The sequence below is a fragment of the Aricia agestis genome, chromosome 10, assembly GCF_905147365.1.
Source record: "Aricia agestis chromosome 10, ilAriAges1.1, whole genome shotgun sequence".
Classification (NCBI taxonomy): domain Eukaryota; kingdom Metazoa; phylum Arthropoda; class Insecta; order Lepidoptera; family Lycaenidae; genus Aricia; species Aricia agestis.
Genome location: NC_056415.1, coordinates 11,865,999 through 12,000,537, shown reverse-complemented (window position 1 = coordinate 12,000,537; position 134,539 = coordinate 11,865,999). Strand labels below are relative to the sequence as shown.

The following is a 134,539-nucleotide window of genomic DNA, read 5'->3' as shown; positions in this document are numbered from 1 at the left end:
TATCTCGATTCATATTCAATTCGGCATTTAGGTGTGTTTAGCATAAATCCGACTGGACCGTCCTACTGAAGACCCTTCGCCACCCTTCGGGACTCGATACAGATATTAACCCTTCCAACTATATGATTTCACTTTTATAACAATCCTAAACATATTTGTAACAGAAATGTCACATAAACATTAAACGTATTATATTAACTGCCGAACTCAGAGATATTTAATTGATGATGCTGAAACTTCAATTTAATGAAGAGTTTGACAGATAATGTATGGGGTTTATGTCAAAATCTTAATTCAAAATTATTACAGTTAAGTCATTAATATTCGTCTCTGAATGTGACGCTGTTGGTATGTATAGGCTCAGTACGGAAAAATTGAATAGTTCTGTAGTTGTAACAAGCAAACTCTTGTAATTATAATATTAACTTTAAAGCCTCCGTGGTCTAGTGGTATAGAGCGCGGCTCTTGACTCGGAGGTGGTGGGTTCGATTCCCGCGTTGGAAACATGTTATTTCCAAGTTTGGTTAGGACAATGCAGGCTGATCACCTGATTGTCTGACAAGTAAGATGATCCATGCGTCGGATGGGCATGTAAAAAGTCAGTCCTGCGCCTGATCTCTCGCCGGTCGTGTCGGTCGTCCGTCCCACTGGGTTATGGGAGTAAAGGAATAGAGAGTGCTCTTGTGTACCGCGCACACACTTGGGTACTATACAATTACTCCTGCGTAGCTGGCCTGGTTTCAAGGAAACCGGCCACCGTCACCGAAACCGGTGTGGGAGCTATTAATTAACTTTGTATCAAGAAATAAAATTTTGATGAAGTTGTTCATCAAAACTTTAACCCCCTTACTAATAAACGTTGTATAAGCTTTGAATAGTTATACAGGGTTTTGTTCCTGTCACACAAGTGACATTTTTAATTGGATTGAAGAAGACAAAACACTGTATAACTATTCAAAGCTTATACAGCATTTATTAGTAAGGGGGTTAAACTTTTAGCGTAAATGTAGAACAAATACCTCAATACAAATATTATACACGTAGATGTGTTTGTTACCTCTTAATGCAAACAGCCAAACCGATTTTGATGAATTTGTATAAAGATACTTTGATTCCCGAAAAGAACCATAGTTTTAATATCTATACTATAATGTTATACGGCTTCAACGCAAACTTATTCAGTCAACAAAGTGACATACAACATGTTGCTTAAAAATACATAGTTCCTGTGTAACAGCTGATCATAAGCTCGTACATTTGGAGTTGATTAGCATGTCAAATGTAGCTCATCGGAGATAAGACGGTCGCGACAAGCCGTCGCCGGCAGCGGCCGCCAGCGCCAGATTTGTGCCATATTGTCGTGCTATATCTAGTGTCACTTGCATGAGGGATTTGCATAATAGCTCACATATTAAGGCGAGTCTAGATAGAATGTTCTTGTAGTTGAAACTGAAGAAAAAAGACGGTAAGGCAAAATTATAAGAAGTTATTGTAGTTTTTACGGTGAATGTAGAGATAGATGTTAGAATGGTTTTGTTGTTATGCTATATTTTCGTGTTATATCCAATGTCACTTGCATGAGGGATTTGCATAATACTTAACTCATATCTAAAGGCGAGTCTAAATAGAAAGATGTCGTAGTTTTTACAGTGAATAAAGAGGAGAAAAAGGACAGATAGTCTAAATAAGTGCCTAAAGTTTTTACGGTGTTTAAAGCACGAAGAAAAGGATAGTAGGTTTTGATGTATGCCGTATTGTCGTGTTATATTCAGTGTCATTTGCATGAAAGATTTGCCTAGTAAAGGATTCACATGTAGAGTCTACATAGAAAATTCTTGAAGTTTCCAGGGTGAATAAATAGGAGAAAAAGACAGTTAGTCTGAATAAGTGGCTGAAGTTTTTAACGGTGATTAAGGTACGAAGAAAAGGATGGTAGAATAGTTTTGATATTATCGTGCTATATCCAGCCCAGTCAGGGGCATGTTAGAAGAGTAATAGAACACATTTTAATTGTTTTTGAATTTTTTGTTTCTCTGTTAGTTTGTCCGTTTGTCTGTTTGTACAGGCTAATCTCTGAATCCGCTGGACCGATTTCAATGAAATTTTGCATGATGATACCTTACATCCCTGGTCAACATCTTAGATACTTTTTTTTAACCAACTTTAAAAAAAGGAGGAGTTAATGTTTACTTTGCTGTTTGTGGTCAGATTTTCAAAATTATTTTTTGTTGTATAGATTGCCCGAATTTGATACCATGTTTACAATAAAATCGGCCAAGTGCGAGTCGGCCTTGCGCACGAAGGGTTCCGTACCGTTATAGAGAAAAAAGGCCAAAAGTTGTGTTTTTGTATGGGAGCCCCCCTTTAATTTCAATTATATTCTATTTTTATTATTAATTTTTAAAATACATACATAATTAAGGATTCTGTGATAATTTCAACTGCCTGCCTGTTGTCATTGTTGATATCGAGCAAAAGAGGCCAAAAAAGTCATATTTGTTGTATGGGAGCCCCTTAAATATTGATTTTATTTTGTTTTCAGTATTTGTTGTTATAGCGGCAACAGATATACACAATCTGTAAAAAATTCAGAACTCTAGCTTTAACGGTTCTTAGTGTATCTCAAGAACCGTTATAGCTAGAGTTAGCTAGAGCTAGAGCCTGGAGACAAACAGACGGACAGACAACGAAGTCTTAGTAATAGGGTCCCGTTTTTACCCTTTGGGTACGGAACCTTAAAAACGGTGACTTGATAAGTAATGGAATTGAAGAAACTCCTCGATATTTACAACGACAACCAAAGTGATTACCAATTCTAGCAAAGGTCGATCTTTAAAACTGTTCCTAATATTCGTAAGCGATTATCCAAACCCTGGATGGATATTGACCACTGTGTATCTCAATGTATTACCGGCCATGGAAATTTTAAAGTCAAACTTTAAGGATCTAAGTTACTAGCATCTTTCGAGCACATAGGTAGAAATGGTAGAATATGTACTACCAAAGGCAGTATGTTTGAATAAACCTCTCATCATGTTCTCTGGGAGAGTTTTTTCTGCCAAGACGAAAGAACTACAATGCTAGACAACCTACAGTGTAAATCTGATGTCGCATACGATATCCAAATAAAATAGTCGTAGATGGGTGCTCAATTTTCTAAATCTCGATTTTAATAACATACATTCACGCGGACGAAGTTGCGGGCAACAGCTAGTATTTTATAATTACATTAACTTTTACAAAATAACTCGAAAAGTGTAGCTGATACAACGTCGTAAAACAAAACAAATCATAAAATTCCTTACATTTTACAGTGCGCCATATCACAATAGTAAATCTCACTGCTACCTTTAACACTGCAGAGTCTCGTGTCACACAATCTGACATGTAGTTTTCAATTTTTCTCGAAATTCAAAAATTACCGTTGTAAGATTAAATTTTAAGAACATTCCATAGAAAAAATTGATTCATAGCAGATGATTGACCTACCTTAAACTTGGTAAATGGTCAGGCTATCTCAATTATTAATGTTAATCACACTCTTTCAAGCAAATTACGTTGCTCTACCTTCTACTTATGAATCAACTTTTCAGACAAGTACCTTTTAGATTTTTCTCGAAACTATCGCGCGGGAACTGTATATTTTTCCAGGATGAAAACTATCCTTTATCTTTTCTCGGGACTCATTTTATCTTCATGCCAAATTTCAGCAAAATCGGTTCAGCGGTTAGAGCGTGAAGAGGTAACAGACAGACAGACAAACAGAAAGACAGACAGACGGACAGAAAGATAGACAGACAGACACACTTTCACATTTAAAATATTAAAGATGGATATGGATTTTGCAACGGTAAGTTCAGGTTGTAAAATTTAAAATATTTCAAGATTTCACATAAGCAATTTCTCTCATTGTACTTTCTCTGTTTTCTTGAAATATTATAAAATCCATACTTCCATACTATACTATGTACTATAATCTTATATCTTCAAACGAGCAATTCTTGTTTATATATCGGAATATATATCTCGGAATCGGCTCCAACGATTTTCATAAAATTTAGTATATAGGGGTTTCGGGGGCGATAAATCGATCTAGCTAGAAATCATTTTCAGAAAATGTCATTTTATTCGTGGAAAGCTCGGTCAAATAGCTAGTAATATTATAAATGCGAAAGTGTGTCTGTCTGTTACCTCTTCACGCTCGAACCGCTGAACTGATTTCGCTGAAATTTGGCATGGAGTCAAGAAAGGACATAGGATAGTTATATTCCCGGAAAAATGTACGGTTCCCGCATGATTAACGAATTTTGGCGCAACGGAGTTGCGGGCGTCATATACTTTAAAATATTTCAGGAATATACATAAACTATTTCGTAGTGTGTTTCAATAAAATTCCTAAGCAATATAAACTCGTAGCACGTAGTCTCGTAGCAGCGTGACGTAGCGCCGTAGCGCCGTAGCGTATGAAATTGAAGACATGAATGGAAGAAGTGGATAGCTAAAAATTTGAAAACTGACGTTTCTTTGCATAAATAGAGACTTTTATAGGAACGGGAAAAAGATTTAAAATAAAATAAAAATGTGTTTTTTTTTGCTACGAATAATAAAAACTAAGGAAACGTAACTCCCATACTATTACCGTTTTAAATTTGGTTTCTTTCGAATTGTCACGTAACGTCAGCCTAATACTGCTCAAGGCCACCTAAGTATTGCAAATGTATTGAAATCTAAAGAACATATTTTTATCAAGTATATGTTTTTTGTCGGAGTTACTTTTCCTTAGTTTTTATTATTCGTAGATTGTTTGTATAGCTACATATATAATAAGCTAGATGATGAATTAGGTAAGTTACAAGGTTTGTTCAACATGTAAAGGAAAAATGTCTCATTGCACTTATGTTGTAAAATGTTAGTTACCCACTTTATCCGCTCACGTGTTCAATTTCAAACTATTATATAGTCGGGGGAGGCAGTCTGTAACTATCGCGTCAGACCTTTGTTGGTCGTATAATCTTGGAATTTTCTCCAACTTTTCTTAATTTGTGTCAAAGTTTCGTGAGCACGTCGTATTTTAGTACTTCGTGAATTAGGACTGTACTTTATTGCTTTAAAATATGTGCTGCTCGAATACATTTTGTTCTAGAGTTTACCACGTAAAACCAGTTTAGTCTTGTGACATCTTGAGGTAAAGAAAACCATCTTAGTTATATGACAAGGTTCACATTTTATTTTTATTTTATTTTATTTTACCGCAAAACAAAACAGTAATTAAGTAACAATATGAGTAAATACACAGCAAGAATATACATACCTAATTACATTGTTTTCGCATATAGATAATTACAAGAGGAAATAAAAGACATTTAACAAAACTCAATTAAACTGAATAACAATTATTTTGAGAACCAGTCTCTAGAAAGTGTATTTCTGAAAACATTCGGCGAAGAGGTAAAAAGATCGAGTGCGGAGCCATCCGCCGAATGAGTGCTATAGTGGTTAAAGGTAAACATAGACCTTATAAAGAAAGAATTTTGCCTGTAGTTAGTAGAGTGGGAAGCCATGGAGAGAATCAGAAATGTCGCATGTGTGTTACTTTATAAGGCACGTGTATGCTAATTTTGGACTATAGAGTTGGAGAATCAATAAGAAATTGAGCAATTTTTATGAGTCTGTATTTGTAAGTTTTTCTGTCGGTGCCATCGTAACTTTCAAACGATACGAAGATTTTGAACTAGTTACTTTTATTGTTTGAAAGATGACACTATCCAGAGTGTTGTTAGCTATAAATCATCATTACCTCGCTTGCTAGACAATCATGGCGGGAGTGACTGAAAGTTTGTTTTGATAAAAAATTGTATCCAGTTTAAAGTTTCTATTAGTAAAATATACAACTTTTTACTTCGATGCATTCGTTAGTCGAGCTAGTGCCGCGTATCTTTGGGACTCAGTTAATCTATAGTAATGATTGTTTTTTTTCTACGTACTGTTAGTCAATCATAAATCAAAAATCAAAAATATAAATAAACAAAAAACAATTTTTCATGAATTCTTAACTTGACATCAACAATAGTCTTCTTTATTGCATTATACTGATGTACTTTGTATATTATTATAATATTATGATGCGTTGAATACTATTACTAGGGTTGATGTCTGATGTCTAGACTCCGCTATTATTAATGTCGTCGTTTTGCAGTTACGTCACTCGCAGCGTCTTTATGAGCTAAGTCGGGAATAGAAAATTACAAGTTTATGGCTTTGAATTCTTAAGAATTACCTAACTGATTTAGGGATAGTGAAGATATATTATGCAAATGAAAAATGAATGGCTCTTTTTGCTCGTAATCAATAATGGCAATAGGCACTTGATATTTTCAAAAGTCCTTAGTTATAAGTATACCTACTTTAATAATTAAAATTAATATTAAAATAAAATAAAGATTTAAGTAAAAAAAAAACACAATATTTGGCCTATTTTTGCTCTATAACGGTATGGAACCCTTCATGTGCATGTCCGACTCGCATTTGGCCGATTTTATTTTTAAATAATAACAACATTATATTCGTAATAATTGAAATTGAAAATAGAGATCGTAGGTCTGTGACGTCACAGTTTGCTAATTTAGAGAGATAATACAAAATGATAACTCATAAACACACGTCATCACGTCATTGGAAAACTCATTTCCGATGAGTCGTTAATCAGCGCTCATTAGTCTAATCACTGGTCTGTGCTGCGGCAGGCGCGTCGCATTGTCCATCTCACTTTTACGGTAATCATTAATTAGTCACGAGTATTAAGCGATTGCTATGCGCCACTATATATAATTTAAAATTAAATTTTAAACACTTGTTGTACGTGAAAACACTATTACAGCTTTGCTAGTCGGTGGTCACAGCTACGTTGCGCCTAAATACGTTTATACGTGGGAGAGCCAAGCTTCGGCACGAATGGGCCGGCTCGACCGGAGAAATACCACGTTCTCACAGAAAACCGGCGTGAAACAGCGCTTGCGCTGTGTTTCGCCGAGTGAGTGAGTTTACCGGAGGCCCAATTCCCTTCCCTATCCTCCCCTATTCCCTTCCCTATTACCCTATTCCCTCTTAAAAGGCCGGCAACGCACCTGCAGTAGGTGCAGAAGTCTTACGTAACTTCGACAATAAATAGTATCGACTTGTTACATTTTTCAACAAACTTAAAATATGTGAATTGTTGTGCTGGCACGGCACACGTGAGATTTGTGGTCGCCTACTTCCTATGACATATTGAACACCGTATTAACTAGAGCACGGGGGACATCTATCTCGCTCTCGATAAGGCCGTAATAGATTGCTATCTCACTCGGTTATTAATGTGCAAAGACACCGTTCTATCTAGATTAATGTTCATATGTGATTTAATCAGTAAAAAACAATTTAACTTAATAATATCAAGTGACATTAGTTTTAAAGTTAGTAGAGTTATAAAGTTCTTCAAACATAAATTGTGTACATATCGTTTTATTTACTCGAATATTACCAAAAATATTACAAAGATACTATCTGTATGCCAAGAATAAATCCATAATCCATATCAATTCTAAAACCCATAGGGAAGAATTTATATCAATAGAACACGTACCATAAATAAACAGAAGGTAGAGACAAAATGTATACAACTCTTAATAAAACATAAAGCAACCTGTAACTTTGATATACTGCCCCATAGGGATGTAAAGTTTCGCAGCTTTTGACCTGTTACATGACCATCTACTAGAGTAATAAAACACGTCAACTAAATACACTTTCGAAATTCATACAACATTTTGAATTTCGAAAGTGTTTGTCTTGTCTATGATTCATTTTTCATTCAGCTGTTTATTCAGCCGCTTAACCAATTTGATGAAGTTTTGATCCCCGGAAAAGGACACAGGATGTTTCCGTGTGTTACATGAATATCGGTACAACGACATTGCGGGCAATCATCATTTTTAAAAACCTTTACAATCTCTAAAGTTCTCATTATTTATTTCCGAGACAAAACGTATTTCTAAGTCCTCTCCCGAGCTTTAAAATAGTAATTTTATACTAAAAACTAAAGAGAATAGACGACACATTTTCGAATTTTTAATAACATTGTTATTCCAGACACAATAACTAATAAAATTAAATTGCATCAGAGTATGTCAATAACTGTTCATAAAATAAATGTTGCAAAATGCACTCGAGTTCATAGTTTCATATTTAGACACGATGTACAGGGAAAGTTATAATTACAGTGGGAGTTAGTTGGAAGCGATTTTAACGACATTTCAGGATGATCTCAGATTAATATTTTCTAACAAAACAGAGTTACAATATTTATCCACCGTCTGAACTCTCTAGTTGAATAAATATTTGCTGTTGCGTTCCGTTCGGATACACTCAGCGCTGTAGTTGTTATTAAATGGGATTCACTTGGACTATAACCACTAGATACAGAGACGGAGAAAAATACATAGATGTATACAGTTTGTCTTCGGAAATACCATTTATTTCTTATAGACCCTTGTAATTTACTCGTAGTTATCATCTTTGATATTTTTTTTGCGTTAAATGTATCCTGAATTGACGTTCAAAACATCATCCCCAAGCGGCCTCCGGCTGTCTCACAACAATTAAAAATCTATTATGTCTGCGATTCCCACGATCGAAGTATTAAAATAATTTTATTTATGCTGCATTTGTACTGATACGAGTAACTTAAAATACAGTTTTTAATTTAGTTGTGATGCAACAGCATAAAGAAAACATTTCAGTTAACTGGTTACTTGGCTAATCCAGGGTACTACTCGATTAGAACCCTTGTTATTAAGTGAATTTAGGTACATATATGTATTATTAATATGTTAAATATTGTAAATCTCCTTTACATAAGATGTATTCTTTATTGTACCTATCTATAACCAATAACACAGTACACCTTTGCTTATTTGCTTGGCTAACGCTATGTTTTTGTATGCATTTTTCAGTTTTTGTAATATTTCTGTCATTCCCTATAAAAACAGAAGGTGTCGAAAATACTAATTATATACAGGGTGTAACAAAAATAAGTGATAATACTTTAGGGTGTGTACGTGTAGAGAGTGCACTGTGAAAGTAGCAGCGCTGAAAGACCAATTTTTTTTTTCATTTTTGTATGGGGAAACTCGTGACGCTCGGGCCCCTGCCCATACAAAAGTGAAAAAAAAAATTCTTCTTTCAGCGTTCCTACTCTCACAGTGAACTCTCTATAAGGAACACGTAGACACCCTAAAGTATTATCACTTATTTTTGTTACACCCTGTATAGGTATTAAGTATGTGCGTAGCATCGGATTTTAAAATGATAAAACGGTTTCGATATTCTTTTGTTCAAAAGCTGACATCACCGAGAGTTTTCCAAGTATTTATCATTATCTTTACACTCTATGGTCAATTTCGTAGTAATTATAATAAAGTAGGTAATATCCGTGTGGTGCCGTGTCATCACATCGGGTGTGGGCGATCTGCGGTCTCACAGTAACACGTGGTGGCACCACACAACGTGTAATTAATGTTATCATATTTTACACAGTTTACACTTTACATTGACGAACTTTGTGTGACCACACCATGTTAGCCTATGTTGAACAAATACCGCCTGCAACATTTGTCTATCATGGCCAACATTACGACCGTGTTGACAGGCCTAGTATCGACGTTGACTGTGAATGCTAAAGACAGCTGTGCATTTATGGTGGCAATCATATAATACTTATTCCTTTGCGAGTTTCTTACGGCGGTTCTTTTTGCCGGGTTAGCTCCCGAACCGGTGGTAGGCGGCACCAGTAGTACAACATTCTGAAATTATTTGATTTAAATTTATTCAGAAATAAAACATTACAAACTTATCGTATATTAGGTTTATATTTTTACATAACTAGGTTTTAGGTGCTGGAAAAAATCTGTAAATAGCACTACTGCAATATTTTATCTGTCATAGGTACATAATATTCTTCAACTATGTGATATGGAATATTATATTATACCTACTCGTACATTTCCTAGAAAAATCTTATATGTTTAAAAGGGCAATTCTTGTATATATATATATATATATATATATATATATATATATATATATATATATATATATATATATATATATATATATATATATATATATATATATATATATATATATATATATATATATATATAATGTACTGAAATTGGATTTTTCTTTCTAATATTTCAATTTTCAATCAAAAATTTTCGTTTGTTGCGTCTAATGCAGTAAATTGTTTACTTATTTGATTTAAAATATGTATAATGTAACATATTATGTGACATATAAAATAACGATTAAGAGTAATGGCAGCAATTGGTAGAGGCGGTCGTTCTTATTGCCAACATAAATAACTGGGCGCGTCTTAACGGCTCTTCACTAGTTCACTGCTTTTATTGCTGACTGGAACGTCATACGGAGAAATTACTATAGTGATGTTTAGTATGGCAAAGGCTTTTCTTAAGAGGCAGTGGCGGATTTACAAATTTGTCGCCTGTAGGCTTTTCAATTTTTTGCCGCTTCTATAACTGACCTTTGAAATTCAATACGTTAGTTTGGTTCACAATCATATAACACCAAAACATTTTTTGAAATTTTTTGCTGAGACGACCACTCAAGGTTTCACCCTGTGCGGTAGCCAAACGGCGAAGCCATATATATTTCTTGGTATATAGAATTTGTTTAATTTAGGGTTAGAGTTAGGTCGTGTAGATTCAGAAGCTTGGCTCTACTTGGCTCTTGGCTTACATGAGTCCTCATATCTTTTTCACAGAGTAAACCGTAAACCATAAGTGGTCGTCTCGGCAATATTTTACAAGAAATGTTTTGGGTGGAATTTTTTATTTCTGTAAGATAAAAAATGGAGCAAAATTTGCCGGCCCTCTAAATCTGCCGCTCTAGGCTCCAGCCTAGTTAGCCTATTGGTAAATCCGCCACTGTTAAGAGGGAATCCATAGCCTGAAATAATGTGTAAGGATTACATGATCGTCAAAAGGTAAGACGCAAGTGTAGCCAATATTGGTGTATAGAATGTTATGAATGCTTGGCTGCTGAGTTCTAGGTATAAAATTATCTATTCAAATGCATTTTCGTATAATAACTCGTAATACCTAGTTAGTACAGTAGGTACCTATCCCTCAGTTAATCTGTACTTATCGGGATTAAAACTTAAACTACTTTTACATGTCTATCAACATCCAATCAGTTGTATTTGTACAAAAAAATAAGAAACAACCATATTTACAAACTTTTGCTTTTTCATTATTTTGTATATGAAATTGTTGTTTGTTGGAACTTGGAAGTAATTACTAATTAGACGGATTATTTTCTGGCCATTTTAAGCGTAACGTGAACCATATTCTAGACTAAATTACGTTGGGGAAAGACTAGAAACCCTCTCGGGTCATTGATCAAGCGTATTTTAACGTTTACGAGTAACTCAACTGTAAAAATTTATGTTTTGTGTATGAGTTATTGGGAACAAGTGATATAAGTAAAGTGAAAAACTATGGTACATGTTACAAATAAACAGAATAAAGTAATATGTATAGTAAGTAGTACAGAAATTAAGACTTCGTGGTTGAATACCTTTTCTTGTCTTCTTTTGTTTGCAATGAAAGCATTTTAAAATAGTATTTATTTTATGATGGTAAAAAGTAATGCTACAGCTACAAACTAGCAAAAAATTGTGATATTTTCTCAGAGCTTTTCTAGAAAAAACGGTTCTAGGAAAGAATATAATAGCCCTAGTACATTTATGAGTTTTAAATTAAGTCTATAAAATAAAACAACATTGATATAATGCCAACAAGAAACCGCTTTGGCTGAAATACTTCTTGAGTCGGATTTGCATGGAACAGCTTTTGCCATCTTGAGTCAATAGTCAAGTATTATAATTATACTATACAGTTTTTCACAACTTTGTTGTATAGAAATTCGTTTATGTTGCGGGAACTGTAAATTTTCCCATAAAAAAGGTTTAGATGTTTAAGTTTAAAGAGGTAACAGACAGAGCGATATGCAGAGAGACAGACAAGGTTTTGAATTACACATAGGTATTAATATTAGTGTAAATGTTCTGTGCTTTTGGAGCACAGACAAAATCGACCTAAGGTGAAGCTATAATTTTGACTAGGCAACTTGTCAAGCGACTTGCCTCACGATAAAAGTCGACCCGTGTGAGACCCTCTTAAGAAAACTACTCCAGTGCATGGGCTTAACATGGTCACCATAGAAGCAGTTTCTTTCTCCGGAATAGACAATGTGACAGTTAGACAATGGAAATCCACCATTTTGTCACTAAAATCTGTCAGTATGTCCATTCTTTCCCATTTCTACTGTTGTTATGCTAAGCCTGCAGTAGGTCGTAATTAACATAATATTATATAGAGCGTTATATGGCTATGTTTATACTAGCGCTGCATGACAATGTTTTAGGGGCAAAGGTTAATCCGTGTACAATTTAATGCAAATAAGGCTAATATACCGATGCACCACATGGCTTCCCTGCCTGATGACTTAATGTATTCGGAAATAACTTGATACGCGACTTTCGACCTTACGCCCGTTAAACATTTGCACAGGGGTTTTACTTTACCTCAGCCAATATAGATTTTGGCTACCGAACAAAAGTTATTTCCGTTCTCGGGCGATATATAAATGATAAATTTCCAAAGATATGGAGCGGAGATGAGTTTTTGTATTGACTTTAAAACTTTTTTAATACGTTATAATTTTGTTGACTTTATTCGGGCTGTCTGAGATAAAGGTTTTTGTGGTACCGCTGTCGATCTTGACGACACATGTTGATGAGGGTGAAGTGATTGGATTTAAGGGTTATTTCGATACAATATATAATAACGGGTTTCAAAAAGCTTTGATTTCGAAAACGTGACGGAGAAAAGAATGTGGGAATAATCCGTGGAGGCCGCAAAGGAAGACTTCTGACCGAGCGAGGTGGTATGCCCGGTCAGGCCGAAGCCCGCATAATACATTCTAGCTGTTGTATGTATATTGTATATACCGACGCACTCAGAAAACTTCGATAGCGCGATGCAGGAATTTTAGGCGAATTGCGGGTACCGCCACAACGATCACTTCATTCTCAATTAAAAAAAAAAAACACTTCTCGAGCTTAATAAAATATAATATTTAATCATGAGAAGAGAAGAGTTTCTAGACTTAAGGTACTGTTCAAAAATAGTTGAAGGAATAAATACATTTAAATTTTTTTAATAAATTAATATATCTTGTTGTTAGCTGCTATTCTTTAATTAAAATGAAGTAATTATGAATATTATTAATTATGTTTTTAAGAGACTAACAAGTTGGTAACTATTAAATTAATATATTATAGATTTTGTCTATAAATTATAAGCTGACTATACAAAAACGGATTACCGTTGTCAGCCACCTACTCGTATGTATGTCGCAGCCGACTGGTTTAAATAGCCGTTCAATCAAACAGCTAGCCCTTTGACAGAACAACGCCATTCAATCACACGTCTAGCCTTTATATTGAATATTTTAGTCGCTCAAAACGTTCAACACTACAGCTGATTCAAAAGCCGCCTTCTAATTGTAGTAGTTCAGCGCGCACCGCTGCGGCGCTAGGTGCGTTTTATTTACAATATGACGTCAACTAGCAGGTGTTTGTTGGTGTTTGTGGTTGTTTTTCGGAAAGAAAGTAGTTAATAAAAGTTACAAGTGTTATCAAAGAGACAAAAATTGTGGAGGCACATAGGAGTGAATTAAAATTTCAACAAATATTCGAGGAGAAATTACGGGATTATGAAATGGATGGACGCAGCCTCCCGCGAAAGGGGGGTTCGGGGGGCACAGCCCCCCGTCAAAACAAAAACAAACACATTCCAGAAAGTCCAAAAGTTGGTTAGGTTAGGTTAGAACTTAGATCACAACACTGAGGGAGCCGAGCGAGCGCAGCGAGCGTGCTGCGGCAGCAGCCGGTGACCGCCGTCAAATAAAAGGGGGGCTCGGGTAGCGCAGCCCCCCGCCAAAACAAAAACAAACCAGTTGAACGTTGTTGTCAACAAGTCGGCTAAGCGACGTATAGCCGTGTGATTGAATGGCGTTGTTCAGTCAAAGGGCTAGCTGTTTGATTGAACGGCTATTTAAACCAGTCGGCTGCGACATATATATTATGTCGCTGCAGATTTTGGCACATCGAAATGTCGCCGCCGCTCAAACCGCCCACGCTTCCGAAAATAGGAAGTTACTTTTTATGGTCTTTAGTGATTGGCAAGGTAGTTGTACCGGGGAAGCTATTTTTAGATGTCTTTATCAACTAATGAAATATACTTTACAAAATATTTTTTTTCAAATTTTGAACCCTTTAACTTAAAAGGACTCAAATGTGTACTTGAAGTTGGTTAATTGTCTAGACTTTAGACTCTAGACCTACTCTAGACGAATTAAGTCACGAGTTTCCAATAAAATTCCGAAATGTTTTTATTCTTATATAATGGACGTGTAATGTGTAGAAAATAAATACACGTCCATTACATAAGAAAAAAATCGTGTAAAGTTAACAAAATATTGAATTCGTGTTTATTACATAATTATTATGCGTATAATGTATACGAAATCTCCAATTCGTGTATATTATTTAAAAAAATGTTGTTTGGTATTCGTAACACAAGTTTTTCTAACTTAGCAGAAGCATGGAGCCATTGCCTTGATCTTATTAATACCGTTTAGCTATTAGTATTTAGTATCGCCCACATCAGTCATCAGGCGGTGGCCGGTATTATTGAAATCAAGCCAGTTACGCAGGGGTAACTTTATAGTGTCCAAGTGTATGCACAGTACACTAGAGCACTCTCTATTCCTTTACTCTCACAACCCAGTAGTACAGACGACCTACACGACTGGCGCGAGGCGCAGGACCGACTTTTTATAGACCCTTCCGATATATGGATCATCATTCATCATACTTGTCAGACAATCATAGCCCGCATCGGCCAAACCAAACCTGGAAATAACACGTTTCCAACACAGGAATCGAATCCACAACCTCCGAGTCAAGAGTCACGCTCTCGGACCAAGGAGGCGTAGCCCCTATTAAATATACCTAATAGGGTCGATAAAAGAACATACCGTAATATTGTCTTATAGTCACCTAAATACCTTTGCAAATATACACCTATCTGCAAACAGAAAGGTAGACGCGACCCAGATATGGGTAATAAAACGCCATTATACCTTCACATATCTTTGTAGAGTAACTAGAGCTCACGGGAATTCCATTACTGTTTATAAAAGGCCTTATTAGGCGCAGTTAGTTATAATGAAAAAGATATTAGAAACAAGTCGTTGCACCGAAATCTGTTTATCGCGCGGGAACCGTAAATTTTTCCAAGATAAAAGTACTTGTCTTTTTTACCTTAGACAAAAGTACTACCCTTTGTCTTTTACCGGAACAGCGCCTTAAGCTGACGGAGATATAAGAAATGAAAAGTTAACAAAGAGATACGAAAATGTGTTTTTGTATTTATATTATTAGTGTAGAATGTAGAAGTTATAGTCCAGAATCAAGATTTAGGGTATCAAAACTAGGTATTGAAACAAATGTTATTTCTTACAATCTATAAACAGATAAGACAACCAACTTACCTATACCTTAAATGTTTGTTCTTATATGTTAGTATAACTGTTATAATTTACCTGTTATTACTGGATGACTAAAATAGACTATAAAAAAAGTAAATAAACATTACTTTTACTTAGTGCGGAAAAGAGTAAAAAATTCACGAGGATAGATTAAGACAGAATTGAATTTAAAAATAGCTAAGTTTATAAGTATCTTGTAGACGAAACTTGTGCCAAGTAAATTGAACAAAATGCTCACTCCGTATAAGATTTTATAGTCCTAATGTTACGAACCGATAAAATAATGCCTTACCCTCTTTACAACGTTCTGAAAATACGGCCGGTTTTACTGCGTTTTGTTGTTCTTGTTTATGAAATGTGGCTGGTTTTTAAACTGTTTTTAGGCAACACTGAGATAAAGAGTATCCAAAGTCCTTTTCGGACTTAAAGTATATCGAAAATCCATACCAAATTTCAGCAAAATCGGATTAGCGTTTTGGCCGCGAAGAGGCAACAGACAGACACACAGACAAAGAACATCATAATATTCGTATGGATGCTTTGTCAAAGACGTAACAAGTAGGTACTAATATTATTTCTTAATAATAACCTAACTGCCGCACTCAGAGTGGAACATTAATTACTTAAATGTAATTAATTCAAAATTTTGACATAAGCCCCATACACTATATGTCAAACTCTTCATTAAATTGAAGCTTAATCATACTTAAATGTCTCTGAGTACGGCGTTTAGTCAGTTAAACACATAAATCGAATACTAAAAAATAAAAATATTGCCAGAATAATTTTAATGTGTTAATATTTTTAAAGTACAAAAATGTGAAAGTTTCGAAGTTGAAAGATTGCAATTTTATAAAAGCTCGCCGCGGATATTGTGTCGGGGCGAGACTGGAGATAAGCGAACTTCGACTGCGGATTTTATACAATTATGTTTCACTGTTAGAAATACTAAGCTCTGCTTACGGCTTTTTAAAATAGAATTAAGTTTCCAATAGTCCTAACCTATATACTATATACTAATAAATACTTTTTTTTTTAAGAAGCATAAATAGGTTTTTAAACTACTGCTACTACAACCCGGTGAACTTTGTTTCATTTACTTCCCAATGTGAAAGTCCTGGGAAGGTTCTTCCCTGAACTTTCACGAACATTTCTAGACTAAAATTTGCCAAATTGATTCAGCCGTTAATCAGTTTTAGTGAGAATAACAAAATTTAACTTCATTTTTACATAGATAATAAAACTTAGGTACTTTCATATAATTTTTAATAGTCGCTCTGTGATTTTATTTTGGCATTAATTTTTTCCGATTGTTTTACTAAAAGCAATGAAAATACGGTAATACAACATGTAGTCAACAAAATACGGATACCACCAAACCAAAATAAGTTATAAAATATGCACCCCTTATGCCGTTATAAGCGATGGGTACTTAGCTGTAAAGCGGCGGCATAATTGGCCACCGTTGCTCACGGCTCCAACAAAAAGCGCTGATGAGTTGAACCGAGCGGACAATGGCTCTATATTGCCTTTTGTAATGTATCTCGAGTGTTACCGACTCGTTAGTACAAGCGTTGTTCATAAAATAAGCGGGCCTTTAGAAAATGTCGATGCTGCTTATAAAACGTCTTTGTACCCGCAATGTAAACGATGCTTTTATTAGTATTTTGAATAAAAAAAATATAGAACAGTTGACACTGAAACAAGACGTGATTAAAATCGCTTTGATTAACATTTTGTAAATTGTGATGCAAACAGTGTTTTGCCACTTGCCGTAATAGTTGGGGAGGGGAAGAGGGGATTTTGGGATAAGCTCGAGCGTGTCAGATTAAGCTTGTATAGGCTTCCGACATGAGTCTAGTTATCATGGTATAGAAATCAGATTTCTCACATGGTGGATTAAATATTTTTTTTTTAAATATTGAAATGTCATCAGATCTGTCAGATTAAGATAGGGGATGTTTAGTATACCCCAAAGAAGCTTCCATATAAAGCACTGACGATTCAAAGGTTAGATAAGCCTGTAAGGACATTTTAAAATATAAAAAAATAAAGCTTCATATTTTTCTAACTAAGCTTCTCAGATATTTTGTTTTGCACTAAACTAAATGATTTAGTCCTTGTTGTCTAAAATATATTTATAATTAACCTAAATAAGCAATTTTCTGGATATTATATTCTCTTTTTCTAAACTTTAAAATGGCTGCAGTTTCTCAACCCACCGCTTATATAAAAAACGCTCTTATTATTTTTTATCAGTTTTACCTAATGTAAAAAACCTACTAGGTCTCCATGACGCTCGAGTGACTACAAAATTAGCACCTTCCCCTCCCCTACTATAACGGCGATTTGCAATAAGTTGCCAAGTTGCGCAGCGTCTTCTTTCGTTTCTTTATAAACTCAAATCTTGCTGATTTCGAGGTATTGCGGTATGAAAGGCTATTTATTAATGATGACGCAGACTATTTAATTATTTTTTAAAGTAACGTTTGAGGGCTAAAAGATAACGCTAAAAGTATACCTTTATATTTATTTTAAAATAACTTTATACTATGGTAGAAATATACATCAAAACAGTCTTCATAGATCTGTATATCCCAGCTATGTTATAATTATATGTATTCGAAGTCTAAAAATAGTCGGTCTGAAAGTACAGCGATGTACCTCGTTAACTTCGCCGCTGCACTTTTTATTCATACGATTGTAGTATGTGAGGTTATGCAAACGCTTTCAAACTTTTTAGAAATTCGTTACGATAATTGTTTAAAAAAATATAATACCTTGTTCACAAATACACCAAAAACAGGCGCATAAAGTTCTCCGTATTAGGAATAAAATATGAACTGATGTGTTTCAACTTTCAAGTTATTTTAATAATTTTCAAAATGTTGGTTTGGTGTGACCACAGTGGACATGACGATTTGATTAAGGCGACGCCTTGATAATTTGGCTGTAGCGATATCGATTTTTCTCAGCAATGACTAAAGCTAAGAAATTAAAGTTCATTGTCAGTATTCATCATGTCTTTGTCTTTAAATTGCCCATAGCATAACACGATTGGTCAACTTTTATAACTCAGTATAATCAATCAAAAAGACCTCTGTAATAAAGGGGATTCCTATTTTGCCAACAGAGGAGTGTGATTTAAGCTTCTAAAATTTGTACATAAATTGGTTCAAGCATACGCTTTCCATAGCTTATATTATGAAATGTATTTATGGTTTTTAAATTACGCGACAAAAACGATTTTGTCACTTACGCTCTTTCCATTTTTTTTGATGTTCCATTGCTTGTTTTATATGAGAGACCAGACGGTCACTCATAGAAAACAAGCAATCTAAAACATGTCCAACACGGTTTTTTACTTTAACGCGGCGTCACCTTAAACTTTAAAGGTCCTCTTTCATGATAATTTAACCTAATTTGCACCATGATTACAGCAGTTGTTAAGACAAATAATTGCCTGCATTTTTTACCATGGCTCAACGTGAAAAGCCCACATAAAAATGCAACAATCATATAACCAATTATTTTACCCTTAAATCTGTCAGTATTTGTTGTTTAAGGTGATCCCACATTTATCAGCAAGCACGCGCTGCACGCGCCGCATTTTAGAATTCGTTGTGTGAAATGATGTGAAACCTCGCAATGCGTCCGCATTTCGTGAACTATGCGGCGCGTTCAGCGTGGACGACGCGTACGGTGCTGACAAATGTGTTTGTCTTTAGATAAAACGCATTTCTCGAGTAGCTGCTACTGATTACTTTCGAAACATCGAATATATTACACTTTTTCGTATATTTATCACGCTCATCATTATGGAGATTAGGTCGTCACACCGTAGATAGTTTATTAAATTATTGGCACAGTGATGATATCCATAAATATAAATATGACACGTGAGGTGAATATGTTAGAGCGAAACCTTCCTGTAAGTGCTCCATTATTATCGCTACTCATATTTTGCTTTCCCTCACGTAGCGGCGTGATTTGATTTCGTACGGTGCTATAAGTTTGGTTTTACGCAATATCTGCATATTGGTATATTTTATAGGCCTAAAGAATGTAAAAATGTGGTATGTGTATACCAGTAATATTTTACTCGGCATTTTTAATCGAGTTTTAACACACGTACGCTATATTATGAAGTTTAAGTTTAAAATCGTTTACTTACTTTTAATAGCAACCTAAAGCATTATATTTTAGTTAAAATTGTTTAAACATAGCATTTAAACTGTCGTATTGTCATTAATATAAGCGATAACAAATTATGATTAACACTGTATAATAAAGAAAATTTTAAAGTGACACAAATTATTTTTAATCAGTACTTAATTAAAAGCCGCCCATTTTTATTATATCAACACTCGTTCCACAATATCATTAATATTTAATTGGATAAATCCAATAATGATACTCATTAAAAAACAGTACAAATGAAAATATTAAACGCGTCGAGCATCAATAAAAACATTTCGGAAGCGCGGCTGTGCGGTGTCACAACAATTTCGATAAAATGTTTCAGCGTATACGCGGTACAGCAATTAAGGCCCAGTAGAAACAGATATAGCGATAAAAAGTTACATTTTACACGTTCATGAATGACCCCTCGGTGCAAACGGGCCACTGATTAACGCTATACTGATGTCGCACGCTATACATATGTTCTATAGTAGATAATGAAAATGAAAAATGTTTTATTTCTAAATCGATTAAAAATTAACACTTTTAGAACGTCTGCATGAGGCCTACCGCCGGTTCAGGAATTAACCCAACGAGAAGACGCGGGATCTTCTGGCAAATTATTATTAATTAATAATACGCATGCAAATCTTCGCTAATTGTCGTAATCACGAAAACACCCGAATCTATGAAACGTGAAAGCTCCAAACAATGTACTTGTATTTACACTTTTACACCTTGTTCAAAGAAAATAGAAGTAACTATCATAATATAGCCGGTGGCTGTCCGCTGTCGCCAGTCCATCAATAAGTGCTAAGTCACCGGAAAGCCATCACGACGTGGCCAATGACGTTACCATGGTAACGTGCAAGCAAGGTCTGGCGTCGCGGCAAAGCGGTGTTTTTCTAAAGTTAAGTAAATAGCGCTTTGCAACGACGTCTACCGACGCTCAGGAATACGACCGTTGCCGAAAAATGACGAAAATTTCTATGCGCATTATCACTTTGGGAGCACTGTACAAAATATAGATAAACTTTATTAAACGTCTAGCATTATCAGGCGTAGGACCCAACTTTTATAAACCCATCCAATGCTTGAACTAACTTTCTGTCAGAAAAGTAAGTCAATGTGATTAGCTTTAAGCAATCACTTTGGGAGCACTGTACATAATATAGATAAACTTTATTAAACGTCTAGCATTATCAGGCGTAGGACCCGACTTTTATAAACCCATCCAATGCCTTGGACTAGCTTTCTGTCAGACAAGTAAGTCAATGTGATTAGCTTTAAGCAATCAAGTAATTATATTGTCCTAGCTAAACTTTAAAATAATATTTTTCCAAATTTAGCTATAGGGAAGTCAAGAGCCACGCTAAATCGCTTGACCTTGGAAAAGTTTACACGTGTGATAAAGTGTCCACTATCTATTATAGCATACTGCTGTGTTTCGTTTGCACCGATCCTAAAAGTCCGATTCATTTTAACTCCGTTCATGAATGATTCATTCTTCCTTCTCAGCGTTTTCCGGCCGAGCCGTGCAATAGCGTTACCGTTCTGGAACTTTTAAATGCTAATATTTTCGTGTTTTGAAGGCTTATGTTAATTCTATTGCTTTAAATTCATAGTTTGCTTAGTTAAAGCGACTAACGAGATTGCGGGGGAATCTATTTTTAAACAATAAGCTTAGAATAATAATAATCAAAACTTTACCACATAACAACTAACAAGTAACCATGCATTTGAAAAATTATTAGCCAAGTGCGAGTCGGATTCGCGCACGTAGGGTTCCGTACCATTATAGAGCAAAATTAGGCCAAAAATTGTGTTTTTTTTTTATATGGGAGCCCCCCTTAAATATTAAATTTATTTTAATATTATTATCATCACTACATATTAATATAAAACAAAGTCGTTTTTTTCCCTCATGTCCCTTTGTTACCTTTAATTTTTAAAACTACGCAACGAATTTTGATGTACTAAGTATTATACACTATGAAAAATCCGCGATGGTATCATATGTCTATCTCTTATGGATATCCCACATTTTTTTGTCATTTACTTTTAACTTCAAATAATGGCTAATTTTCGAAGCGATTTTAACCAATACGGCAATAATCCTTAGTCAATTAAATATTTTTTAAATACATTATTTATTTATTATCGATTTTAATAATTTCTTCAGTGAGTGACATAGGCAATAATATATTTTATACCCGTGCAAAGCCGGGGCGGGTCGCTAGTAAATATTAAAGTACACATATAAATAATAACTTTGTGAAAAATTCAAATACCTACCTGTTGCCATTATATAGAGCAAAAAAGGCCAAATTTTTCACGTTTGTTGTATGGGAGCTCCCCTTAAATATTATTTTTATTTTGTTTTTAGTATTTGTTGTTATAGCGGCAACATAATCTATGTCATTTCTCTAGCTACTACAGTTCTTGAGTTACAGCTTGGACACACACAGACATTCAGACGAACAGACAGACAGACGAACAGAAAGCCAGACACCGAAGTTTTAGTAATATAGTCCCGTTTTTACCCTTTGGGCACGGAAACCTTAAAAAAATGAAAACTTACCCTACCCTTCATTTTTACCCTTTAATCTTCATCCATAAAGAGTTCAGTACTCCGAGACAAATCACATTAGAGCTATCTAATAGAATAGACATAAAACTACAGATGCCTAGACTGTGCTTGATGCTTCTTCAATTACTATTACATGTCTAGACTCAGCCGAAACTAGATTATGTACTCAGGTTTAGACGGCCATATTTCTTTAGCCGGGCGTTTTCAGTTTGGGATTTATGGACCACATTTCATAGTCTAGTAACTGGAGCCTCGATCGTATTTCATAGTCAGTTGCTGGTTCGGTTTTAATTTTCGCTGAGACTAAAGTGGTCGAAACTGAGAACTAAACTAGTTATGCTACGAATTTCGTAGCGGCTACGCGGCGTAGCGCTACAGCGTAGCACGCCTTTTTGTGCATACTGTATATACCATAAACTTATAATGCATAGACCAACAAAGAGTGCGAGAGAGAAGAAAATCCTTTATGGAATTATAACAAGATGAAAAGAGAGAGGCAGTCTAATGAAAATTGTAACAACTTTTATTTGACAGGTCGTCAAAAGTCATCAATCGTTTTTATGCCCTTTCGGTATTTGCAATTTATTATTTAAATCGTATGTTATTTTCAACAAATACTATTATATATAACAATAATAACTTGTGCTGTGAGTGATTGTAGTGTAAATCATAGGAATAATCCTGAAAAATATACATTTCACCCGTAATTAATCTTCATGTCCTAATTGCTACGATGTGTTTATTTTTGCTCTATTCTGTCTTTAGCTCTCTATTTCAAATAAAATATTATGAATCCTCCCTTTTACTTTCATATTTTGCGAAACTAAAGTTACTATTGTTCTTATATTACACAAATTTTGAAGAAAAATTTTTCATTAAATTTTTTTACATATTATACGCTATTGCTTGAATCAAATTTATCGATATGCTTATCGATATTTTACAATAACATAAAACTAAAATAAAAATCATTTACCTTTATATTTATCACCTTAAAAAGGACATATTATCTTATTTTAACGATTATTTTTAAGTAATAATTATCTTTTGACATACCTAGTATAAAATCAAGGATTCACAGATCAGTCACTTGAATCTAATACTCATTGAATGCAGCTTTCAATAATATAATAGACAGTTCTCTGACAGAATAGGTATAAGTGCAACTTATATTATACTTAATAGGACTGGTACCGACTTCAAAATTATGAAGATTGAGAACAGAAATACTGAATACAGAATAAGGATTATTTAATACTTTTTAGTTCATTTAAGTATAATATTACTATTGTCTTTACCTTCAAATCGGTTCACAAACGGCAGAGTAATCGTTGAACATACATAAAAAATATTATATCCACAGCCGAACGTCTAACCTCCTCCTTAAAGTCGGTTAAAAATGATTGTAATAAAAAGTATTAGGGAGTGCCTCCGCTGCCGGCGCCGGTTGCCAAAATGGCTGCCAGCGCCGTTTTCCGAACTCCGAAGTTTGCCGAAGTCACGCGATGTTTGCCGAATAGGCTGCCGGCGCCTATTCGGCAAACATCGCTTGTCAAACAGAATAATGATCAAAAACATCAGACTTGAGCTAAATAACTATGAAAAGTACAAATAATAAGGTCATAATAATTGTAAGGATGCATAATTATTTGAATCCTTCGATCGGGGATTCTCGGAAATGCTATTGTATTCTATTTTTGTCGCGATCACCGGTGCTCGTATGGGGCTTGAATGTTGCATGGGTGAAGGGTGAAGATGCTGATAAATGTGATCTGTATAGTAGCATTTAAAGACAATATCTTTGCTTCTTTAAACAACGCTGAAACTCTCTAACATGTATAAGGAATCTGAAGTTCTGTTCAGTACCTTCGGAAGTATACCACGGAGTTTATAACTGTAGCTGTGGTGCAAAATCTTACTTTTTGGTAGCTGAAAAAAGATAGCTACGGTAAAGCTAAGCTAAGAAAATGTATCACAAAAAACTAAAATATCCACAGCCGAACAAATAGGTACCAAACCTTCACCTTTAAAAGTCGAATATATAAATTGAGATTATAATTATAATTTATTTTTCAAATTTGTGTATCGGCACTGGAACCTAGCGCTTTACGCATTATCACCGGCTCCCATTTTGAGTACCAGCGCCGGCAGTCGTTGTTTTATATCTCGGCTGCCGGCAGTATACTTACCGTAGTTCCCATTACTGATATTTTTGGGAGCCGGCACCGGCAGCGGAGGCACTCCCAAAAGTATTATGATATTTTATGATATGTATTTAATTTAAGAATAAAATATAATATACTATGTGTGTTGTTTACATTCAATGCAGCAATGTAAGGGCTGAAATGAATGAAATGAAATGAAAATTTATTTATTTATTTAACTATTTATTGTGCACAAGAAACAATTACAATAAGACAATATACATAGTAAAACGACACAAAGGATCTGCTTATTTCTAATGAAAATGAAATGAAATGAAAAATATTTATTTCTAAGTAGGTTAACAAAGTTAACACTTATAGAATGTCGACGTGTCTACATGAGGCCTACCACCTACTGATTTACCAGATAGATTTTACCTGAGTAATAAATAACTTTATAATGTGTTATGTGTATATCATTTACTCCTATAAGAACCTCATGTCATAAGTCATAACATATCCGACGAATGACGATTGAAAAATCATTCCAAACGAAAATGTGTATCTACTTTTCAATCGTCACCTTTTTTGCCAATTAAAATTTATGATACCTAATTTGAAATACAAAATCTGTCAAAGTTGCATATTATTTATTTCTTATAGAAATTCAGGTAAAATAACTCGAACGGACTAAACTATCGATAGCAAAATACTATACTATCGATAGTAAAATATACATCACTAGCACACGCACACATTGACAGATCAAAAATGGTCACGCATTCGGGTTGTCAGGTGGTCTATACGACAGTATATTATAAGTTTATGGTATATACATTATACAATATACATACTAATCCTAAATCTATAAATTACGTGTGAGAGTGTGACCATATGTATTTTGTTTGTTGCCTTTAGTTTAAAATTTAAATATTAAATAGTTTATTTTAAAGAACTTCATGTAGAACCAGTATATTAAAAAATTAAAACACTGGAATTTACTGCAAAAAATGCGGTTTAAAATTGACAAATTAAATTTTGGCGCCAAAACGGATCTATAGTCTATATGACGTCACTACTGTCCTGCCCCGCTTTCCATTTAGCGTTAAAAACGATCAAAATGCTCAAAATAGGAGGCATTTTAAGCGCTTTGATAATTTTTAACGCTAAATGGAACGCGGGGATAGCAGGTGTGACGTCACCGAACGTTGATTGGTGTTTTGAAATCCGTTCCGTTTCAAGTTACTTTTAATTCGTATTTTTTATATTAAAAAAAAATATTTTATAAAATATTAACCTTGCAGTAGCCCTTGGATTTATATATATTTTTTTTTACATTTTATTATTTTTTAATGTTCCCTATTACGAGTAGATGATTGATATGGAGATAATTTGGGTCATGGCAGAGAAATGATATAGTTTTAGTAGCAATAGCATGTGCGAATGGAGTCATGCGCAACATTTATTACTTACCCCACAATAAATTTTAGATATAAGAAAAAAATTCATAATTCATCACCCGTATTATTTTTTTCTAATGAAAAAATATTGGAATTTTAATCTGAAATATTTTTCAATAAACTTTTCCCATTCAAACTTAAAGATACTTAAAAGTCTATCAAACGCTTATTTATAGTACCACTTATGAACTGTTTTTCCAAGTTTGTTTTTAATTAAAGTCTTGTGTCGGTGAGGTTCGCGTGCTGCGGAATGAATGTTCTATCTCTGTTCAATTAACTAGGCCAAGTGTGTTTAAGGAGTGAGCACACTGAGATGGGCCGCGCCGAGGCTCAGCGTGCCGGGGTTCATCGCAAAATCCGCCTCCATACAATTTGTATGCAAGCGGATGCGCGTATCGCACACTGTGTCGGGGTGCAGCGGATTTCCGCTTCCATACAAATTGTATGGAGGCGGATTTTTCGGCACGGCCCGTCTCAGTGTGCTCACTCCTTAACTTGACGCGATTAGGTGATTGTGTTTTTTTAAAGGGGAGATTTTTTTTTCAAATATTTTATAAGGCCTTCGCATACATTGTGGATTACTTATATTCTTCAATCAAATTAGCAACTCGTCAAAATATAAAATACTAAATGACGCCCGCAACTCCATTGCGCCAAAACTCGCAGGAACCGTACATTTTTCTGGGATTAAAAGTATCCTATGTTATCCTAAAGACATACAATTGTTCTCACTACATACGGAACATTATTACAAGTCGACTTGTCATATAATACATCAAATTATCTATATAAAGCAACAAGGCATAAGGCTTATCAGACTTATTGTACCAATGTTGTATTAAACTTTTCAAAGAAATTAATCTGGAACGCAACAAGATTTACAAGGAATTGTAAACCCGACGCGCACTTGGCCGGTACACAAGTTGTTCATAAACACAATAGCCAAATAACTTCGCGCCAAAAGAACTGGCACATAATAGCGTATTATCATAGAAATATTCCGTTACTGACTCGGTTCAAAATCACTTTGAATAAATTTCTAGACTCTTTCGAACAATACCATCTTGTTATTCAAATAAGAGAAGTAAATTCATTTAGTGATTCTCGCTATGAATTTATGAATAAACGAGCTTTTGCCCGCGGCTTCGCTCGCGTTAAGAAGTATTATTATATACAAACTTTCATTCCCTATTTGAACCCCTTGGGGTTGGAATTTATCAAAATCCTTTCTTAGCGGATGCCTACGTCATAACATCTACCTGCATGCCAAATTTCAGCCCGATCCGTCCAGTGGTTTGGGCTGTGCGTTGATAGATCACTATGTTAATCAGTCAGTCACCTTTGAGTTTTATATATATATAGATAATAAAATAGACTGCCTGTGTTGCATCTTGCTCATTTTGTTGTCGGTCACAGAGTTTAGTAAAACCAAATTAATATCCATTCATTGAGCTTACGAGCATAAAGTTTATCAGTGCCAAATGCCAATTAGACTAAGCCCCAATTTTACCAACGTCTGTTAGTGCTAACAGCTTGTTAAAATGACAAGTCTTCTCTTTCATTCATAAGAAAAACGAAAGAGGTAACGTGATACTAATTCGAGTGTTAACTTTAACAGTCGTTGGTGAAATTGGGGCTAAGCGTGGATAATAGTTTGTGTGGAATCGATACACTCCTATTCTATATCATCTCTTTTAACATATTGTATGCAACTCGATATTTAAAGACTGACTCGATATTTAAAGATGTAAAATTAGAGTTTTTTTCTACATATAGTCCACCGATTCCGTTCGCTTTAGCGAACGGAATCATAAAGATTTATCCGTAGATTATAATAATCCACGTAGCTAGGGGCACCAAATATTTTCAAAGTATATTCTAGCGTCATTGTGGAATTACTAAAGCAACAACCATTAGATGCAGGTGGAGCGAAGGCTCGGGAATGGGGCAAAAGCTATGCATGTTTCGGCGCTATTGTGGAAATATAACAACAACCCTTGTTTGCAGGAAGAGTGTTTGCCAAGTGTGTTCAGGTAGAATTTGGGAACTATAGCAACAACCATCACAGTATTATCGGGGGTCTTAGTGAAACTAAAGCATCATTATGGAACTAAGGCGTCTTACATACGAACGGCACTTGCCAACGGCAGATACAACTGCAGCCGTCGACAATTGACGACGCTTGCAGTTGTGGCATGCCTTGTCTGCCATTTTATTAGTCGACTGCAAAAAGGCCGAATAAGCAGGTGCCGTTCGTCTGTGAGCCCAAATCAACAACCATCGTTCACAGGTAGAGTGCAGGCTCGCGCGGGGCGCGCGATGGAGCTGGTACCACTGAGAGCTCGAGCCACAAACCGTGTCGAGCGGCGCGCGCGGGCAGCGGGGCGCGCGGGCGGCGGGGCGCGGGCTGACATGGCCGGCCCCCCCACCACGACCTTCAACTTCACTCCCAACGCCTCCTTCGAGGACTACGAGCTGCTGACCAACAACACCGACGACCCCGACAACCACTGGTTCTGCGCCAAGTGGACGAGCGCGCAGCAGGATCTGTTCCAGGTTACTAGTTATGAATGCTATATTCCAAGTTCTAGACTCTTTTTTTCCGTGTCTCTTCCTGTATCCATATTTTGCTCTATTGAGTGTGTGCTATGTTATCGCCCAACATTTTTCAATTCTTATTTTAACTGTATATTTTGTATCTGCGATATAAGTACACATGCAACCTTAACAGTGTGGGATATGCGTGGCTGCCACAAAGGAAGATCTTCCGACCGAGCGAGGTGTTATGCTCGGTCAGGCCAGAGCCCACGTGATACAATTCAGCTGTCGTATAGTATATACTGACACGCTCAGAAAACTTCGATAGCGCGATGCAGAAATGTTAGGCGAATTGTGGGTACCGCCACAACAGAATACAAATTACAACTATTTACCAAATGCTGCTTAAGTTTTAAAAGCGTTCAAAAGAATAAAATGCCCACCTATCTGAAAATTTCCCACAAAGCGTGCAATTTTTGCAGGAAATGAGGAAACATAACGACATATTTAATATAAAACTCCACAAAACCGATATTATTTGTTACGCTGATGACACAGCAATTATTTTTTATGGAAATAATTGGGCTGAGGCAGTAAGCACGGCGGAAAATTCACTTAGGAAAATCGCTAGGTGGCTCCAAGATAACCTACTTACGTATCCCCACATAACTTGAGTATCCCCAAGTCTAAAATTCTATTCTTTCATAAAACAGGAGCATCAGCACCTCCTATTTATGTTAATGTTACGCGGTACATACATGTCCTTTAAATAGTCAACAATTATTAGTAAAATGTAACTGTGAGCAACTAAAAAAAGCTACCTTCGTAAAATATTTAGGGGTCATGGTTGACGACAAATTAGACTTCCAGGAACATCTTGTCAGCACATCTAAAAAGATCCGAAAGCTTATCTACATATTCAAGAACTTACGTACATCTGCCACTCCACACCTACTTAAAACCGTTTATATATCTATATGCCAGTCAGTGATATCATACTGCATACCAATATAGGGAGGTGCAGCAACCTCTAAAATGATAGTCCTGGAAAGAGCGCAGAGGTCAGTGCTTAAAGTAATTTAAAAAAAACCCATCTGGTATCCTACATCAAGTGTATATAAAGATTCAGATGTACTCACAGTTCGTGCCATTTTTATACTTCAGGCTTGTGTTAAGGAGTATCATGCTTTTCTTAAATCCCCAAATTATGATGTACTACGTAAAAAAAGAACTTGGAAGCTGCCTCTACCACAAACTAACTCTAGTTTTTCAAGACGACTTAGTCCATATTTACACCCATTTATATACAATAATGTAAAACGAAAATGCGTCCTAGAAGATAGTTCATTAATAGAAGTAAAGACACACACACACACACACACACACACACACACACACACACACACACACACACACACACACACACACACACACACACATACACACACAGCGCGCACTTAAAATTTAAAATCTTTAATGAGTAGCCAGAGGCTCTTTTATTTGTTTTTCAAATATTATACCTTTTTTTTTAATTTAGATCTTAACTAAACTATATGTCTAAAAGAAGGAAAATATATTGGTGATCTGCAGGACAGGCTCAGCCTAGTGCAGGCGCCAAAGTTATACAATACGTGTAAAGTCTGTTATTTATTGTTTTCGTAAGTTCATATACAACTGTAATGTACTCCTAGGTCATATTATAACTACACATTGTAACAGATGCAAAAAGTTTTAAATAAAGATTATTATTATTATAAAAGTTAAATCGGATGCGGGGAGATCTTTAAATTGAACACTATTTCCTACTAATTGCTGATATCACTGCGCAGATTCGATTTACTGGAGAAATTGCACCGTAAGAGTAATGACTACTAACGGATATTTAACAAACTATCATTAAGATGCATGTGATTTTAGTGATTAAATAAAGTGCGATGCGGTGAGTATTTCTGGGATCGTATAAAATTGGTCTGTTATCGCTGTGCAATGAATAAGAACTGGATAATAAATGGACAATAAGCCAATGCTCGGTCGTTGTAAAAATCAGCAAGTTTAAAGGAATGTGCTAATTAAATAGCTTAAGAGACCTAAGTCTGTTGACCAGCTTGAAAAGCAGGCTACGCCGCAAAAACTTTGCTGTTAACGAAGCAAGTTTCATACGCCGGTTTTTTCTTGCCGCGCTAGTTCCCAAGCCGGTTGTAAGCATCATATAGATTGTTAATGTGGACTATAATAAAAGTGTTCGTTCTAACCAATTTGGAATGAACACATTTTTAATTTCATTCAAGAAAATTGAGTATATTCATGCAAATATCTCTCGGTTTACGCCCATCACGATAAGATAATAATGTATCTGACTGCCGCAATCAGAGACATTTTAATGTTGATTAAACTTCAATTTAATGAAGAGTTTGACAGAATAATGTATAGCCTATCAAGTTTTTTTTTTTTTTTATGAAATAAGGGGGCAAACGAGCAAACGGGTCACCTGATGGAAAGCAACTTCCGTCGCCCATGGACACTCGCAGCATCAGTAGAGCTACAAGTGCGTTGCCGGCCTTTTAAGAGGGAATAGGGTAATAGGGGAGGGTAGAAAAGGGAATAGGGTAGGGGATTGGGCCTCCGGTAAACTCACTCACTCGGCGAAACACAGCGCAAGCGCTGTTTCAAGCCGGTTTTCTGTGAGAACGTGGTATTTCTCCGGTCGAGCCGGCCCATTCGTGCCGAAGCATGGCTCTCCCACGTTTGAAACTTATGAAAGTGATTATATTCTCTTTGTAGCCTATAGGGCTTATGTCAAAACTCAAAATCTTCATTTTTTATCACAACTAGCTATTTGACCGAACTTTGCTCGGTATTCGATAAAACACGAATATAATGTCATTTTATAAAAATGATTCCTAGCTAGATCGATTTATCGCCCCCGATAAATCAATCTAGCTAGGATAGAAGATAGGATATATATATATATATATATATATATATATGTGTCTCTATTTCAGGCAGCCAACCTCTGCTTCGCGATCGCGTTCCTCGCGCCGAAGAGCTTCAAGCAGAGCATATTAGTGCTGCGGGCGCTGGCGGCGGCGGGCGCGGTGCTTATGGCCATGTGGGCGGGCGCCGACGTGTGCGCGCCTGACGTGCTCGCCTGGAGCCTGGCGCTCGTGATGGTTAATTCTATACATACGGTGTTCCTGATTATAAGGTGTGTACAGTGTATGAGGGCTAATATATTTTTTAAAGCTGGAGTGGCGCAGGAGCGAGAACAGTGGAACATCCTGGGGGAGGCTTTTGCCCAGGAGTGGGACACTATAGGCTAATAAAAAAAAGTGAAGCGTCCATAGATATTATTATACTCGCAATATTTAATTAGAAGTGCTAGCTGCAGGTTCATTCCATTGCCGGCCTTTTAAGATGTAATACGCTCTCTTTTTGAAGGTTTGCCTTATACCCTTCATGATTCGAAATTAGACACAGATTCTATATACAAAAAAAATAATTCGACTACAATTTGACAAAGGAAAACCGGCTATATAAACGTATGCCCCCTGTTGGCTAATAATTGGGCTACGTATCCATCGACAAATAATGCGATTCTATTGGCCCTTTAAAACATTTTAAAGCCTAACGCAGCAAGTTTCCAAATCTAAGTCGAATGAGAATAATTGTAACTCCGCAGGTCCAAGCTTTTGAAGCGATAAAAAACGGAGTGAGTTCTATTATGTGTCGCTTTAACAGAGTATAATTAGATTAATCATATTTAGATTATTTAAGTATAGTTATATATAACACAAGAACTGCATAAATCATAATCAAATTGTACGTAATTGATTTTACCAAACTGTATATAATAATATGAGTCATAAATCATAATATACGAGTGTACTAATTAGTTAGTTTTCACCAGTATCATTAATTTGTCAGTCGATAATTTAGATATCTATTCGACGAAGTCTAATTTATTGGCCGCCATAATGAATCGTCGATAATAATTAGCGAGGTAATAATTAACACCAATATAATTAATGATGTCCACTTCGAATACTCTCTAAGATATATTTCGTTTAAATATTGTATACGTCATGTACTATTTAGTCAGTAACTTATAAAGGCAACCTTATGTAGCACAATGACTTATGACTACGAGTATATTAAGACTTTACATTGATTACAATAGCAGGTGCCAGCATTACTTGATTCCACCATTATCAGCACTGTAACATTATAAACATTGGATACGTTAGATAAGCTGACTTAATTTTAATTCGATTACTGTACATTTTAATAATGTAACATCATTATTCAAATTTCAACAAAACTATAACTTTTTCGCAATACATTATTGTATTCGGAAGTGGAAGAACACAATAACTAACATTTTACAACATACGAACCATTACTAATTTTCCCTTATAATTTGAACAAACCTGTAACTTTTCAACTTCATCACCTAGGCGGTTTTCTACTCGTACTTCATTTGGCTACACATACATTCCACAATTTTCATATTTCAAATAATTTTTCCGATCCTAATGCCTCAATTTTTTTAACCACTTACTTGGTTACTTTTACTTGGTACTACTAACATATTATATTCCGTGCTTTTACTTGGTTCTTTCACTCACGTCTTTACTTGTATTTGACACCACTGATGTTTTGTCAGGTTTCTCCCGCCGGCGCTCTCACTAGAACTGACGGACCTCTACCTCAAGTTGTTCAAGCCGTTGAAAGTGAGCAAGAAGCACTTCCAGGAGCTGACGCGGGAGGCGCGGTTAGTGCGGCTGGAGCCGGGGGAGGCCTACGCGGTGGAGGAGGTCACGCCGGCTGACGAGAGACTGTCGATATTGTTGAAGGGAAAGTAAGTATTTGATGTCGCTCTTTAAATACCTACTGGGATAAGCCTAGCCTACTCATTACTATCTATATCTGTGTAATAAAAAAAATAAGTTTATTTCTCCCACACCAAGTACACAGAATAAATGAAAACAGAATACAAAAATATGACAAACATTTTAGACTTGCAGTGTGGGAGACAGGAGCCCAAACTAGGTTACCCTGTTCCTTGCCTGTAATTAAAACTACCGAGAAACTCAAACGTAAATATTTGATCGTACACAGGGTGTAACAAGACTAAGTGATAATACTTTAGGATGTGTACGTGTCCCTTATATTATAGAGTTCACTGTAAAAGTAGCAGTGCTGAAAGAGTATTTTTTTGTGATTTATACAGGGTATAACAAAACTAAGTGATAATACTTTAGGGTGTTTATGGGTCGCCCTATATAGAGTTCGCTGTGAACTTGCAGCGCTAAAAGAGTAACTTACTTTTCCATCTTTGTATAAAAAATTCCATGACACGCGGGCGCTTGCCCATACAAATAACAACTGCTACCTAATTTCACAGCGAACTCTATAATATAAGGAACACATACACACCCTAAAGTATTATCATTTTGTTAGTTACACCTAGTATAAGTAAGCATGAATCGCGTCATGAATTTTTCCATACAAAGGTAAAAAATTACTCTTTCAGCGCTGTTTATTTCACGGCGAACTCTGTCTAGGGGACCCATACACCCCCTAAAGCAGGGGTCACCAATTAGTTTCGCTCGGGGTCCGTTTTAAGAATTAAAATAACCTTCGCGGTCCACACATTAAAAAAACACCTTTGTAATTACGGAAATTGCAAATGTGTTTATTTGTATCAATGAGAAAAGTGTAAATTTTTGTTGCTACAAATTCATCAGTCGAGACTGAAATTAATTTTAAACGAAGAACATGCTTCGGTCCCGAGGTCCGGATGCGGACCGCGGTCCGCCATTTGGTGACACCTTCCTTAGTATTATCACTTAGTTTTATTACACCCTGTGTTTTGTTAGATGTCGCTTTTTAAGAGTAGGCTATATCATTGATAAATGATAACTCTACCTCTTTATCTGTATTATTTAACACTTCAAGAGAGCCTCAAACTGTACATTTATAATCGTATATAAAGAAACCTTCCCTAGCTATATTTGCCACGGTATAATTGACGGCTTATTGTTGACTCACAGGTGCCTATAGTTGGTTAGAACCCTCAAAATGCAATATGTATAGAAAACGCAAAATATCAATAAACCCCTATACATTTTTGTATACGCTTGCCCCTATCGATCGTAGCTAAATTTGCGAAAAGCGTACTCGACTACACTTTTTGTCCGTTTTATTTTAACAGAGTTTTTATAGCTCTGGTACTGTTTTGGGCCCGGCTAAACACTGCGAACGTAGCGTGCTCTGTGACCGTTACAATTCCCTTGTATACCTTTAGGGAATGGGACATTATTACACGAGCACTCGTACATTCTCCCCCGGATAAAATACATTCGCTTAACAAAACCTTCGCAACTGTAAAGTACAATTCTTTCTTTTATGTGTACCAAAGATTTATGGGAACATAAAATGAATTAATATTTTTTTTATTATTACTTACTACTCCCGATGAAAAAAAAGAGTGTTAGTTTGACGTGTCTGTTTGTATCTAGACCTCTGTGGCTCAGTAATTGGTGGGATGTTGGTAGCTTGGTAGGTTGGAATCTCGCAGAGGGAACAAAAAGTTTTCAAAGTTCCTGGGTCATGGATGTGTATTAAATATGTGTATCATATAATAAAAATCTTAAATATATTTATAGTATAAAAGTTGTCCAGTACCCGTAACACAAGTCCTTCAGGTACTTAGCACGGGGCCAGACCGACGTGGTGTGAAGCGTCCATAGATATTATTATTATTTATTACTTATTAGTTATTATCTCTCTATGGCATCTCAGATTCAAAACGGGTGAAACGAGAGTGTTGTTAAAAAAAGGTAATTATAATCACTTGAATTGAACTTTCAGCATTAGTTCAATAATATCTTTTTCTGACACTTCCTAGCTAGAATTTTGTAAGGGTGGTGGTTTTTAAATTACTTTTTTTTGTTGTAACATTCATCAGGAAAGTTAATTTTATTTAAAAACGGACAATATTTAGGCAATCGTTTTGAGGTCAGCTAAAAAACGCATCAACGAAATGACAAAGCAATTGCTGTAATATTTTGTTGTCGTATTCACCGTAATATGCGAAGTGCAAAGCTGAAAAACCTTTTGAATTATGACATCATTGAATGCAAAAAGGGTAATTTATGCAACGTTAACGAAAAGCGAGGTATTTCGCTGCATGTTCGTTTTAATAGGCGCGCAATTTTCTACGCCCACAGGCCTCGGTCAAACTCCATTCTAAGCTACGCCATATGTCCCGATAATGCTAGCGTGAGCAGTCTATGTAGCGTATGTACTGTCAGTAAACCTCGCTTTTAACTTCACGACTTGGTAGTTAATGCAGATAGCTACTGAGAATCTACCAAACATGGTAAATGTGTTAGAAATATTATATTTCACACATGTATGTAGTAATAACTATTTTTTCACTACTGACTATTACCGAGATTTCATTATAAAGATGTATGAAAACACGCTAAATGAAGCGATTTTCATTACTTCAAAAAAAGAGGTTATCAATTCGACGCGTATGTATGTAATATTTCCATAACCGCCCAATTTCGTATAATATATTAGTCTATATCAGCGTTTGAACGAATGTGTTTGAAATAATGTATGACGTATGTATGTATGTATGTTTTTATGTTTGTATTCGCATATCTCTGGAATTCCGATTTCAGTTATTCTTTTTTTGTTGTACTATATATTGTCAATTTAGGGAATAGTGCAAGTTTCATCAAAATCAGTTCAGTAGTTTTGGAGATAGGGAGTTTTAAATCTCAACTACGTACAATTTTGAAATCGGTTTTATCTTTTTAAAATACAGTTTTTTGTAATGTAAGAGAGTTCTTAGCGTCATCATTATCAGCTTACTTATATTATAAAATCAGTTTTCCTAATTTAAATATCGTTTTTTAGAATGCGAGTGAGTTGTGACGAGACACACCTTCACTACATACAGCCGTACCAGTTCGTGGACTCGCCCGAGTGGGAAGCCAACAGGGAGCAGTCCGACGACGTCTTTCAGGTAATACCTCACCCACTGAACTCTGCCAGGCGAAAAACGATCGTTGGAACAGGATGATAAAGTTGAAATTCGCAAACGATCTAAGCCCAGCCCATTGATGACGTAATTCACTCAAGTACAAGTACTCGAGTCTCGTACGTTCCAAATGCATATTTTAGGGTTTTCCACGAGGACAAGTTTTCGTACAGTTTTTTACCGGAAAAAGATCAGATACGCGAATAATGAAACGGCATGTGGATACAAAGACAAGTCTTTCACTTTTGCAACTTTACGCGTGATACGGACAAACTTTTAAGGAACATCACCAGTGTCTAAATGGTATACGTAACGTCCATTTAAAAACCGACTTTAGCAGCTGCGTTTAAAGTTTTGTTTCATCTCGCATAGTATAGGAAGCTGGCCTCAAGTAGGTTGCGGGAAGGCCCATTAGATGTAAGTACAGCCCTCAGTCTTGCGAGCGCCGCCCGACACCTGTAGCGAAATAATTACTAAATGGCGAAATGGCTCTAGCTAAAAGCTTTTGCTATGTAAATCGCTAACTTAGTTCGGCTAACCACCGTTTAATATTATGTATTAATTTATATGCATAATACGTTCTGTGATTATTCGATTATGAAATAAACATTATCGGTCTTACCACAAAAAAACTAAACATCTGTTGTATAGTTGTTTTGAGACCAATTTGTACTGAATTTCTCTCTAATCAACTGAACAGTTGATGTTCTGTTGACTGACTGTTGAACAACAGGTCTTTAAATCTTTTGTAGTAAGACCGTATAAATATTATCTCTAGGTATACGTCTCTTGTTTTAATGACGAAAATATATTACATGCTAACTTTCCAACATGTTACACCCACAATTCACAAAATTAATATTGCTTAAATTTAATATTGTGATGTTTTTATATAACTTACAGTAATTATCTGGTTTTTCCAACGAATAATAAAAACGGGTTTCCAACCGTTGCAATTTTCGGTGCGGTTGTACCCTGTGGTATAACTAGAGTGATATAATTTAATAATGTCCTAAACACGTGTTCAAATGAAATCAGTTAAAAAGCACGCATGCTTATAATGTCGCTATGTTCAGCTCCGGCTACATTATTAATGTTGTATGTTTTCTTATTAAATTATAATCTGCTTGGTACGAAGCATTTTGCGCTTCTAAATTATATTGTGTCTTAGAAGAATCTAGTCAATTTACTAGTAACTAGTGCGATACATCTTTCTATGTATGATCTTGGAGCGCTTGGGCTTATATTTTAGTTTTTAAATAGTTAATGGAGTCAGGCGTTACTTTGCGGAAATCCATAGTTTAAATTTAGTTTGTTATTATTTTTAGCAATATTCCGCGAAAAGTTGTTTTCGCGGAATATTGCTAAAAATAATAACAAACTAAATTTTAGTTTTTATTACCATAAATATAATAAATCTAAGGGTTGATTCAGACCGCAACGCGACGCGTAGATGCATTTCTAAAATATAGATTTGACAGATTCGCAAGACGTCTCTCGCAATTGAAATATGTCAAATCCATACTTTGTGCCACGCCGCGCCCTATGACCCTAAGGGTTGATTCAGACCGCAACGCGACGCGTAGATGCATTTTTAAATTTATATGACGACCTCTGTGGCTCAGTGGTGAGCACGTCGGTAGCTCAAGCCGGGGGTCGCGGGTTCGAATCCCGCCGACGGAACAAAAAGTTTTCAATGTTCCCGGGTCTGGATGTGTATTAAATATGTGTATGATATAATAAAATCTTAAATATATGTATAGTATAAAAGTATTAAATATATTTTCGTTGTCTGGTACCTGTAACACAAGTCCTTTAGGTACTTAGCACGGGGCCAGACTGACGTGGTGTGAAGCGTCCAAAGATATTATATATGGATTTAATAGATTTACAAGACGTCTCACACAATTGAAATCTGTCAAATCCATACAAATATGCCGCGCCGCACCTCGCCTCGCCTCGTCGCGGTCTGAATTGACCCTTAATTTGTACTGAATTGACAGATTGGCATGTCGCCTCGCGCAATTGAAATCTGTCAAATCTATACAAATTTATGCCGCGCCGTGCCTCGTCTCGGCTCGTCGCGTTGCCGTCTACTGTATTTTTATGTTTCCTGTTTAGGCATAAAAGGACAATTTTTGAGCATTAAAAACTCTTGATATTTTCTAGAAATATTTCTATCAGTCTTAACAAAACTTTAATAAAATGTTATACTTACAGTAGTTTTATTACGAGTCGTGTGAACTACAAGTCATATGAACATGATACCAAAGTTCGCCACTTCAATGGCTTAGAACACGAAATTTTGTACTGACTTGAGTGTTCAGTGCGCCAAAACGGCTGCACATTGTACTAACTACTTAGTTCCTGCTTTGTTTCTTCGAATACAACTTTCTTGTTTTGGTTGTTAATAAAAATATCGGTAGTTGTTAAAGTTTGTATAGAAGAACTTGAGGAAGGTGATATTGTTAAGTAAACTGTCACAATTCAAACTATTCTAGTTTTTAAGTGATGCTGATAATAATTTGTGCTATGTTTATCGGAAACGTTATGTTAGACAAGTATTTATATAAATGGCTAGATTCTCGGCTCGGGGACTAAAAAAATAGACTTCTCAAAAACGATCTCCCAAGTCCCAACTTATTAAGTAATATTTTCAAATTTTGAACTTCGTCTTTTTTAAAGTTTCCCTTATTAATATAAGCCAATTATCGCGTATGTATCAACAGTTCCCTTTTATTAACTTTCCCTTCACCATTATGAGGGTTTTTTGGAAAAGTAGGAAATTGTCGGAAAATTCCTACTGACAGTTTTTGAAGACACTGGTCGAGTGAGTCGTATCTGTCCTTAAGGACCACACTACACCGGAATGGCAGAGGCGAGGCGAGCACTTTTAGTGTCATATGATTTTAAACTTTATCTTCATTATTGTAATATACTATGTAAATACAATAATGAAGATAAAGTTTAAAATCATATCATGACACTGAAAGTGCTCGCCTCGCCGCTGCTATTCCGGTGTAGCGCAGCCCTAGGTATCCCCCACATTAGGCGTGCGCGTTCCTGCCCCCGTAGACAAGTGGCAAAACGCTTACGCTAACGTTAACGCTAGCGCTACAAAATGTATGGATTTGACATTAGTATTCGCTAGCGAAGCGATGACTAATGTCAAATCGCATACATTTTGTAGCGCTAGCGTTAGCGTTAGCGCTTTGCCACTCGTCTACAGGCCCTGGGGCGTGTGAGCGAGAGAACGCCGCGTGCGTGACGCGTTAATATGCGAATACGGAAAAAGGCACTATTAGATAGGAAAAATTATTTAATACTTTTTAGTTCATATTATAAGGATATTATTATTGTGTTTACTTCGGAAGTCGGTTTAAATTTTTTGTTAATTAGTATATAACGACGCATGTGGACGATAGTACCTAATAAATCCAATCAGTCGCTGATTATTTCTCTAGGGCTCATTGCCAAGCCACTATAATAATTATAAAATAAAGAACTGCATATGCAGTGAGCTTGCGCTGCGGCACGCCCAATATGGGGTCAGACTTAGTAGTTGTAGTAGGAGGAGGAGTTCTGGCCGATTGGAGTCGTCTACAGGAGGTTCCGAGGACGACTTCCGAACACGCCTCACGTCGCAGACAATACGTGTTTAGTGTTAGTTTTTAGTATAATTGTATGTATGTTAGTCTATAAGATATTTATAATATGGGCCAAGATGCCTGAGTTAAATAAATAAATAAAAAAAAATGTGGCAAATGTAGTTTCGTCAACCCTAACTGAAGAGTACCTATCCTGGTGTTGCAGGTGACAGTGGTGGCGGAGGAGGTGTGCACGTGCGTGTGCTGGCCGCGCATGCGCCTCGAGCGCGTACTGCGGCACCGGCCCGCCGTCAAAGTCGTGCTCGACTGCCTCATAGGTAGAACTACTACTTACTAGTTACTACTACTTTTTGTACTTCGATGATGATGAAATTGACATGAGTGGGGTTTGGATACGAAATGTCTGACAATCAAAATAACTTCTTTATTGTTGTGCGTTATTTTTGGATTATAATATTATTTGATACATAATGATATTTGTATTATTAACACATTTTTGGTGTAACTTCCAGGTAAGGACATAACGCACAAGCTGTACTCAGTCAGCGAGGGGCTGAGTGCGGGCGCGGGGGCGGAGGGCGAGGGGCCGCCGCCCCACCTCACGCGCTCAGCCAGCGTCGACGCCGTGCACGAGGGCGCGCGGGGCCGCCTGCGCAGCCTCGCGTGGCGGACAAGAACGACGGGCAAATGTGAGTGAGATAGTATAATTTGGGAATTATTTTAAGTTAGATATTGGAACCTGTAAGAGAAAGACTTAGGAAAAGCTAAGCTTACAAAGTCATTGAATCATCTCAAAAAAATCACATGTTGATTTTATTTAAACTCAACTATGGTTGGAAAACTCAACTCTAAAAATGCATTGTATTTCAATACATATGAATATTTGCAATAATAATATTACATCGCAAGTTCTGAGCAACAACTCGATCAAATCGATCTGGTGGTGCAAACATTGTTTGTGATTTTATTGCACCGCTTTTTTGCTATTTTAGACACAATAAAACTTTAGTGTGTTAGTAGGTAAGATAACCTAACAATCTCGTCGTAAAATTCCAGCAAACTCCTACTGGCAGCCGATGGTAGCGAGGCAGTTCCTGCGCTCGTCACCGTTCGGGGGTCGCGCGGCGCCAAAACTCGTTCCTCAAGCGTCATCAACCAGTTTGCAGCCGCCCGCGCGCAGGCGGAGTCCGCCACGACGGTCCACCTCCTTCAGACGAGGAAGGGAGGTGAAGTTTGCGGAGCCGGGCGCAGAGGGACCGCAAGGGTTGCAGGGGCCGCAGGGCCTCGGCGTGTGACGACCACTCGTGCGGCCCGACGAGCCGCTCGCGCACACCTGACCATCACACGAGCGAACGAACACCACTGAGTTTTGAGAGCCGGTCCCTAATGTTGCTAGAGCAGAACAGAACTGGTAACTAAAGTAGAAGCCGTAGAGTTGAGTCTGTCGAAAATTGAAAAGAGTATTAAAAAGAAAGAGATGTTACGAGAAGTACAGTGACAGAGAAAATAAAGAGAATTCAAAGAGTGACATAAAAGCGAACTCGACATTAAATAAAAAGTTCATACAATAATTAATGATCAAATCATGTCGAAAAACCGAAAGTATGAGATGCTATAATAATATGAGGTCAGAATGAAACCTACAGTAGAAGATAGCAATACTTCTCGTACGTTTTGGATATCTGGAGTAACGATATAATGATGGCAGAGAATAGCAACTCTACGGTTAAAGCTACTTCTGGACTGGCGCGAATGCTGACGGATTGTCTACAGTTTGGCTTGGACACCAAAACCTTCTTCCGAAAGTCAGCCAGATTTAAACAATGTCTCTCCAAAATGTATCTTCCATTTCTTTTAATTACGTCCTTCTTAAGAGAAGGACGTAATAAAAATATATTACGTCCTTCTCTTAAGCTTAATAGCTTTTTCTGTTTACTTAGATATAAGTAAACAGAAAAAGCTATTTTATTTTGAACCGTAGAAAATTAATGATTTAAACTACTAAATATACTCTTTAATCATATAAGTATAGCACCCACAAGTGCACTAAAACCTGATAGTGACATAAAAATACATTTAAACGGTGCTAGATAGGGAAATAAAAAACTATTCAAGCCAAACTGTATTCAATACGACTAGCGTCGTTTGTCTATGATTATTACATGAAATAAGTAAGCAAGCTTTAGTTTATAGAAAAATGAGCTTCCCGCTACAATATAATTAAGGAACAGAATCGTTCGCTCAGGAAATCGAGGAGGATTATAAGGGACGCCTAGTGTGACCTAAAACACAGTGAAGTGAAATGACTGAAAAAACAGTTAAATATTTAAAGTAATTGTGTGAAATGTAGATTTATCTAGCTAGAAGTTAACGTATAACTATTTTTTATGATAAACAAATTATTTTGCAAGAAAGCTAAACGCCCAAATATTTAAATCGGTAGACGGAAATGACTAACTGGATGTCAGTGGAATTATTGTTAATTAAATTGTTCGTTAGGGTTATTTTTTTTTTAGTTCCATGTATTTGAGTTCAAATTGTCAAATGTTTACTGCGGATAGGCGAAAGCGACTGCGACTAGAAATCGCTTGTCGCGACCGACAACATTTTTATACCGGATCATAATACAGCTACATAATTTGTTAACTTTTGGTGTTTTGTTAACGATATTTTAACGGCCTTAAGTCGATTTTTATTTGGCCTCGTTACGCAAACACTCACGGACATTATAATGATTAATAAAAGGTGGTTATATTATAAAATTAAATATAGTTAACAACGAAGCGATATATTTTTAAATTACAATTCTATGTACCTACTTACATTATGATAGGCAATAATACAACCAGACTGAACTGTTTTTATAGTTACCTTAGCAGTCATTACCTAATGTTAGTTACGGGCGCGTATAGTATTTTTCTGTATAGTCGTTTCATAAGGACATCATATTATAGAAATTATATAAAGAGTATGCTTGTCTTTATGAGAAATATAAACGTTTCTAGCTAAAGATTTAAAGTTAAGGACCGAGAGAAGTGCCGTTAAGGCATCGGCGCGACGTTCTGTCTTACGAACGTTGGTTAAACTCGACTTATCAAAATAGGGCCGCTTTTCCACCTGAATAGTTTAAAAATATTAAATTTATACATAGAGACTATCACAACTATTATACCACCCCACACAACCCCAAAGTTTAGAGCACTATAATACTAACTTGAAAATGATGCTCAAAAAACAGTTATTTATTGCAATGTATCAAACTCATTAAATACACAAACATGAAACAGTGGAATACCAAAAAGTTTTTGTACAACTGGCGTTCGTAATACAGGGCGTTTACAATTTTTAATACATTAAGCAGTGTTGCACGTTTCTGTATATTTCACGTTCATAAGTCGTCACACCGAACAATGTGCTTCAATCGATGTTTATTCACTTAACAACACTGACTGAGTTTCACTATATTACTGAGGTGGACATGTAGAGGGGATCAAAACGTTGGGCCACGCTACTCGAGTGCGTTGCGGTGCCGTTTCACGTTGTGTTGTCGGAATAAGGCGTTTGTGGAAATATGAGTAGATAGAGGAATCAAAAAGCGAAGTGGTATGTTCGGTCAGGCCGATTCGACCGCTATATTAGAAAATTTATGCTGTAGCATCGCGCTATCGAAGTTTAACGTGTTGTGAATTAACTAGAGCCACATTTTTCTGGCGCTAATTCGTCTTCCACACGTATAACAAACAGCTGTGCTGCACAATGCACGTCAACTCAATACACGACGACGATATAACAATGCGTCATTCCCTTCCACTATCAACGACAACGCAACGCATCAATGCGGCATAATATCAGGTCGTGGGTCTTTAACAGTTTCCATCAAAACACTGTTTATTTATAAGCATTCTGCTGCTGCGACAGACCAACTTATGTGACGATACATTTTGTCATCCTCTTCTATAACAGTTCCCTCAATCTCTACATTTCATATCAGATGTAAAGATACACGTCGGTGTTTAGTTGATGTTGTCGCTTACGTACTGTGTCTTAATAGATGAAATAGGGTTATTGTATGTAAGCCACAAAAGTTTCTACGTCCAAGAAAGTATACTCTACAGTAAAGTGTTTTTACTGTACAGTATCCTTTTCCAATACATATCGATATATGTCGTCTCCTCACCCAGTTTCATCTGTGTAATATATTCACGTTGTTCTTGAATGCACAAGTTCGTTTAATGTCGACACAACATTCTAGAGTACAGGACTAGAAGTCGGCTTTTCCGTATTCAACCCTAACTTTAAACCCACAGCCTAGGTGAAGTCGCTAAAAAGACTCGGTTTGTTTAGGGTTAAACGCCGAATAAGCCGCTCAGTCCGATATTGTGATAAATTCCAAGTTGTTACATAAAACCTTAAATCGTTATTGGCTTCGAAAATTTATAAGGCTGGATATGCACTGGTCAAAATTTTCATAACACTACAAAATGTAGGCCTTGCTCGTATTTACATTGGAAAAGGCTAGTGAATTTTGATATCAAAACATCTAGATTCGGATCTAAAATTATAGTAACATTGGCTCGATTGGATTCCTAAAAAAAGTTTTATATATGTGTACTTAAATGTTTTCTAATCAAAAAGCAATCAGCTTTGAGCGAGTATTTTCGTTTTGCGATAGGCTTTTCCATTTCATCTGCATCATCAAGCTATAACCTGCTAATTTACTGTACTTATTTGTTGTTTTGTTTCAAAACATTCTAAGCATTTAAAATTAAGTCTTCCACTGTTATCGATTGTTAATAATACGCAAGTTATTCTGTTCCAAATGTGTTGTGATTATAACAATAAACACCTCCGAGAATATTTTTGTAAGCCACGAGTAGCCGCGTCTAGGGTATGATTTTCGAATCGAAATGTGATAATAAAGCAAGGTCCTGCAGCTAGTTAATGGATATCGTAGGCATCCCTGTTATTTTGGTCACCGCTCTATGTACAAAAAAGGGAACAAAATTCCTTCCCGCTGGTTCATATTGTTTATTTATTTTTGTACCGCAAATGTATAATTATGACAGTAGAATATGTAATACGGTGGTTGTTGAATTAGATTTTTCTCTACCCATTATTTGCAACGTAAACATGTACATTTTGTATATTCATTAGTTAGATATGTGTTATAGGCAGTTACTGTGTGATACATCTATATAGTCCTGGTATTGATTAGACGTGCTACTTAGTCGTGATCCTCAGTTTGGGGCAGCACACGTGTATTAAGTTTAACTATGGTTGCTACGGAATTATTACGTACTGAACGAAAAAAACTAATTAGGTTTTTCACAGTTTAAACTGAGCTATTTTAGTCAGGCACTCAATTCTTGTTCCTCGATCAGGCTGAAATTCCAACCATTGAAGTTTCAAGAACGTTTCAGTTTCCACATGAAAAAATTGCTGTTTATATCGCAGCGAAAATACTATGTTATATTCTGTGCGTAATAATTCTGTATCTTAACCCACTGACAAGTTATTTAGTGTTCGTGCTTGATTATTTGACGTACGATAGTGCTTCTAAACTCTCTCTTACATGGTAGGTATTGCAAGAAATCAAGCTTACAATTACTCATACGTATAAAGATCTTGTATAAGAAAGTTACGAATAAACAATCATTAAAATTTTGAGCTTGACTTCTTGGTACTACTAATTGCAATGTTTCACTTCCATAAAAATAATAGATTTAAAACTGGCTAACTCTGTAACTTTTAAAACCTGCACGACACTCTTACAATATATGTGTATATTTTCTCTTGTTCCTAGTTTTTTATTTTATTTTATATTTGCCTAGGTAGTAGTGTGTCTCAATCTTTAATTTGAGAAGGGTTCCTAAAAAACAAATCTACTTTTAGCTACTACGACTACAATTTTTTTCCTTAGACTTCGCTGCAATGTACTATCAGAGAAGTTGATTCCTAGGCAGATGGCGGACCTAAGTAATTCGGTCGCGTTAAGTCAAACCTATCCGACCGATTACAGCTAGCATCGAATTGACATAAGCCGACCACATGACGTAGGTCCGTCAACTGCATAGGAATCAATTTCCTCGATGGTACAACTGCTAACTAGTAACTGTAATAGTTATTCTGTATTTTTATGGAAGTGAGACATGTGACAGTATAAGTAGCAAACATCGGAACGTCACTGTGATACGCATTCATAGCTATTTAGTATAGTCGGTTATCCAACGTCGCCTGTCACTGTAGAGATGTAGGACAAACTAGCGATTAGAAACGGGATAGAATAAACAATAATATAGAGCCCACCATTAACAAAATCTCAAGTTTTGAAGCAAATAGATTTTAACTGTTAAATTACACTTTATGGTCGCACTCGTTCATCGATTACTTAACTCTAGTTTAATGAAGAGTTTGAAGGAGAAATACGAAGTATGCGTCAATCTTAATGAAATTAAAATTAATTAGTCATTCAATGTCTCAGGGTGTGACACTAAAAATTGTAACGTATATACAATGTGTCCCGACACCGGTGTCCGATCCTTTAATGTCATGATGAAAGTTGGAGAAAAAAAATTTGAACTCATGATGTATGGCTTATATTAGTGACAAATTGGCTTTCAAATTATTTTTTTCTCCAACTTTTGAAAAAAAAAAATTTCTCTGGCTTCATACTAATCTTACTACCTCATCATAAGAAAATCGTTATAACTTCTAAACTATCTGACTGAAAACATTGAAGTAAAAGAATTTTAGAAGATGAAAACTTCCTCTATCTTTTAAAAATAAAAAAGAACCAGTTTAATGTGCTAGATTTTTTACAAAAAGCCATTAATAAATAATACACAATTTTTTTTCTTAAACTTGGGTTTTTCTATGTTTAATTCCACGAAATTTATAACATATTGCCTGTTTACCTATCAAATGAGACCTGTTTTATCTTCATAGGATATTTACAAGAGCAGTTCTCGTCAGATTAGTGTGAAAGCCCAAGAAAAATTAAAATGGCTGCCATTTTACAACCATGAGAGAGAAAAAAAATTTGAGGGCCATTTTGTCAATAAAATATTCCATAGATCACGACATTAAAGGATCGGACACCGGTGTCGGGACACATTGTATATTGTTATTGAAGCTAGGTTGGTGTGTCCTCTTTTAAAATATTTCACAAATCCTTGTAGATTGATAATTTCAAAATATACTTTCAAGTTATTGGAACGAAGTTCCTTATCGCGCGTTCGGCGTAAAGGAGGCTAGACAAAACGATATTTGACTTTTTAGTACCTGCATGGTATGGGCAGAGGGCGTTGATAGTATTCCTGTATGTCAACTAGATGGTGTTTTTTGAGAATAAACAGCGATGCGTTGTTAATATTCCTGGGCGTCAATAGATGGCGTTTTTTCAATTATTTTTTTGAGTGTATAATATGTATACAGGTTTTATGAACATATAAAATGACTTCGTTCCATTCGTGTGTCCCTTGACACCTCTTAAGTTTTTTTCTCTTCTCTTTCTATTCGTTAAATGTGTCACATCTCTACAGTCGCAGACGTCGTCAGGTTATGGGTTGCCATTGTCTCGTGCATTACATTACAGTTATCAATTATATATTATTGTATTTATTCACTTTATTAACATGTTTATTATGTCTTTAATAAAAACAAGTGCTTACTACGCCTTTCATTTCAACGTCCTGTTAATGCTAGTCCCAATATCCTTACTTTATTATTGTAGTAATATTTGCCTTGCTAATTACCTATTTCAGAGTGTAATCAGAAACTTACGAGAAAATACTTTTAACACCTCCATCGTGGGTATCGCAAACACAATAGATTTTCAATTGCTATACGGCAGCCGGCTACCGCTTGTGGATTGATGGGTTAAAGAAAAAGTTTTAACATATTTTCGCCTGATGCTATAAATTAGATGTTTCTTCTGTTCCGTAAAATGCTATGCCATTGTTGGTTTAAATAAACTGCCAATTCCTGACCAGCTCCTACACTATAATCGAATATAAAACTATTATAAAATATAAGTTGGGTTACTAAAATTTGATTATTACTATAAAAAAGTTTGCTATTAGTAGCTATAGTAATTAGAAGAAGATTATTTTATTTTCTAAAAGGTGAAAATCTTTATTTCATCGGAAAGGGTACCTCTTACGCGATAGAAAGAGAGCGCACATGTAGGCAAATATAATTGTAGGCACCTAGCACTGCGCGGTCGGAATTTGAACTTTATAGTATCGCAGCAAGAGTTGTTATTTTTTTAAACGGGTTTCACGAGTTGTACTTCTGTTGGTACTACTAATATATGTATATTCTGTGCCCTAAGGTTAACTCAATTTTAGAGTAAGTAAATTCAAAACCATTCACGGTTAGCCGAGCATGCACCGTTGCAGTAGTAAATTGTAGTAGTTATGAACCTTGGCCTCTGTGACGTTATGCTCACGAAATATTCATCAGCCCCGCATAATGTTTGTGATTACGATCCGAGAGTTTTCACATCACGCGATACGATATCGGTTATTGGACTGATTATGAAAGCGACTTAATCTAATGAATAAAAATTAACGTGAAAACTATAAGCCTAGCCTACACCGCAAATTGTATAGCTAATGTGTTCCTGGCCGATACTATTATTACAAATGGATAGATTTGATCCTAAATAAGTAGAATTATTTTATGCACTACTGTGCATCGCAACGTCTATAGAACCTTTGTTTCTTTTGCATAATTTATATAGTAAAAAAACATTTCATTATAAAAAATATTATTGGTAAATAATCACTTAGTCTACATTAAATGCGTTTTCGGTCCAATAAGCGATATCGTATCGCGTAATATGGAAACGCTCTTACGTCTTACATGTATTTGTTTTGCCGGCGATATCAGTACGAGCCGTTATCGCGAGCTGGATACTCGTTTCTTTTTTCAACTCAATGTTTAAAAAATGATTGCTAGAAAGTGTTTACAACTGAGACAATTAAACAAATGTAATTTCGCATTGGTATACACAAACGTAAGTATTTTATTTTTATTTCAATTTAATTTTTGTTCATGCTAATAATAACATAATAGGCTAAAAGAATACCTTTTCAGTATGAATTTGCATTTTAAATAAACATTGTATAACAAGACATGTAAGGTACTATCAGAGAAGTTGATTCCTATGCAAATCGGGGACCTAAGTAGTTTGGTTGCCTTACGTCAAACCCAGCTGACAGATCACAATTAACATTGAATGGACATGTTCGACCAAATAACGTTGGTCTGTCAATTGCATAGGAAGCAACTTCCTCAATGGTACAATTTCTGTTATGTATTATTAAATTATTTAATTTAATTAATAACTTCTGTAAGTTCCTAATGTTAAAACTCTTTTTTATGTTTATTGTTTATGTTGTACTTATGCACTTTAGGTACATACCTAAAGTGCATTATCATTGGAGAATTTCTATAATTGATACATACTTATTAGCGAGCGCCAGCGTCAGTGGCTTCTGACGCTGGAATCTGGACAAGCACTGTTTTATAATTGTAAACAATGTACGGTACTCTAGAATAAAACATATGAGGGTGGGTTGCACCAACTTACTTTAACTAAGTATAACTGTAACTTTAACTATAACTACATCTTCTAAATCTTTGGTTAAAATAAAAAATGGACGCCATATTTAACCATAACCTTGAGCTCGACAAGGTTTTAAATGAACGTGGCGAAAAAAGGAACTAACGCTGTCATCACGAAAACGCCATTTTTGACAGTTCTCCTTTACCAGCAGCGCCCCCGCCCACGTTCGTTTATAGCTTTGTCGGACCAGCAGTCATCTGTCAAATTCTGTGGTCAAAATTAAGGTTTAAGTTTAAGTTAGCCTTAACTATAACCATAACTTTGACCATAACTTAACTTTAACCACGCCTCTGAGGCAACCCACCCTTAATTATACAGTAGTAGTCGAGTGCTAGAATCCAGTGTTTCCAACGTCTCTCACTTTATTAATGTAACTCGTGTGTAACTCACTCTTAATTACTCTCAAATATAAAATAAAATATTAATTTTGTACTAAAGTTAACAACCACTTAATTATGATAATTAATTTAACCGTCAGCATTTTTGAGTCTAATGAAGTTTTAGTATAGATATTGTGCACCTACAATAACCAAATTATTCAACATGTAAATAGCATTTGTGTAGGGAGATAACAAAAACTTGGGCAAATCTTATCACACAAGACTACAAACATTGTGTTATCACATTAATAAACATGTTGTACACCGTGACCCTCTATTATAATACTATCATCAGATTTTATCTCGCCTAGAAACCGAAATAATTATTTGGTAATGAAAATTATAATAAAATTATTGTGCTTTGACGTCACAAGACAATCACCATTATTAGATGTATTTTTTGTTTATTGCCCGGGACCCGTAGTTCTTGGAATTTAATCCTCATAATATAATTTGTTTTACTAACTTTTATTGGTGATTTAAACGTACCCACATGCCTTATTCCTAGAAAAGCAATAGATCGACTTTGATAAGAAATAAATCATTGAATTCAAATAACATTTGATACTTATTTTTATCTTTCTCCATTTTCAGAAAGTCTACCTCAAAAATGTTTCTTCGAGGATCCAAAAAAATCACGATATTGGTCTACGATGTATACATTCAACAAGTATATTGAACAAAATAGTCCCATTTAAGCTATCCGATATCGGAGAGGGCATCAAAGAAGTAGTCGTCAAAGAATGGTAAGTTAGATTCGTTCCTTGATTACTTTTACAATAAAATGGTTATTCAATAATTTCCTGGCTGTGCCAGAAGTAAGAATTATGTTTTAAAATATTTAATAAATATGTATTGTATCTGTTTATGTTTATTTATTTGGCACGCTATAATATGTCTTAACGTTTTTTCGTAAAACTTAACTGTGTATTGGAAATCCTTTTTATAAAAAATCTAACTCCCCTCCTAAATTCTATTTCTAACCTACACCATATTTAGGCGCATTCTATTCCATTTCCAGGTTCGTAAAAGAGGGCGACAAAGTTCAGCAGTTCGACAACATCTGTGAGGTGCAGAGCGACAAAGCCACGGTCACGATCACAAGCAGGTACGACGGGACGGTAACGCGACTGTACCATCAGGTCGACCAAACTGCCCTAGTCGGTCATCCCCTAGTCGACATTAATGTAGAAGATAGTGGCGAAGAAGGTAATATTGTTTTATTACACTATTAGGTTAACATCATAAAGTTATTATACCTAGCGGAATAGAGCAACAATCTCGAGCTGTCAAACGAAACCAAAATTGGTTTTCATCTGTGTAAAAAATATGTGTACGTATACACTTACACAAGCATGATTGAACATGAATTCTATGAGATTAAATTGTCAACGTGCGGCACGTGCCGACTGGACGTCAAAAAAGAGTGCTGCTGTCATGTATCACACGTCTCTTTTTACCACGCAGTGTTACTGATAGTAACATCTCTCTTGCTCAGGCCTTTGTTTCTCTATTCCGCTAGGTATATTAATTTTATGGTTAACATGTAAGGGCCTGTTTCACCACTTTCTGATAAAGTGCCGAACGTGTGCCGAACAAAGACTTCTATTTAATTGGTGCCGAATAGGATATTCACAACTTTTTTGACAGATTCTCCATACTCTTCTCTTCCTTTTTATAGATATGGATCGAAAGTGATGATATAGGTCTACAATATATTATTAAAGTATTTTCATATTATGTTTCAGAATCTCCTAGTCCAAAAGATGAAAAAATAGAAACAAATGCAGACGCAAAAACAGAAAGCATAGCACAACGAACAAAAGTACTGACAACTCCAGCAGTAAGAAGGATTGCAGCACAATTTAAAGTAAGTATGGTATAATTAACAGTAATTTAATTTTTTTATGATTAAACATTGAATAAAATAGTGTTATCTATTGTTACAAACATAAACACAAATACTTATATTTTTAAGGTAGATCTGAGCACTGTTAATGCTACAGGAAAAAATGGAAGACTACTAAAAGAAGATTTGCTTTCCCATCTGAATATGTCTTCTGATAACTCAAATATTGTTCCTGAACCAAGCCAAATAAAAGCGGCAACTGTCGAAACAGTCGCAGAAGATAAAACGGTGCCAATAACTGGATTTACAAAAGCAATGGTCAAGTCAATGACTGAGGCTATGGTAAGTAATGTACACGTAAAAGACAGCATAATATAATATAGCTAACTTGTGAAATTGACGTTAGTAAAATAGTCCATAAAAATCGAAATTTATTAGGTATCTAATCCCGCTTTCTAATTTAACATAGGAGTTAAAGCCGAGGGTATCTACAACAAATATTATCCTTATTCAGCCAAAGAAATCTACATTACTGTAAAAAAAATTTCAGAAAATTCCACACTTCGGATACTGTGACGAATACGATGTTACGAAACTAGTCGAATCTCGGGAGAATCTTAAAGTTTTAGCTCAAAAACAGGGTGTTAAGTTGACTTACATGCCAATAATCGTAAAAGCAGCGTCACAAAGTCTTACGGCGTATCCAATTTTGAACAGCAGTCTTGACAGCGCCTGCGAAAATATCACATACAAGAGTAGCCACAATATAGGAGTAGCTATGGACACGCCTAATGGATTAGTTGTTCCTGTCATCAAGGTAATTAATTTTAAATAAGTAGTTTAGAGTTATTTAGCATGAAAGGAAATCCTTCACAAGTTTAATCAAGGCGACAAATCGATCTAGCTAAGAATCATTTTCAGAAAATTTCATTCGTGTTTTATAGAATACCGAGCAAAGCTCGGTCAAACAGCTAGTTAATAACTAATGAGCTGATGATTGATGAATATTTTTTTAAAGCAGTAAATACTTTTACGTTTCAGAATGTACAAAACAAAAGTATTATTGAAATTGCCAAAGAACTAAATTCATTGCAAGACAAGGGATCAAAGGGTCAACTGAGTCTGAGTGACCTGTCTGGAGGAACGTTTACTATCTCGAATATAGGAATCGTAAGTTAATTGTATAACTATATAGAAACTTTATAAATAAGCCACCATAAATTTACGTTACTTCATCTAGATAATTCATATTTTTATAGTAACTTCATTGCTTTCAGGTTGGAGGAACTTATACGAAACCAATCATCTTTCCACCTCAAGTATCTATCGGAGCTCTGGGAAAAATACAAGTACATAATATTATAATAATAATTTCCAATCCAAGTTACACAATTAATTAATTTTCGAAGATGTTCCTAAGGGTGAAGCCAAACGAGCGAAATTTGCGAGTTCTGAGTCGCAGAATGTCTGCCGCGTAAATATCTTTTGATACAAATCACAACTCACAAAATTACGCTCGTGTGAATCAAACAGGACTTTTGTACGAAACTGAGTGCAGCAGAATTCTTCCAAACCAAAATTCTGCGACACACAACTCCAAATTACGCTCGTCGGCTCGGCTTCGCCCTAACGCCTCTAGTAAACCGACGCTAAGAAATGCGAAATATATTTCTGCAGACAGGAATAGAGCGAGATGCCATAATATTATAACGCATTGCCGTGTGGCGAGTGAGACAGCAAATCGTTTCGCCGCTGTTTCGTGTTTCGCAGCGTTGGTGTACTAGAGGCGTTATAGCAGGCAAAGGTTTCCCATGCCAAAATGGGAATAGGGTGGCTCAATGCAGGTTACTTTTCTTTTATTTTTTTTACATAGCTGTAAGCCATAACATTGTAATTTTCCATTTTTTTAGTAAAAGATGGCCCCGTGCGAGTTTCTTACGCCGGTTCTTCTCGGCGGGGTAGTTCCCGAAGGTGGTAGGCAACGTAGTTTCTTCGTTCGACTTTCAAAAAGTGTATCATGATACCCATTTTCAATAAAAAGATATTTTATTTTATTTATTTCAAACAACAAAAAAATTATCTGGGGGCACGGCAATGCCCCAGCCAAGTTAAATGGTGATTTCGAAACAAAAGTGAAATAGGACATACGATAAAAATGTACTATCCTAAGATATCAAAAGACAAATTTCTTAAAGGCTAGTTCGTGAATGTGTTTTATTTTTTCAGGTATTACCCAGGTTCGACGCAGCAGGAAACCTGGTGAAAGCCCACATCCTCACAGTGAGCTGGTCGGCCGACCACAGGGTCGTCGACGGAGTGACCATGGCGCGATTCTCAAACCAACTGAAGGCGTACTTAGAAAACCCTTACAAAATGTTGCTGGATTTATAATGATTCAATGAAAATGCAAATATTTTTACAAACGTTTTTCTTTTATCTCTTATTTCTGGTCGGGTTTCTTAACGTTATTATTTTTACTGTGACGTAGTACTTGAAATCGGGCTATTTTGAAGAAGGCTATCGTCCATTCCGGAATACTGGCTGGCGTGTATTCCCGATGGAAGCGGGCAAATATCTCAGCAAATATTAGGGCTTCTACGCTATTTATTGGAGCCCATTTTAAGGCTAAAAAAGCCATATCCACGTCGCAATATTTCTTGTCTGAAAAGATTTAAGATAAATCTAATGAGCCGTTTCCACTCAGCCACTGCCGCTGCTCTTCACGCTACTGAAAATATTTGAGGCCAAAGAAAGTGACAAAGACTAAATTATAGTGGCGTAACAACTATTATCATTCTAACGGAAAAAAATGTTAATTACTTTACTTCTTACAAGTTTTGTGTATAAGTGAATAGGCAAGGTCCTCTTTTGCATAATCGCCGACTAACATAATATTATTACATAAAAGCTTGTCGTGGGCCGTGGCCAATATTAAAGAAAATACCTGCGATTCTTATGAAATAGACTTTTCGCGGCGTCGAAATTTGTATATCGTCCCCCTTCAATGCCAACAATGGCCTCTGTTTTTCAGGCCAGTTGCGATCCAACTCTCGTAGCAGGCTGAACCTGGCCGCTCTCGTCAGCAGGCCATTCAGTTCCGTCATTTGGCCTTCGCTGATGACCTGAGTCACTCGGTATATAGCCTTAAATTAGATTTTTTTAATCTTCGACTTTTTTTGGATCAGAAACATATTATAATAACTAAAAATGTAGGCGTCGGCCCCACTGCATGCTCACTAAGCCATCACATAGGATACAACGTGGAACGCAGAACTCGAAACCCTACCGCATACAGTGAGACCGACCGCGACGGGCAACGCCCATAATTATGCATCAAGCTTGCTACGTCATCGCGTAGTGAGTGCTACGCGGGAAATAAAAGGGATTTTTCTCGTAGCGCTTGCTACGCGTCGCTCCAAATATTTCGACTCCTGCTAGAGTGTAACATTATTTCATAAGTTATATTTCAGATCAAGATATTACAACAGTATACGTCATAATATTCTTATTAACCACAACACATTTGTAATAGGATACTAACCCCCTTACTAATAAACGTTATATAAGCTTTGAATAGTTATACAGTGTTTTGTTCCTGTCACACAAGTGACATTTTTAATTGGATTGAAGAAGACAAAACACTGTATAACTATTCAAAGCTTATACAGCGTTTATTAGTAAGGGGGTAGGTATTTACGCTTTTATTTACTTATTTGAAAATTTAATGCTCGTTGCGTGCCCGGAACACGCTATTTAAAATTAAGTCCTTGTAAATGTAAAATAGAAATTATACGGCAATAACCTGTGTTGCACCATATTTGAATTCCTTTTCATGAAACGTAGGGTCCCACAGATTCCTCAACACAGTAAAATCTAGTTTCACCATGAACCAAGTCCAAGGATTTTGCAAGAGTATTAGTCTAGGTATTTTCTTCTCTTGTTTTATTGGATTGGACCAAAAACTCCTGGAATTATTACTATAGGAATTTAGGTTTAATAATACACCTACTCCGCTTGATCGTCTAGGTTGGAAATGATGAAAATTTCTCGAAAACTCCTTTTGGATTGATTTGGCATTACAAATACAAGGCTTTTGGTGTGACAGCAAACATTTCAAGTCTTGGCCAGATGTCCAGTATTTTGAAATTTTCGGAACATTTAGCGGGATTGTGAGATGCTTGTACATATTGGGAGTTAATTGGTTTAGTGCGCAAACCTAAAACAGATTAACATTAAATAATAAATAGCGTCGTCAGCTAGGTAGGTGTGGTAATATCTGCTTCAGGCGATTTGAAAATGGATTTAGTATTTTTTTTATTGTAATAAAAGTTATGCCTCTAGGATGTCTATTGTCTAACTTGCATACTTCCATAATCATTTTTATCACTGAATAGATATGAAAATAACAGGTTAATACTATAAATAGAAAACAAAGTATTTGAATAGATATGTAGATAATCGAAAAACATGATAACGTGTATCGAAAATCTACCATCGGAAACAATTTCCTTTCTATAAGTATAGACTTAGCGTAGTTTTCTGAGTGTTGTTTTTATGATGATAGTAGTACTAGAGTTATTATCAAATCAATGAGTAATTAAAAGATTAGTTTTGAATTTTACTGGCTGGAGGTCCGTTTCCGATTATGTATCTGTGATAGTAATACGATAAAGTTAATACTTTTTAATTTACTAATAGATTAAAATTCAGACTTCAGTGCTTTAAGGACTTGTTGTTACTAGGGTTTCAACACACATATATTTTTTCGGTACATTTTTCCGAGATAAAAAGTATTCTATGTCCTTTCCCGGGACTCATAGTATCTCCATACCATATTTGGGAAAAGGGAAAGAGGTAACAGTCAGGCAGAAAGACAGACAAAGACAAATCGAATTCGCTTTTATAATATTAGTACGGAAGTTTAATAATTCTTCATAAACCCAGTATAAGTACGTGAATTCAACCAGGAAGCACGTCTTTTGGACTCAACCATTGTTATTACAACAACAAAAAAAAAACAGAAAACAGATGACCTTATCTCAAGATTACGAAAATTTCAAATGTAAATTTCTCCTAAATGGAGGGTGGGAGGGTTTCCGGGGGTGGAAGTGGCACGAGGAGGTTTTTCTGACCCAAAACATCCTTCCTCAACTCATGTGAGCACCAAAAAATTGGGGTAGGTTTGTGAACCTTAGCCAATATCTAGGAGATTAAGGAATTGGTAGTGAAGTAAAAAATTTCGCTTTGTTAGGGGTCCACCGGATCCAACTACATTTTGAAAGTGGTCTATAAAACAAAAGAGTTTGGGAACCTCTGCCCTAGAGATTCCTAGATTAGGCCTTCTGGAAACTTTAGGATTACTAACCGTATTATTAATGGTAACTAATTTTATTTCTTATATTTTCATTGTCCGTGCTAGAGAAATATATTGACTTGAATAATTTTCCATGTTTAGTTCCACATTATATTATTGTAATTAGAAAGAAAAACGTTTCACAAAAACAATTTTATGTACATGTGCAATGTCAGGCTGACATCATGAAATTGACTTGCATAGATGTATATTCCCATAGATAAAATATACATTTTATCTATGGGAATATACCTACATTACGACGTGTAATAGACACTGATCTCCATTATACAAGTACGCTGGATCTATGATACCCACATTTTTTGTGCCATTTGAAGCGGAATCAGCGCCCCCATTATTAGGACCGAGAACTAAATTGACGTAACCATTGGTAACCATGTATGTATTTTAATTCTCTATGGCTTAATCGTTCGAATTGTTTTCGTGCTTTTAAAGTGTTTTAAAAGGTTTTACGCGATTAAGTAATATATAATATTATACAGGGTGTAACAAAAATAAGTGATAATACTTTAGGGTGTGTTCGCGTTCCTTGTAAAGAGTTTCCTGTGAAAGTAGCAGCACTGAAAGACGAAAAAATTTTTTCACTTTTGTATGGGGAAACTCGTGACGCTCGGGCCCTTGCCCATACAAAAGTGTTGTTACACCCTGTATATATAAGTGGTGGTAGTTCATAGTTAAACTATGAAAGGGTGTATGATAAGTAAGACACGGTACAAAAAGGGATGTGGGGTTACATTTCACAAGTAAGTGATTTTAACAGCTCATTTCTACGATATTAACCTTTATTGATAATATAGGCACTTAAAAATGTGGCACTAATCTTATTATACCGTATTCACCACATATTTACCTTTGTTTTACCGATTGTTGATAAACAATAAAATTCAATAGTGCTGGAGTTTTCTGTCGATAAAACTTATCGATATCTATAATAATTGTATTGAAATCTCCGATAACCGATTTTTATACAGACAGGTTTCCGTCTGACGAAGGAAAAAGTGGGAATTATGGTTGAAAAAAATTGAAAAGCCTGGTTGGCGTTCGAAAATTGCTACTACCGCTTGCCGTTACTATTTGAAGTGTACAAACGTTCTCTGTGAAAATACTCTTTCTTGACAGACTGTATATATATGTATATATATATATATATACAGTCTGTCAAGAAAGAGTAGACCCTGAAATAAATTTTCCACACATAATCACGATCAAATGGTAGTTTTGTATATATATATATATATATATATATATATATATATATATATATATATATATATATATATATATATATATATATATATATATATATATATATATATATATATATATATATATATATATATATATATATATATATATATATATATATATATATATATATATATATATATATATATATATATATATATATATATATATATATATATATCTCGGTTTCATGAAATTTAGTATATAGGGGATTTGATTGACGTTCCATATTTATTTATGGATCGCATTATCCAATTAGTTAATTTCCCTCACACATCTGCAATCAGCGCCAAAATCGCGAAAATCAAATGAGATAAAGTAAATCGATAAAAATTGGCTTTCTAGATCCATAACTAAATAGGGAACTTTTATATTATTACTAGACTTTCCGCGCGGTTTCTCCCACGTAAATATCTAATTACACAGACAAATTGGTCCACAAAAAATAGGCTATATAATCCTTCACGTTATACATTCACCCGCTTTTTTCACATTTTCCTCTATTTCTTAGCTCCTATTAGTCTCAGCGTAATAACATATATATAAAATGGGCTGTCTAACACTGAAATAATTGTTCAAATTGGACCAGCAGTTCCTGAGATTAGAGCGTTCAAACAAACAAACTCTTCCGCTTTATAATATTATATGATGAGATTAGTTAGGGTCTAATCACACAGAACACTTATTCAGCCTTGTTCAGCTTTAATACGATACACTGTAGCACTACTTTGATAATATTAGAAATGAAATTAGAAAATACAATACAACAAAGTTTTCGTTAAATTTTAGAAGCTTATCTTCAGTTTTGTTTTTAGTTTTTCGTAGTACTAAAGGGTAAAAATAAATGGATTATAGATAGGTACTGCTACTTCAAGTTATCTACGTATGAAATCGTTGTTAATTTATAATCTAAATTACGGAGAGGAAGTCTGTAATCTTTAATACAAATATGTAGCGTTTGTATTATTCAATTTAAAATTTTTGTTTACATTATTTGCCTAATTTTGCTCAATTATGATAAGGAACCTTTCGTGCGCGGGACCAACTCGCACTTGGCCGATGTTTTTCATAATATTATGAATGTTTGTTGATCTATTGCCAAACAGATTATTTTGCCGAATTGAGTTGGGCCCATAGTAAAAGTTTTTCGTAATCATGGATGATTTCAACCCCTTTCGGCCTTTAAGTTGTTTTTGTTAGACTGTAATATTAATTATTTATTCATTCTTAGTATTTAAATACCTACCAAAATACATCCATATCGTCGTAATAATAATTAATCGACAGCGTAGATAGACCGGACATCACTAGACCGTGTACGGTTGACACTATGCTGACAATATAGTGTCATTGAAGTCGGCGACATAGGTTTCCATATAAACGGCGCTACATAACACTTCTCCTTATTTTCCTGTTCTGAGGTGTGCATTACACCCACTGACCAAGATACAAGTACGCTAGACTTTAAATGATACCCAGCTGTGTTTTGTGCCTATTTGAAGTGGAATCAGCGCCCCCAATGCGGGGGAAGAGAACTAAATCTGGCGTTAGTTTGACGTTTGAAAGTCGCCATATTGGCGCTGATAGCAGTAGTGGGAGTACTTGGAACTAATACTAGTTTCTACAACCAAAAACGATTGAGCAGCTATTTGAAAGTCACGTCAGATTAAGAGGATACCACAGCGGCTAGAGAAATGAAAAAAAAGTACGTGTAATATCTATAGCTGTCTCCCTTACCTCAAGCCTATACCGCAGAACGCGATAGAGACAACTGCAGAAAATCCAGAAAATCAACGATTCGTTGTCCCCTGATTCCTTCTCCAAAACTTAACCGATTTAAGTACTTTTTTCATTAAAGATTAAAAAAAGGCTTGAACTGTGTTCCTATGTTTTGCTTTTTTTGTATAATCTATCCAAATCTGTTTTCTGGACGTTTGAACACAGTGGAAAATCTGGCCATTTTTTTGGGTTTTTGAACGTTCATATCTTATTTAATGATTAAATTATGAAAAAAAAGAAAACATAGGGACATTGTATTAGTGGCCGTAGATATTCAGGAAAAAAATTATAACTCTACTAGCAGGGAGGAAACAGGGGACAACGTTTGTATGGAAAAAATGGCGGTGTGGAATCCTCTTAATTAGTTCTCTTCCCCCGCAATGGGGGCGCTGATTCTGCTTCAAATGGGCACAAAAAACAGGAGTCATTTCAAAGGGTATCGTAATTCGTAAGTCTAGCGTACTAGTTTAATAGAGGTCAGTGATTACACCGGATATTGACTTGTGACGTACAATATAAAAACGAAATTATTATTTTTTAATCAGAAAATGCTCTACTTATATTATATGTAGAAGCTAAGGCTAAATCATAGACTTAATTATAGGTTTATGGGCTAAATCATTATTATACATGTATGTCATACATGTGTGATAATATTATAGCTTTAGCTTGCTTGTTCGAGACTTGTTCGAAATAGCATTTTTTGTAGGTATACGCGTACTAGTCTAGATGACGCCCAGAACTCCTCTGGGCCAGAATTCGTTTATCGCGCGGGAACCATGCATTTTTCGCGTATAAAAAGTATTCTTAGATGTCCTTTCTCGAGATAAAATATCTTCGTACCAAATTTGGGAAAAGGGTTAAAGCAACATTTAGGAAAATCATTTGCACGTGAAGCGGTAACAGTCAGGCAGAAAGACAGACAAACAATCTTTGCACTTTTATAATATTAGTATGGATGTATGAACTTAGGGATTTTATTCTTCATAAACCCAGTGAATTCAACAATTAGAAGTGCGTCTTTTGGGGTCAACATTTGTTATTACTCGAGAGTCGAGACTTCCACCGAATTACACACAGTGATATAATATAATCTCTAAAATACTTAAAATGATAAATGGTTACTATTATAATAATCACTGCCGATTTGAGTCCGCACGCGATAAGGTTCATCAGGGATTAAGATCAAATCAGCAGATATATTATGTGATCCAATGAGGGTATATAATAAGATAGTCTAGCTTGTTGTCCACAACATTTTAGATCCGACATTAGACCGGTGAGTATTTCAGTGAATTCTGCATTGTAAACTTTTATATGTATTAAAAAAGTGCATTAAAATATTAAATTTTAATGCACTTTTTGACTACATATAAATACTTGTGCTACATAGTTCTGAGGATTTTTTTTTCTTCACTTAAAGTTTAGTCGATTCTTAAACTAATTTGTATTCGGTTCTTATATTGTGAATGGAAGAAAAAGTAGATATTGCAAGCGTAGAAAAAAATAATTGCACAAAGCTACGAAGAAAGTGGAACCAAGTGCTCTTGTCAATCCCGTAATAGAAACCTGTTGTTTTTTTTTTATGAAATAAAGGGGGCAAACGAGCAAACGGGTCACCTAATGGAAAGCAACTTCCGTCGCCCATGGACACTCGCAGCATCAGAAGAGTTGCAGGTGCGTTGCCGGCCTTTTAAGAGGTATTAGGGGAGGGTAGGGATGGGAAGGGAAGGGAATAGGGGAGGGTAGGGAAGGGAATAGGGTAGGGGATTGGGTCTCCGGTAAACTCACTCACTCGGCGAAACACAGCGTAAGCGCTGTTTCACGCCGGTTTTCTGTGAGAACGTGGTATTTCTGCGGTCGAGCCGGCCCATTCGTGCCGAAGCATGGCTCTCCCACGTATTCGAATGGTTTCAATATTATAGTTTTCAGATCATCAATAAAATTACAGTTTTTAATTCTTCGACTTTAGTTCGACGCAAAGCTTAGTTCCACGTAAAGATTGTACGTTTTTTCTTCTTCATACATAAGATCATTCATACTTAGAATCTTTACCTAATTATTATTATTATTGAAAATGCTACAAAGCCTTTTTTCCATTAGCAATATTTGTGGCACTTCTCATTTCCCATAATATTTTTACCTTCTAGCACGATGTGGTCGACGGTAGCGTTCGTGCTGGCGCTGGCCGCGGTGTCCCGGGCTTGCAACCCCAGTGTGACAACAGTGAGCGGCACCCACGCCCCCGCCACCGTCTGCTCCGGAGACCTCATCTTCTCCGATGAGTTCGAGGAGTTCGATCTTGAGAAGTGGCAGCACGAGAACACCCTCGCTGGCGGTGGTGTGAGTAGTCGCAAAATATTTACTATTCATAGACCAGTGCCAACTTTTTCAGCCACGGACCATTAGGAAGTCGAGCACAGTTTTCACGGACCACCTTAATAAAATAAACAGCAAAAAAATCGAACTATGTTTGGTCCAAAGAAGACACCGCGGACCACGAGTATAATATACCACAAATTGGGAAACACTGCCATAGACCAAAGTTTACTCTTCGATTAAAGTTATAGGTTACACAGTACACATGTCAACTCGGACAGGGATCGTCACCGCCTTTCGCCTCACCGTTAACCAGGCATCATGCACGTATTACCGAAGCGTCTGTACGTCAACTCGGCTACGGCTAGGCGACGCGACGCCTCGCTTACGGCTCGCCGACCGCTGTCCCCTGCCAAGGCGAGGCGATTACGTTACGGTTCCGCTTAGTGTGCGTTGTAGTAGGGAGTTTCATACAAACAATATTAAACGGCTCAATCCCTATCCGAGTTGATTGATCTATGTGTGCTGTGACCAGAGCCAAGACAGCAGGCCTATAATTTTGGCATAGTACTTTACACATTTGTTCACGTTCATCAGTTCACGATTTCATAATATTAAAGAGATTATAGACACATTTAATCCATTCCATCAATAAGTGATCATCCTTTTGCTTAGTTTATTTTTAAATATAAAATTGGCCAAGACTCGCGCACGAAGGGTTCCTTACCACAATAGAGCAAAACTAGGCTGAAAATTGTGTTTTTTGTATGGGATTCCCCCCTTAATTATTTAAATTATTTAAATTTTATTATTGATTACTATTAAAGTACAAATACATCTGAGTATTTCGTGAATATTTCAAGTGCCTTACACAAGAATATTACAGATAGACATCGAAGTCTTAGTAATAGAGTCCGGTTTTTTCCCTTTGGGTACGGAACCCTAAAAAACGACTTCTCGTCTTTTATTGTTCAAACTCTATTTTTATAATTTACTCACTAAAATGACATCACTATGAAATCAGAGAATAATATTATATCAAACCTTGAAATCTTATTAACGTGCCGTTAAAAAGTTATTGTTTTACAGAACTGGGAATTCCAATACTACAGCAACAACAGGACCAACTCGTTCGCACACAGCGGTCGCCTGTTCATCCGGCCTTCGCTCACCGCTGACCAGTTCGGCACCAACTTCCTTACCAGTGGACTCCTTAACATCGAAGGCGGCGCCCCCGCTGACAGGTAAATGGTAATACTATAGCACCATACTAAGTAGTGGTTTAAGAATGTAGAGCTTGGCGGGGCCCATGTTCATCGCTTTACATACATGTATGAATCAAGTTCAATTAAGCCTGCAGTCAGCCCTAAATAAGTTGAAAAGTATAACCAAAATAGTGTGTATTCCTTAGCAGTGCCGCTGCACACATCTGTGTGAATGCGTAGTTCTACAACCAATGTCTTCCTAGCGCAATGTCAAAGTTCTGAAACTCTCTAGCCGGAGCCTTGTCGATAGTGTTCAATTGTCAATTCATTAAATTCTTCAAATACGAATAAACTAATTTGGAGGCAGATACCTAGATGTAATTGTCCATTTGAGGAGATAAAGGACAAAAAGGTCGACAAAATATCATGTTCATTAATTATTATTTATTATAATGTATACAATAAATAATAATAATAATCATTTATTTCGGACAAAACATCCATAAGTATTAGTTATTAAGTTAGTAACAATTTTTCTTAGACTAAGTTAGTAGTGTTAGTGGTAGTGTTAGTATTGTTAGTTATGTACAATATTTTATCTTAAAAATTATGTTAGTAAGGTTAGTTGTTTTCATATTTCATAATAATTTGCACCTAGCTTGAGGCGCATGCAGGCCTATCCAAAGCCGCTGCAGTGGGGAGTCCCACCTGCATGCCAACGCGCTTATGATAGTGTTGGGGCTTGCCTGGAGCCTGTTCATCAACGATGCGCATCTTTTTCTAACGTTTGCATAAAAGTCATCAACGCGCGCCTCCGCAAACATGCCGGATGCAAATAAGTAATAAAGTTGTAGTTACCTTGCATATCTAAATAATTGTAGAGTTTTAAAGCCGATCAAAACAAATCCTCAAAACGAAATCATTTGATAAACGTGGAGATTATTTTTAGAATACGTTATAAAATTATCAACTAAATCACTTACTTATTGCATAAACAATATTTGGTACAAAGTTTTTAAGATAGCAATATCTGTAGGTATCTTAACGATAAATTTTAAAATCAAAATAATTTTAAATACCTACGCATATTTACATTCAAATTGAAATCGTTTATTTCAGACACATAGTCCATATAAAATGATAATAAAATATTATGATACTACCTATACACTAATTTAAATGCACAGTTAAAAATAATAAAAAGCAGTGTGCATGCATTTGAGTCCATTTCATCGTGAATGAAGAACACCTCACCTTATTGCCTCACCAACTGAATAAATGAATTACGAATCTATAATATAAAAATGAGTCGCTGAATGTGTTGCTCAGCGCAAAACTCGAGAACGGCTGAACGGATTGGGCTAATTTTAGTCTTAAAATATTCGCAGAAGTCCAGGGAAGGTTTTTAAGTGACACGAAGTCCACCGGGACAGCTAGTCTATAATATAAAAATGAGTCGCTGAATGTGTTGCTAAGCGCAAAACTCGAGAACGGCTGAAAGGATTGGGCTAATTTTAGTCTTAAAATATTCGTAGAAGTCCAGAGAAGGTTTTTAAGTGACACGAAGTTCACCGGGACAGCTAGTTAAGTAATAATTAAAAGTCTTACCACCGCGCCGTACTCAGAGACATTTAATTACGATTAACCTTCAATTTAATGGAGAGTTTGACAGATAATGTATGGGGCTTATGTCAAAATTTTGAATTTATTACATACTTTAAGCATTTAAGTAATTAATGTTCCACTCTGAGTGCGGCAGTAAAAGACTATCTATGTTCAGAAGCACGTACTCGAAACATATGTAGAACCCCAAGAGTCAATCACAGTGCAACGAGACGTGACACGGCTTGGCGTCATTAAGTCGCTTAATAAACTGCTGTTTATTAAGCGACTTAATGATGCTGTGCTCCGGATTTATGTTTTTTATGAGTTTAGGCCACTCCATTCCCACCGCCCCATGAACGAAATCTGTTGCCCCCCAGGACGCTGCCGCCTATACGGCCCATTTATAAATCCAGGGCTGTTTAACAGCAATACTAAATTAAAATGTCCAGTATAATGTCACCACTTCATATTGAAATTTTGTAATCAAACATCTTAGCGTATGTCGTTATTGCTTACTTCTGACCCTAACGGTTCCCGTTATTCCAGATGCACGAACCCACAATGGTACGGCTGCGAGCGTCAGGGCACGTGGTCCCACGTGCTCAACCCTGTCAAGAGCGCGCGCATCCGCACCGTCGACTCCTTCAGCTTCCGCTACGGTCGCGTCGAGGTGCGCGCTAAGATGCCCGCCGGTGACTGGCTCTGGCCTGGTAATACTTAATGTTATACCATAGACATTACTCGAATACTTTTTACTATTTCAAAAAATGCTATCAAAACGATAGCCAAGTTATTGATTCAGTCATAAGTTGTACCTAATTGTAAGTTGATTGATGGTAAAGATTTGAATTCTATTTCTTGAATGTGACTTGAATTGTCTAGTATAGTAGAACTTCAGTTAAACTTTTATGATTTGTTTTACTAACTATTGTACTTAAAGATTATTTATCCTAGAAATTGACGGTTAGCGTAAACAGAACGTTTATGAATGAACGTTTTTTTTTACACTAACCGCTACTTTCTACGATACTAATCTTTAAGTTATAAAAGCTGGACTGTCAACCAGCTTAGCGGACGGCTTGTTTATCAAGTACATTATGTATTTCAATAAACTCAACATTTATCTCTTCCAGCTATCTGGTTGATGCCCGCCCACAACGTGTACGGCACATGGCCTTCTTCCGGCGAGATCGACCTGGTGGAATCCCGCGGCAACAGGCACATGTTCCAAAACGGTGTCCACATCGGCACCCAGGAGGCCGGCTCGACCCTCCACTACGGTCCCTACCCCGAACTCAACGGCTGGGAAAGAGCCCACTGGCTAAGGAGGAACTCCGCCGGATACGACACACAGTTCCACCGCTACCAACTGGAATGGACCCCAGGTTGGTGTATAAATTACTATCTTTTGCCACTAAAACGAGCCCACCACACATTCCAGCGCCGCGCTCCTTTGTCGCAAGTATCGACAGCGGTATCCAACCATGAAAACCCTTTGATATGATCTCAGGGAGCCCGAGGGACATGCTAAAGCTGTCTTGGAACCCGCAATCAATCTGATTGATTGCGGGTTCCAAGACAGCTTTATTGAGACAGGAGGAGTAAAAGTATCTACTCCTACTATCTGTACTATCTTTTGCCAGCGGCAATATTAAAGTTTTTCGGATAAAAACTAGTCTATGTAGTGTAGGTATATTTAGTGCTATTAATAGACAAAAATCTGCTCAGACCTTACGAGCACTTTCTGAATAGAAGAACAAGAAACATCCTTGTAGCTTTGATGACAAATGTTTACTTATTAGTTATTACTTACTACATGACCCCCGCAACTCCGTTGCGCCAAAACTCATTTATCGCGCGGGAACCGTACATTTTTCCGGGACAAAAAGTATCCTATGTCCTTTCCCGGGACTCAAAGTATTTCCATACCAACTTTCAGCAAATCGGTTCAGCGGTTTAGGCGTGAAGAGGTAACAGACAGACAGATACACTTTCGCATTTATAATATTAGTATGGATTACTTATTAGCATGACTACAATAATTATGGGACCAAAGCGATATTCAACATTTTGCTAACTCATCAAAGTTATGACTTATGTTATGAGTATTTATTCAGGACCCGATCAAAAGGGGGCGAGCCGGGCATTTGCCCAGAGCGACAAAAATGAGAGGCGGCAAAATTGACTCATTCCTATATTCCAACCTAGCCATCCATCACCTTAGAATCTTGTGCGCCACCGAACCGGGCTGCAAAAATGATCTTTGTCCGGAGCGACTAAATATAGCTAGATCGGGCCTATAACTTTTCCTCTTACAGACTTCATCAGGTTCAGCATCGACGACGTTGAGCTCGGCCGCGTGACCCCCGGCAGCGGCGGCTTCTGGCAACACGGAGGCTTCAACTCCAACCCCAACATCCTCAACCCATGGCGCTACGGGTCCAAGATGGCGCCCTTCGACCAGAAAGTGAGTAAAAGCAAAGTCGTTTGTTCCATTCGTGTTGCGCGAGTCTATGAGAGGCAGTCATAGCTGACAGTACGACCAGCCTTAGTCCCAATAAACTATTAATGCTACCCGTTTTATAAATGTTAGTATAATAATTTAAATCAAAATTTAACCAAGTTACAAGATTATACATATTATCCCACTGTTAAAACTATTATCAGCTTTACCTGTATTGGAAAAGCATCGACTTAACTAAGTATCGAAATTATTACATTACAGTTCTACTTCATCATAAACTTGGCTGTCGGAGGTACCAACGGATTCTTCCCCGACGGTGTCACCAACCCCTGGCCCAAGCCCTGGTGGAACGGATCTCCCACGGTAAGACACTTTTTTATCAGATATAGATTTGCTAATATTTGCATAAATTTCTTTCAGACATATTATTGCATAAACAAAATAAAGTGTAACTACATTGTGTAAATATTCCATAGGAATTAGGCTGAATTTCCTGTCACGCTGACTGCGCACGCAGCATCGGCGCTGATGACCCGAGATGTATGAAATAATTGTAGGAAGCGTGTTTGAATAAGGCGTAGCGGTCTGCGCTGATATTTCATACATTTCGGTATCGGCGCCGACGGTCAGCGAGCGGTCAGCGTGGATTTTCCTGAAGCAATACCAGCAAAACTTACTTGCTGACATCTCAATTATCGTGAAGGCAAAATGTTAACATTACCTCTTGCGTTATTGTGATCAATCTAAATTCTGAAATGGCAGGGCCTAGAGACATGTGTCAAGCGATTATCGTAAACGCCAACAAAATATATGGGATTTTATATTAGTATTCGTTAGCGAAGCGATGACTTATGTCAAATCGCATACGTTTACGATAATCGCTTGCCACTTGTCTAGTAGGGCAGATCGTGTAATAATCGCACGTCTTTTATATTCGTAGTAGGTATTTCTGTTATAACAACACGGGGCTGTTTCACCACTTACTGATAAGTGCCGGATAGGATATTCACAGTTTATGTGACAGACACTCCATACTCTATCTGTCTAACGGCCGTTCCCAATGTTAAATCTATCTCTGGTTTGACATATAACCGATCGCAGCTAACATTGAATTGACATAAAATATATGTCTCTAATGTCTAATGTGAGCTATTCCTATCTCTAGTAGGGCAAAACCGAGGCAAAACCAGAGATAGATCAAATATTGGGAACGGCCGTTATAAGTTGTGGATAGCCTATCCGGCACTTATAAGTAAGTGGTGAAACAGGCCCTTCGCTTCCTTACCACTTACCCACTGATAAGTGCCGCATAGGAAGATTCACAACTTATGTGACAGATAAGTATCCGGCAATTATCAGGAAGTGATAAAACATGCCCTAAGCCTCCTTGCCTCACTTATAACTATAACTTTTCTTATACTCATACTCGTAGTATTTTTGTTGTAGAATCACTACACCCATTTAACTCCTACATCCTTTTTCTTTGCAGGCCGCGACCGACTTCTGGAACGCTCAAGGTAACTGGTTGCCTACTTGGAACCTCAACCAGAACGATGGACAAGACGCCTCCCTGCAGGTCGACTACGTCCGCGTATGGGCTTTGTAAAAAAAGACTGCTATTTATTAAGAAATAAACATTTTTATAAAGTTTACTGACTTTTTTAAGGCTTCGGCCAAACCTACGCGCCAATAACGCAGGACGCGGGACGGGAGCGTCTGCAACGCGAAACTGGGGCGAAACTGGTGAAGCACGCCTACCCTACTAGACAAGTGACAAGCGATTATCGTAAACGCCAACAAAATGTATGCGATTTGACATAAGTCATCGCTTCGCTAGCGAATACTAATGTCAAATCCCATACATTTTGTTGGCGTTTACGATAATCGCTTGACACTTGTCTCTAAGCGCTGCACGACTATGGTGCGAACCGTAGATTATTCCCGCTCTGCCGACGCGAACGTCCAACGTTGCAGACGCTCCCGCTTCGCAGACGCTTTGGTCGCGTAGGTGACGAAGCTTAACTCTCCATTTACCTACTTCGTTTGGAATCTGTGATTGTACTTACCTTATTATCAATTATCATCGATAGTAATAGGCAAAAACAAGGTGCTAAGTAAGCTAATCAATTTAGTGTTTCCATGTAATTTGGGGTTCCGTAGTCATATATTATGTTAACCCCGAAATCAAACCAAAGTTGAATAATTTAAGAATGTTAATAATTTATATTATTGTTTTCAATGACAATCAGTAGCTTTGTAACGTGTTACTTTTTAACTCATTAATATTCAGTAACTTTTTAAAAACCTTAAAGAATTTTTACAATATCAAACTATCGTACATGGGTTATTAAAAATAGAAAAGGCAATAAAAATCTAAAAATTTGTTACTCCTTACACGACATGTGTTACTGTATACGTATTACTACTACGTAGGTAACGTACGTAACGTTGTAGGTAAATCCCTCGTAGCTAAACGGGCAACGGCTAAAGGAAACTATAGAACCCTATACTTCGCAGAATCAGACGCACGGTTGACTGGTTTTTTACAAAAATCTAAAACCGATATATCCAATGACTCACATTAATTCGTTTTATAAAGGTAAAGGCCAATTACTCCTAGTCATTGAAACCGGTCGATAGAACATCTTCATTTAGCTATAAGATGTGGCAGTGACAACAGTGTGGTAGTTTTATTTATTAGGCTTATTTAAGTAATCGTTAAAAGGCTTAGGTTAATGTAAGTGACGATATAGGTAAGTGTAGAATATAGTTTAATATTTGTTTTAACTTTTAATTTATTTTAGAGCTTCTGTTTTATTCACAAATGTAAACAAAACTAAGATTAAAAAAAAACTAAAAAAAGATGCGATCAAACGTAAAATTTTGCTTGTTTTTATTTTACTTTTATAATATACGGTCTCTATTACTTGACTGTACTCATCATTTTAATTATATACTAGCTATTTGACCAAGCTTTGCTCGGTATTCGATAAAACACGAATTAAATGACATTTTCTAAAAATTATTCCTAGCTAGATCGATTTATCGCCCCCGAAACCCCCTATATACTAAATTTTATGAAAATCGTTGGAGCCGATTCCGAGATTCCAAATATATATATACAAGAATTGCTCGTTTAAAGGTATAAGATTTAACAGGGGCTTATATAATTAATTACACTCATTTCAAAATTAAACATCTTTTTTCAGTAAGTAGCAATATGTGGTTCTCTATTAAATTCCTAACGCTATTGGCCTATACAAGCGCCTGCAATATAAGCGAAACCAAAGTTAGCGGGTCCCGTGCCCCGAAATCTGTGTGTTCGGGAGATTTGGTATTTGAAGATAACTTCGACGAGTTTGATTTTGACGTCTGGCAACATGAAATAACTCTGTCTGGAGGTGGGGTAAGTAAAGATTCGACTACATTTTTAGGTTTCCGTACCCAAAGGGTAAAAACGGGACCCTATTACTAAGATTTCGTTGTCTGTCCGTCTGTCTGTCTGTCTCCAGGCTGTATCTCAAGCACCGCTATAGCTAGACTTCTGAAATTTTCACAGATTGTGTATATCTGTTGCCGCTAACAACAAATACTAAAAACAAAACGAAATTAATATTTGAGGGGGGCTCCCATACAAACAAACGTGATTTTTTCGGCCTTTTTCGCTCTATATCGATAATCGCAAGAGGTAGGCACTTGAATTTTTCACACATTCTTTTTTTATGTGTACTTTAATATTTAATAATAATATTAAAATAAAATAAAAATTAAAGGGGGCTCCCATACAAAAAAACACATTTTCAGCCCCTTTTTTCTCTGTACCGGTACGGAACTCTTCGTGCGCGAGTCCGACTTGCACTTGGCCGATTTTTTAGAAATGATAAATACAATGAAAGAAAGAAAGGGTCATCATTGTTACCCTATGTAGACATGATCAGAAAATCATGGATGGCGATTGGCGGTCTTAAAGAAAACCGGAGAGAGAAACTAGTTTTTATGACTAATGCTCCAGCATTATTTCGGAAACATAATCATAACATCTGGTATTTCAGGAGTTCGTGAATAATGTAAGAGTATGTATAGTTATTAAAATATTGACAAGTCTATGACTGACTAGGCAGCTGCATAGTCATAAAAGAGAGCTGAATATTGCAGCTTAAAGTGCATTAAAACATCTAATATTATAATAAATCCAGTTTATCTCAATCAGTGAAAATTTGTTGATACTGAACCACGGTAACAATTGTTTACAGAATTGGGAGTTCCAATACTACGACAACAACCGAACTAACTCGTACACTCACGACGGTGTGCTGTTCATCAAACCCTCGCTGACGGCAGACCAGTTTGGGGAGGCTTTCCTATCGAATGGGCGAATACAAATTGACGGTGGAACAACAGCGCATAGGTAAAGTGATTTAGACTGGGTTGCACCAGCTAACTTTAACTTTAACTGTAACTTAACTACAGTGCAAAATGTCAAATCTTTGGTTAAAGTTAAATATGGCATCCTTACCTCCGCTCATATGTGAATTTCTCTGGTTAAAGTTAAGGTTAAAGTTAAAGCTAAAGGACGCCATATTTAACTATAAAAATAACTTTAGTTAAACTTTAACTTTAACCACGCCTCTGGTGCAACCCAACCTTAAATTGTAGAACTTTAAAGTGCGCTAGTCGGGATCTGGATTTACAGTAGCAACAGTTGTTTTTTTTTAATTATAAAAAAATGATCTGGATTAAATTTAACACTGAGTAATTTTACCTAGATACGTTATTGAGAGTAAGCCTGCCTTAGTTATTTAACTTGAGTTGACCCAACGAAAAAATTATGTTTATTGCTTTTATTTAAATAATTTAAATTAATATAAGTACCTACGGCAGTAAGAATGAATATAACGCAGACGTTAACAAGGAACCCCGTTCTAAGGACATTCTTTAGAAGCAGGTAACAAGTTAATTTTTGCGTGTTATGTGACATATTTTACAGACATGGCTAATGACTTAGAACTCTAAATACAATGAAGAAAACGGACAACTTACTTACTGCATGTGTGTAACTTTTATGTACTTACTTCTTTCTTGACTTCTTAACAGATGCACCGATTCATCTTCTTGGGGCTGCGAGCGTATCGGAACACCCACAAACATTCTGAACCCAATTAAGAGCGCTCGAATACGCACGGTAGAGTCCTTCAACTTCCGCTATGGCAAAGTGGAAATTAGAGCTAAGATGCCCGCTGGAGATTGGCTATGGCCAGGTAAATGTCGTTCAGTTCAGTGCGAAACATTGCTGCGGCCTGCGAACAGCTGATGTCGACAATCTACAACATGTTTTCTTTTATTTTCATAATGGCAATATGAGATGTACCTATAGCTCTTTCGTGTTATACAAAGTGCTGCCTTCTGAGTTCTGGCATTACAAATCCGAAACTAGTACCGTCTTATTTACTTATTGGACATATTATTATATTCACCTATATTTGCTGCACATGCACTTTAAGTAACTGATCTTAATTTTCAGCTATCTGGCTGCTGCCAACAAAAAACGCGTATGGAAACTGGCCAGCCTCAGGTGAAATCGACTTGGTCGAGTCTCGGGGTAACCGCAAATTATACAAAGACGACAAGAATATTGGTGTCGAAGGAACCTCATCGACGCTTCATTTTGGTCCGTTCGGATCCTTGAACGCCTACCATCTTGCTTCATGGACTCGCAACAACCCAGAGGGGTATGACAATGATTTCCATCGATTCCAACTTCTTTGGACACCAGGTAATGTATTCTCCTAAGTCCTACCTATGTTTTAAAGTCTAATGTGCGCTTTTATAATTTTGGACATGGCGGTACCTAATATTGTGGACGTCCGCGGTAAAACGATAACATAGGAAAGTAAAATGTATGCAAATATATGAAGACACTTTTAAATTTCCGTCGACGATAACTTTTTAACGTGCACGTTAGAGGACATCACGACGTCTACACTCTTCTGAACCGAACGAAACGTCCGCGGTGCGTAAAATCAAAAGGGCATTTAACGTACCCAACGTTTTATTGTGGAAGTTGGCTTAGAAATTTAAAAGCGTCTTCATATATTTCCATACACTTTACTTATATACTATTATATACTATACCCTATGTTATCGTTTTACCGCGGATGTCCACGATATTACCGTCACGTCCAAAATTATAAAAGCGCACATTAGGATGTTTAAATTCAGCCACTGCCGCTGCTCCTTGCGCTGCGCGCTGCCGGCAATATTGCCAATACTTCTGCGGCAGTAAACGTTTACACCAAGAAGCTTATAATACACTCAGCAGTCAGCCCTCTACATACTTGCCGCATCGGGCAGCGGCAGCGGCATGACGGGTGGCAGCGGTTTACATTCTCGCGCTGCCCATTTCCCTGCTCGCAGCCCGATAGGACTAAATCGAAATAGCCCATAATATATTCTCTTTCCTAAATTCTAGACTACAAGTTATTTTTATTTTTTATTTTTAGTCTTATCTATACGAGGTAGTTTTTATTTTTCAGTCCTTTAGGAAAGCTAAAGCATAATATATTTTTTTGTCTTTTAGATACTCTAACATTTAGCATAGATGACGTTGTACTTGGAAATGCTACACCGGGCAGCAACGGTTTTTGGGATTATGGTGAATTTCAGAATTACCCAAATATTTCAAATCCCTGGAGATATGGGTCAAAAATGGCACCGTTTGACCAACAGGTAGGAAAGTAGACAGTAGTTTCGAGACTTTGGAGAATTACTATATAGCTGTATTTTATGTAGGAATATACAAAAGCTATAATATATATATTGGTATATAGATTTGGGTTATTTTTTTTATTTTTATTTAGATGTTAGTTTTATTTAAAGAAATAAATAAAAATGCCTGGAAGAAATTACTAATTAGTAATAAGGCCGCCATTGTGTGTTACCTGTGTTTTAAAAATGTATTTTATTTTAAATTGTTATAATATGTATGCACAATAAAGAATATTTATCTTATCTTATAAAAATAAAATTTTAAGTTAGTCTCGCTAAAACTCAAGAACTGCTGAACTGCTTCAGCTAATTATTAGTCTTAAAATATTCGTTGGTTTATATTAGAGGGAAAATGATACGAATTTCACCGGATCGTCTAGTAAATAATATAAACCGGTAAACGATGGGTCATGAAGTAGATAAAATTTGCGGACACAAACAGTTGCGTGTTATGAGGAAAAAATCGTATTTTGCTTGACCGTGTTTTCGAAAATCATCAATTTCCTGTTTCAGTTTTACCTCATTATAAACCTAGCGGTAGGTGGAGCCAATGGATTCATGCCCGACGACGCTTCGAACCCGCAACCTAAGCCATGGTCAAATCAGTCACCAACGGTAAGTTAACTTTATTCGGATGTATAATTTGAAATCGTATGAATTTAGTCGAAGAACACATTTTAAAAAGGTCGATTGCGTTGTTTATATTCAGAACTGTTGGGCAGGGAACTGGGAAGTGGGCAGCGTGAGAATGTAAATACCACGGAGCTAAAACAAAGTGTCTAAACACACGCCGAAGTTACGCGGCGGAAATTCCGCGTGATTACGCCCGCAATGTCAAACGCATACAATATACAGACGGAACGCGAAGGAATAGTGTGTCATCGGTCATTTAAAATATATTGCCAGCGTAATCATGCGGAATTGCTGTCTAACTTCGGCCTAGTGTGTTTAGACCACAGTATAGCAATATATATAACCTACATATAACCTAAATATAAACATATAACATATAACCTACAGTAACGAAACGCCTTTGACGTCGCACGATGCCGCCACCGATGACAGGTACCGAGCAGATATGCCAGGGTTGCCACGAAACGGGAAATAAAAATATTGTACTTGTAATGCAAATGTTATCATTTAATCTGTTTAATCAGCGTGTTATATTTACATATTTATTTATTTTAAAAACTTTATGCACATATAGGTACAAAGGTGGACTTAATGCCGTATGGCATTAACTACCAGTCAACCTTTGGGCGATACAAGGACATAGTTGCATAGGTGCCAGTCGAGTTGAAAGAGGAAAAGACAGAAAAAAAAAAATATTATATTTATAAAATATATATTGTATAATATTATACTATACTTATAATATACCTATTATCACACATAAAATTATATATAAATAAAACCAATAACCATACGTTATATATATTATTATATAATAACTATATTATAATAATATATAGTTGATCAATCATGATGCTAAAAATATTATAAATAATAATTTATGCCGTAAATTATGAAAACTAAGAGTCTGCCAACTGTTTCAAGTAAAACTCAGGTACCCTGCGCTTAAAAGTATCTCTGGTTTTTGACATCCTGATTTCCGGAGGAAGAGCGTTCCAGAGGAGAATAGCCTGGATATTAAAAGAAGAGTGGACGGAACTTGAGTTGTAAGAAGGGCAACTTAAAAGCTGATTTGAAGTGGATCGGAGGTTTTTATCGTGTCTGCTGCAACGGTATTGAAAGTGAGGGGCGAGATATTCGGGAGTATGGGGATGTTGCAGCAGTGAATATAGAACACACTGTGCCTATACAGAGCGGCGCTGACGTACTGGTAACCAGTGTAGCTTGGAGCGATACGAAGAAACATGGTCGTATTTTCGAAGGTTGAATATGAATCGGAGGCAATTATTAAACAATCGGTCGAGTTTATCGAGTTTGTCGGCATTAAGATCTAAACAGCACACGTCACCATAGTTAATTATAGGAAAGATATGGGACTAGACCAGCAAGGTCTTGACCGGAGTAGAAAGGAAATTTTTGAGCCGGTAGATGAATCGTACATATATATTATGTCGTACTGCCAGACATTTACGTGAAACTTTATTTTTAGATGATTTTAGTTCTCTATTTAAAAAATTAATTAACCCATCAAGCCCCATAAGCTCACCGGTGAGCGAGACATAATAGAATAACAATAGATTTCCAAGGATCCACGAATCACGATCGAAGGATTAAAAAAATGAAGACGCATTCGAAATTTCGAATAAGTATATAAAATATCCAATAATTAATCACACGTCAGGTGTAACAGAAGCACTTCAAAACTCTTATTACGTGCGCGGTAAGGGCGCGGTATGTTACACTTGATATGTGTACATGGGTAGGTAAGTACTAATTAGTATGTAATAGGGTATTTGACAGATTTTTAATTTATTCTATATTGTTTCTCTCCTTGTTACACTTCTTACAACGTAAACAATAAAACAGAGATGCAAATACATGCCGCCAAGGCCAACACAATATTAGTGTAAACTGTGAGCCAATATTTATGAAAATTTAAATCTTTTTTGTTTTTTGAATCAGATTTACATCCGTACACTGAACATTTATTATAATATCCCATTGTTTATAAGATAAGTTATCGTTTTACAACACAAAATTCGTAGACAACGCGCCAACGTCACCCCTGTGGGCGCAGGTACACAAACTCCGCGAGTTAGTGTACGCGGGCCCGCGCCGCCCGCTTCGCCGCAGGTACTCCTCCGTTGCTCTGCGCAAGTACATTCGTTTCACTACTGTAGGGATATGTCATATTTCTATACTGTGGTTTAGACCATGAAGCTATAGCTTCGTGGTTTAGACACTAAACACTCACTCGCGTCGTCGCAATATTACCGGTCGCGGCAGCGCAAGGAGTAACGGCAGTGGCTGAATGTAAACGACCCATATTACTATGAATATTGCCTCTGTCACTTGCACACGAATAAGCTACTATTTCTCCATATCGGCGTATAGACCGCGATAGCAATGTATGAATCTTTGAATCCGGTGATGAAACTTTGTATATGTTAACAGAGACATATAGATATTGTTGATGTTAATAGAGAACCTGTAAAGAGACTTTAAGGATTTAGTCAGCAACTTAATAATTTTAATTTTAAAGAGGAATAACTTTTTTAAAGGCCGCTACCGACTTTTGGAAGGCCAAGGACAGTTGGCTGCCAACATGGAATCAGCACAAAGAAGATGGGGAAGGCGCTGCTTTGAAAGTGGACTATGTGCGAGTTTGGGCCTTGTAATCATATTTAAAATTAAACAAAAATTTTAATAAAAACTAATTTAATGTATTTTTATTTATTAACGAAACAAAATGTGTATTTATAGGAATGTAAGTAATCGTATTATTTACATAAGTATTAAATATTTTACATACACATGGTCATTTATTAAAACCATTAGGCAAATCACAAAATTTCTAAAAAATGTAAGCATGAAATTTTGTGATAAGCCTTATGGTTCGGACCATACTGAAAGTAAGTTCCGTAATATAACCCAGTATACTGGTGAGCGATCGTGACGTCAATTATCAACGCTATAATATGTTCGCTGCACTGCACATGTTGAGGTGTCATCGTAAATTTTATACGTAATTATTAACACTACGTGCTAATGCGTTACATCTGTCTCACCAGTACAATATATCATCAGATATAATATGACATCATCTGCACTGGCCTGTATACTGTCTTATATTTCGGAACACACACCTGTCAATTACCAACCATAGGCAATCAGTCCATGTGGTAGAACCGCGGGCTGAGGTACTGCGGGGGCCGGCCGCTGATCGGCGTGGATGTTAACACGTGCGGCGGCAGAGGGCGCCTCTTGTCCGCGAATGGACTCGCGCGACTGTAATAGCGCCGCTCTATTACCTGTAACATCATTTTCGCTGTCAGAGACAAAAAACATGGAGTTTTTTTTTTCATAATTTTTTATTTATACATTAAACTCAAACTGTTTATGCAGTTTGTTTAATGTAAGTATAAATCAAAAAGTAAAAAAAAAAAACAGCGTCCGTCTGCTTTGAAATACTTATCTAAGATTTTTAATTTTAATTATAATGTGAACAAAAATCGGATTATGAATTACCTTGTCAAAGAAACGAGTCAACTTCACGGCGTTACTGGTACCTGGAGCTAGAGACCTTCAACGCAAATAAATAATTATTAGATGGATAATTAAATCCTTAACAACGTGTCGCCATATATGTAATTAAAAACTTTAAATTTTGAGACGAAAACGAATTAATATTTGTCGTAGTGACGACAAATATTAATTCGTATAAATAATACGATTAGAAAATAAAAATGAGTAGAAATATATTTTAGTTTACAATGTTTTACGGCTATCGAAATATAATAAAGGTCATTACGTAACACAGTGTTTTTCAACCTGTGGGTCGCGACTCCCTGGGGAATCTGTAGGGGTCAAAAGAAAACCGGCGTGAAACAGCGCTTGCGCTGTGTTTCGCCGAGTGAGTGAGTTTACCGGAGGCCCAATCCCCTGCCCTATTCCCTTCCCTACCCTCCCCTATTCCCTTCCCTTCCCATCCCTACCCTCCCCTATTACCCTATTCCCTCTTAAAAGGCCGGCAACGCACCTGCAGCTATTCTGATGCTGCGAGTGTCCATGGGCGACGGAAGTTGCTTTCCATCAGGTGACCCGTTTGCTCGTTTGCCCCTTATTTCATTAAAAAAAAAAGCATTTCAATACAAAAACACAATAAAATTAATAAAAGTCAATTAAGTATTTAAATAAGCAGGGAATTTTAATAAAATATTATATTCGTAAGACCCGACATATTTTATTAAAAAAAGAAAAGGATGTGGGGGTCGCGAAATATTTTTTCATACTATCGCCTTATAAAAAAGGTTGAAAAACACTGATCTAAGACATTAAACTAGTGTTGAAACCTAAAACAAGAACCCACCTAGCTTGATGGCAATTGACGAATATCTCGTCGGCCCCACACTGCTCGGCGATATTGCTGGCGAGCCGCCTGTACTGGTTCCTCTTCTGTGTCTCCTCTGCCTGGTCGTACTTCGTCCCTATCACTAGTATCGGTATCTATAAATAAAAAATTAAAATAGTTAGGATATCTCAATTAAATATAGTAGAGGAGACCGTGGGAGGTCGACCTTCACCGATCTGATAACCAGATGAGACATATTTTCAAAAGAATGAAAGTGATGAAAAAAAAATCGATTAAAGTTAATTTAATTAAAAATAGCCATGAGCACTTTTAGATAGGCAAGTAATTATAGGCATATTTGTTTATAAATTATATTTGATAAAAAATATGTCTCATCTGGTTATCAGATCGGTGAAGGTCGACCTCCCACCGGCTCTTAGACCAATAGTACTTAAAAAGAATGGTGCTTTTAAGATTAACACCTTCGTTCGATTTAGACCTTGGCTCTAGACTCGAAAAAAAAACTAGTAAATGCTGAATGAACAAATACTCTTTATATCGTATTTTTTTCTCTACTAACTATATAAACAGTGAAATTTCCGAAAAAAAATAAGTAATCAACATTTTTATAAGTACTTATAGATAAGTGGTTGATAATTTTTTCAAGTTTGAAAAGTACAGTTTTAAGCCAGATTGAGCGTGAAAGCCGTAAACGCTCTTAAGAGGCAATAGAGCAAACAAGCCACCTGATGGAAAGCTACTCTTGCCCATGGACAGTAATTATTCACTAATTTTTACGCTTTTAAGAATGTATTAATGTTACTAACTTGAGTTGACCCTAAAAATTGCTCTGGATCCACATCGATATGTTGGTAGTTGGGGTTACTGTTGCCTTCGTTAAGGATTTCCGACAGCCACTTTTGCAAGTTTACTTGACTCTTCCTATTCGTCAAGTCATGCACCAGAATAATACCTAAAATAAAATAATATGATATAAAAGTTAATTAAGTATCAACTTTATTATTATGAATGTATGAAAACAAGTTTTGTCAAAAGACAGCAAAGTTTTCACAGTAATTATACAAATACAAATATCCATTCCAAACTAAAAAGTAAATCAAGAACCCAATTAGAACCAAGGGCGGATATTGTGTCCTAGAGATCTGCTATCGAATTCATTCATTATCCGCACATAGTTCTTCAATATGGGTGCATGCGGATCATCTGCCACAATCCTCAAGATGCTGCTGTCACTTCTCCTTACGCGATTTATTATAAATGTAGCTTTTTGCGAATGAGTGCCCGGAAGCTATCCGTTCGTGCTTGCGCAAACATCTCAGAAGCACTACAAAATCGGGGAAGTTTCAGCATCATCCTGAAGATATTATTATATTGGATGCGAAGGGTGCTCTCCATTTTCATCCAAAGTACATCATAAAAAACGCGGTCAAATGCCTTTAAAAGATCCAGAAAGCATGCGTAAACCGGTGTCCTATATAACGGCTTGTATTATAATTTATAAAATGTCCACCGAAAGTGCTATCTTGAGTCTCAAGCATATAATTTATATGCTTGAGACTCAAGATAGCACTTTCGGTGGACATTTTATGTCTGAATCCAAACTGGCCATCATGTATTTTCAGATTCAGACGGTAATTACTGTGGTAATTACCTTTGTCCGAGATATCACCTACTCTGTTCTTGACAATAATTATCCATTAAAATAATCTATGCCGATTACTATAATATATTATGGCCAGAAATAATTCATTGCAATTTTCATGTTTCAAGCAGTGTTATCACAGCTACTATCACAGTAATAAAAAATTTGATTACCATGAGTGGGTTGATAAAAAACGTTTCGTGTATTCCTATGGTTATTGGACCCGCCTACATCCCAGAACTCAACAAAAAAAGTATTTTGCGCTTGAGTCCCTTCTTTGTATCGATGCAATTTTACTTCCACAGAACACCCTACTGTCCATCCTGGTGATAATAGGGGTTTACTGTGAGCTATCAGATAAGTTAGTGATGTTTTTCCAACGCCTGAAAACAAAAGGAATTGTTTTTACTATTACTAGTCTGGTTAACGAATGACTCAAAAGAGGGTATAGAGTGCGTGAGCGGGAACCTAAGCGATTTCTGCTGGAACTTATTCAGGGTGATCAGGAACAAAACATACTAAAAGTCCTGACGTCTAGGAGGTGAGCCGGAGGGAGGGGAGGGCGACAAAGGTCAACATTTTTGGTTTTTTGTCAATAACTAAAAAACTATGCGTTGTAGCAAAAAATATTCTATGACGACATTAAAGCTTATTAAATTCTCTTTAAATTAGATTCTATAAACTTTTTCCAAATTCTCATCCGTTTTCGAACTACACGCTCAGGGAAAGTGAAAATAAAATAAATAAAAAGTGAAAACCAAAAATTTAGACCTTTGTCGCCCTCCCCTCCCTCCGGCTCACCTCAGGACTTTTAGTATGTTTTGTCCTTAACCACCCTGAATAAGTTTCTGCAGAAATTGCTTAGGTTCCCGCTCACGCATTCTACAACTACTTTGTTGACTGAGCTATACAGCATGGTATTAAAATATTATTAGTTATGTGTTTTATATTAATATTACACCTTTAGAAAAATAATATTTGAATAAGTACTCTAAATTGATAACGGCTTTAACACAATTTATGCAATTTTGTTACGTTTCGTTACGTACCTACATTACGGCTTTTTGTTCATTCAAAAAAATATTATATTGTAGTACTTACTTAAATCTTAAATCTTTTTTAGTATATAGGGGGTTTCGGAGGCGATAAATCGATCTAGCTAGGAATTACATTCTAGAAAATGTCGTTCTATTCGTGTTTTATCGAATACCGAGCAAAGCTCGGTCAAATAGCTAGTAATATTGATTTCAAGTTTTGGCGCCTATTCTCATAGCCTGCTTTTACAAATTGATCATTATCTGTACGTTGCCTAAATTGTAAATAAACTGTCATGGCGTCGGCCGCCTTGACGTCAGTTGGTGATCGGAAATATTTTCGCTAATATTAAAAGTTAAATTGTGAATTGAAACGTTATCAGTGTAAGAAATAAATACATGAAATTCAAATTACCAGAGTCACCGAGGACAACAACTTTTACTTTCTCAATTGCTGCCATTTCCAGGTAAAAACATTAGCACTTTCTGTTTGTCTGAAATGTTTTGACATCTGATTGACATATTTGACATTCATTCTTTCATAAGTACCAACCGCAAGATAATTAAATGTTACCAGAGTCAATAAATATTTATTTATTTACATACAAAATTTGACTAATTTTATAAATAGTTTCAATAGTTAAAGATACTTATTTTCGTCAAATTATTAATAAATACGAACTACAAAATTTATTATAACTCAAAATTCGCCTTAATATGCACAAAAATATATACTTTCAGCTTTCGGGTATTTCCGAGAAATCTGATTCATCGATCTTTCGAATATTATTTTGTCTGTGACCTTTCAGTTTTCTTGAATCTTGATATTCGTTTCACTTCCGGTTGGCCCTTTGACGTTTCTACATTGAGCTGTTTTGTGAACGTGAAATTTTGCTAAATCAATAATAAATAATGCGTCCGCCATTTAATCTTGTTAATATTGCTTCTAGTATTTTTTAAAAGTAGTGTAAGGATAAGATGCAACGTTACAATGTTACATACTTTACAATATTAACTCATTTATAACGATGGATGGGTTTTATAGAATAATTATTGTTGTGCTTTTTACAATAAAATCAGTGCATTTATACTGTGGACCATACAATGGACAGATATGTAAGCATTATTCCACGGGCTACGTGTGGTACAATCATACGGGCGGCCTTGAAAATGAAAAAATCGCGACTGGCTTGTGGAAGGAAATGATATCCGCTTTGAAGGAGCCATGTCGCAGTACAGCAGAAAAATTGTTATGCGCCTATGCTTTTCCTAAGTGTACGAATAGAGATGGAGTGGGCTACTTCGCCTTGCCACTGTGTTACGAGGATTGTATGGCTGTAAAAATGCAGTTTTGCTACAACGACTGGATTGTTATCGAAGATCAGAAGAGTCGTGGTGTCTTTTTCGAATCCAGGGGACATTTTCGTCTCCCTGACTGTGAGAAATTGCCAAAATTTGCGGGGAAAGGCGCCCATGTAACATGCAACAATGCAGGCATCACTGACATGGATTACAGTCAAGTAACAACAACTTGCATTCACGGCAATGGACGTTATTATCAGGGCACCATGAATAGAACAGAAACTGGACTTGCTTGTCAAGCTTGGGAGTCCCAGCATCCTCATCAACATACAAGGCCACCATTGGTGTTCCCTGAAGTGCAAAACTCCACCAATTACTGTAGAAATGCAGGAGGAGAAGAGCGTAAACCATGGTGCTACACCATGGACCCAAATGTACGATGGCAACTCTGCGATATTCCAGTATGTGCTAACTCTAGCTTAGACATAGACAATACTAATGGACCAATAATTATGGAGAACTATTTCACACCAACCTTTGTTTTAATATTGTCTGTCAGTGGACTTGGATGTATTCTAGGAATAGCTTCGATAGCACTTTTATGCCATTATTTCCTGAAAAATCATTATTCCAAATGTAATGTGTCAAACAGGAGGAATTTACAAAGTATGGATATTGATCTGGACAAACTTCCAAGCAACATGGCTTATCATACAACTGGGGCACAATTGAATCCCAAATTAGAGAAACTGGAGTTTCCTAGAAACAATATAATTTATATACGAGATCTGGGGCAAGGTGCTTTTGGAAGAGTGTTTCAAGCTAAAGCTCCAGGCTTGGTACCTGAAGAGGAGTTTACACTTGTAGCAGTTAAAATGTTGAAAGATGAAGCTTCACATGACTTACAACTCGATTTTGAAAGAGAAGCTTGTCTGTTGGCTGATTTTGATCACCCTAACATTGTAAAATTGTTAGGTGTATGCGCTATAGGACGTCCAATGTGTCTCTTGTTCGAATTTATGGGTAAAGGAGACCTAAATGAATATTTGAGAGCATGCAGTACAGCAGCAAATTATCCACCCGGTGTTGAAAACAGAGAAGACTTGAGACTCCTAGCTACTCCTCTTAACCATTTAGATCTCCTTCATATCGCTCGACAAATTGCTTCCGGAATGGTGTACTTGTCTGACAGGAAGTTTGTGCACAGAGATTTGGCGACCCGAAATTGTCTCATCAATGACGATATGGTTGTCAAAATTGCAGATTTTGGTTTGTCCCACAAAATTTATTTGCAAGATTATTACAAAGGTGATGAGCATGATGCTATTCCTGTCAGGTGGATGCCACTAGAGAGTATTCTGTACAATAAATATACCCTTGAATCTGATGTGTGGGCATATGGGGTATGTCTATGGGAAATCTTTTCCTTTGCCTTACAGCCATACTTTGGTATGACTCACGAAGAAGTAGTAAGATTTTTAAAAGATGGCAATGTTCTAGCTTGTCCCGATAACACTCCCAGAAGTGTGTACGACTTAATGAAGCAATGTTGGAACCATCACCCAAGTGATCGTCCAAACTTTAGAGTAATATACCAGACATTGGACAATATTCAAATGATATTAGAAAGAAATATTTCTGAATGATAAAATGAGACGTATTAATGCCTGTTTTCGCCAATGGTCTCCTAATGCTGAGTGTTCCCTAGCGATCTGTACGGGTCAAATATCTCTTAAAACAAACACATTTAAAAAAACTAATGTTTTGCAAAAGTTCTTACGTCCTAAGGACAAACGTGACACACAAAAATTCGTGAAATCTTGAAGGATATGTACCCTTAATGGCCCATAGGGGCCAATTAGCGTTAGGAGGCGGTTGGTGAAAACAGGCATCAGCTTCTCATATGACATGTACTATATATTTTTTTATTCCTTATTGTAAATACACTTAGATTTATGTTATAAATTATGGTTAGGTCTTAAGTATTTATTGTGTGAATCCATGCATTATTGCCGTTCATTGTTTAATGTAACTTGTAATGAAAACAAAATTAAGACTTTGTATTGATTTTTTAAAGTGATATTATGAACGAAGTATGTACTTGCTCAATTGTGTTACTTAACATTTGCTTGTAGTAAAAATGATTAAATAGAATTCTGGATTTTTTGTATGGTATAATAGGATTTAGTTTATAATTATTTTTATTTGCCTTGAAAAGACTGATTTTGGTTATTTAAGATTAGAATGCCAATTTCAACTAAAATATTGACACTGCCTCTTTTGTATTAAGGATGTATTACATTTAGTTTATAATAAATAATCATTATTATTTGCCAGGTAAGCTATGCCAGGAATAAGACTAAAATATGGTAACAATTGCACATTTTAAAATTATCATGATGAACTACAAATAATAAAAACTAAGGAAAAGTAACTCCGTCAAACAACATGCTCCACAATACTTGTCAAAAAAATGTACCTTAGGTACACATTTCAATACATTTGCAATATTTAGGTGACCTTGAGCGGTACTAGGCTGACGTTACATGACAGATCAAAAGGAACCAAATTTAAAATGGTAATAGTATGAGAGTTACGATTCCTTAGTTTTTATTATTCGTAGATGATGTATTAATAATTCAATGTTTTTATTAATTTAAGAATTAAGATAGAAGTGCTGCTAATCTGCACTATAATTCCAAGCCAATAATAATTTAAATAGTATTTTTTATAAAACAGTTTTACGAATCTTGTAAAACAGAATTTAACTGAAATATGGTTGCCAAATAAAAATTGTTTAGTTTCCACGTAAATGAAAATTTAGATACATATTATTATTGATTTTTTAAATGTTACTTTGTTTATGTTAATCTATTTTAAGATGAAATAAACAAATTTTCACTGAAATATTTTTTTTAATTTTGTACTACTTATCAATATTTAGCAAACAAAATACTATCATGTATTATTGTCATCATTAGTCACTACAGCTGATATAATTTATCCATGACTAAACACATCCTTTAAAACTTGGACAAAAAGTTTGTAAGACAAAAACTGTGGAACCAGGGTCAGTAGTTTATTTTTGTGATAAAGACGTTCTTTATATTCCTAACTGGTTAATGCTATGCTCATACTGCAGGCATCCCCCAGTGCTCCAGCTTTTATGGTTTTCACTGTTTACTGTTTAAGCCTCATAAATGTTAGAACAACTATTTTACTGTCTTAGTCGATTTAAATTTTAAATAAAATTATGTTTGGTGTCGGATACTTTTTTTTGTTTATGGTTGTTAAAAGTTTATTTATGATTGATTGATTGATTGATTGATATGATTCAAAGCATTTCCGACGAGCTCTATTCTAGGTTGATATCTAATCTACAAGAGGTCTTATTTACATATAAATTTTGAGAACCTAATATAAAATAGAGGAAACAATAAGCAATTAACCTACTTAAAGTATAATGATTAACTTACTTAAAAAATCTACGGAAATTGAATGTCTTGAGCAAAGACCTATAATACCTAAAAAATCTATGGAAATTGAATGTATTCAGTGGTCTTGAGGCTCCTTTATGGCCTAAGTGTTCCTACTATTGGTACCTACCTTACATCCGGCTCGAAGGACCGACAGTTCCTGTGATAGACCGTGCTTATTAAATGACATTGAAGATTGAAAACTTATGACTATGAGTCCAAGTTGGACTCATAGGTTCGGAGTTTAGGCCATTAAAAATTAAAAGTGCGAGTTTATGTCCATGTCTAACACGATTCCTTGTCTTTCAAGTTACAATGACTGAAGAGCGTCTAGTAACGGAAGTACCTAGCAGCTTGAAACAGCTCGCCCGGCTTGTGGTGCGAGGCTTCTACACGATAGAAGATGCTTTAATAGTGGACATGCTTGTTCGAAACCCATGTAAGTTCTTCACTTCTACGTAGGTAATTAATATGATGATTATTTTACTCCTGTTAAATATATTTAAGTAGACTAATAAGAGTTTAACAGATCACTGTGTCCTATTATTGGCCCCGTGCAGGACTCGATCTGGCCATGTAGCCGCTCCAGGCAAAGATCATTTTCTCCGCCCTTTACATATAAGTACAGGAAACATATTTGTTGGGAGAAAATGGGAGGAATATTTAAGTCAAATGCTCAAATATTTCCACTAGCAAACTTAAGGTAGGTAAGCTGGTAAAATTCTCAAACTTAAGTGGTGGATAGCTAGGTTGGACGATAGGAATAAGTCAATTTCGCCGCCCCTCATTTTTGCGGCTCTGGGCAAATGCCCGGCTCGCCCCCCCTTAGATCGGGCACTGGCCCCGTGTTCATCTTTTCATTCATCTAATAGGTTTTGTTATACTTACTATAAAAACTTTTCGTAATTAAAGGTATGAAAGAAGACGACATTTGCGAACTCCTAAAGTTTGAAAGGAAGATGTTAAGGGCTAGAATCGCAACTTTGAAAAATGACAAATTCATACAAGTGAGGCTAAAAATGGAAACAGGTAAAGTTATTGTATTGATTTAATATTTAAGTAAAATAAATTTTCATGTGTTTAAAATCCTCTTACTGAAGTCTAAAATACCTAAGCGATTATCTTAAACGACCAATCTCCTCCACTGATGGTTATTTTAAATAAGTATTAAGTAGGTTATTTTATTTTCATGTTTGAATGATGTTTTCAGGTCCGGATGGCAAAGCACAAAAGGTGAACTACTATTTTATAAACTACAAAACGTTTGTGAACGTGGTGAAGTACAAATTGGATCTGATGCGCAAGCGCATGGAGACAGAGGAGCGAGACGCCGCTAGTCGCGCCAGCTTCAAGTGCCCGTCTTGCGCCAAAACATTCACAGATCTGGAGGTACGTGTTTGTTTGTATTTTTTTAAATAAGGGTGCAAACGAGCAAATAGGTCACCTGATGGAAAACAACTACTGTCGCCCATGGACACCAGGGATCGGAACCGGTTTTGCAAAACCTGTTAATTTCGTTCGATAAACCGATATAATTTCGTCCCTCCATAAAACCGGTAAATTGATAAAACAAAATTTTTAAGCTCTCACAAACCGAAATAAACCGGTTTGAGCGGCGTGCGGCTCGCACCTTTGCATCGCCGCGCTGTTGCCGCTCCGCGCTATCTCTCATCTCGTCGCACGCGCACCTTTCTTCTCTATCTCGATTCTCGCATGCGCGGGGTTTGTTTACTATTAAGCCCGTTGCAGACGATGCGCAGTAGCTTGCGCAAGTACTAATACTAAGCATATATTTTCATCGTGTGAACGCATTTTGCTTAGTGAAAGTGCGAGTGCAAGTTGCTTAGTAGCACTCGCTTTGGTCCTCGCGCAAGTGCGACTCATTTGCCCCCGCTCCGTCTACTTCACCCCCGCGCTACTTCACTGGTCATCGTTTGAACATGCGTTGACCAGTACTGGCGCCAGTACTAGCGCCAGTTCAGTCTGTTTGTTGTTTTGGTAAAGATGTAGAAACCTACCACTAGATTGTTGGGGAGTTGGTTGTTTTATTGAGTCTTAATGTTTTAAGTTTGTGAATTAAAAATGAATAAATGGAATTCAGACAAAACTATACAGTTTATACAACTGTATAAAGAACATGAGTGTTTATGGAATGCATCAGTTCCTCTGCTATCACTCCATTTAGCTCTTGAATAAGGCACTTAAAAAGTTTATTCAAAACCATACGCTTGTCCATGGTTGCCTACTATGCACTGGCACTATACAAAGCTACTTCGCGTGATCTTTTTACGTTTGAACGCTGTCGCAAGTACCTGCGCAAGTACTCGCGCAAGCTACTGTGCATCGTCTGCAACGGGCATTACTTCGTTCGTCCTTCGCTGCGAGTGTTGGTTTCTTCTTTTTGTAAATTATCAATAATTATGGGAAGAAAAAAGGAAAACAAAATATATTATTCGATGTTTGCATTTGACGAAAACACAAAAAAGTCCAAATGTTTAGTGGAAGGGTGTAGTCCATATTTAACCATATTTATATAATCTGACAAAAGTTGGTTTAGCTATTCCACCAACAAGTGTCAGCGTCGAGAGGTTTTTTTTTCTCATTAAAATTCGTACTCAACAATTTAAGAATGCGTTTGCAAGACTCCATAATAGATGATGTAATTATTCTTAGAAATAATTGTTTGTATTCCAAATTCCTTAAATTTATGCCCCAGTCGGATCATTGCTGCCATTTAATAACGAGTAGTTGGGCTATTAGTCCCCAAAAATTTTGGTCCCAATGGGACGAATGACCTGAGATAATTAAAGTATTTAAACTAACGTTAATAACTGTTAAAGTCTCGTAAAACATTACATAAGGATTTCTTAGGTTTACGCGAGTATCACTCATTATATTACAAGGTTCAAACACTTACGGATTCTGTCGCGGAGCACTTTTATTCATCCCGACGTTTCGGCTACTTTACAGCGGCCGTGGTCACGGGTGGATTGAGGTGACAGGCGTCCAATTTATTGAAGTTTTTCAACTACCCGAAGATTCATCAATTTTTGTTTGCGTTCCGATCTACGCAGAACGAACTTACATTGTCATGAAGCCGAGGTTTCCTAGATTTGTGTTTTAGTTTATTTATCACTGGATCCCAACTAGATGGCAGCACCCAACCATCTTCGCGGTTAAAATTAGGGTGTTTTTTAATTTCAATGGCCTCGCGTATCATTCTTGGAAGGTATCTTGCTTCTTTTGCAAGTACTTGTGGCTTATCAAATCTTATGTAATGGCGAGGTTGATCCAGTGTGTGTTCACAAATTGCGGACTTAGTGTTCCTATGGTGTTTGACATCTGCAATGTGTTCCTTGATGCGGGTTTTTATGGCCCTTTTGGTTTGCCCTATATAAGAGAGGCCACAATCACAGTCGAGTTTGTAGATTCCTGCATCTTGAAGGGGTAAGTTGCATTTCACTGGTGGTAAAAATTGGCTGATCTTTTTGGGCGGCTTAAAGTATGTTTTTATTGAAGCTTTCCTTAGAATGTAGCTAACTTTATCAGTGACTCCCTTTATAAATGGTAACACTGCAGGTAATCTCTCCACTGTTGCCGGCTTCACTCGGTTGCTGCTCTGTTTGCGTGGTGCCCGAAGCTTATTGTCGCGTAGAACTTGTGCAACATGATGAAGCTCGGTATCCAAATGCTGTTCATCGCAGATTCCTCGCGCTCTTTGAATTAAAGATTTTCCAACAGTACTTAACTGTGCTGGGTGATGATGGGAGTCACCATTTAAATATCTGTTTGTGTGTGTAGGCTTGCGATACACCGTATGACCTAATGTGCCGTCAGGATTCCTTATTACCAATACATCCAAGAAGGCTAAGGAATTATCTTTCTCTAACTCCATTGTAAACTGTATCTTAAAAGTTGAACCTGTTCAGGTGCTCAAGGGATATGGATACTTTGTCCGATGGTAATATTGTGAAAGTGTCAAAACATCTACGCCTCAGAGACAATGAACAACTGGTCAGTTTCGATATACAGTCACTGTTCACTTGCCTACCAATACAGCAATTGTTACAAGAAGGCTTAGAGAGAATGACTTACCGGTTAAATATGCGGACTTGTTAGAACACTGCCTTACATCTGGTTATATGTTGTGGAATTATGACTTTTACAGGCAAGTAGATGGTGTAGCGATGGGCTCACCTGTTTCACCTGTTGTGGCTGATATTTTTATGGAAGACTTTGAGAAGTTAGCCCTTGAGTCCTCACCTATACAACCCACCTTCTACAAGCGGTATGTAGATGACACTTTCACAATATTACCATCGGACAAAGTATCCATATTCCTTGAGCACCTGAACAGTCTCAACTCTAAGATACAGTTTACAATGGAGTTAGAGAAAGATAATTCCTTAGCCTTCTTGGATGTATTGGTAATAAGGAATCCTGACGGCACATTAGGTCATACGGTGTATCGCAAGCCTACACACACAAACAGATATTTAAATGGTGACTCCCATCATCACCCAGCACAGTTAAGTACTGTTGGAAAATCTTTAATTCAAAGAGCGCGAGGAATCTGCGATGAACAGCATTTGGATACCGAGCTTCATCATGTTGCACAAGTTCTACGCGACAATAAGCTTCGGGCACCACGCAAACAGAGCAGCAACCGAGTGAAGCCGGCAACAGTGGAGAGATTACCTGCAGTGTTACCATTTATAAAGGGAGTCACTGATAAAGTTAGCTACATTCTAAGGAAAGCTTCAATAAAAACATACTTTAAGCCGCCCAAAAAGATCAGCCAATTTTTACCACCAGTGAAATGCAACTTACCCCTTCAAGATGCAGGAATCTACAAACTCGACTGTGATTGTGGCCTCTCTTATATAGGGCAAACCAAAAGGGCCATAAAAACCCGCATCAAGGAACACATTGCAGATGTCAAACACCATAGGAACACTAAGTCCGCAATTTGTGAACACACACTGGATCAACCTCGCCATTACATAAGATTTGATAAGCCACAAGTACTGGCAAAAGAAGCAAGATACCGTCCAAGAATGATACGCGAGGCCATTGAAATTAAAAAACACCCTAATCTTAACCGCGAAGATGGTTGGGTGCTGCCATCTAGTTGGGATCCAGTGATAAATAAACTAAAACACAAATCTAGGAATCCTCGGCTTCATGACACTGTAAGTTCGTTCTGCGTAGATCGGAACGCAAACAAAAATTGATGAATCTTCGGGTAGTTGAAGAACTTCAATAAATTGGACGCCTGTCACCTCAGTCCACCCGTGACCACGGCCGCTATAAAGTAGCCGAAACGTCGGGATGAATAAAAGTGCTCCGCGACAGAATCCGTAAGTGTTTGAACCTTGTCACATTACATAAGGTTATAATTTTATAAATAGTTTTAACGAATGTAACTACACTGATTTCAGGCATTTTTAAATTTTAATATTTGATTTATTATATAAAAAATGTAAAATAATATATTTTAATATAAATTATAACCACAGCAATTACTTAATGTAACATAGGATTATTTTTGTTAAAAAATTGTAATATTATTGAAAATAAGAAAAAATAATGTATGAAGAGTATTACTCATACTTCAATAATTATAATAATATTATTTGAGTTACCTACTGGCAATTCTAATATTTTCAAACTGTATTATGAACTTTAAGTTCACAATTACAAGGTACACCTAAGATGTTTTATAATAAAACCTGTGAATTTATTTTATAGAGATAATCGGCCAAGTGCGAGTCGGACTCGCGCACGTAGGGTTCCGTACCGTTAAAGAGGAAAAATATGCCAATTTTTTTTATATGAGAGACCCCCTTAATTTTTTATTTTATTTAAATATTATTATTAATTATTGAAGTACACATAATATAATTAAGGCATTTATGTAAATTTCAAGTTACTAGCTGTTACCATTATTGATTACGAGCAAAAAATGCAAAAAAAATAACGTTTGTTGTATGGGGGCCTTAAATATTTTTTTTTGTTTTTAGTATTTGTTGTTATAGCGGCAATAGAAATACACAGTCTGTGAAAATTTCAGAAGTCTAGCTATAGCGGTTATTGAGTGACAGCCTGGAGACAGTCAGACAGACGGACAGACAGATGGACTGACAGACGGACAGACATCGAAGTCTCAGTAACAGGGTCCCGTTTTTACGCTTTGGGTACGGAACCCTAAAACAAACTATTTTAATTTTATTTCAATGTTTTCTAGTCATCTATTTATTTCAATGTAATCTGTTGTTGGTACCAATGGGAGGAATGACTCCTCCCATTGGTACCAAATCTTTTGGGACCATTAGCCCGAATACTCTTAATAACTACCTCACTTGTTAGATAATAGTATGTCGGCCGTCACAGTTAAGTGAATGTGTGGCGAAAAAACCAGTGCTACTTAAGCAGTGGTACATCGTCCACTAGTCGCAATGTACTGCGGCCTGGGCGACTTCGCATCGGCATCATCGGGCTTTGTCACTACACCGACCGGTCAGCAAGCAGAGCACATCTCTCCTGGTCAGCACGTAGCATCGGCCCCGCACTGCAGCTATCTGACTTACTGGATCCCGTGCAGCAGCTTACACTTCCGACTCACTGGGACTCACTGCAACAGTGCTCTCTGGCACTGGCGACTCAAGCGACAAGACTTCAAGATTCGACCTCCGGTCTTCGGGGGGGGGGAGATGTAGCGGTTCGGCCTGACCGAGCATATCACCTCGCTCGGTCGGAAGATCTTCCTTTGCGGCCTCCAATGCAATTGTAATAAATGATAAAGCGACAACTAAACCTAAACAAAGGTAAAATAATCGGCCAAGTGCGAGTCGGACTCGCGCACGAAGGGTTCCGTACCGTTTAGAGCAAAAATAGGCCAAAACTTGTATTATTTTGTATGGGAGCCCCCCCTAAATTTTTAATTTATTTAAATATTATTATTAATTGTTAAAGAACACATATATTTAAGGTATTTGTGAAAATTTTAAGTGCCTACCTGTTGCCATTATTGATATTGAGCAAAAAAAGGCCAAAAAAATCACGTTTGTTGTATGGGAGCCCCCCTTAAATATGAATATTATTTTGTTTTTAGTATTTGTTGTTATAGCGGCAATAGATATACACAATCTGTAAAAAATTCAGAAGTCTAGCTGTAGCGGTTCTTGAGATACAGCCTGATGACATACAGACGGACAGACAACGAAGTCTTAGTAATAGGGTCCCGACTCCCGTTTTTACCCTTTGGGTACGGAACCCTAAAAATGATCACTTACCTCCGATACACATGAGTTATTATTGCGTGAAATTGAAGAACACAACAACACACATTATTGATTAGGAGTCAACACAACAAAAACAAATCTAGGATTCTATTTGTCAATTGACAGATTTGCATGACGCCTCACGCAATTTAAATCTGTATTTGACAGATTTAGAAATGCCATACAAATTAAGAAATGCATCTAAGCGTCGCGTTGCGGTCTGAATTGACCCAAATGGGACGAAACGGCATCGACATTTAAAAAATTCCCGGCTTGTTCTAAATGCGGCGTAATCACGTAGGACGAATCGGGAACGACTCATTTAATTATTTATTTATTTTATTTATTTATTTAGATCAGGCACCATTAGGTACCGTGATAAACTGATCTTATAGGGTTGAGTTTTACTTTTTTTAAGGTACTTACAAGTAAAGATATACACCCTAAAGATAATAATAATATCATAATATTAATACGCGAACGAAAAACTTTGTAACCCTTTTTACGAAAAATGGGGAAACAAAATTTCATGCACCTAGCATGAAATTTTGCACAGTTGTAGTTTATATGGTGAAGGAATGCATCGAGCTAATATTATTTTGAAATTATGCTCTTATCATACATTTTTTTAACAAATAAAACATTACACACACTACAACACACACAGATGAGAAATAACAGATTTTTGAGTGACAAGCCTATACATTCGAATTATAATCTTTTATTTATGGTTGAATTCTGTTGACAACAACTTGACAAATTGAAAATGGATTATAATTTTTATATTGAATCTAAGATACTATTAGACAATGCTTACACGGCCAGTCTGAGATCAGCTGAGTCCCGGAGACAAGAGTTGCAAAAAAATGATAAAGTTAATATTTTTTACAAAATATAAGTAGGTAGTAGTCCTAATGTCGTTGAAACTTAGGTCTAATTTCGACCATAGGGCGATCTCTAGTAAAGATAATTATGTAGACAAAGCTTAGACACAGAGCGTGGACAAAAATTACGATGCGAATTACAAAATAGATTATAATATGACACTTACCTTTCTAATTAACCGGTTAATTTCGTTCTACCAAACCGGTTTTACAGAAAACCGGTTTCATTCGATTGAAACGGTTTTAACCGGTAACCTAAACCTAAAACCGGAATCCAATCGGTTTCGGTCATTGACCCCAAACCGGTTTGAAACATAAACCGGTTTCCGATCCCTGATGGACACACACAACTTAAGAAGAGCTGCAGGCCTTTTAATTAAGACGCTCTGTTCTTGTTCTTGAAGCTTTTCCGTAGAGCGAAGTGATCAGATAATTTGTAGATAGCCTATCCGAATTCCGACATTTATCAGTAAGGGCGTTCGCTGCGTAAAGCGTGCGCCCGGCGCGGCCATCCGCGAGGCGTGCTTGTTTCGTGTCATCCCATAGACCAGCGCTACGTTGAGGCGGGTCGGCCGTCGCACGATTACTATGGCGAGCTCACGGTGCGGGTGCCGCGCCGGGCAGCCGCGCCGCGCACACGCTCAACGCAGCGAACGCCCTAAGTGGTGAAACAGGCCCTTAACATTCTATTTTACATAACTCGAACAGGTCAGCTGGATCCTCCATTATATGAATCAATTGCTCTGATGATGTTCAACAAAATGTTTAAATGTTTTTACAGGCTGATCAGCTTTACGACATGATGACCCAAGAATTCCGATGTACGTTCTGTAATGACGTGGTAGAAGAGGACCAGTCGGCGCTACCAAAGAAAGACTCGAGGCTTCTACTGGCGAAGTTCAACGAACAACTGGAAACACTGTACATTCTACTGAGGGAAGTGGAAGGAATCAAGTTGGCGCCGGAGATATTAGAACCAGAACCAGTGGATATTAACACTATACGAGGGTAGGTTGAATTACATAATGGCCTTGGTTGAAGGCCTAGTTATTGCGGTTTAATGAATATTTTTTATAGGCCGACATGTACTGCGCTGGCTAGGGTTTAAAGTTAAGCTTCAGCTGCATTCGGATCAAGTCGTCGCTTTGTCGTGATGTCAATACTAAAAAAATAATACAGAGTTTTGACGATGCAATACCTTACCTGAACGATGAACTAAACTACTAAACGCTTTCATTCCGTACGACCAAATTCCAATGCAGTCAACAAGTAGCTTTGCTCCTAAATTAACAACGGTCTAGCTAAATATTATATCTAATAATCGTTTGACCGTAAAACCTTTTCAGGTCTAGCTTAATATAGCCTTTTGACCTTGAAACGTTATGTTACTCATCTACAATGGAGATGCACCAAGTGTTATCTAGCCCTATTTTACCAAAATATCTTATACTATCTGTGCCCGCGATTTCATACGCGTGGTATAGCCTTGCCTGTCAATGATGACTAATTCTCCCCGCTTTTGTTCACATTTTCCAATGTTTCTTCGCTCCTTTTGGTCGCAGCGTGATGTTATACTATAGCCTAAAGCACAGACATAGATCATGATAGATACCGTACCGCATGTGTATGTACTTCGCGTGCCATATCGCGCTCCCAAACGACGAGCAATGCTCGTCTTTCGAAAGAGTCTGCTATCGGAATCGGACGTCAATCGGAATTTTAAAAATGCCTAAATGCCTAAAAGTGCCGTATTGAGTTGCCGTTGGCCTAGATAATGGGCACTTTTCTTATCAGCGGTACGTCACAGTAGCTATAAAAAAGTGGCACACTCGTTTTCATACAAATGGAGCGACATGCGGTATCTATCTTGATCTATATCTGTGGCCTAAAGCCTTCCTCGATAAAATATGATCTATACAACACTAAAAGAATTTTTCAATTCAAACCAGTAGTTGCTGAGATTAGCGCATTCAAACAAACAAACAAACTCAATAGTTTTTTTTTTCAGCCTCACAACAAAGGCGGCGGGTGGTAGAGCAGGCAACGAGCAATGGTCGGGTGACGCGACGCGCGGCTCCGGGCTGGCGGTGGAGGAGACGAGAGTCGACATCACGATCGGCGACGCCCCCGCTGCTAGCGACGCCGCGCGGAAGGAACGACCAGTCTGGATGATGGAGAGCACCGTTGTTAATGAACAGGTGAATAGAGCTTTCACGAAGTTATGGTTGAACATACAAAAAGAAATACAGACGAACATAATAGGATCCACATAATACCAGGGATCGTGGTACAGTATCCTGTGTCATGATCATTTACCTGAGTGGAGTCCTATTCAACAACTTTTTGCACTGCACTGCCTTACACCACAGAATAGATAATAGTACAAGTACAGAAGTCTCACTGCTTTGATGTTCACAAATGCCGCCGTTTTATGTGCCTACATAAGTATTATTAGCAAACGGACCGCACGCGAGTAGCCTCTTGTCGCCGCGTGAAGGTCGACTTTATTTCACAGCTTGTGTGTGTTGTTGACTATATTCCGAAAATAGGGTTGTCAAAATCAAATAAGTATAAATACCACGCAAGGTATACATACGGAAACTGGTAGGTAAATGAATACCGAACATATAAATCAGTTTACACAGACACGACACCTGATTTTCTTTTGATGTAGGTAATTAGGTATGGATTATATTATTATGTATAATGTAAGTATATGCAGCTACCACCTACCACCTATTTTAAATAAGCATATTTATTATAATTAAGTATAAAACATTTGTGTGTATATTTAATAATATTATTATTGTCATAGATTTAGGTACCATGACAATAGATATTATATAAATTTGCCTTTTTTCATTGTCCCAACAATCGGCTGCAATGCAGTATTTTTTTTTTGATAAGTTTTGCCAATTAAAATATGACACGGCGTAAGAGGCGCGCGCGTGCGTCACGAGTCAGTTCGCGGCAACCATTGAATCGCCCCGACGTCGGGGAGTCTCGTATGTACTTGTAGCTCGGCGGCGTAACGGCGGAGTGACACCCCCTGCTTACACCGAAGCACTTATCCGCGCCGCACCACAAAAATATATAAATTATTTGTACATACATAAAATATAAAGTATGAGCCGCACCGTTAAAATTTGAAATAAGTAAGTGTTCTCAATAGTTTTTTTTCTGTTACCTATATATTGTGGTTAGGCTTAGTGTGCTTGTCTTCTTTTTTTCTCTGTCTTTATTGTTGTATGCTTTGTTTTATTGTAGTGTACTGTGAACTTAGTTGAATAAATGTCTATTATTATTATAACCTCTTCCTTTTTGGAAGTCGGTTAAAATATTGTTAACTAGATTCTCCGTTACCTTAAAGAATAGTTTATGGCACGGGATCCGTACATTTTTCCGGGATGTAAAGTATCCTATGTCCTTTCCCGGAGTTAAAATATCTTGTATCGTGTCACGTTGCGGTCTTATTACATCTAGATGCAGCTTTACAACATTTTTTATTTTCAATTTAAATAAAAAAAAAAAATTATAGTCTGTCAAGAAAGTGAATAAATTAAAAAGTGGCAACATCGTAGTGTCATCCTTTTCAAATCAATCTAAGAAAAAAGGGATGACACTACGATGTTGCCACTTTCTAATTTCTTCACTTTCTTGACAGACTTCACTTAGTTCGAAATTCAAACATTCCAGAGCGACAGCGTACATTCAACGGACGCGGCGCTGGAGAAGGCGGCGAACAACGCGACGAGCGCCAAGACCACGGGCAAAGACAAGAACGACGACATTATGTCCGTCCTGCTCGCACACGAGAAACAGAACCCCGGTAATTTTATTACTTTTAAATGGAGGATGTTTTAACTTTAGGGTACCATCGAAGAAATTGATTCTTAAGCAGTTGACGGATCTTAGTGATTTGGTCGTACTATGTCAATTCAATGATAATTGATAACCGTGTTCTGTCTGTTGAGTTTGATACATCGCGACTTCATCGCGGCCAAATAGCGTAGGTCCGCGATCTGCCTAAGAATCAACTTCTCTGATAGTACTAGCTTATATATAAATCTTGCAAAACATTATGTCGCTTATACGGCCACACGAGACATTTAATGTTTACATTAAACTTAAATAAAATGAAGAGTTTTACATTTATTATATATGGACTTATATCAAAATCTTTAACAAATTAAAATTCGTTTCTAGGTGTGTTTTTTTATAGGCATTTTAATAGACGTTAATACACTTGCTTTACTACAATTTATTTCGGTTAAATAAACTGGAATGAGCAAACAAGACTTTAGTGGAAACTGTAACCAATAACAAGGAAACATTTAAAATTGTAGGTAATTTAAAAAATGAAGTAAGTAGATCTAGGCTGCTTTTTTTTTCAGGCAATAATACGGCTGCAGCCCTTAAGGGAATTGAAAAGGACAGCTCAGACTCCAGTGACGACGAGTCTAAAGACCCTTACAAGCTCAAAGATGAAATGGCGGCTGTTGGTAAGTATTATTTAGGTTTTTTATTAAACGCCATCAATGGAAAGAGCAATGTGTAGCTATCATATTATTGTTATTTAAAATAAGTGTGCAACTCATATTCGACAGTGTTGCCAGTCTTACATTTAAACGACTTGTTGCACGCAAGTTGACAACGTCGCACTGTTGTGCAATAGTTACGGAGTATTTTGCGCGACAAATAGATTAATTATTTCTAATGGAAATAATTAATCTATTTGTCTCCGAGTCTAAGGTGACTTCATTTCCAGCGGAAATGGAGAGCGAAGACTCCGAGTCTGACGACAACGCGCCCACCGTGCTCGTGAACGGCAAGCCCGTGCCAATCACGAGCGTGGACGATGACGTCATCGCGCGCATGACACCCGCCGAGAAGGAGACCTACATACAGGTGTATCAGGAGTACTACAGCCATATGTACGATTGAGGTTAGAATAAACGTTATTTGTATTAACTGTTTTTTTTTTTATTAACGAATCACGAGTGACTATGATCGTATATAGCCCTTGATCCTTTGGAAAACGGGTTTCCATATTAAAGACGAGACCGCACTAAGCGACACTACGCTGCAGCGCAGCGACGCAACACGCCACGGCATAATATTGTTTGTATGATATTGTACTATGACGAAAGAAGACGCGGCAACAACGCTATGCGACAAAAAGCGTCAGTTTTAGGCTGCCTTCACATTACGTCGCAAGCATATTTATTTTGTGTTGACATTATTAGGCAAAAATATATCCTGTGCCCAGTCTTCATGAATGTCATTGTGTGAGAGGGATAGCAATATAAAGAGGCAAGAGCAGGGCTGAGAATATTTTCGAAAAGATAAATAAAAGTGCAATTTAAAGATCAACTTTTATTAACAAACATTTAAATGGCATTTATACTCATTTACATAAAAAGAAAATTATCAAAAAATAAATAATAATTAAACAAACAACAATGATAAATTATGAAGAATGTTCTTTAATACTGCAGTTATCTAGCTTTTACTACTTACTTTTTAAATTTGAAATGAATTATAATTATTATTGTATTTAATTATAGCCTATAGGGTAATAACTACATCATCGTTGGCAGTTACCCTATTATTAGCACCTTATATTTTTGTATAAATTGAAGGTAGGAAGTTACTATGAATGCTAATAATAGGACTTTAACATAAAGCCAATAATTTGGTGTTATATAAATTTACAAGTTTGGCAATGATAATAATATATAATTAAGTACTTTTAGAAATCTAATAGCTTGTTACTAAATTCAGAATATTATATTTCACCTCTTAATCATATTATTAATTTTAAATACCAAGCACGATTGCATTAATCTCCATCATTGAATACATCTTCTTATATATAAAAATGGATTTTCAAATGTGTTAGTCGCGCTAAAACTCGAAAACGGCTGAACGGATTGGGCTGATTTTATTCTTAAAATATTCGTAGAAGTCCAAAGAAAGTGACACGAAGTTCAGCGGGACAGCTAGTTTCATATATAAATAAATCCTGACTAACCTAATGACAATAATGGTCATACTTATGAGTTTCATTACTAATTCTTTTTGGCTATTAATAAAAAACTTTGTTTGAAATTAGTGTAAAAACCCTGTACATATATTGTACTATGAAAACAATACAAAACAGATGTCAAACATAAAAGAAAAAAACGTTTTATAAGTAGCTTTTCGTTACAAAAATTGCAGTAACTATTATATTTTATACTGTATGTAAACTGTATGACCACGATATCAAGGTCCTTTGGTGGCGATTTCGTGCATCGTCATGACATGACATGCCATAAAAATGAAGATGGCAAACACAGATAATAATAATTTCAACTATGTACTATTAGAGAAGTTGATTCCTATGCAAATCGGGGACCTAAGGGGGATATTAGATTATCATATATATTGGATCCGAGATCATTGTGTCAATGATATTGGATAATGTAATATAGACATATGATTCATTTCTTCCTTGATCATAGATTTTTGACATTTACTGAGAGATTGGATCCAATACGGTCATAGAAATAGGTGTTGCCAGTTATTTAATATAAAAAAGAGTTTTTAATTTTTTGTTCCTTAATATTATGTTTCAAATAATGTAATGTAATTATTTTTCTAATTATATACTAGGATAATCTTGCTGAAATAACAAAAAACGAGCCATATTAAAAATGACGATGTCTTTTGACAAATCGAATTCTCTAAGATCTAGTAATCCTGACGTCAATAACTGTCAGCGTTAGCGCTCTCCATTGGCTATTGAAACCACATATGACGTAAAATAGGATCAATGAAATATGATAATGTAATATGCAGATATGATCAAATGATCATATATATATGATCATAGAAATGATCCAATTTAATTGATAATGTAATACCCCCCTATGTAGTTTGGTTGCGTTACGTCAAACCCAGCTGACAGATCACAATTAACATTGAATTGACATATTCGACCAAATAACGTTGGTCTATCAATTGCATAGGAATCAACTTCCTCGATGGTACAATCGAAGAAATTGATTCATAGGCTGTCGACGGACCCACGCGCGCACATTATTTGGTCATGATATGTCAATTCAATGTAGGTAAGTAAGTGGTGATCTGTCGGCTGTGTTTCACATAAAGCGACCAAAATACGTAGGTCCGCCATCTGCGTTTAAATCAACTTCTCTGATAGTACAAAAAGAACGCATGGCAAGTGTAAAATTAATCTCTATTTTTCTTATTGAATAGGCACAACATATTTTAGGTAGTAGCTTATAATAAATATATCTACAAAATTTTGTGCGTACTCTGTACTCGTGTTTCACTGAACATCAGGCATACCATATAAAAATTGTGTATAAATCAAAACTATTTGCTAAAATTATCGGCATGTATTCTGTATTCTATAAATATTTTTCATAATGGTACACCACATACATAACTTATTATTGACTTCATTATCTCTGACTGTTAACTATGAATCAATGATAAATATATAATGTTCTAATTTTGAATGGTATTTCAAAATCCTTTAGGTATTTAATATTGAACATATTATGGGCAGCAACATTGTTATTTTAACGACTTTAAGAATTAACTTAGATGCTGTCCCCATTTCTCCCAATACTCATCTGACTGCATCTCCATAATTCGTGACAAACATCTGTCACAAGCAAACATTTCCTCCTCACCAGTGAAAATAGCAGCATTTGCATCTTCCTACAAACAAAATATTGATTAATTAGAAAAGTATTAATCTAAATTTTTCTTTTCCTTTCCCTACCCTCCCCTATTTCCTTCCGTACCCTCCCCTATTCCCTTCCGTACCCTCCCCTATTCCCTTCCCTACCCTCCCCTATTACCCCTTAGAAGGACGGCAACGCACCTGCAGCTCTTCTGATGCTGCGAGTGTCCATGGGCGACGGAAGTTACTTTCCATCAGGTGACTTGTTGCTTTGCTCGTTTGCCCCCTTATTTCATTAAAAAAAATTAAAATAAAAAGTGAATATAAATTTCCGAACGCAAATTGTAGTAAAAGACGTTTTGAATTTAGCTGACAATTTAAAGCGATTATACGGTATGTTACAATTATACTACTCACAGAATCTTTTGTTATTTTTAAGTCGTCCATCAATGCTCGGTCGGCATCACCATAACCGTCTTTTGCATCATCCACTTTGAACAAGTTTTTGGGATCACTATCTGCAGCCATAACAACCTAAAACAAAAACATACATTTATAATAAACGATAAATATTGTTGGAATGTTTTATCAAAGTCATGTCAATTTATCAATTTAAGAAATTTGGTATTTTATTATACTTACAATTTTACAATTTGAATAAAGAAATAAAAACTGTTTACCATGATAATATTTGAAACTCATAAAAATATTTGTTTTTTTAAGAGTTTGATCTGAGTATACTTGCTTGATATGTGTTGCCATAAAAAGTATCTTATTTTATAAAACATTATAATTTTTTATTATAAAAAAATTTAATAAAAAGAACTTACTCGGACTCTGTTGTCATATAAAGTATCAATCAGGGTTATAAATCTTCTTATCTGAGATCTTTGTGTTACAATAGATAATCGCGGTATATTTCTTATAAATACCGTATGAAATGTTTTTGATATGACTAAATAATCACTTGCACCGAGCGGCTGTAATAAAAATATGAATAATAAAATATTTTAGTGTTGCAATTTTAGGTTTTATTTTGATACGTGACATCTACATATATATACAGTGTGTAACAAAAATAAGTGATAATACTTTAGGGTGTGTAGGGTGTGTACGTGTTTCTTATAGAGAGTTCACTGTGAAAGTAGCAGCTCTGAAAGACGAAAATTTTTTTTCACTTTTGTATGGGCAAGGGCCCGAGCGTCAAGAGTTTCCCCATACAAAAGTGAAAAAAATTTTTGGTCTTTCAGCGCTGCTACTTTCACAGTGAACTCTCTACAAGGAACACGTACACGCCCTAAAGTATTATCACTTATTTTTGTTACACCCTGTATATATATATATATATAACTCAAAGGTGACTGACTGACATGGTGATCTTTCAACGCATAGCCCAAACCACTGGATCGATCGGGCTGAAATTTGGCAGGCAGGTAGATGATATGACGTAGGCATCCGCTAAGAAAGGATTTTGATCAATTCTACCTCCAAGGGGATAAAATAGGGATTGAAAGTTTGTATACAATAATACTTCTTAACGAAGCCGCGGGAAAAAAAAAAGGATGTATTTTAATAAACCTAAAATCGCAAATTGAAGCATAATAATAAAAATTTATGGTATCTTCCAAACTCAACTTACTCTATCACAAAGTTCGTCAAATGTTGAATCTAACACTCCTCCACAGGTTTTTGCAAATTTGACATTTCTTCCAAAAATGTTAATAACGCGAACTCTAACTGTGTCATTTTCTTTTGATATGAGGAATTTAAAAAGCGTATCCACGCCACTATTGTCTGGTGTGAGTTCATGGTTACTGGAAATATAAAATAACTTATTTTACCCACTGAACTATATGAATTATTTTGTAGGTATCGATAATATTAAAGATACTTACAGAAAATATTTACCATATTTACTCCCTGATCCTCTCACTCTATAATCTATGCCAGAGTCCAATTGAATGACATCACAATGTGCTTTCAGGATGGGAATGAATGGTACAAAATTTGCTCTTTGCAGTCCGTTTTTGTAAAGATCGTCAGGTTTTCGGTTGCTGGTTGCTATAACAACACAACCATTGTCAAACAGTTGGGTAAACAGACGTTTTAAAACCATAGCATCACCAATATCTGTCACCTAATAAAATAATAACTGATTTGTATTTTATTATTTTGTGAAAATGCCACCATTACCAAAGTTTTTGTTTCATAAAATTGATGAATAAGGGAATCGGAGATCTTTTATTTTATTTTATGATGTTTATGAACACAACATTTATTATGTGAAAAGGGTGACTGATGCTTGTTTTCACCAACGGTCTTCTAACGCTAAGTGTTCCCTAGCGATCTTTGCGGGTCAAATATCTCCTAAAACAAACCACATTTAAAAAAAAGTAATGTTTTGCAAAAGTTCTTACACCCTAAGGACGAATGTTAATGGCCGCTAGGGGACCACTTAGCGTTAGGAGGCGGTTGGTGAAAACAGGCATCAATGTCTTTATAATTAGTATTGATTTTTATATAACAAAATAACAAGTGTTGGACAAGTGAAAACTTACTTGAAATTCATCAAAACATATAAGCCAGGACTCCTGTGTAATATCTGCAGCTACTGGTGGTATAGGGTCAAAGGGTTTGCCCTCATCTCGGAACGAACTAGCACCTTTACCAGATTTAATTTTGAGCTCATGTATTCTAGCGTGAACATTGAGCATGAAAGAATTAAAATGGACCCTCAATTTCTCCTTTATCTACAAGGAAAAAAATGTCATAAAATATATTATTAATATGACATCTATTGTTATGTAACACTCATATAATATCAAGCTTAAATTTAAAATCAATTACTCACAGGTACAGTTTCATAGAATAAATCCATCAACATTGTTTTTCCTCCGCCGACACTTCCATATATGTACAATCCCTTTGGTGCCTCCATTTTATAAGGCTCAGATTTACTAAAGAAGTTAAAGAAGGATTCACCAAACCTGGCTTTGATTTGTGGCCTTTTGAATGATGAAACTTCATTGTATACTTTTTGAAGGTGTCGCACTACTTCCTCTTGATGAGAATCTTGACTCAATAACCCTTTTGATACTTTATCTGAGTACAAGTTCCAAGGACCATGGTTTGATACAGGCTGGCTTTCAGGGCGTGTAGAAAGTGCTTTTATGCATTGAAAACAATATATCTTCGTGTTTCTCAACAAGAAGGAAATGTGGTTATTAGGTATTTGTTTATACATTTTGAACAATTCGTTCACAAGTGTTTAAAAATAACACAAGGCTAAAGAAAAAATATCTGCATTGAGTTTCGAATCATTATTATCTTAAAAGGAATTCGTTAGGAACTCAATTATATTTTCGGCATATTAAATACTCAAGTATGATGTTAGATAAGAATTAATAAATTTCAAAATCTATAAAAAAGCACCAAAAGACCCAAAATCGAGCTAAATTTTCAATGAAAAGTGACATTACTGACATGTCACATGTTTTGTGTCATCTGTCAGGTTGGCAGTTTATGACATTGACAATATATTATTTTTTAATATGGTGCTTAGCCATTAGGACATTGGCAACTTACCGAGTCGGTCATTGTTAAAGAAGAAAATATGGCGCTACGGCCGCCTATCGCCTGCGGGGCGCGGGCTACGGCCTACGGATCATCATCAATCATATTTATTCATCATATTCATCATCATCAGAATCATATTTATTTATTCATTTAGCACACCAACAGTACATATACAATAACACATTTGAAAAACATATCATATTCAATAATATTTTAAGCAGTATTAAGCACAAATTATAGGTATGCATGACATGAGTACAACATGACCTTTTTAAACAGTACCAAAAACCGAGATAATTGAATTACTTGAAACTCCAATAACTGAACCACAGTATTCACTATAGTGCACGGTTGAACATTTGATATTTACTACAAATTCTAATAAAAACTTCGGAGCGACTAGTAACGTGACTGTTCGTTTGAAGTCTCGATGACAGATTATCATCAGTCATCATTACCAGTGTCGAGTAGATAAGGCGACGCAACAAAATTCGTTGTGTCGCCTTCTACTTTTGCGGCCACCACTCATATTCCTATAAGAGCCTTTACCTCCTCCTAAAATCACCTTTACGTAGATAAAATGTTGCAAACTTGTGGAAGAACCTGAAATTAATTAAAAATTCGGGAAATTTTTCTTAAAATTTGGCATAAATAATAACTAATAACCTTGCATGCAATTAGCTTATAGTCAAATCCAATTTAAGAGTCCACACAGCTTGGCTCTAGTCCTCCGTGAGTAATTTGTATTAAGTATGTGCTTTAGTCTAGTTCGGATATACAATGTGTCCCGACACCGGTGTCCGATCCTTTAATGTCATGATCTATGGCATATTTTATCGACAAATTGGCCCTCAAATTTTTTTTCTCTCTCATGGTTGTAAAATGGCAGCCATTTTAGTTTTTCTCGGGCTTACACACTAATCTGACCAGTACTTCACATGTAAATATCCTATGAAGATAAAAAAGGTCTCATTTGATAGCTGAATTTGTGGACTACACTTACATAGGCAATATGTTATAAATTTCGTGGAATTAAACATAGAAAAACCCAAGTTTAAGAAAAAAAAAGTGTATTTTTTATTAATGGCTTTTTGTGGAAAATCTAGCAGATTAAACTGATTCATTTTTATTTTAAATAGATAGAGGAAGTGTTCATCTTCTAAAATTCTATTACTTCAATGCTCTAAGTCAGATAGTTTAGAAGTTATTACGATTTTCTTATGATGAGGTGGTCAGATTAGTATGAAGCCAGAGAAAAAAAATTTGAACTCATGATGTATGGCTTATATTAGTGATAAATTGGCTTTCAAATTATTTTTTTCTCCAACTTTAGAAAAAAAAAATTCTCCGGCTGTTCACGTGGTACTGACAAGAATAATTTTTAATCATTTTGCAAGTTGAAAGCATAGACATAATATATACCTACAGTATATATTATGTCTATGGTTGAAAGAGTAGATACTAGATAGCAAATGAAAATAATTTGACTCATATATTTTGTGCTTATTAAGTTATTTATTACAAAAGACTCTTTGCATGTTTATAATAATTATTACTACTTAATTATATATTAGGGAATAAAAATAACGATCTAAACTATATAAAAAACTTTCGTTATCCTTACCACCTCTTATAGAAACACGTTTGAGTAAGCGCTTGTGCGATGTAGGACGACGCACAGCGTCATCTATTATTAATTTTTGGAAATAACTTAATTTGAACAAATTTACGTAGAAACACTCCTTTACAACCCCTTTTTCCAGTTAAAAAGTAGCCCATGTCCCTTCTCAGGCTTTAGACTATCTGTGTACAAAGTTTCATTACAATCGGTTCAGTAGTTTTGGCGTGATAGCGAGACAGACAGACAGATAGAGGTACTTTCGCATTTATAATATTAGTATAGATACTCAATTTACAATGTATTTAAAGTGGTTTTATTGAATAAGGAGTCTTTGTTACACAATCAAACCACTAATTTTATTAAACGTGTTCAATATTCCGTGCAACAGTTCTAAATTGGTACATTACAATTCACAAAAGTCCACAAAAGTTGTCAACGTACTTGTTTCACTAATCACTTTCAAAATCTGTAACGACTGTCTATGTGTATCATTATTATTGTTGTGTGACGCCAAGCCAAGACGTGACGCCAAGCGTGGCAGTATTGCCAACATAATAATTGCAGATGGCCAACATTAAACAAATGATCTAGTGTTGCTATCTATAATTAATCTATACATTATAAAACTTAAACTACAGTTGCGACAGAGTCGCCACACCACCCCCCCACGGAGAAAGGTAACCTGACGAAATTAATAACTAAGCATAATAATCGTCGAACTTTTTAAAACGTACACGTCTGCCAGACCTTGTGGTGTACGGCTGTTTAGGCTGATCTGTGTTTGGAGATGGTGCTAATTTATTTGTGGAAGATGTAGGAACAGAAACTGCTGTGTTTGGAGATGGTTGCTGAGATATCGGAGAAGTCGGTGGTGAAGAATCTAAAGTTGGAGAATTGTCGACATAGGCTGGTTTGAGTCTGTCGACGCTGACAACAACGGTCCTGCCCTTAACATCAATGGTGATAGTTTTGCCGTCAGTGGCCCGTTCAAGGACTTGATAAGGACCATTGTAAGGGGGCTGTAAGGGGCGACGGACAGTATCGTCTCGCAAAAATACGTGCGAAGAAGTAGCCAAGTCTTTAAAAATAAATGTAGATGGGACCGAGTGTCGTGAAGCTGGAACGGGTCGGATGGATGCCATGTGGCTCCGGAGTTTCACCACAAAGTCGGCAGGGTCCTCGAATTTGTTCGATTCAGCCACTGGAACCAGTATTTCTCCAGGAAGACGAAGGGTTTCACCGTAAACCATTTCAGCAGCTGTGGCCTTCAAGTCTTCTTTGAAAGCCGAGCGTATTCCAAGTAAGACGAGCGGAAGAGCCTTGATCCAGGAATTGCCATGGCACATTAGGGATGCCTTTAATTGGCGGTGGACGCGCTCTATCATTCCGTTGCCGCTCGGATGGAAGGCCGTTGTACGAATGCGTTTCGCAGCGAAATTCTGTAAGAGACGACAGAACAGGTCGGACTCAAACTGAGTACCGCGATCCGTGGTTATAATCGACGGAATGCCGAAACGAGGTATCCACTCCCTTGTAAAAGTGTCAACAACTTCTTCGGCTGTGATGGTACGCATAGGCCAGACTTCAGGCCACCTAGTAACCCGATCGATTGCTGTAAGGCAGTAGCGATACTCAGAGCAAATCGGTAACGGTCCAATAATATCCATATGGATGTGAGAGAACCGACCGGATGGAGTGTCGAAGGTGCCTAAGGGAGCAGAAACATGTCTAGATATCTTACAACGCTGACAAGCTTCACAAGTGCGGGCCCACTCTCTACAATCTTTGTTTATGGAGGGCCACACGTAACGGTCAGCTACGAGACGAGCTGAGCCCCTAATGCTAGGATGACTCAGGTTATGTAGTTTGTTGAATATCGTGCGACGCAAGTCACGGGGTACATACGGCCGAGGCTTGCCGGTCGCAAGATCGCAAAACAGGGAGTAGCCTGTGCCAGGTACGCGTAATTTTACCAAATTAAGACTGGAATTGCCAAGTAATTGGGTCAACTCCTCGTCTGCTCCTTGGGAAGCGGCAAGAGCCTCATATTCTTGCTCTAAGGAAATGGCTTCTACCCGAGACATTGCGTCAGCGACAATATTGTCCTCGCCTCGTATATATTTAATGTCCGTCGTAAACTGACTAATAAAAGACAGTTGGTTAAGTTGTGGTGGGGGAAGCTTCTCGCGACGTTGTACGAAAGCGTACAGCAATGGCTTGTGGTCAGTGAAAATTGTCACGTGTTGGACTTCCACAACGTGTCGAAAATGCTGTACACTTTCGTACACGGCCAAAAGTTCGCGGTAATAAGCCGGCCACTCACACTGTTTAGGGGTCAACTTCTTGCTAAAGAAAGCAAGTGGGACCCAATTTCCGTTAACCAACTGTTGGAGGCAAGCACCGACATGAAGGCTTGATGCATCGGTAAACAAACCTAAGGGTGCATCAGCAACAGGATGGTGAAGGATTGTCGCGTCTGAAAGGCTTTTCTTACAGTCCTCGAAATTCTTCAGCAGTTCAGGCGTCCAGGGATATGGTTTGGAACCCTTACTCTTGGTAGCGGCCAAAGTCTCGATAAGCGGAGCCTGAAATTTTGCGGCGTCAGGGATAAAACGCCTGTAGTAATTGAGCATGCCAAGAAACCTGCGCATTCCTTGGGCATCCTCAGGAGGCTCAAAATCTATCAGGGCCTGAATACGGTCCTGGGGTGGGCGCGTGCCATCGGCGCATATGGAATAGCCGAGGAACACTACCTCGCTGGCGCCAAGGACGCACTTGGACGGGTTTAAAATCACTCCATATTCTTGGAGGCGTCCAAACAGAGTGCGTAGGTGCTTCTTGTGAGTATCCTCGTCTGGTGAAAAGACCAAAATATCATCGATGTATGGAAAACAGAAATCGAGACCCCGTGTGACCTCATCGATAAATCTCTGAAAGGTCTGACCAGCATTACGAAGACCAAAGGTCATGTAAGGAAATTCGAAGAGGCCAAACGGAGTCACGATGGCCGTCTTCGGAATATCGTCCTTGAAGACGGGGATCTGATGGTAGGCTTTCACCAGGTCGAGGGTACTGAAAATTTTGGCACCAGAAAGATTGTGCGTAAAATCATTGATGTGACGAACCGGATACTTGTCCGGGACAGTCCTGGCATTCAAGCCCCGGTAATCGCCACAAGGTCGCCACAAGCCATCCTTCTTGAGCACCATCTGCAAAGGAGCGGCCCAGTCACTTTTAGATGGCCTTGCGATCCCGCATTTCATCATGTCCTCAAACTCCTTTTTGGCAGGAATAAGTTTGTGTGGAGCCAAACGGCGAGGACGATACGATACAGGAGGACCATCAGTAGTTTGGATGAAATGGACGGTGTTGTGCTTCACAACTCGGGGTAAGCCAGGAGGACGTGTGATCTCAGGAAACTCAGCGAGCACCTGTGTAAAAACTGAGTCGTTGCAGGCTACAGCCTTGACACTGTCCTGTGAAACCTGAGCCGTGACAGCAGACACAAATAATTTAGAATTCCCGTCGACAAGACGCTTGAGTTGGCAATCTGGCAAAAGGTTATAGTAACTAAGAAAGTCAGAACCAATGATAGGAGTACTAACGTCAGCGATGACAAAATTCCAATGGAAGTCGCGACGAAGGCCCAAGTTCAGATGCATGGAAATACTTCCGTACGTCTTGATTGAGCTACCGTTCGCAGCGCTGAGGTTGTACTCATTATCAGTAAACCGACCTTTAAGAAGCCGCCGAGGGAAACAGCAGAGGTCTGAGCCAGTGTCGATGAGGTACTGGTGCTTAGACTTCTGATCAGTGACAAAGAGTCTAGTCTGGCGGCTGGGTTGGTAACAATCAGTGGCCGCCTCTACTGACTGTTGCTGCCATTTCCCTGAGGCGCTGACCAGCTGCAAGGTTGGATGCATTTGGCTGCCTTGGTGTTGAATTTTTTATGGTACCAACACATTTTTACGGGAGCACCAGGTGTCGAAGTGCGAGAGCGATGACCAGCAGATGCGTTGCGGCTGCGTGAACGTCCAGGCCTCTGGTGAGTTAAGGAAGCAATCTGCTTACTTAGCTCGTCAACCCTTGCCAGAAGTGTGTCGAACACAGTAGAAGAAAATGATGAGGCCGGCGAAGAGCAAGAAAAAACTTTGCTTGGCCCGGCAATCTCAATGACCTTGTCGGCCAGGTCTGCCAGTTTCTCTAGAGTCAGGTCAGTCTGTGAGACTAAAATAGCCTGTACTTGCTGGGGTAGGCGTCTCATCCACAACTGTCTCAGAATGCTCTCGTCTGTGAGGGCATTGTTCGAGAGGAAGCGGAGGTGCCGAAGAAACTGAGAGGGTTTTCTGTCGCCTAGTTCTTCCTCTCCGACAAGTTGGCGTACCCGTTGTTCTTCGGACATTGAAAGACGTCGGATTAATTCCTCCTTCAGTTTCAAGTACTTGGTACCGTCGGTTGGAGAAGCAGTGATAATATCATCCACCTCTCCAGCTAATTTCTGGTCAAACTGCGAAATGATGTAATTGAACATCGTGGTATCGGATTTGATTCCAGAGAGCTCAAATTGAGCCTCTACTTGAGCAAACCAAACTTTAGGCTTGTTCGGCCAAAATGGAGGGAGCTTCACGGAGACTTTGCAAATTTCCGGTTTGTTTTGGCGTTCTAGCCGTTGCTGTAGAGCTGCCTTCTCGGCCTCCAAACGAAGAATGATATCTTGAGGAGTTTCAGCCATTGTTAGTAATTATTAGAAACCACAACCAAAGATCACAGACGTGCAGTGCAGAAAAACAAAACCAAATAAACCCAAAATTAGTTTTTAAAAAATTTGGTGTGGCAACGCTGATACAAAAATATAGTTAGTAAGTAAGTATAAGTAGCTATAAGTTACACCAATAAACAATTTTTCAAAAAAGAGTAACACCTTTGGAAAAAAAAAATTAAGTTTTACAATTAGGTTTACCAAATTATGTAAAAAAAAAAATAATAATATCCAAAACCACTGGCAAACTTGCCTGTTAATATAGTTAGCAGGTAAGGCAAACAAAATGTAATATTTACAGCGAAACAGTGTAAAAACAAAACTTATGTTTGTAAAATATCCTAAAACCAAAACATAATATAAATCAGGCAAAAACCACGAAAACACACAACAAATTAAGGTAGAAAGCGTACCCTCACCGAAAAGCGGCAAATAATGAGGAAAAATATGAGTACGGTATAACGTTAGAAAACAAAAGTTAGTTTCGAGCTATAACAACTCCGATAATAATTCGTTAAATAAGTAAAATATCAAAAAGAGCTTACCGAAATAATGTTGTTGTAACTTAAAACTGAATACTCACTGTAATTTCCTAAAAAAAACATAATTAAAAGTGAAAACAGAAGTCGAAAAACACTTTGCACTTTTTCACGAGTGTTTGTTTACGTTTTCGAGTCTTTGACAGATGTCAGACGTCAGATAGGATGACAGACGTCAGATATGATGACAAACGTCAGATAGGATGACAGACGTCAGATAGGATGACAGACGTACCGATGCCGTCGATTGCCGAGGAGAAACTTTCAATAGACACCGAAAGATGGCGCGACCAGTCTGAAACTTCCTGAATGCTTCACAGATTTTTTTCCAAATTCTGCTGAGAATGACTGGATTGATGTGTTTCAGCTGGGAAAACGTAGAACTTTGCAGGAAATTAATTCTTGAGTCAAATGTCTTGGAAATTCCGGTGAAATGGTCCTGTTTGCGTCCGCGAAAATTGGCTTCGCCCGCACGTTTTACAGCTAACGCCGAGGCACGGAGTGTAGCGGGCAGGTGTAGTTCCTGTTTCCGAAGTCCGAATGGAAGCGTCGTATAGCAATTGAGCCAGGAGTTAGGTATCACCAGTGCCGGAAAAGTAGGCTTGACTAACGAAGGCGGTCACCACTTTGAGGTGATCACGTCGGGGTCACCACTTTGGGGTGATAGGGCAAAAGAAAAGTCTTTGTTACACAATCACACCACTAATTTTATTAAACGTGTTCAATATTCCGTGCAACAGTTCTAAATTGGTACATTACAATTCACAAAAGTCCACAAAAGTTGTCAACGTACTTGTTTCACTAATCACTTTCAAAATCTGTAACGACTGTCTATGTGTATCATTATTATTGTTGTGTGACGCCAAGCCAAGACGTGACGCCAAGCGTGGCAGTATTGCCAACATAATAATTGCAGATGGCCAACATTAAACAAATGATCTAGTGTTGCTATCTATAATTAATCTATACATTATAAAACTTAAACTACAGTTGCGACAGAGTCGCCACCCCGTATTGGTTAAAATCGCTTCGAAATTAGCCAATATAATATTTTGTCGTTAAAAGTAAATGACAAAAAACTGTATTGTGGGATATCCATAAGAGGTAGACATATACCATTGCGGAGTTTTCTGTAGACCTTTTCAATGTGTACAGTACATTATTTTGATAAATCTCGTAGGTTTCAGCCTGCGTTTGCAATGTAAGCGGAAAAAAATGTAATTATCTACGACATCACATTAGAAACCCCAATAATAACAGTATTTTTCCACTATTTAAGGAATGTTATTATACTTATAAACCTTCCTCTTGAATCACTCTATCTATTAAAGAAAACCGCATCAAAATCCGTTGCGTAGTTTTAAAGATTAACAAAGGGACATGGGGGAAAAACTTTGTTTTATAATATTTAGTGATAGTCTAAAATTACAATAGAACAGAGAAATTAATTTCTAGGCAGATGGCGGACCTAAGTAACTTGGTCGCGTTTAAATTTAACCCAACCGACAGATCACAATTAACATTGAATTGACATGATCCGACTACATGACGTTGGTGTGTCAACTACTTCTGAATCAATTTCCTCGATGGTACCTACTATTTTAGTCACCACTGTAGTTGAAATTGTAATCGAACACTAAAATAAGATATAAGTAAATATGATCACCAAACTTCAAAATGCCTGATAAGCAGAGATCGGAATTGGGTGTGTGAAAATACCTAAAGTTTGCAGCGGGACATAATATGGAGCTGGTACAACCACTTAAGTTAAACCGGTTTTGGATTTTACCGGTTCAGTTTTGTATTTTTTTTTAACATGTTCCTTACCTTTGAAACACCGATTACACACACCGAAAAAAAGATTAAAACCACATTAGCATTTTGCAGACATGTAAAATTCTGTGTTTGGCCGACAAAGAAAAATTGAGACTAAAAAATTAATTTAGAACTGTATAAGCAGCTTGTAAATATTTATAGTTCGGTGTTTCAAAGGTAAGGAACATGTTAAAAAAAATACAAAACTGAACCGGTAAAATCCAAAACCGGTTTAATTTAAGTGGCTGTAACAGCTCCATATTATGTCCCGCTGCAAACTTTAGGTATTTTCACACACCCAATTCCGATCTCTGCTGATAAGTGACAACAGTGCCTGTTTTTTTAATGGCTGTTGGCTATAAATAACCATAATAAATGCCAGTGTTAAGTATTAAATGACGAGAAAAATTTTTTTCGTATGACGTTTCTCTCGGGCGAAATTGACTACGTGACAAAACTCTAGACCCCCCTCCCCCCCTCTCGTGACCGAGCGTAGTATTTTGAAGACCCCCCTCCCGCCCCTAAATGGGTCACGTAGTATGGGTATGCTCCCTAAACAGATTAGATAAATAAAATAAAATTGCAGTGGCCACTTATGACCCAGTCTGTCGCTCTTACAGTTAACTGCTTTTTAACAGTCTAGAAGAGCCTTAATTGAGCCTAACATTAATTTAGTCCTAACCTACCGGGTCCTGAGTCAGGACTCCTTGACTCATGATTTCTGCAAAAGTACCTATGGTGCCCAACTCTGCTGATCTAATTAACAAAAAATTAAAACCGACTTCCAAGGTAAAAACAATAATAACATCCTTATAATATGAACTAAAAAGTATTAAATAATTTTTCCTATCTAATAGTGCCTTTTTCCGAATTAGGCTAAACCTCAACTATTTCTGTACTCAATCTTCATAATTTTGAAGTCTGTGCCAGTTCCAAAAGTTTCAAATATTCTGTCAGAGAACTAAAGATTCAGCTATCTGGTACCGACTACTATACTACTACTATATTTTCTCCGTACTAACCAGGGTCACACTTCGGCCTGTCTTTCGACAGGGGTTGATTTTTGAGAAAAGCTTATCTGAGCTTTTTTGCTATCCTTGGCGCCCTCTAACGATTGGTATATTCAAAAGGGGTGGTTATAAGAGGTTAAAATTTTGACGAAAAATTTTTATAGGTAAGTATTTTTTCCATAGTGCCCCATTTTCTTCAGTCTAACCCAAATGTGTGCCTTACGCTCTGGAGTAAAGGTTGAATTTGCTACTTATGTTCAATTTTGTGGTACTTGAAATATTATGTACCTATTTTGAAACAACATTAAGTATATTTTTTTTGTATTAAAATCGCTTTGAAATGTACCAAATAGATTTTTTTTTAATGAAATAAGGAGACAAACGAGCAAACAAACCTGATGGAAAGCAACTTCCGTCGCCCATGGACACTCGCAGCATCAGAAGAGCTGCAAGTGCGTTGCCTGCCTTTTAATAGGGAATATAGTAATAGGGGAGGGTAGGGAAGGGAAGGAAATAGGGGAGAGTAAGGAAATGAATAGGGTAAGTGATTGGGCCTCCGGTAAACTCACTCACTCGGCGAAACACAGCGCAAGCGCTGTTTCACGCCGGCTTTCTGTGAGAACGTGGTATTTCTCCGTTCGAGCCCGCCCATTCGTGCCGAAGCATGGCTCTCCTACGTATTTTAGGATAAGGACATAAAGTGATGACTGATGATATTTTATGGTGTTGTGTGTATATTGTATTCATATACAACCATGTGAGTTGTGACATTGGTGACCCTGACATGGTAGTGATGATGATGATGATGAATGTAATTTGCATAGTAACATATGCTTTCAGTTCTTAAAACAACGCCTAAACCCCCAAACTTGTATCTATAAGGAATCCGGAGTTCTCTTAGTATCTTAGGAACCATAGTATACCTTGGTGCAAAATCTTGCGTTTTGTTAGCATATGCTTAGGATGCTTCTCATAAAACCAAAATCACCATATGTTTTCATATAAATTTTGAGGAGTTCCCTCGATGACTCATGGATCCCATCATCAGATCACCACTTTTGTGAAAATGGGACCAAATTGGAGTGAAACCTAATATAACAAAATAAAAATTTTGAAAATCGGTTCACAAACGGCGGAGTAGTGGTCGAACATACAAAAAAAAATATATCCACAGCCGAATATAATATAACCTCCTCGTTTTTTGGAAGTCGGTTAAAAAGTATGCTGTGTGTATCTGTAAATATATATAATTACTAAAACCTGAAAGTTACAGCTCCTAATATCGACCCTATCTGCCAACATGTTTCTTAATAATAATATTATTTAATGTAATTTAAAATTAACAGGTAGGTACTCAAATAAGATCATAATTTTATGACACGACCGATCCAGCAAATTTGTAGAGCAAGCCTAGGAGGAAAAAAATTGAAGCGGTTAGGACGGTCACGTCGAGTCAAGTGTCACGTTATGACTTATAGTAGGGGAGGTCGCGCTCATTTTAAAAAGTCATTTCATACCGAGCGAAAATCGTAACAATAATACTATTCTATTAATACATAAGAGTTTTGATCGTCAGCTACTGCAGTATGGGTGGAATAAAAATTGAGAGTATCTCAAAGTTGTTGTTGGAAATCGTTTTGAATTGACATTAAAAAGATCCCAATTCGCACCCAATAAAGGTCATATCTAGATAATACACGTTTAGGTTTGGTAGGTGCTATTTTAGTTTTAGTGTATAACAACAGATGGCGCTTTTAGAGTAAAATGTATATAATTCTTCTTCACAAATATTGACTATCGAATTAATTACTTAAAATTGCTATGTGAGACAATTTTATGGTTAATTCAAACGAAAATCGCCGTCAGCTGAATATTTGCAGGTGGAAATGTCGTCTACGCGACGCCCTAGGATACATTGAGCGCGAAGTAGGGCTATATTGGTTATAGCTTATATCGCTGGCTGACGGGCTTTCCACCCGCATATTAACGACTGACGGTGGTCTTTATTATTAAAAAGGTATCAACATTCACCTGTATAAATTTTGTACGGTATGAAATGACTTTATATTTTAATTTTTTTAACATACTTAGTTCAGTAACGCGACTGACGTTCAATCCCCCGTCTGCGATACGGCTGACGGTGCATTTTTGGTTAAGCATGACCTCAATAATCATCCATAAAAATTTCATTCGGTATAAAATCACTTTTCGCAATTATTTTTTTTACAACTTTGAAATACTCTCAGTTAACATCCCACCACGGTGCGGCGACTGACGCTGATTATATTGATTGATAAATATTAAGCGACCGCTGGACAAAAATTTGGTCGGTATGAAATGACTTAGCAAACGATAGCACTACCTCCCGTACTATTATGACGGACCCAGGTTTCCGCTCACCGATTTCCACGTTGGTGAAGAGGTGGTTGATGGCTAACCATGGATGGATAACCAACCACCAACTCACTTGTATTGGTCCGTTATGGTGCCAACAAACAATGTGGGATCTCGTTTATAGAATAACTAGCTGTTGCCCGCGACTTCGTCCGCGTGGACTTTAGTTTATATCGCGCGGTGTCAACAAAATTTGTGTCAAATTTAAAAACTTTTTAAAACCCTGGTAAGTGGTACCCCTCTTAGGGCCGCGCTACACCGGAATGGCAGCGCTGAAAGTGCTCGCCTCGCCGCTGCCATTCCGGTGTAGCACGGCCCTTAATTAATCAAAATACCCAAAAACAGCTGTGCAGTGTGCACATAATCTATACTAATATTATAAATGCGAAAGTATCTCTGTCTGTCTGTCAGTCTCGCTTTCACGCCAAATGCCAAAACTACCGAACCGATTGCAATGAAATTTTGTATACAGATAGTCTAAAGCCTAAGATATATACTGGAAAAAAGGTTGTAAGGGCGTGAAAATGCGTAAATTTGTTCAAATTAAGTTAGTTCCAAAAATTCATAATAGATAGCGCCGTGCGTCTCTCGTGCGGCATCGCGCTGACGCTTGCTCAAAAGTCTTTCTATAAGACGTGGTATCATCTTACATTTAAGTTTCGATTTTTTTCGATTGTTATATCTATTCTACGGTATTAAATAACTCTGTACTTTATCTGTGCAGTGACGTAACCTTAAACCTATCAATGATAAATAGTTTATGGGTAAAGTTGTGTAATTGGGGGGCTAAATAAGCTTTAAAATTTGGCATAAAATATAAAGTTTAATATAAAAAAATGAAATACTTATTGTGTGCACACTGCACAGCTGTATTGATTTAAGGTTGTACCAGGGTTTTTTATAAAAGCTTTTGACACCAATTTTGTTGACATTGCGCTTTATAAACTGAAGTCCACGCGGACGACTAGTACAGTTACAGCTAGTAACCAATAAGTTACAGCTAGTAACTAATAAGCATGATTAGTTCTATGTTACAATGAAGTAAAAAATAAAACGCCATCTGTTGAATCGTATTAGAACTAAAATGTTCATTGCATCGATATATTTCTGGATTTTTTATAATAATATACATAAAATATATTTAAGTAAAAAATAAAACGCCATCTGTTTTCATATATTAGAATTAAAATTTATTATATTTTCTGGATGGAATATAGGCCAACACGGTACACTTGAACTCCTTTATTTTAGAGCGCCTTCTGTTGTCAACTTGTCACACATATTAGAAATGCATAGGAGTTCCATAAGATAAGATAGATTGATTATTATTATACCAAGTGATAATATTATTAAACATAATATTCTAACGTATTAAAAACTATAAACAAAAACATAATAACTAATAAGCATGATTAGTAATTCTATGTTACAATGAAGTAAAAAATAAAACGCCATCTGTTGAATCGTATTAGAACTAAAATGTTCATTGCATCGATATATTTCTGGATTTTTTATAATATTATAAAAAAAATATATTTAAGATTTTTGAAATTTTATTTTAATAAACATCCAAGACCCAGCAACATTGTAAACTTTTTGTTCCGCCTGCGGGACTCGAACCCAGGACCCCCGGGATGAGCGCTGGCCACGCGCAATGCGAATTCATTTTCATCGATATTTTCATGGAAATAAGATATTTTCCCACATCAAAATGTAGCCTATGTCCTTTCTCAGACTCTAGAATAACTGTGTACAAAATTTCATTGCAATCGGTTCAGTAGTTTTGGCGTGAAAGCGAGACAGACAGACAGACAGACAGACAGAGATACTTTCGCATTTATAATATTAGTATGGATGATACCATACCGGTTTCGGTGACGGTGGCCGGCTTCATTGAAACCAGGCCTGTTACGCAGGAGTAATTTTATGGTGCCCAAGTGTGTGCGCAGTAGGTACACAAGATATCTCACGCGTTATAAGTTCTTTTTTTCATCTTTATGCCGATGATTTACAAATTTACAAGCACGCTGCGTTAAATGACATAAACAATGCAGTACTCCAGCTCAATGAAGACCTAGAGAGAATTCAGGAGTTCGCTGAAACATTCGGCTTACTTGTAAATCCCAAAAAATCTCAGGCGATCATTATAGGTAATAGACAGTTGTGCGGTAGAATAGACTTTGCAAACTTAGAAAACATTACGTATAATGGTAATATCATTCATTTTACGGATGAGGTTAAAAATTTGGGAGTTTATTTTGACTCAAACCTAACATGGACAGTTCATGTTAACAATGTCAGTAGGCGTGTAAATGGAGCTATGCATGCGCTTAAACGCTTACAGAATTTCCTCCCTATCCCAACTAAGCTGTTACTGGTGCAATCTCTCATTCTCCCTCTTATTGACTACGCTGATGTCGTTTATTTGGATCTGTCTGAAGCGTTGCTTAACAAACTGGAACGACTACAGAACATGTGCATTCGGTACGTTTTTGGTTTGCGTAAATACGACCATATTTCGGATTTTCGCAAGCGCTTGAACTGGCTCCCGATACGATTGCGTCGAAATTCGCATATTCTCACGCTCCTCTTCAAGATTCTTCGCTTTCGTTTTCCCCCATACCTTTATGAAAGGTTTAGCTTTACTCCACCAAGTGAGAGGCCTATTCGATCGTGCACAGTGAAGAAGCCTCTAGAAATACCACACTACGAGGGCTGCTAATTATGTATCCGGAATTAAAAAAAGAAACAAACATATATCATTTAATATGGTTTTATTGCTTTTCAAAATATTCGCCGCGATGATCGACACACTTTTGCATACGCTGGAACCAATTTTCATAGCACTTTTTCCATTCTGATTGAGGTATCTCCAAAACGTGCATTTTGAACGCATCAACAGCCTCTTCGCGGCTCGAAAAACGTTGACCACGTAATTTGTTCTTCGCGTATGGAAATAAAAAGAAATCGTTAGGTGCCAAATCAGGGCTGTACGGCGGATGACCAGTCAATTCGATCTTTTGACCCTCCAAAAACTGAGTTGTTTCAGCTGAGGTGTGACAGCTAGCATTGTCGTGATGTAATATGATTCTGCGTTGTCGGTTGTCCTTTCTTATTTCTTCAAAGACTTCTGGTAAACAAATGGTCGTATACCATTCAGAATTAACCGTTTTACGATTCTCTAATGGCACTGTAGCCACATGTCCATTAATTCCAAAAAAACAGGCGACTATTTGCTTCAAAGTACTTTTTGCACGAGTAACTTTTGTTGGTTTCGGCTCATCTTGGAACACCCACACCGTTGACTGTTGTTTAGTTTCGGGGTCATATGCATAGATCCAAGATTCATCACCTGTGTAGATATTATAAACGGCTTTTGACGTACCACGGTTGTATTTTTTTATCATTTTTTTGCACCAATCGACACGAGCCCGTTTTTGTTCGATTGTCAAGTTGTGCGGAATCCAACGCGAACATATTTTTTTACAGCCAAATGTTCGTGTAATATCTTATGTATGCTCGTCATACTTATGCCTAAGGACGCCTCTATCTCGCGATATGTAACATGACGATCACGCATTATTAGTTCCCGCACAGCATCTATATTTTGTGGGACAACAGCTGTTTTTGGGCGACCTTCTTTATTTTCATCCGTGAGCATAGACCGCCCACGATTAAACTCACTGTACCAGTGATAAACAGTGGTTTTTGATGGTGCTTCATCTCCAAAAGTTGCGGTGAGTTGAATAAAGCACTGTTGTTGATTTAGCCCACGCCGAAAATCGTAGTAAATCATTGCACGAAAATGTTCACGCGTTAAATCCATGGCAAATGAAGACACGCAATTTTCAAAATGACGCCACAATGGAAAAATAATTGACAGTCACATGAAACAAAATGTATTCTTCAACCAAAGAGTTCTATTTTCAAATGTTGTAATTACTTTTTAAATATTGTTCTTGTAAGTGGCCAGTTCCGGATACATAAATAGCAGCCATCGTACAACACTATATTCTATGAGAGCTCATTTTCGGCAGTCGCAGCACGTCTCTGGAATGGTCTGCCGGACCACGTTCGTGAAGCCCCAACTGTCAACACTTTCAAGTCTAGATTAAAGCGTTACTTTTTGGCATTACCTTGATTGGCTACTTTAAATGAATGTCCTGAATGAATTTAAATGAATCCTTTCTTATTATTATTATTTTATTATTATTTTCTCTCTTTTACTAAATTTCTATATGTATTTAACCAATGTGCATCTGTCTTCACACTATCTGCCGTTTTTGTTATATTTAAGTATTTATATATTATTATGTATTATCTTATTATAGTATTTATAGTAGTTATATGTGTATAGTATTAGTATAATATTATGTATTTTGCGTATTTATGTAAGTACTAAGTAAATATTTTTATTAGTATAATTTATATTTTAATTTAGATTAAGTTAGTATTAGTTAGTATAGGTTTATGATTGTTTGATTTCTTTTTTTTGTCTCTATGTGTACATGCCCCCTCTATTACAATACATCCACAAAATTATAAGGTTTGCTGGAAGAGATCTCTTTTAAGAGATAAGTACGCCGATGCATTATTACAAACGTTTAAATGTGTCTTTGTAACCTTGTGCATGAAGAATAAATAAATAAATAAGAGCACTCTCTATTCCTTTTACTCTCATAACCCAGTGGGACGGACTGGCGAGAGATCAGCCGCAGGACCGACTTTTTACATGCCCATCCGACGCATGGATTATCTTACTTGTCAGACAATCAGGTGATCAGCCTGCATTGTCCTAACCAAACTTGGAAATAACATGTTTTCAACGCGGGAATCGCACACACGACCTCTGAGTCAAGAGCCGCGCTCTAAACTAAACCACTGAACCACGGAGGCGTTTTGGAGAATAAGGGTGACGGGTTTCCATGTCATACGAAGCTGATAAGCTCACAGCGCAATCTTTGTTCATAGGCAAATAGGCGAATCCGCACGTTCGTATAATCGCTTTGTATATCAACGTGGGGAAAAAGCCTTCTATGAATAAGTACCTACTATAAATTTTATATAATTGAAAAACTTGCAGAGAATAGAGACTAGAGACTCTATTAAGGTGAACCTAAATCAGGCAATTGATGTGTGGCGTATAGAATTTCCCCTTCCATTACATCATACATGACTCTTCTTATTTACTTTACATGAAAATGGATTTTGTCCGATTGTGACAAATTAAGCATAGCTTTCATCTTATCTTATATCTTTAAACGTTCAGCTAGTCAATTTATTATACCTAAGTATGGTTTTTACGAGAGAAAAGAGAAGATGTGATTCAGATTTCAAACTCAGTTGTTAACAAATATCGTCAGGCTTTGGTAAATGAATCTAAATCATCCAATCAATTTTCTCTAAATATAAAGCACCTTGGAAGCTCCCAAAAAATGGTCGATTGAAATTAAGCAAAATTGCATTGTGTTTTATCGAATACCGAGCAATGTGCCCGAATGCTAAGAAAGGTTCATAGTTCTCTCTAGTTCTCTAGTATTTTGTAGGCTTTGGCAGCATGAGCGTACCGAGGGGGGGGCAGGGGGGGGCAGCTGCCCGCCCCCCCTGGATCATGTTGACGTTCCTACTAAGTATATTATCTAGTACTTTTATCTATAACAATTAAAAATTAAGAAAACACCTAGCTTATGAAAAATCTGATTTGCCCCCCCTGGCCCAGAATCTGGGTAATTTGCCCCCCCCCCCCCCTGGCACCAGAACCTGGGTAATTTGCCCCCCCCTGGCCCAGAACCTGGGTACGCCCATGTTTGGCAGTATTTCCTATTCACCGGTGGTAGGCAACGTAGTTTCTTCGTTCTTTCTACGACTTTCAAAAAGTATATCATGATACTCATTTTGAATAAAAAGAAATTTTATTTTATTTTACCCTGTGACTAAAGCTCTGTGATAAAGTCTATATACTCTTAATATAATATCATATGTGTAATAAATAATAATAAACCTTTCTATTTCCTCAACAGCACAATAAAAATAATGTTAAATCTGCCGAAAAACGGTATTCAATTATTGTACCGATCGAACAATAAACAATGAACGTCAAAACAATGTACCAACCACTATGAATACCTAATCAAAGCCGCAAAGATGTGCCGGTGTCACAGATAACATCATAATACATAAAAGGAAATAAATTATACAGGTCGAATGAGTCAAACCCACGAATATAGGCACAATGCAATCGACAAAGTTCGTTAATAACAGGCACGGTAAAATTGCTACTGGACCTCGACAGTGCTCGTTTTTTTTATGAAATAAGGGGGCAAATGAGCAAACGGGTCACCTGAAGGAAAGCTACTTCCGTCGCCCATGGACACTCGCAGCATCATAAGAGCTGCAGGTGCGTTGCCGGCCTTTTAAGAGGGAATAGGGTGATAGGGGAGGGTAGGAAAGGGAAGGAAAGGAATAGAGGAGGGTAGGGAAGGGAACAGGGTAGGGAATTGGGCCTCCGGTAAACTCTCACTCGGCGAAACACAGCGTAAGCGCTGTTTCACGCCGGTTTTCTGTGAGAACGCGGTATTTCTCCGGTTGAGCCAGCCTATTCGTGCCGAAGCATGGCTCTCCCATTTATTTTAGTACGTGATTAGCGTGTATTTTTTGCCTTTATAGACTATATTTTTTAAACTCACGCCCCATCTGCGCCATCTCAATGCCCCCTTATTTTCTCTGGGCCTTCTACACTGTAAACAGTCGTAGGACATAACTTAAAAATATAGAGCAGTGAGTACCGCCTATTCAGTAATCTTCTTCTTATAAGTATGTATAAAATTCTCGTGTCACAATGTTAGTTACCGTACTCCTCCGAAACGGCTTTACTGATTTTTACCAAATTTTATAGGCTGAAAACTGAATATTAGTAAGTCTGAGAATCGGCTACTGGCTACTTTTTAGATTGATAAGTGCATAACATTTTGTTGAATAAATAATAGTACTTAAATTATTACAACTCGAGACTGACGGTGACCATTGTTTGAGCGACGGGATAGCGATGGACGTTGCTATGGTGCCCATACTTATTTAATCTCTTCAATAAAATGATATGGGCGAAAATATACTTTATATGGTAAAACAACGTTTTCCGGAACAGCTAGTCAATTTATTATACCTAAGTATGATTTTTAACGAGAGAAAAGAGAAGATGTGATTCAGATTTCAAACTCAGTTGTTAACAAATATTGTCAGGCTTTGGTAAATGAATCTAAATCATCCAATCAATTTTCTCTAAATATAAAGCACCTTGGAAGCTCCCAAAAAATGGTCGATTGAAATTAAGCAAAATTGCATTGTGCCCAAATTGCTGAATGTCATCTTCCAATCAGTGGGACAATGTACCCAGTGAATAAAATGATATTGCAGTGATTCGTGCAAATGACTCCACTTTGCGACCATAAAAAATATCTTGAGAAAGGAGGATGTGGTCAAATTGAAATCGACAGCTGCATTCATGTCGCAAGTGCATAATATATTGCAATCAGCGTGACCGTTTTTATTTTGATTCTGTAGGGGTGTGAAAACGTTTTTTCAATCGTTTATCCTTGCTTTTAGTGTATTCCAAAAACAATATATTTTGTTTCGAAATAGATGGTAGTAAATCGTTTTTAAAGAATACCTAATGAGAAAAATAACGTGCTCCAAACTCTACTTTGACCAAGTTTTTGACACAGACCCGTAGCGTTAAGAGTCAACTCAACTTCAAAGTTGGTCGCTGTTAAGCATTTGTGTCCTAACCCACAATAATTTTTTGTTATTTTGTTTTAAATGCGGTCTTGTTCTAAATCATCTAAAGAACATAACTGCATTCATAACTCAACACGTAATTTTTTGTGGGTTAGTACACGAATGCTTAACAGCTACAATATGTTGTTAATAAAAAGGTTGTCACTGCAAACTGTAAGCCCTAACAAGCAACTAATGCTCATACAAAAGACTATCAGTCAGATCTTCGTCCGCTTAATTCGTTTTTTTCTGTCTGACCCTCGGCTCTTGGAAATTCGTCGCGACGCTTTTACTGCTTCTATTTAGGGAATACTCCTTAGTCTATAAACGACTACGCAAGATATCAGTTCCAGATGTAGACCGTATGAGCGAAATATACAGCAAACTCTACTATTCGCATACTTCCATTATAAACTTCTTTACCCTCGAACCCCTAAACTACTTTACCTCTAAATCAAATTTGGAATGGAAATGGGGATATTTCAGGTCTAGGTAAAGGATAAAGGATAGTTTTTATACCGCGAAAATTGATGGTTAGCACACGATAAACGACTTTCGACGCAACAAATTTGCGGACAATAATAATAATATTACACTAGTTGAATAAAAGCTTCTATAGTTTTTCTTGGTGCTGAGGTAAGTGCTTGGCTGTGAAGTTAATTTATTCGTTGCGATTTTTTTCAATAACTTTTGGACCGATAAATTAAAAGGCAGTTCCAAAAATTTTGTTCAACGACGAAAGATGACACAATTTCAATTGATAACAATGAGAGCTGGAAAAATTATCAGTGACGCCGAAAATTATAGATAACAGATTATAATATAACTTATAATATTGTGACCTCATTGAATATTGTTTGATGTAGCAATTAACACACGCAGTAATAAAATGATAATTATATTTTTGAACATAAATGGTAAAATTACAATTAAGTAGTTATTAGAAACATAAAGGATTTGCTATAATTAGATACTGCATCAGTCAGGTGATACTCTTATTTTTAGGGTTCCGTACCCAAAGGGTAAAAACGGGACCCTATTACTGAGACTTCGATGTCTATCCGTCTGTCCGTCTGTCTGTCGACTGTCTCCAGGCTGTAACTCAAGAAATTTCATACTTACAGTCGCAAAACCTCCTTTCAGAGATGTTTCATCCCAAGGACATTGAAGAGTAGGCACGGCATATAGGACCTGTCACATGGTAACATAAGTATGAACGTGCATAGTGCAGTATACAGGTCTAGATGTCAAGGTTACCTTCGGCGAACTGACCTACGGGACCTAAATTGCTCTTGAACCCGCTCACACAGTGGCCTCAATTGTCCCGTCCCGCCGGTTATCAACCTCTGCTGAGAAGGTGCTCTATGTCGGGCCCAATGCGAAAGTCATCTAATAAATTGGTGTAAACATACGTAAAGTGCACACACAGCCGAAATACAAACAGAACAAAAGTATGAGTAAGTAGTAACCAAATCGAAAACAATTAAACTGTGCGTGACTAATTTTGGATAGACTGAATTGAAATGATAAGAAATCATTCATTTAAATCCTAAAGAATGATACAATAAATAGATTAAATTATTGTAATATTGTAATTTGTACCTCTTTAAAACAGTATAAAAAAAATATCCACAGCCGAATATATAACCCACGGAGCTAATACAAAGATTACCTCCGTGATATAACCTACTCGTTTTTTGGAAGTCGGTTAAAAACCATTTTCTCGGTTACTCGGTAGCTACAAGGAGCATGATCCATATTACTATCTAAGATAATAGATAGATAGCTCCCAAACTAATTTCGGTGTCGGCCGGTTACATCAAAACCAAGCCAGTGCACTGGAAGGTTTTACAGTCTACAAGGATAATATATCCAAAGTTGATTAAACTCCTTTACTCTCATAAACTACTCTTTTCACTTAGTGCGATACATTAACTAATACGATCACAGACCAGCGAGCGACCAGGCACTGGACATACGGCCTACGAAACTTCAAAAAATTTCTAGTTGTTCTCCTTAAGAATCGAACCCACGACCTCCGAATTGAAACCGAAACCAATAGACCAAGGAGGTATTACGATGCATAGATAGGTGACTTTTGTTTGTTCCTGTTATCAATTCTACGTTACTTAATTGAGATTTTTACATTATCAAATTGTTATTTACTCATTTCCGCAGTGTCAAATCCAAATTAATGTTTGTACATACAGTCAACAACCAAAAATACCTCTCACATACAATAGCGGAATAATTTGCTGAAGAGATTTCGTGAAAACAGCCGTGAAGCTCTTTACATTGATCAATGATGTTCACAGCACTTCCGAACGTGTAACAAAACATAGTGTTAACTGATAATATTAGGTCCTTACATATTATGAAACTAGACGTTCCGCGGGGCTTCGCCCGCGTAAATGAGGTATTTCACAGACAAATTAGTAGCTAGCTCCAGTAGTTCGTGAGATAAGCCCTTTCAAATAATTTTCGCCGTTTTTTTTTCACTATTTCCTCTATTTCTAGGCTCCTATTAGTCATAGTGTGATAGAATATAGCATATATCCTTCCTCGATAAATAGGCGATGAAAGAATTTTTCAAATCGGACCAGTAGTTCCTGAGATTAGCGCGTTCAAATAAGCCCTTTCAAATAATTTCCCCCCGTTTTTTCCAAATTTTCCTCTATTTCTTCGCTCCTATTAGTCTTAGCGTAATAAAATATAGCCTTCCTCGATAAATAAGCTGTCTAACATTTAAACATTTTTTCAAATCGGACCAGTAGTTCCTGAGATTAGCGCGTTCAAACAAACAAACTCTTCCGCTTTATAATATTAAGTATAGATTGGCGTTTTGTATGGGAGGAATATAAAGTCGTTTTTTTTTTGTATAATGGTACATACTTTGATTTAATTAATCAAAGTATGTACCATTGTTATCGATGCATTTTAGGGTAGTTCGTTGATCTCTGTACTAAAAAAAACGGAGGGAAGAGAGTCAATAAATTCTTTGAATGTGGTTTGGACTGCCACATCAGAGTAAAAATTTTTTCCTTGTAGGAAGTTATCCAAATTCCGAAAAAAATGGTAATCTATTGGAGCAAGGTCCGGGGAGTACGGTGGATGTCGCAGACATTCCCATTGCAGCTCCTCCAGGTTTGCGGCCGTCTGTTGTGCAGTGTGTGGTCTAGCATTGTCCTGAAGCAGCAGTGGCCTAGAGCGATTGACCAGCCTTGGTTGTTTAGCAGCTAGTTCTTCCATCATGGTTTGCAGTTGCTGACAATAGATATCTGCCGTAACCGTTTGGCCTGATTTTAGAAAGCTGTCGTGAACAACACCGGCACTAGTCCACCAAACACTCACAAGTAACTTTTTCTTGATCAATTTTCGCTTAGGGCAGGATTTGGCTGATTCTCCAGGGGACAGCCATTGCGACGAAACCTTCTGATTATCGTAAAGGATAAATTTTTCATCACAAGTAATGATCCGATTTAAAATCCCTCCATTATTGTGTCGGTTGAGCAATGTAACGCAGCAGTCGACGCGTGTTTTCTGGTTTGCTTCACTCAATTCATTAGGTACCCACCTTTCAAGTTTTTTATCTTCCTAATTTACTTCAAGTGGATTAAAGCAGTTTTATCACTTACACCGAAGCCTGCTGCTAACTCTGAAGTGGTTTGCGATGGATCTGCTTCTACAATAGCCTTTAATTCTTCATTATTCATTTTGGTCTCGGGTCGTCCATGGGGCTTGTTCTGAAGGTCGAAATTTCCAGAACGAAAACGTTGGAACCAAAACCGTACCGTGTTTTCTTTTGCGACATGAGAGCCTTACACGTTGTTAATTCTTCGAGCTGTTTCTGCAGCACTCGTGCCACGGTAGAACTCATATTCGTAAATAAAGCGATATTTCAAATTTTCCATTGTGCGATATGAACGACTCCAAAGAAAAAATAATCAAGAAAAAAACAAATGAATGACTGTTTTGGAAACTCAAATGTACCTAATAAATGAATATATAAATTTTAATTTGGAATTCTTAACCAAAGAGGAGATATTTGAGATCAAGTGGCCTGTACAAGAAAACGCCAATTTCATATGAAAGGACCGTTGTGAAAGTAAAAATTGTAAAAGTAGCAACACTGAAAGAGCAAATTTTTAAACATTTGTATGGGGAAACTCATGCCGCTGGGGCGCATGCCCATACAAATCACAAAAAAATGGCCTTTCAGCGTTGCTACTTTCACAGTGAACTCTCTACAAGGAACACATACACATCCTAAAGCAGGGGTTCCAAATCTTTTTCAGCCTGCGGCGCAGTTACACGTCACAATATTTTGTCACGGCGCCTTACTCTATCTGTATAATATAAATAAGCACCTTTAACAATAATTATATTTAGGTTAAGCAGGTAAATGATAATTAGCAAAATTTTAATCATCTATCTGCTTTACATAATTAATATTAAAATTTAATTTTATAACATTTCGGATAATGATGGAGGATCGACTCATTCATAGGCGCGGCCGGCGCCCGGACCCTCTTGCCTTTCCACGGCGTACACTTTGAGAACCTCTGCCCTAAAGTATTATCATTTACTAGCTGTTGCCCGCGACTTCGTCCGCGTGGACTTCAGTTTATAGCGCGCGATGTCAACAAAATTGGTGTCAAAAGCTTTTATAAAAAAACCCTGGTACCCCTTAAATCAATACAGCTGTGCAGTGTGCAAACAATAAGTACTTCATTTTTGTATGTTAAACTTTATATATTATGCCAAATTTTAAAGCTTATTTAGCCCCCCAATTACACAACTTTACCCATAAACTATTTATCATTGATAGGTTTAGCCCCAATTTCACCAACGTCTGTTAGTGTTAACAGCTTGTTAAAATATCCTGTCTTCTCTTTCATTCATATGAAAAACGAAACAGCTAACGTGATACTAATTCGAGCATTAACTTTAACAGTCGTTGGTGAAATTTGGTCTTAAGGTTACGTCACTGCCTGCACAGATAAAGTACTGAGTTATTTAATACCGTAGAATAGATATAACAATCGAAAAAAATCGAGACTTAAATGTAAGATGATACCACCTCTTATAGAAAGACTTTTGAGCAAGCGTCAGCGCGATGTAGAAGACGCACGGCGCCATCTATTATGAATTTTTTGAACAAATTTACGACCCTTACAACCCTTTTTTCCAGTAAAAAAGTAGCCTATGTCCTTTCTCAGGCTTTAGACTATCAGTATACAAAATTTCATTACAATCGGTTCGGTAGTTTTGGCGTTTGGCGTGAAAGCGAGACTGACAGACAGACAGAGATACTTTCGCATTCATAATATTAGTACAGATTATGTGCACACTGCACAGCTGTTTTTGGGTATTTTGATTAATTAAGGGCCGCGCTACACCGGAATGGCAGCGGCGAGGCGAGCACTTTCAGCGCTGCCATTCCGGTGTAGCGCGCTGCGCGGCCCTAAGAGGGGTACCACTTACCAGGGTTTTAAAAAGTTTTTAAATTAGACACAAATTTTGTTGACACAGCGCGCTATAAACTAAAGTCCACGCGGACGAAGTCGCGGGCAACAGCTAGTTATGAATAAAAACAATAATATATAATAAAGTAGGTATGATTAGTTCTGTATAATAATGAAGTAAAAAATAAAGCGCCATCTGTTTTCATATATTAGAATTAAAATGTTGATTGCATTGATATATTTTCTGGATGGAATATAGGCCAACACAACACACTCGAACTCCTTAGAAATGCAGTAGGAGTTCTATAAGATAAGATATATTGATTATTATTATAGCAAGTGATAACATTATTAAACATAATATTCTAACGTATTAAAAACTATAAACAAAAACATAACAACTAATAAGTATGATTAGTTCTATGTTACAACGAAGTAAAAAAAAAGCACCATCTGTTGAATCGTATTAGAACTAAAATGTTCATTGCATCGCGTCGATATATTTCTGGATTTTTTATAATATTATACATAAAATATATTTAAGATTTTTGAAATATTATTTTAATACACATCCAAGACCCAGGAACATTGAAAACTTTTTGTTCCGCCTGCGGGACTCGAACCCAGGACCCCCGGGATGAGCGCTGGCCACGCGCAATGCGAAGTAATTTTCATCGATATTTTCATGGAAATAAGATATTTTCCCACATCAAAATGTAGCCTATGTCCTTTCTCAGACTCTAGAATAACTGTGTACAAAATTTCATTGCAATCTATTCAGTAGTTTTGGCGTGAAAGCGAGACAGACAGGCAGACAGACAGACAGACAGACAGACAGACAGATACTTTCGCAGTATTTATAAGTCGCGGGCAACAGCTAGTTATGAATAAAAACAATAATATATAATAAAGTAGGTATGATTAGTTCTGTTATAATAATAAAGTAAAAAATAAAGCGCCATCTGTTTTCATATATTAGAATTAAAATGTTGATTGCATTGATATATTTTCTGGATGGAATATAGGCCAACACAACACACTCGAACTCCTTAGAAATGCAGTAGGATTTCTATAAGATAAGATAGATTGATTATTATTATAGCAAGTGATAATATTATTAAACATAATATTCTAACGTATTAAAAACTATAAACAAAAACATAATAAGTAATAAGTATGATTAGTTCTATGTTACAACGAAGTAAAAAAAATAAGCGCCATCTGTTGAATCGTATTAGAACTAAAATGTTCATTGCATCGCGTCGATATATTTCTGGATTTTTTATAATATTATACTTACATAAAATATATTTAAGATTTTTGAAATATTATTTTAATACACATCCAAGACCCAGGAACATTGAAAACTTTTTGTTCCGCCTGCGGGACTCGAACCCAGGACCCCCGGGATGAGCGCTGGCCACGCGCAATGCGAAGTAATTTTCATCGATATTTTCATGGAAATAAGATATTTTCCCACATCAAAATGTAGCCTATGTCCTTTCTCAGACTCTAGAATAACTGTGTACAAAATTTCATTGCAATCGGTTCAGTAGTTTTGGCGTGAAAGCGAGACAGACAGACAGACAGACAGACAGACAGACAGACAGACAGACAGACAGAGATACTTTCACATTTATAATATTAGTATAGATCACATAGTTTTATTACACTCTGTACAAGACGTCGATAAGGTAATACAATATACATGCTTTAGACAGCTTCGCAATGATGGTGGCAAAACGTAAAATCAAGCTTTTACAAACAGGCAGCGATTTGGTCGGAAACACCCGTGAAGACTAATATTATTCTCACTTATACCAAACAATAAACAATTAATTTGTATTGTCGACGACATTGATTATGCTTCATTGCTTATATTGTTGTACCCAGATGGATAAAAAATGACGTATCAATGGAGGGATATCAGATTTTTTGCAAACTCGAGGGTGGCGAATATATGCGGGCTCAGCTGCCTCACCAAGTCTTTTATAACGGATGCACCATGTACTCGAGATATCCGTAACCTATCTAGACTTTATTATTTAGGTAATCTGTATTATACTAGCTTTTCCCGCGACTTCAAAGATTAATCATTTTCCCCCGGTTTTTTTTTCTACATTTGTACCATCGAGGAAATTGATTCCTAGTCACTTGACAGACCAACGTCATTTGGTCGGATCGTGTCAATTGTCAATTGAATGTTAAAATGAGTGACCTTTCGGCTGGGTTTGACGTAACGCGACCAAACTACGTGGGTCCCCCATCTGCCTATGAATCAACATCCCTGATAGTACAATCATTATTCGCTCCTGTTGGTCGCAGCTTGATTTTATATAAAGTACGTCGAAAAATGGATAATGCAACACAAAAATTTATATTTTACTATTAAA

The 134,539-nt window shown here is 36.8% G+C and overlaps 9 protein-coding genes across 10 annotated transcripts; 6 read left to right on the top strand and 3 right to left on the bottom strand.

Annotated features, from left to right (window-relative positions):
* Positions 1–28,459: 28,459 nt before the first annotated feature.
* LOC121731265 (blood vessel epicardial substance-like) lies at positions 28,460–42,103 on the top strand. The gene is made up of 7 exons (XM_042120626.1): positions 28,460–28,607; positions 31,592–31,794; positions 33,253–33,447; positions 36,522–36,630; positions 40,459–40,570; positions 40,766–40,942; positions 41,310–42,103. The coding sequence occupies exons 1-7, from the start codon at positions 28,464–28,466 to the stop codon at positions 41,546–41,548; spliced, it is 1,179 nt and encodes a 392-aa protein (XP_041976560.1). The 5' UTR covers positions 28,460–28,463; the 3' UTR covers positions 41,549–42,103.
* Positions 42,104–49,082: 6,979 nt separating this feature from the next.
* Positions 49,083–54,540, top strand: LOC121731160 (lipoamide acyltransferase component of branched-chain alpha-keto acid dehydrogenase complex, mitochondrial). Its single transcript, XM_042120517.1, has 9 exons — positions 49,083–49,272; positions 50,859–51,010; positions 51,286–51,473; positions 52,013–52,134; positions 52,243–52,455; positions 52,664–52,930; positions 53,155–53,283; positions 53,391–53,462; positions 54,340–54,540. Exons 1-9 carry the CDS (start codon positions 49,204–49,206, stop codon positions 54,502–54,504), a joined length of 1,377 nt encoding a protein of 458 aa, XP_041976451.1. The 5' UTR covers positions 49,083–49,203; the 3' UTR covers positions 54,505–54,540.
* On the bottom strand, positions 54,519–57,638 carry LOC121731161 (m-AAA protease-interacting protein 1, mitochondrial-like). Its single transcript, XM_042120518.1, has 4 exons — positions 57,479–57,638; positions 55,916–56,329; positions 55,058–55,256; positions 54,519–54,774 (listed from the first exon to the last, which is right to left on the bottom strand). The coding sequence occupies exons 2-4, from the start codon at positions 56,297–56,299 to the stop codon at positions 54,554–54,556; spliced, it is 804 nt and encodes a 267-aa protein (XP_041976452.1). The 5' UTR covers positions 56,300–56,329; positions 57,479–57,638; the 3' UTR covers positions 54,519–54,553.
* Positions 57,639–62,654: 5,016 nt separating this feature from the next.
* On the top strand, positions 62,655–69,729 carry LOC121731339 (beta-1,3-glucan-binding protein-like). The gene is made up of 7 exons (XM_042120732.1): positions 62,655–62,854; positions 63,920–64,074; positions 66,187–66,350; positions 66,774–67,025; positions 67,959–68,107; positions 68,366–68,467; positions 69,594–69,729. Exons 1-7 carry the CDS (start codon positions 62,666–62,668, stop codon positions 69,708–69,710), a joined length of 1,128 nt encoding a protein of 375 aa, XP_041976666.1. The 5' UTR covers positions 62,655–62,665; the 3' UTR covers positions 69,711–69,729.
* A 925-nt stretch (positions 69,730–70,654) lies between these two features.
* Positions 70,655–78,224, top strand: LOC121731340 (beta-1,3-glucan-binding protein-like). The gene is made up of 8 exons (XM_042120734.1): positions 70,655–70,857; positions 71,314–71,510; positions 72,358–72,512; positions 73,199–73,362; positions 73,626–73,877; positions 74,682–74,830; positions 75,383–75,484; positions 78,064–78,224. Exons 2-8 carry the CDS (start codon positions 71,325–71,327, stop codon positions 78,178–78,180), a joined length of 1,125 nt encoding a protein of 374 aa, XP_041976668.1. The 5' UTR covers positions 70,655–70,857; positions 71,314–71,324; the 3' UTR covers positions 78,181–78,224.
* Positions 78,215–83,060, bottom strand: LOC121731341 (rab-like protein 3). Of its 2 annotated transcripts, none has more exons than XM_042120735.1 (6): positions 82,966–83,060; positions 81,690–81,899; positions 80,681–80,826; positions 79,872–80,008; positions 79,031–79,085; positions 78,215–78,813 (listed from the first exon to the last, which is right to left on the bottom strand). In XM_042120735.1, the coding sequence occupies exons 1-6, from the start codon at positions 83,009–83,011 to the stop codon at positions 78,673–78,675; spliced, it is 735 nt and encodes a 244-aa protein (XP_041976669.1). In that variant the 5' UTR covers positions 83,012–83,060; the 3' UTR covers positions 78,215–78,672. The 2 variants fall into 2 exon arrangements, with proteins under 2 accessions (XP_041976669.1, XP_041976670.1); XM_042120736.1 differs by having other exon boundaries at positions 81,744–81,899.
* On the top strand, positions 82,856–100,465 carry LOC121731338 (general transcription factor IIE subunit 1). The gene is made up of 9 exons (XM_042120731.1): positions 82,856–83,017; positions 87,639–87,767; positions 88,241–88,357; positions 88,539–88,717; positions 96,277–96,503; positions 97,504–97,693; positions 99,192–99,324; positions 99,890–99,997; positions 100,264–100,465. Exons 2-9 carry the CDS (start codon positions 87,644–87,646, stop codon positions 100,437–100,439), a joined length of 1,254 nt encoding a protein of 417 aa, XP_041976665.1. The 5' UTR covers positions 82,856–83,017; positions 87,639–87,643; the 3' UTR covers positions 100,440–100,465.
* LOC121731335 (tyrosine-protein kinase transmembrane receptor Ror2) lies at positions 83,394–85,508 on the top strand. Its single transcript, XM_042120729.1, has one exon. The coding sequence runs from the start codon at positions 83,579–83,581 to the stop codon at positions 85,496–85,498; it is 1,920 nt and encodes a 639-aa protein (XP_041976663.1). The 5' UTR covers positions 83,394–83,578; the 3' UTR covers positions 85,499–85,508.
* Positions 100,466–102,886: 2,421 nt separating the features above from the next.
* Positions 102,887–106,593, bottom strand: LOC121731337 (putative ATPase N2B). The gene is made up of 7 exons (XM_042120730.1): positions 106,046–106,593; positions 105,753–105,944; positions 105,090–105,331; positions 104,834–105,008; positions 104,025–104,174; positions 103,612–103,728; positions 102,887–103,229 (listed from the first exon to the last, which is right to left on the bottom strand). Exons 1-7 carry the CDS (start codon positions 106,436–106,438, stop codon positions 103,104–103,106), a joined length of 1,395 nt encoding a protein of 464 aa, XP_041976664.1. The 5' UTR covers positions 106,439–106,593; the 3' UTR covers positions 102,887–103,103.
* Between the last annotated feature and the right edge of the window lie 27,946 nt (positions 106,594–134,539).

Excerpts from the sequence above, each read along its gene's own strand:
- LOC121731341 (XM_042120735.1), bottom strand. The coding sequence starts at position 83,011 with ATGGCAGCAATTGAGAAAGTAAAAGTTGTTGTCCTCGGTGACTCTG. Across the intron at positions 80,009-80,680 it reads AATTTTTAGGGTCAACTCAA|ATACCGATACTAGTGATAGG; the intron begins GTTAGTAACATT and ends TTTTATTTATAG. Across the intron at positions 78,814-79,030 it reads TGACTCGTTTCTTTGACAAG|GTAATAGAGCGGCGCTATTA; the intron begins GTAATTCATAAT and ends ATGATGTTACAG.
- LOC121731160 (XM_042120517.1), top strand. The coding sequence starts at position 49,204 with ATGATTGCTAGAAAGTGTTTACAACTGAGACAATTAAACAAATGTAAT. Across the intron at positions 49,273-50,858 it reads TCGCATTGGTATACACAAAC|AAAGTCTACCTCAAAAATGT; the intron begins GTAAGTATTTTA and ends CTCCATTTTCAG. Across the intron at positions 53,284-53,390 it reads CTATCTCGAATATAGGAATC|GTTGGAGGAACTTATACGAA; the intron begins GTAAGTTAATTG and ends CATTGCTTTCAG.
- LOC121731339 (XM_042120732.1), top strand. The coding sequence starts at position 62,666 with ATGTGGTCGACGGTAGCGTTCGTGCTGGCGCTGGCCGCGGTGTCCCGG. Across the intron at positions 66,351-66,773 it reads CGGTGACTGGCTCTGGCCTG|CTATCTGGTTGATGCCCGCC; the intron begins GTAATACTTAAT and ends TATCTCTTCCAG. Across the intron at positions 68,108-68,365 it reads TGGCGCCCTTCGACCAGAAA|TTCTACTTCATCATAAACTT; the intron begins GTGAGTAAAAGC and ends ATTACATTACAG.
- LOC121731337 (XM_042120730.1), bottom strand. The coding sequence starts at position 106,438 with ATGTATAAACAAATACCTAATAACCACATTTCCTTCTTGTTGAGAAAC. Across the intron at positions 105,945-106,045 it reads TATTCTATGAAACTGTACCT|ATAAAGGAGAAATTGAGGGT; the intron begins GTGAGTAATTGA and ends TTTTCCTTGTAG. Across the intron at positions 103,729-104,024 it reads TATATGACAACAGAGTCCGA|GTTGTTATGGCTGCAGATAG; the intron begins GTAAGTTCTTTT and ends TTTTTGTTTTAG.
- LOC121731338 (XM_042120731.1), top strand. The coding sequence starts at position 87,644 with ATGACTGAAGAGCGTCTAGTAACGGAAGTACCTAGCAGCTTGAAACAG. Across the intron at positions 87,768-88,240 it reads CATGCTTGTTCGAAACCCAT|GTATGAAAGAAGACGACATT; the intron begins GTAAGTTCTTCA and ends TCGTAATTAAAG. Across the intron at positions 97,694-99,191 it reads GCACCGTTGTTAATGAACAG|AGCGACAGCGTACATTCAAC; the intron begins GTGAATAGAGCT and ends CAAACATTCCAG.
- LOC121731161 (XM_042120518.1), bottom strand. The coding sequence starts at position 56,299 with ATGTACAAGCATCTCACAATCCCGCTAAATGTTCCGAAAATTTCAAAA. Across the intron at positions 55,257-55,915 it reads TCAAATATGGTGCAACACAG|GCTATATACCGAGTGACTCA; the intron begins GTTATTGCCGTA and ends ATCTAATTTAAG. Across the intron at positions 54,775-55,057 it reads CTATTTCATAAGAATCGCAG|ACAAGAAATATTGCGACGTG; the intron begins GTATTTTCTTTA and ends AAATCTTTTCAG.
- LOC121731265 (XM_042120626.1), top strand. The coding sequence starts at position 28,464 with ATGGCCGGCCCCCCCACCACGACCTTCAACTTCACTCCCAACGCCTCC. Across the intron at positions 36,631-40,458 it reads AGTCCGACGACGTCTTTCAG|GTGACAGTGGTGGCGGAGGA; the intron begins GTAATACCTCAC and ends CTGGTGTTGCAG. Across the intron at positions 40,571-40,765 it reads CGTGCTCGACTGCCTCATAG|GTAAGGACATAACGCACAAG; the intron begins GTAGAACTACTA and ends TGTAACTTCCAG.
- LOC121731340 (XM_042120734.1), top strand. The coding sequence starts at position 71,325 with ATGTGGTTCTCTATTAAATTCCTAACGCTATTGGCCTATACAAGCGCC. Across the intron at positions 73,878-74,681 it reads CCAACTTCTTTGGACACCAG|ATACTCTAACATTTAGCATA; the intron begins GTAATGTATTCT and ends TTTGTCTTTTAG. Across the intron at positions 75,485-78,063 it reads GGTCAAATCAGTCACCAACG|GCCGCTACCGACTTTTGGAA; the intron begins GTAAGTTAACTT and ends ACTTTTTTAAAG.
- LOC121731335 (XM_042120729.1), top strand. The coding sequence starts at position 83,579 with ATGGATGGGTTTTATAGAATAATTATTGTTGTGCTTTTTACAATAAAA.